Raw genomic sequence first — 115951 nt, forward strand, 5'->3', positions numbered from 1 at the left:
CGATAAATGGCGGTTCTAATTCGAGAATAAAAAAAAAGAACGCGATCAAATCAAAATTGTTTTCAGACCTATTTCGGGCTTTTGTGGGCCTATTTCGGGTTTTTACGGGCCGGGCCTTTTTGCTAAGGCCCGGGCCCGCACGAAGCCCGCACGAATTTTAATTTTAGGGCCCGGGCCCGCTCCGGGCCTGTGTAAGCCCGCGGACAACGAAAAAAAAGCCCGGCCCGTGTCCACCTCTAGTCTGGTCCCCTTCCTAAAGAACTGCTAATTTTCAAAATCGGAGATTTTTCGAAATTTTCATGGACCACTTGACGTGGTTTGACCCCCTTATATGCGATGTTGAGGAGGCTTATCCCACCGTAGATGGTGCAGATTTTTGGTTTCCCGTTTTGTGGATTGGGCAGAGCACACTTAAATTCCAATTGTTGGGCATGCTTTCGTTCTTCGACTCTTCCATTTTTTCTACTCTATTGAAGCATAAATTATTAATATACATACATAGTTCTTATTTTACTGATAAGCATTTTTTTCTTTTGTTGAGTTTTTAGCTATGCTGGTCTGACCACCGTAAGCCATTATGACTTTATTTACTAAAAAATTTTATTTTTATTTTATTTTATAAAAGCTTACATAATAATACAATTATTATACAAACTTAAGAAAATACGCAGCACTAGCATCATCGGCTATCGGCCGACTGGTTATGTTATATGCGTCGAAGAAGGTCGCTGTCTTTCAAAAAGTTGTAGATTTTCGAAATGTTGTTGCTTGAGGGATCCATCAATAAAATTATTGGATCAGTATTATTGAAGTTTGACAGTCTATGAGTTTGAAGTGCTGGACAATGTTGCAGAAGATGCAATAGATTTAAATCTGAATCACAAAATGGGCATTGGTTGATCTGAGTGCCATTTAGTATGTGAGCGTGTGTGATAATGGAGTGGCCAATGCGAAGTCTGATATATGGAATGATATAATTAGATGAAAGCGATGACGGAAAGGATGGTTTGATACGATTTGAATTTATTCTAGAGTAGTGGTGTCTGTAATTCATCCAATCAAGCGCCAATTTAGTGGATCTTTGTTGAATAATAAGCCGTTTTATATCACTCTTAACAAACAAGGCAGATGTAGTTGTTGGAGTGATGCACACCTCCTTAGCCACCGAGTCCGCAAAAGTATTTCCAATGATTCCAGAGTGACCGGGTATCCACATTATTTTTAGTCTATGTGCTAACGAAAACAACAGCGATCTAATGCCAATAATGACGTCATTGTAGTTACTGCGGTTTTTTAAAGCTTGAAAACACGATAGACTATCTGTACAGATGATGAATTTACCAAGGTTTTGTTGGGCATACTGGACAGCTTTGAGAATACCCGTAGCTTCAGCGGTAAAAATTGAACAAAATGGAAATAATAAACCATACGATATTCTTTGTTGGTTATCATCAACTACAGCAAAAGATGTATGCGACGATTTGGAGCCATCAGTATATATAAACTGCCAACCAAAAGATTTGAAGTGCGCAGATAATTCCAAAAATCGAGATTTATACACAGTGCTTGGAGTGATGGATTTGCGAAGAAAAGTAAGATCACTAATGAAAGAAGATTCATTTACTTTCCACGGTGGAATATATTTACTGCAAGGCAGCAATATTTTAAGCGGCAACTCATTGGTTTTAGCAAACAAAGCACTTTTAAAAATAGAAGACGGTATTTTAGGAGACCTCTTTCTGCAAAGTGATGATTGAAAGTCCTTTTTTATAGTAAAGTTCGTGCTGAGTATGAGTTTTGAATAAAGCTTATTTAAGCTATCTTCCACTGCATCTTTTAGAGAAGGTAGGCCAGCTTCCGTCAGTATGTTTTTAATTGGCGATGTTGGAAACACTCGAAGAGAACAACGAACTGAAGAATGATAGGGCGCAGCAAGCATCTTTAGATGATTCTTAGAATGATGTCCATAAATTTCCAAGCCATAATTAATTACAGATGAGATGAGGGCTTTAGTGACGTTGACCAGTAAAGCCGAGCCGATGAGTGAGCGCTTACATGAGAGGTATTTAATAATATTTAAATTAACAAAAAGTCTTTTTCTTATATACTGACAATGTTTCTTAAATGTATACTTAGAGTCTAATACAATACCAAGGAACTTAATACTATCTGTACACAAAATGTTTGTATTATCAAATGTGAGCGTTGGGATAGTACATTGATGTTTTTTACAAATATGAAAAAGTTTCGATTTAGGAAAAGATATTGATGTGCCTGAAGTAGAGGACCAACGAGAAAGACGCAATAAAATTTCAGAGAAAGTAATTGTTACTGAAGTCAAATTTGAAGTTTTTGAGAATAAAATTAAATCATCAGCATAAATCTGATGCCGGATAGTAACAAAATCTGATAGAATGGTACTGATTTCATCAAATGCAATAGTAAATAGGATCACCGAGAGCGGTGACCCTTGTGGGGTACCATTATCTAATGGTAGAACAAAGGATGAAACATTGGATATGATAACACTTAATTTACGGTTGGATAGGAAAGATTTGACAAAGTTAAAAATACGAGAACCCACTCTCCACCTACTAAGCTGTCTTAACACTACATGAATCCCAATCCTGTCAAATGCTTTTAGGAAATCTAAAGAAAGAATAGAAACATGATTATTGTGGGACAGAGTATCAGAGATAAAGTGATCAAGGTGCAGGAGAGCATCCAACGTACCCTGCCCCCTCTTGAACGCAACTTGGTTGTGCGAAATGAGATTATTAGATTGAGCATACCAGGCGAGTCTAGTAGCAATAATCTTTTCAATCAATTTACCAAGGCAAGGAAGAAGGGAAATGGGACGATAACTGCTGACCACACCAGGAGGTTTACCAGGTTTTAAAATAGGAATAATCGCGCTAGTCTTCCAGAGGACAGGGTAGTTGCCACTGAGAAAAATACTATTGTAAAGTTTGACTAGACGGGATATAAGGAATGGAGGAAGGTGCTTGATGATAAGGTAAGAGATTTTATCAATGCCAGGAGTTTTGCCCTTGACTGACGAGAGGGCTAAATTAAAATCAAGTTCAGATATATCGGCATCTAAATATTCAGCTGATTGAGATAAGGTGGAAGGAGGAAGGTAAGGAGAGCAAAGAGAAGAAAGTTTACTAGAGGAAAAATCAGAAGAGAAATTGGAGTCCAAAGAAATATTGGAAAAGTGGGTGGCAAACTCTAAGGCTATATCTTTGGGATATAGTAGAGTGCCCCGAGGAGTATTTAAATAAGTGATAGGAGAAGAAGGTGATAAACCAGCCAGTCTTTTCATATCAGTCCAGATTTTTCTAGAATCCGAAGAAGAAGTGATATTATTCGTAAATTCTTGGAAACAATGAACCTTAGCAGCCTTAGCTTTATGGCGAAAAAGTGCATTGGATTTTTTGTAAGCTATTAAGTTTGCACTAGAACGTAAACGTTTAAATTGATGCCATGCGATCTGTTTCAGATTTCTTAGTGCAGAAAGCTCATTATTCCACCAAAGAGGAGCAAGCTTGACTGGTTTAGAAGAAGAAAGGGGAAAAGAATAGTTAGAAGCAGAACGTATAATTTTTTGGATTCTAGAAGCCTCTTGATTTATATTGGAAGAAAAGGGGAAATAACGTGAATGCGAAAAACAGGCTTCTTCAAACCTATCCCAATCAGCCGAATCAGTTTTAAACCGAATCCTGGGCTTAAAAAATGAATGAGGGCGAGAAGTAGATATTTTGGAAAGGATGGGAAAATGATCACTGCCATGGAGATCATCAATACAACACCAGGATATTTTTGAGGAGAGGGAGGCAGAACATATGGAAAGATCAATATTAGTGAAGGTAGAGTGAGTGGAAAAATGGGTGGGGGAACCATCATTTAAAACAATGCAGTTGGATCTTAGTAAGGCATCCTCAATGCTACGTCCCTTGGAGTTAGCCGAAGCAGAGCCCCAAAGGGGACTCCAAGCATTGAAGTCACCACACAAGATAAAAGGATTTGAACCGGAAGGAATAAGATTTAAAAATTCAGTAGTAGAAAATGATTGATCAGGAGGGGAATAAGCACAGATGATTGAAATTTTATAGGGGGCGAGGATCTCAATAGCTACAGAAGAAAAAATTGAAAGGGGTATGGGAAGTAATACGTGAGGTAGATTTCTTTTAACTAGGATGGCAACTCCCTGCTTGTTGGTGGTGTTATGTGGGAGATTAATAAAATATCCCACATAAGCCCTAGGGGTAAAAGCTGAGGCATTATAAGATAGGTGAGTTTCATTCAACAGGATAATAGATGGATTGTACGATCCCATAAGTGGCCCTAAGTTAATATAACTATTAACATAACTGTTAATGCTCCACTGAAGAAGTGTAATCATATCATATGTAAACTTATAAAAGAAAAAAGTTAAGCTACGAATATTTTATTTAAACTAAATGTCTTCATTGTAAGAAGGAAAATGGGGTAAGGCAAGAGGATCTTGCGAGCAGGGGAGGGGGGGGGAGGGTGTGATAGGACAGGAGGAAAGGATATTGAGAGGAGAGTCAGAGATGGATAAAGGGGAAAAGAGAGGGGAAGGAGAAGTGACAGAAGAGGAGGTAGGATGGGTTGGAAGGGATTGTTTAGATGAATTGATGTCTGTAGTTGTTGTTAGATTAGTTTTGGTAGGATTGTTGGATTTGTTATTAGGTGTTGTTTCATTATTGATTTGATTAGTATTGTTAGAAATTTTAGCTATAGAGGCAAAAAAGAGTTTGCATTAGAAGTTGTATGAGAAAATTGAATTTTATACTTGGTAACAGCTTCACGCATACTACATTTATAAATAGTTTTAATTTTTAATATTTCTTTGGATTGTTGATATTTAGGGCAAGTATTAGATGATGCCGAAGTGGTCGCCCGAGCAATTTGGTACACATTATTCTCTTTACATTCAGTAGGTGGGAGTATGATCGGAAGGGAGGTTGCATGAGACACAAGAAGGTGAATTACGGCAGTATTTTGCTGTGTGGCCGAATTAATTGACATTGCTTACAACGCATAGGATTAGGTAATACGGACGGACAGTGAGGTTCCTCCAGGCAACATCAATTCTTTCAGGAAGTTTGTATTTATCAAAAGTTAATAAGAAAACTACACCCGTAGGATTACGAGGAGCCGTCAGCAATTCGTGAAAACTTATGTACAGCAGAAACACCCTGCTCCTTAAGACCATCAACAATATCTTCTTCTGATAAGTTATTCAGGAATGGGGCGTATATGGTGCCTTTAACCGTATTCAAAGTATTATGAAGCTTGACATTGATATGACCTCCGCCAGGTAAAATTTTGCAGAAAGAAATTTGCTAGCTGTTTTGTTGTTATTTACAAAGAGCAGTAGGCTACCATCACGTAGCTCAGTAACTTTACTTACTTCCTTACTGATTGCTTGAATACCTTTATACGTAGCGAAGCATGATAACGAATTAAGTGGCTTGTTGTCGTCCAGCGATGACATGACCAAAAATTTTGGATCATCCGTGTTTGAGACTGGTAATTCTGGAAATTGGTCTAACGGGATCGGATTTGGTTTTTTTCTTTTCTTTTTCATTATTGGAGATAATAGGGAAAACCTATTATCCCCTAATTTGGTGGCCCCAGGGGCCATAGTAAACGCGAATTTTAGTTTAACAAATTAAGAAATTAAGTGATTGAAAAGATATAAAACGAGGTAAAAATTAATTCACAAACAAAAGCACGAGCGTAAATGTAAACGCAGAACAAACGTTATACCGTTTTAACAAACTCAATAACACAGGTGTGTAAGCAACCAGTTAAACGAACTTATAGGAGTGTTAAAAGTTCTGGGTATAGACTTGGGTATAACATGTACTGGTCATTTTTCACCGTATGCAAAGTCTAACCTAAATAATATTGTGTCTAAATTTAATACTGTACCGTTTTTGGCTAAACTATCTTCTGCTTCATTAGTTATTTTGTTCCTAAGTATAGTGAGTGCAGAATAATATCATCAACTACCTATATATGTATATAGTTGCATAAAATATGTTACACTTTCTCGCCAACTTCCATAATGTTTACCATTAAATTCTGATATAGATTTAACTATATCTAACATTTCATTGCACCGAATTGTTTCATTAATGATTTCTGTTTGGAAATCTACTACCACATCTTCTCCTTTACTGGAGTAGACACCGCTTACGGAATTGTAGCCGAGGTAACAACAGCGCGCCAGTCGTTTCTTCTTTTCGCAACGTGGCGCCAATTGGAAATTCTCCACCTGGTGTTTCCAACGGAGTGGAGGCCTTTTCTCTTCCTCTTCTACCCCCAGTGGGTATTGCGTCGAATACTTTCCGAGCTGGAGTGTTTTCATCCATACGTACGACATGACCTAGCCAGCGCAGCCGCTTTCTCTTAATACGCTGAACTATATCTGATATACTTGTGGCTCATCGTTCCGTCAAATACGAACGCGCAAAGGATCATAAATCTTTCACCAGAATCTCGACGCCAATAGACGAGCGTGCGCATCGTTGAGATTTTTTCCAAGTGTTTTTCTGCGGTTTTTTCGGTATTCTCTTTTGTGCGGTAATTTGTTTACGTGATTTAGCTGGTACCGTTATTGCCTGGCGCGTTTTTTTTTTTTTTTTTTGTTTTAAGTAGGAGGAAGCATCAAAAGCCGAAGTGCGGAACTTTAATCCGCTAAACCTAACCTACTCCCAACTCCAGACTCTCCCACGGAACCACCTGATTAGGTATTACTTCGTGGGAGTGATAAGACAATTAAGTCTCCTCTATGGCACGGACTGACGGACGCCTATTCTGTTCTATATGTCTAAGTTTTGTCATGATTGACGCTGCCGCTTCGCTGACAGCATTCCAGTTCTCAGTGGACTGGCACATAAGTGTCGTCAAATTTTCCACCGCAAAACTACCACCGAGTGTAGTTTTAAGTTTTTCCCTTGTACTTAAAAAGCGAGGGCAATAAAAGAATACATGTTCGGAGTCTTCTAAGCACTCTGAACACGTCGGACAATTCGGACTAAAGTCGTGCTGGAATCTGTACAGGTAGCTTCTAAAGCACCCATGCCCACTTAGTATTTGGGTTAGGTGGAAATCCAGGTCCCCATGTCGTCTGTCGATCCAGGAATGGATCACCGGTAATCTGTAGGTCCACCGTCCTTTAAGTGAGGTTTGCCACCGCTTTGCTGCCATATCGTTAAGCTTTCTCTCTCTTCTCTTTTGGTTCCTATAGTCTGATAATTTGTAAACTCGTTCGTAACCCTGGATGTCCAATGGGCATCATACTGGCTATTACTTCAGCAGCATCACTTGAAATTGTTCAGGCCTTGATAACTCTTAGTGGTAGCCTGTGCACCTGGCATACCTTTTACCTAGTGGATCCAGGCATTTAACCGATCTCATTACCTTTGCGAGTAAAACGCAGCCTTTATTTGCCATCATGACAAGGCATTATTTACCTGCAGTGTTTCAGCAGCATCACTTGAAATTTGAGTCTTGAGTCTACTATTACTCCCTGATCTCGCAAGCGCATATACTTTCCTCTACTTTTCTTGTACTTATGAGCAAGACCTCTGTCTTTTGCTCAGCCAGTTCTAAACTCATTGAGGAGAACCATTGGCGCAGACCGTTTATGCACTCATTCCGGCAGCACACAAAATCGACATTATTGCTATTATAATTAACGCAATCGAACAGCTTCCACTCGTCACTCCTGCCCTTTTCATTTTGTATTAACTTTACACATTCACTTTTTTTATTCACAGCGTCCTGAATGGTTTGTCGCGACATATTTTATATTTCAAAGTTTATGAATTTCACAATAGGACGCCAATTTTGAATTAGTGGTGTGCAAACAAGTAAAATATTGTATAACCAAATCGATAGTAGTATCGATAATGGGGCATCTCGACAGGATAGAATTTATAGAATACTAGCTGTCAAACGAATTGCTATTACCATTGCCAAATCTGTATGTGGGCATATGTGCAAATGGGATATGTTGCCTCTTCAAAATTTTCATAGAAATGAAAACTGCGCTGTCAAACTGCTGAAGTGACAGCTTCTAGCTTACTATACATGGCAAACTAGATAGTATTCTATATCTAGTAAGCTATGAGCAATGTGGAGTCTCCACAGGCTATGTGTACGGCAATGCAGCTAGTATTCTATAAATTTTATCGTGTCGAGATGCCCCGTAAGCAAATAAAATGCGATAAATGGCGGTTCTAATTCGAGAATAAAAAAAAAGAACGATCAAATCAAAATTGTTTTCAGACCTATTTCGGGCTTTTGTGGGCCTATTTCGGGTTTTTACGGGCCGGGCCTTTTGCTAAGGCCCGGGCCCGCACGAAGCCCGCACGAATTTTAATTTTAGGGCCCGGGCCCGCTCCGGGCCTGTGTAAGCCCGCGGACAACGAAAAAAAAGCCTGGCCCGTGTCCACCTCTGGTCTTTTCACTAAAGAACTGCTTTCAAAATCGGAGATTTTTTTTACTTGACTGTGGTTTATAAAAGCTTACATAAAGTGTAATATACATACATAGTTCTTATTTTTACTGATAAGCGTACTTTTTTTTGAGTTTTTAGCTATGACCACCGTAAGCCATTATGGCTTTATTTACTAAAAAATTTTATTTTTATTTTATTTTATAAAAGCACACATAATAATACAATTATTATACAAACTTAAGAAAATACGTAGCACTAGCATCATTGGCTAATCGGTCGACTGGTTATAGTTATATGCGTCGAAGAAGGTCGCTGTCTTTTCAAAAAAGTTGTAGATTTTCGAAATGTTGTTGCTTGAGGGATCCATCAATAAAATTATTGGATCAGTATTATTGAAGTTTGACAGTCTATGAGTTTGAAGTGCTGGACAATGTTGCAGAAGATGCAATAGATTTAAATCTGAATCACAAAATGGGCATTGGTTGATCTGAGTGCCATTTAGTATGTGAGCGTGTGTGATAATGGAGTGGCCAATGCGAAGTCTGATATATGGAATGATATAATTAGATGAAAGCGATGACGGAAAGGATGGTTTGATACGATTTGAATTTATTCTAGAGTAGTGGTGTCTGTAATTCATCCAATCAAGCGCCAATTTAGTGGATCTTTGTTGAATAATAAGCCGTTTTATATCACTCTTAACAAACAAGGCAAATGTAGTTGTTGGAGTGATGCACACCTCCTTAGCCACCGAGTCCGCAAAAGTATTTCCAATGATTCCAGAGTGACCGGGTATCCACATTATTTTTAGTCTATGTGCTAACGAAAACAACAGCGATCTAATGCCAATAATGACGTCATTGTAGCTACTGCGGTTTTTTAAAGCTTGAAAACACGATAGACTATCTGTACAGATGATGAATTTACCAAGGTTTTGTTGGGCATACTGGACAGCTTTGAGAATACCCGTAGCTTCAGCGGTAAAAATTGAACAAAATGGAAATAATAAACCATACGATATTCTTTGTTGGTTATCATCAACTACAGCAAAAGATGTATGCGACGATTTGGAGCCATCAGTATATATAAACCGCCAACCAAAAGATTTGAAGTGCGCAACGATAATTCCAAAAATCGAGATTTATACACAGTGCTTGGAGTGATGGATTTGCGAAGAAAAGTAAGATCACTAATGAAAGAAGATTCATTTACTTTCCACGGTGGAATATATTTACTGCAAGGCAGCAATATTTTAAGCGGCAACTCATTGGTTTTAGCAAACAAAGCACTTTTAAAAATAGTGAAAGATTTGGCAATTTTAGGAGACCTCTTTCTGCAAAGTGATGATTGAAAGTCCTTTTTTATAGTAAAGTTCGTGCTGAGTATGAGTTTTGAATAAAGCTTATTTAAGCTATCTTCCACTGCATCTTTTAGAGAAGGTAGGCCAGCTTCCGTCAGTATGTTTTTAATTGGCGATGTTGGAAACACTCAGAAGAGAACAACGAACTGAAGAATGATAGGGCGCAACAAGCATCTTTAGATGATTCTTAGAATGATGTCCATAAATTTCCAAGCCATAATTAATTACAGATGAGATGAGGGCTTTAGGGCAGATGACCAGTAAAGCCGAGCCGATGAGTGAGCGCTTACATGAGAGGTATTTAATAATATTTAAATTAACAAAAAGTCTTTTTCTTATATACTGACAATGTTTCTTAAATGTATACTTAGAGTCTAATACAATACCAAGGAACTTAATACTATCTGTACACAAAATGTTTGTATTATCAAATGTGAGCGTTGGGATAGTACATTGATGTTTTTTACAAATATGAAAAAGTTTCGATTTAGGAAAAGATATTGATGTGCCTGAAGTAGAGGACCAACGAGAAAGACGCAATAAAATTTCAGAGAAAGTAATTGTTACTGAAGTCAAATTTGAAGTTTTTTTGAGAATAAAATTAAATCATCAGCATACAAATCTGATGCCGGATAGTAACAAAATCTGATAGAATGGTACTGATTTCATCAAATGCAATGCAGTAAATAGGATCACTGAGGCAGGTGACCCTTGTGGGGTACCATTATCTAATGGTAGAACAGAGGATGAAACATTGGATATGATAACACTTAATTTACGGTTGGATAGGAAAGATTTGACAAAGTTAAAAATACGAGAACCCACTCTCCACCTACTAAGCTGTCTTAACACTACATGAATCCCAATCCTGTCAAATGCTTTTAGGAAATCTAAAGAAAGAATAGAAACATGATTTTTGTGGGACAGAGTATCAGAGATAAAGTGATCAAGGTGCAGGAGAGCATCCAACGTACCCTGCCCCCTCTTGAACGCAACTTGGTTGAAAGGGAAATGAGATTATTAGATTGAGCATACCAGGCGAGTCTAGTAGCAATAATCTTTTCAATCAATTTACCAAGGCAAGGAAGAAGGGAAATGGGACGATAACTGCTGACCACACCAGGAGGTTTACCAGGTTTTAAAATAGGAATAATCGCGCTAGTCTTCCAGAGGACAGGGTAGTTGCCACTGAGAAAAATACTATTGTAAAGTTTGACTAGACGGGATATAAGGAATGGAGGAAGGTGCTTGATGATAAGGTAAGAGATTTTATCAATGCCAGGAGTTTTGCCCTTGACTGACGAGAGGGCTAAATTAAAATCAAGTTCAGATATATCGGCATCTAAATATTCAGCTGATTGAGATAAGGTGGAAGGAGGAAGGTAAGGAGAGCAAAGAGAAGAAAGTTTACTAGAGGAAAATCAGAAGAGAAATTGGAGTCCAAAGAAATAGAAAAGTGGGTGGCAAACTCTAAGGCTATATCTTTGGGATATAGTAGAGAGTGCCCCGAGGAGTATTTAAATAAGTGATAGGAGAAGAAGGTGAGCCAGTCTTTTTCATAGTCCAGATTTTTCTAGAATCCGAAGAAGAAGTGATATTATTCGTAAATTCTTGGAAACAATGAACCTTAGCAGCCTTAGCTTTATGGCGAAAAAGTGCATTGGATTTTTTGTAAGCTATTAAGTTTGCACTAGAACGTAAACGTTTAAATTGATGCCATGCGATCTGTTTCAGATTTCTTAGTGCAGAAAGCTCATTATTCCACCAAAGAGGAGCAAGCTCGACTGGTTTAGAAGGAAGCCTCTTGATTTATATTGGAAGAAAAGGGGAAATAACGTGAATGCGAAAAACAGGCTTCTTCAAACCTATCCCAATCAGCCGAATCAGTTTTAAACCGAATCCTGGGCTTAAAAAATGAATGAGGGCGAGAAGTAGATATTTTGGAAAGGATGGGAAAATGATCACTGCCATGGAGATCATCAATACAACACCAGGATATTTTTGAGGAGAGGGAGGCAGAACATATGGAAAGATCAATATTAGTGAAGGTAGAGTAGAGTGGAAAAATGGGTGGGGGAACCATCATTTAAAACAATTCAGTTGGATCTTAGTAAGGCATCCTCAATGCTACGTCCCTTGGAGTTAGCCGAAGTAGAGCCCCAAAGGGGACCCAAGCATTGAAGTCACCACACAAGATAAAAGGATTTGAACCGGAAGGAATGAAGATTTAAAAATTCAGTAGTAGAAAATGATTGATCAGGAGGGGAATAAGCACAGATGATTGAAATTTTATAGGGGGCGAGGATCTCAATAGCTACAGAAGAAAAAATTGAAAGGGGTATGGGAAGTAATACGTGAGGTAGATTTCTTTTAACTAGGATGGCAACTCCCTGCTTGTTGGTGGTGTTATGTGCAGGGAGATTAATAAAATATCCCACATAAGCCCTAGGGGTAAAAGCTGAGGCATTATAAGATAGAAAGAGTTTCATTCAACAGGATAATAGATGGAATGTACGATCCCATAAGTAACTCTAAGTTAATATAATTATTAACATAACCGTTAATGTTCCATTGAAGAAGTGTAATCATATCATATGTAAACTTATAAAAGAAAAAAGTTAAGTTACGAATATTTTATTTAAACTAAATGTCTTCATTGTAAGAAGGAAAATTGGGTAATGCAAGAGGATCTTGCGAGCAGGAGAGGGTGGGGGAGGGTGTGATAGGACAGGAGGAAAGGATATTGAGAGGAGAGTCAGAGATGGATAAAGGGGAAAGAGAGGGGAAGGAGAAGTGGCAGAAGAGGAGGTAGGATGGGTTGGAAGGGCTTGTTTAGATGAATTGATGTCTGTAGTTGTTGTTAGATTAGTTTTGGTAGGATTGTTGGATTTGTTATTAGGTGTTGTTTCATTATTGATTTGATTAGTATTGTTAGAAATTTTAGCTATAGAGGCAAAAGAGTTTGCATTAGAAGTTGTATGAGAAAATTGAATTTTATACTTGCAACAGCTTCACGCATACTACATTTATAAATAGTTTTAATTTTTAATATTTCTTTGGATTGTTGATATTTAGGGCAAGTATTAGATGATGCCGGGTGGTCGCACTGAGCAATTTGCACACATTATTCTCTTACATTCAGTAGGTGGGGTATGATCGGAAGGGAGGTTGCATGAGACACAAGAAGGTGAATTACGGCAGTATTTTGCTGTGTGGCCAATTAATTGACATTGCTTACAACGCATAGGATTAGGGTAATACGGACGGACAGTGAGGTTCCTCCAGGCAACATCAATTCTTTCAGGAAGTTTGTATTTATCAAAAGTTAATAAAACTACACCCGTAGGATTACGGGAGCCGTCAGCAATTCGTGAAAACTTATGTACAGCAGAAACACCCTGCTCCTTAAGACCATCAACAATATCTTCTTCTGATAAGTTATTCAGGAATGGGGCGTATATGGTGCCTTTAACCGTATTCAAAGTATTATGAAGCTTGACATTGACATGACCTCCGCCAGGTAAAATTTTTGCAGAAAGAAATTTGCTAGCTGTTTTGTTGTTATTTACAAAGAGCAGTAGGCTACCATCACGTAGCTCAGTAACTTTACTTACTTCCTTACTGATTGTTTGAATACCTTTATACGTAGCGAAGCATGATAACGAATTAAGTGGCTTGTTGTCGTCCAGCGATGACATGACCAAAAATTTTGGATCATCCGTGTTTGAGACTGGTAATTCTGGAAATTGGTCTAACGGGATCGGATTTGGTTTTTTTCTTTTCTTTTTCATTATTGGAGATAATAGGGAAAACCTATTATCCCCTAATTTGGTGGCCCCAGGGGCCATAGTAAACGCGAATTTTAGTTTAACAAATTAAGAAATTAAGTGATTGAAAAGATATAAAACGATAAAAAAATTAATTCACGAACAAAGCACGAGCGTAATATAAACGCAGAACAAACCGTTATACCGTTTTAACAAACTCAATAATCACAGAGCGAAAAGCAACCGGTTACGATGACAGTTCGACGGTGTGTGTACTAAAAAATTGAATTTCTTATTTACTCTATTAAACGAATCTTATAGGGGTGTTAAAACGTCTGGGTATAGACATTTCTTGCTTTATAACATGTACTGGTCATTTTTCACCGTATGCAAAGTCTAACCTAAATAATATTGTGTCTAAATTTAATACTGTACCGTTTTTGGCTAAACTATCTTCTGCTTCATTAGTTATTTTGTTCCTAAGTATAGTGAGTGCAGAATAATATCATCAACTACCTATATATGTATATAGTTGCATAAAATATGTTACACTTTCTCGCCAACTTCCATAATGTTTACCATTAAATTCTGATATAGATTTAACTATATCTAACATTTCATTGCACCGAATTGTTTCATTAATGATTTCTGTTTGGAAATCTACTACCACATCTTCTCCTTTACTGGAGTAGACACCGCTTACGGAATTGTAGCCGAGGTAACAACAGCGCGCCAGTCGTTTCTTCTTTTCGCAACGTGGCGCCAATTGGAAATTCTCCACCTGGTGTTTCCAACGGAGTGGAGGCCTTTTCTCTTCCTCTTCTACCCCAGTGGGTATTGCGTCGAATACTTTCCGAGCTGGAGTGTTTTCATCCATACGTACGACATGACCTAGCCAGCGCAGCCGCTTTCTCTTAATACGCTGAACTATATCTGATATACTTGTGGCTCATCGTTCCGTCAAATACGAACGCGCAAAGGATCATAAATCTTTCACAGAATCTCGACGCCAATAGACGAGCGTGCGCATCGTTGAGATTTTTTCCAAGTGTTTTTCTGCGGTTTTTTCGGTATTCTCTTTTGTGCGGTAATTTGTTTACGTGATTTAGCTGGTACCGTTATTGCCTGGCGCGTTTTTTATTTATTTTTTTTTTTTAAGTAGGAGGATGCATCAAAAGCCGAAGTGCGGAACTTTAATCCGCTAAACCTAACCTACTCCCAACTCCAGACTCTCCCACGGAACCACCTGATTAGGTATTACTTCGTGGGACTGATAAGACAATTAAGTCTCCTCTATGGCACGGACTAACGGACGCCTATTCTGCTCTATATGTCTAAGTTTTATCATGATTGACGCAGCCGATTCGCTGACAGCATTCCAGTTCTCAGTGGACTGGCACATAAGTGTCGTCAAATTTTCCACCGCAAAACTACCACCGAGTGTAGTTTTAAGTTTTTCCCTTGTACTTAAAAAGCGAGGGCAATAAAAGAATACATACTCGGAGTCTTCTAAGCACTCTGAACACGTCGGACAATTCGGACTAAAATCGTCCTGGAATCTGTACAGGTAGCTTCTAAAGCACCCATGCCCACTTAGTATTTGGGTTAGGTGGAAAACCAAGTTCTCATGCCGTCTGTCGATCCAGGAAAGGATCTCCGGTATTAGTCTGTAGGTACACCGTCCTTTAAGTAAGGTTTGCCACCGCTGCTGCCATATCGTTAAGCTTTTCACTCTCTCTTCTCTTTTGGCTCTGGTAATTTGTAAACTCGTTCGTATTCGCCACCCTGGCCGTCAATGGGCATCATACTGGCTATTACCTCAGCAGCATCACTTGAAATTGTTCGGAAAGCGCTGATAACTCTTAGTGCCGACAGCCTGTGCACTGTGTTTATTTGTCTGGCATACGCTTTGATACCTAGCGCCTGGATCCATATTGGAACCGCATATAACATAACCGATCTCATTACCTTTGCGAGTAAAAACGCCTGTTGGAACGCACGCAGCCTTTATTTGCCATCATTCTTGACAAGGCATTCAGGATTTTATTCGCTTTACCTGCAGTGACTCTAGGTGATCCTTAAATTTGAGTCTTGAGTCTACTATTACTCCCAGATATTTTAGGTGTGGCTGTGAATGAATCTCGCACTCCCTATGGTGAGAGATATACTTTCCTCTACTTTTCTTGTACTTATGAGCAAGACCTCTGTCTTTTGCTCAGCCAGTTCTAAACTCATTGAGGAGAACCATTGGCGCAGACCGTTTATGCACTCATTGCATTTGCTCCGGAGGTCGTCGAGGTGTTTAGCAACTGCTACCACAATAAGGTCGTCTGCGTATGCAACTAATTTAATAGCTTCCTCCTGGTGTCTCCTTAGCACCCCGTCATACATTATATTCCATAGAAGGGGGCCTAGTACCGAGCCTTGCGGTACTCCACTCGAAATTGAGTAGCTCTTTGTGCCTTCATCTGTATCGTATAATAGTCGCCTGTTTTCGAAATAACTTATGACAATTTCCATAAGATAATGAGGAGCACGTATTTCATCTAGAGCTTTGATTATGTTTGTCCACTTTGCTGAGTTAAAGGCATTTTTCACATCCAGTGTGATCAGCGCACAATATTTTTTTGTTCCTCCTTTCCATCGCTTGCCACTTACTGCGCATTTCGCTGTGTCAACGACATCGTATAGTGCGTCAATGGTGGACCTCTTTTTCATAAAGCCGTATTGTCTTTCTGATAATCCGCCGGCTTTCTGGATTGCTATCTCCAAGCGGTTTCTAACTATGCTTTCATATACTTTGCCAATAGTGTCAAGCATACATAGAGGTCGATATGAAGATGGTTCCTCCGGAGGCTTTTTTGGTTTAGGAAGTAGAACCAATCGCTGGACTTTCCATGGGTCCGGAAATATTCCTTCTTTTAAGCACGCATTGTACATTTTCATGAATAATTTGGGTTTCAGAGTCATGGCTTCTTTTAGGGCTATGTTTGGAATGCCATCTAATCCAGGCGCTTTGCTGCTTTTAATTTTTCCGGCTATGGCCAATATTTCTTCTTCACTAACTAGCAGTGGTGACTCCTCGACTTCGGTTAGAGGCTTAGCATAAGAAATACTGTCGTGTTTTGGAAACAAAGTTTCGACGACATTTCTCATAAAGGATGCGCTTTTGGGTTGGTCGGCCTTATTCTTGAATTTTGACATACAGATTTTGTATGCTGTTCCCCAGGGGTCTTCATTTGCTTCCTCACAGAGTTTTTCAAAACACTTCTTTTTACTGCGACCGATGGCTGACTTCAGAAGCTTCTTTTGACTTTTAAATATATCCCTAAGACTGCTTTCATTTTCTTCGCTCTGATTACGTTGTAGGCGGCGTCTAGCTGAGTTGCAGAGTTTTCTGAGCCCAGCTATTTCTTCATTCCACCAATACACTGGTCTTCGGTTGTTGTGGTGTGCTGTCCTACGCATAGTTGCGTCGCAAGCTGTGGACAATTTTTTCCGCACTGCGGATACCAAGTATATGGCGTCTTCGCCTTGTATATTTTCTGAACTCCAGACCATCTCAAAAAGTTCGGCATCAAAGTCTTTTTGTTTCCAAGTTCGTTTTTGGCATGTGCTCCTGCTGCGGTGTTCCCTCCCTCCAGCATATGAGACTTCGGCAATAATAGCCATGTGGTCACTATTTGTAAATATATCCGACACCGCCCACTTAATGTGCCTACTAAGGGCATCGTTGGCGAACATGAGATCGATTATGGAGCCTTTGTTTCCTTTTTGAAATGTATTTTGCGTTCCGCTATTCATGATCGTAAGATTCGTTTGGCCGAGGAATTCAAGTAGTAGACGCCCACGGTGGTTTGTGCGCCTACTACCCCAAGCGGTCGACCACGCATTGAAGTCACCTGCGATTATAATTGGGGATTTTCCTCTGGTTTCTAAAGCAAGTTCCAAAAGGAAGTCTTCAAAATCCTTAATGGAGGCACTGGGAGGAGCATAGCAGCTAACAAAGTATATGCCACGTATATTTGCCCATGTGAAAAAATTATGCCCTCTGGAACGAGACATAAATGGTTGTCCTTTACAGGACCATATTGCAGCCTTTCCAGATATGTCTGTAGTCCAGGTGCTTTCCGAACGCTGGGAGTATTGCTCGCTTAGTAAGGCGACATCAATGCTTTTTTCAAATACAGTCTGTTTTAGTAGCTCTTGTGCTGCTGCGCAATGGTTCAAATTTAATTGTATTATCCTCATTTCCCTAGCGATTTCGCCATCTCTAGATATTTGGGACACGTAGTACTCAGGGCTGAGTGCGCTCCTTTGCAAAGCATGCAGCTTGGATCGTTAGTACATAACTTCGCTACATGTCCACCGGCTCCACAACGTGTGCATAGAGACGACCTGTCCACAGGGTTGCAACATTTGTGCGCCATGTGCCCCAGATGGAAACACCTGAAGCAACGGGGAATAGGGGAGTATTCCCGGAGTCGACATACAGACCACCCAATCTTTATTTTGCCTACCTTTAGCGCAGTTTTGGCGTCCTGGGCGCGCAGGCATAAGATAGCTATTTGTGTTCCGCTTCGGGTCTTTCGTATGCTCTTAATGTTTATTTTTCCCAGATTTTCTATTCCGCACTCTTTTTGCAAAGCTTCGCAAATCTCTTCTGGAGAAGTTATTTCGTCCAAATCCTTGCACATAATCATGACGTTGTGGGTTTTTGGCTGTATCACAGCCATTTCCCCGACCACTCCTTCTAAGGCACTTTGGAACGATTCGGCTTTTTTATCCGCTTGGTTTTTCAGTTGTAATAACAGATCTCCTTTCAACGTTTTTCTTATATACGTTACGCTTGAGCCCAATTCCTCTAAGCCACTGTCGCCTTTTATTTTCCGGAGAATATCCGCGTATGATGCACCATCCTTTTTCGTAAGTATGATGGCGTCTGGCCTCGATCTTATTTTCTGTTCGAGTGGTCTTCGCTTCTTAACAACGTCCACCCAAGCTTCGCTTGCGTTGGGTCTAACCGTTGTATTGGCTTGCATTAATTTCGCTGTCTCGCTGTAGGTGGGCTGATCCATTTTGTTAACATTTTTCGGCTTTTTTGTTGGAGGTAAAAAGCCTATTGTCTCACGCAGCCTTTTCGGGGTATTTACCTCCTTACCTATTGGGGAAACCTGGGATGCTTTCCCTACCATAATCCTTTTGGGTAGGTTTTTTCCGCCTTTCTCAGCCTTAGCATGTAGCGCCACTATGTTGCTTACCAAGTCGCGCATGGCCTGGTTTATGTGCCTTTGGCCAGCCATCATGTTCTCCAATTCTTTTATTTTATTACCCAACTGGTTAAAGTTTTGGGTAGTTTCGCTACTTTGTATTTTTTCAGAAGGTTTGCCACTTTCAATTATGTCGGCATTTTCGCATTCTCTTTTTGATCCAGCAGCGGTGGATATCTCATTTTTTCCGTTAGGAGGTGTTCTCATAATTTTTGAGTTTCTTTTAAAAGGATTCTCGGGGGTGCATCCACTACTGTTCTCAGAGGCCATACCTCAATGAGAAAATAGTTGGAAGCTACTGACAATAGGTATGTTCAGTCACTGCCCCTAAAACCTCGCTTATATTTTGAATAGTTGGCAATGCCAAAACCAAAGGGAATACGAAAAAGGAGAAACAAAAGGAGAACAGCTGATCAAAACAAAACGGCAATGCAAAAATTGAGCACGCGCTTTGTTTGGATTGCTGCTACAGGGGAAAAATAATCTGCTTTCAATAAAAAACACAGAATATTTGCGGGTAAGTGCAAATGAATTTTTATTAAAAAATACAAATTGTACTTATCTTTTCTTGAAGATTTTGTGTCCGTTTTAGTTATAATAGCTTCCGAAAGCCTCAGCAAGGAAATTGATAGTAAATGGTGGGAAAAACTAAGTATTTTTATGAAAAAACCCCAGAACCACACCAAAACACAACCACTTCACTTCACTATGTATACATATGCCTGGCGCGTGTGTGTAGCGGTCTTTGACTTGTTTGTGCGATCGGCGGGTGCTAAGGTTAGAGACCGCTAGTTTTTTTTGTGCGAGTACACATTTTTGTGTACAAACTCGGCGGTAAGTAAATTTTATTAGTAGGTTATATACGGGCAACGTGGTCATCTACGTTGTTGTTGTTGGCGGAAGCTTCGCGCGGTTCCAGAGCAGTAACGCGTTGTTGGAATTCTGACTGGACTGCCTGACAGTAGTACTGTGCTGAGCATCTGGCGTTCAGTTCACTCAGTGTCAGGAGGATCTGGACAGGATTGCCCAAAAGGTGCCGGTATCTGTCCAGTGTTGGAGATTGCGACTGTGCGGACTAACGGTCGTAACAGCGAACCGTTAGTCCATGGTGCGATTAAAGGCACATTGTCCGTCCGGCGGCCAATAGAGTGGCCTTAGTCCGGCTCCTGGTTGGAGTTGTGGGCTGTGCCCCCGCGATCACTCAATAATCGACAATTTTGTTGGTCGCTGTTACAGAGCGGCCCTGCGCACATTTTTCAGGGTGTTCAGACGCAACACCTGGATAGCAGCTGTTCCGGAATCTGTGTCCGTGAGCTTTCTGCGTCAGTATCCGGCGTATCAGTCTGACTGATATGGAGTCTATGAGCGAAATGCCTTCTAGACGGAGAAGATTCCAATATAGTGGATGATCAAACGTCGGATGGCGAAGTGGAAGTGACGGGACCTTCATTAAGGTCCCTACCGCGGCGTAAGAGGGAGCAGTAGTTGTAATGGAAGCGTTAATGTGGCCACCACTGAAAAAGCGGTTGCTTATCCGGGAAGTACAGTGAGCAAAGATTCGGTGTCGGGCATGATAATGAGGGCGTTAAGAAAGCGGGTGCCAATGGGGAGGGCGTGAGTATTTCATGGGGATTACCTGTTGTTGGGGGTGGAGCAGTGAGCCATGTCGCGGGTACCAAAAGAATAACGGGAGAATTAAGTGACTTGGTTTTTGATGCAAAAAAATTTTATGCAGAGAACGCGAAGGGGCTACGCTGCTGATGACGGTGATTACCGAGAACGCCCATCTTCGCGGGCAGATCGACGCCCTTAGAGAAAGTCGTGGGAGACACTCCTCGCCGCCGAACAGGTAAATGCCTGTACCTCCAGCACCTATGCTGAAAGCAATTACACCAGTGAAGCCGAAGCCTGTGGAGACCTGGTCGGTTGTGGTCAGGAGTAAGGGCCCTGCAACTTCCACTAAGGAACTAATCAGGCAGGTTGTTAAGGAGGTGGGTCCTTCAATCGGAGTGAGGATCCACGAAGTCCGACCGATTGGAGGGGGTGGGGCGGTTATCCGCACTCTTTCTGGTTTAGAGAGGGAAAAGATGGCGACCAACGCAAAGTTCGGGAAGGTGGGGTTGGACGTAACTGTCAACCCGGATTTGGGTCCTCGGGTTGTAGTTCGGCGGGTTCATACGGAGAACCCTCATGAAGAATTCAAGGAAGAGCTACTCCGGCGGGACCTTTAGGATTTCAGCCCGGCGTCCCAGAAGTCTGACGTAAGAATGGTCAGTCGTCCCTGGAAGGTGGTCCCTGAAGGTAGCACCAATGTTATCCAGGTAGGTGCTGTATTAAGTGGTTCTCCTTCCGGGTTCGGCAGGATAGCCCTGTCGCGGGCTGATGTCTGCTGGAGATGCGGTCAAGAAAGCTGTGCATTTAAGGGTAGGCCAGCAGGGCATCTAATGATGTCAGATGCTGCTGATTTACTGTGGCATTGCTGAGCGAGGGATCTTCCAGTTAAATTGCCAGGGCTCTTATGCCGTAATGTGAGAATGAACCTAACTACGATTGCGTGATTGAGGATTTTTTACAAATGGGTGTAGAAGGGGAGTTCGGTGGTATGATTGTCGCTAATTTGTACTGCAAATGTACAGAACCCCTAGAGCCCTACCTGGGCTAAATGGATAAGTTACTACTACTTGCGAGTATAGCCCATTTATCCTAGGGCTGTATGCGAATACCTCGTCCTCGATGTGGTTTAGTAAGGTATCCCGGCATACGTCTGGATACCAAAGCCACAGTTGGAGCGACGCATTAAGCGAATGGGTAGTAGCTAATAGCCTCCACATTGTGAATGAGCCGAGCGAATGGTATACGTTCGATGGGCCTGGGGACGTGAGCGACCTTGACGTGACGCTTATAAATCAGGCAGTAAATAGGGCTGTCAGCGATAGGTGGGAAGTTGAGAGAGGATGAGGATTGAGTGATCGTAATTTGATTCAAATTATGGGTACCCCTCGATCCCGTCCCTCGCATTATGAGAGTCCATTGCGGCGACGGTGTACCATTGCTATTGACTGAAGCCAATATGGACTCTCAGTTAGGAAGCGGTATTTAGTATACTGCTTAGACAGTTGGGAAGAGTTGGGGGTGGACGAGCAAATTACTCGTCTGTACGTAGTAGTTTGGAGGATAAATGATAGGGTACTTAAAAGGTGTGAGAGTTATATGAACAGAAAGATTAAATGTTGGACGCGTGAGTTAACCTTGAAGAGGAGGACTTCAGGCGATAAGTTGTCCCAGCTTAGGTAAAAATTTGGTTGTGTGATGATGGAATACAAAGATATGGTACTTAAAGTTAAGGAAGAGGATTGGAGGAGTTTTGTTGCTGTGAAAAGGAACGATCCCTGGGGCCAGGTCTATAGACCCTATTTTTTCGAGGTCGTACGAGTTAGTGGAGAGAGTGTGCGGGGGTTCTGTAAGGTGCCTTCTTTCCCTGTCCCTCCGTTAGATGATGTGGAGTTAGGGTACGCCTTTGGCCTGGTTAGGTCAAAACGGTCCCCAGGTTTTGATGGTTGGAACGATGAGTTGTGCAAAAACTTGAGGAAGTTCGTTCCGGAATACCTGAAAGCTACTTATAGTAATAAGTGCTTTTGGGAGGGATATTTTCCATGTGAGTGGAAAAAAGCTGGGGTTGTCCCTCTCCTGAAGTCCCCTGATAAGATCAGGAGCGATCCTTGTTCTTATCGTAGCAACAGTCTCCTTCCAGTACTTGGAAAAGTGCTGAAAAGAGTTATGTGGTCGGATAGGCAGTTTGGGTTTAAGGAAGGTTTTTCGTTCAGGATACTGTTAGTATGAATGTCAAATAATATATCATTGGCATATTTGTTGATTTCAAGAGGGCGTTTGGAAATCGTTCTTTGGTGGAGCTACTTTTTGGACAGAAAAGCCTCTCTTGCCGGCATGATTGAAAGAGTGGAGAACGGAGTGATTCGTGACTACCTGCAGGGAATCTCTTGATGGACTCTGTGCTTGGGCAACTCGAACCGCTTTGTAGGAGGTGTGTGTATTCGGATGATCTTCTTCTTATGATTGAAGGTCATTCGCGATCTGAGTTAGAACGAGGAGAGGACAATTTTTAGAAATTGTAAATACTTTGAGTGTACCCACACCCACATATATATTGCAGGAGAAAACGGTGGCAGTGCTGCTTAAGGGCAGTTTGTCACTGGTTCGTCTACCGATTGTCCGTGTGAATGGGGTCAGCATCAGATATGTGACGTTAGTCAAATTTCTGGTGCTGAACGTGGATGAAATGATGTTTTTTATTCCACCCTTGGTGAGAATGAAGGAGGACTTGCATTGAGTTCTCGGGCGTCGTGCTGTTCGCATAATAGATTGTGATACATCGTGGCTTGTTTGTAGCTTGTGCCATTTATTGAGCTGCTACGTGGTGGGAGACAGTTGTGGCGGTCTCGGGTCACCGAAACTCCTCTCGGTGCAACGTTGTATGATGCTCGCCTGTATGTCGCACCGTTTCAACGGATGCTATGCAGGTTTTGTTAAGTGCACCCCCTTTTGACCTGATTGTCTTACAGCGTGCTGTTACATTCAGGTTAAAAAGGAGCTTGAGGGTGTCATTGCTGCGGAATGATTGGATTTCCGAAGCTGATGTGAAGAGGGAGGGGCATCTAGGGAGCAGGAGGCTTCTAGATGATAGGGTCAGGTGAAGGTGGCAAGAACGTTTGGACAATAGTCCTAACGGCTGACCTACGAGTACAATCGGAACGTTGGGTTTGTTGAGGATAATCCAAACTTCAGATTTTGTCTTCGTCAGGGTTTTCTGCTCAACGGGCACGGGCCTCTGAATGCATTATAAGTAGAGGATAGGGCGCTTATATTAGCAGAATGCCCGATGGATTAGCTAGATAGGATGACGATTAGATGCTAGTGATGCGATCTCCACTAGTCGGAATACCAAATAGTTAGGGTCGTTTGCGTGTGAGTTGTTTAAGCGGCGACTGCCTTTAGCTGGGAGTTAGGGTTAGATTTTGTATGAGTGGTGTGTGCATGGGGTCCGACCCCTGGCAACCAGTCCAGAGATGTATGGAAACTCAACTTCTGCTTCTTAATTGGCGTAGACACCGCTTACGCGATTATAGCCGAGTTAACAACAGCGCGCCAGTCGTTGAAAGTCTTACTCTTCCTCTGCTTCCCACGGCTGGTACGGCGTCAAATACTTTCAGAGCTGGAGTGTTTTCGACCATTCGGGCAACATGACCTAGCCAGCGGAGCCTGTCTTTTAATTCGCTGAACTATGTCAATGTCGTCATATATCTCATCCAACTCATCGTTCCATCGAATACGACATTCGCCGTGGCCAACGCGCAAGGGACCGTAAATCTTTCGCAGAACGTTTCACATCAGTTGTTGTCATCGTCCAATTCCCTGCACCGTATAGCAGAACGGGAATTATAAGTGACTTATAGACTTTGGTTTTAGTTCGTCGAGAGAGGACTTTACTTCCCAATTGCATACTCAGTCCGAAGTAGCACCTGTAGGCAAGAGTTATCCTGCGTTGGATTCCTAGGCTGACATTGTTGGTGGTGTTTACACGGGTTTCCAAATATACGAAACTATCTACAACTTCAAAGTTATGACTGTCAACAGTAACGTGAGTGCAAACTCTCGAGTGCGACGACTGTTTGTTTGATGACAGGAGATATTTCGTCTTACCCTCGTTCACTGCCAGACCTATTTGCTTTGCTTCCTCGTCCAGTCTGGAGAAAGCAGAACTAACGGCGCGGGTGTTGAGGCCGATGATATCAATATCATCGGCATACGCCAGCAGCTGTACACTCTTATAGAAGATGGTACCTTCTCTATTTAGTTCTGCGGCTCGAACTATTTTCTCCAGAAGCAGGTTGAAGAAGTCGCACGATAGGGAGTCGCCTTGTCTGAAACCTCGTTTGGTATCGAACAGCTCGGAGAGGTCCTTACCGATCCTGACGGAGCTTTTCGTGTTGCTCAACGTCAGTTTACACAGCCATATGAGTTTTGAGGGAATACCAAATTCAGACACCGCGGCATAAAGGCAGCTCCTTTTCGTGCTGTCGAAAGCAGCTTTGAAATCGACGAAGAGGTGGTGTGTGTCGATTCTCCTTTCACGGGTCTTTTCCAAGATTTGGCGTATGGTGAATATCTGGTCGGTTGTTGATTTTCCAGGTCTAAAGCCACACTGATAAGGTCCAATCAGTTTGTTGACGGTGGGCATTAATCTTTCACACAATACGCTCGATAGAACCTTATATGCGATGTTGAGGCTAATCCCACCGTAGTTGGCGCAGATTGTGGGATTGGGCATAGCACACTTAAATTCCAATCATTGGGCATGCTTTCGTCCGACCATATTTTACAAAGAAGCTGATGCATGCTCCTTATCAGTTCTTCGCCGCCGAGTTCTTCGAGCGTTCGGTTGAATCTCTCTACCATCCGTGTCTTTTGGATGCCCAATAATGTACAGACTTCTTGGAAAATGGAAGATTCGAAATTCCTGCCTTGATCTGAGTGTAATTCGACGGGCACTCCGAACCTCGTTATCCAATTTTCTACAAACGCTTCGGCTACTGTCTTCGCTTCTTGGTTTGGTAAGGCATACACTTCTGGCCATTTACTGAAATAGTTCATGACAACCAGTAGATATATGTTTCTGGCCGTACTAGTTGGGAACGGACCTGCAACATCCATTGCGACTCGTTCAAATTGTGATCCCACGTTGTACTGTTGCAGCCTACCGCGACTTTTGACTTTAGGACCGTTAGCTGCCATGCACTTTACACAATTAGTTATCCATTCTGCTAATGAATCTCGACAACCAATCCAGTAGAACCGTTGTTTAATCTTCTCTATAGTCTTTGTAACTCCAAGGTGCCCTCCACTAGGTCCATCGTGATATTCTTTCAATACTTTCGGGATCATGGACTTCGGTACTATGATCAGCAGACGAGACTGTTTGCCATCTTCGCTTTCCCAGGTACGATGAAGGTATCCACTAACGAGGTTTATGCTGTTACATTGGGCCCAATATGCTTTTGCAGTTGGACTCTCGCTACTTATTTGTTCCTTTGGTGGTCGTACTCCATTTTCTTTGGCTATTATCAGCTTTGCAAGATCAGGATCCTCCAGCTGATTGGTTCTGATGCGGTGAGGAGTCCAATCATCTCCAGGTTCTATATTCAGCAATCGCACGTCGATTATACCTTCTTTTCTTTCTGATTTGGAGCAATTTTTGCATTCCAGTGGACAAGGGCGACGTGATAATGCATCCGCATTTTTATGGTGAATCCCCTTCGGTGTTCTGTTTCGAAGTCGTAATTCTGTAATCTTTCGATCCATCGTGCAATTTGGCCTTCCGGATTCTTAAACTGTAATAACCATTTTAATGCTGCATGATCAGTCCTTAGCAAGAATCGTTGCCCATACAAATACTTGTGGAAATGCTGCTGGTACAGCTGGTAGTTCTTTTCGCGTCACACAGTAGTTTTTCTCTGGTTTCCCGAGCACTCTGCTGTAATACCCAATTACTCTTTCTTGCCCGTCGATGAGCTGAGACAGGACACCTCCAATTCCATAAGCGCTCGCATCTGTATCCAGGATGAATTTCTTTCCAGGTATTGGATAAGCTAACATCGGCGCCGTACAAAGTAGTTCTTTAAGCTGTTCAAACGCTTTTTCTTGTCCCAACTGCCATACAAACGGGCGATTCTTCTTTGTTAAATCATGTAAACTTCTAGCCACGTTCGCAAATCAAGGTACAAAACGGCGGTAATACGTGCATAAGCCGTGGAAGCTGCGGAGTTCATGTATGTTGGTGGGTCGAGGCCAATCTTTAACTGCTTTTATTTTTCCCTCCTCGGTGTGAATCCCCTCAGTTGACACTTTATGTCCGAGATATGAGACCTGCTCTTCAATAATGAACACTTTTTGGGATTCAAGAGTAATCCGGCTGATGCTATTCGCTGAAAGACTTCCTCTAGATTTTTAAGATGATCATCAAAACTTTTTCCGATTATGATAATGTCATCAAGATACACCAAACATGTCTTCCAGTTGAGTCCTTTTAACGCATGTTCCATCAGTCGCTCGAACGTTGCTGGCGCATTACATAACCCAAATGGCATCACAGAGAATTCCCATAATCCGTCGCCCATACTGAAAGCGGTCTTTTCACGGTCACATTCATCACAATCACGGTAGAGGATAACTGTCTTTCTTTGTGACATCATTCAACTTCCTATAATCTACGCAGAAACGGGTGCTACCATCTTTCTTTTTAACTAAGACGATAGGTGAGCTCCATGGACTTATTGAAGGTTCAATTACACCGTTTTTGTGCATGTCTTCAATAATTTTGTTAGCATTCTCACGTTTTGCTAGTGGAACCCTACGCGGCGCTTGTCGGATTGGTTTAGCGTCTCCGGTATTTATGTGATGTTTGACAATGCCGGTTCTTCCTGTGTTGTTTCCTTCGTTTGCAAATATGGATGCGTATTTTTCTAACAGTTTTTCTGCTTTTAATTTTTCATTTCCATGCACCTCGTTCAGCAAATTGTTTAGGAGTGCAGGACTTATCTGCTGTGGCTCAATAGTAGGCTTCTGTTGTGACGGCTCGCATCGTGCTATTGCACTTATATTCTGGTACGGTCCAATTACTGCTCCTTTCTTCAGACTTATAGGCGTGTTGAATTCATTCACTACTCTGACCGGAATGGTAGCGTCTTCTCTAGTTTTTACAAGTGTTCTTCCTTCCAATATGGGTGTATCTATTTTTGTTGGTTCCACAATCCATAATTCCTCAGTCCCACCTCCTCCATTCACTTTAGCCCATACAATCGCCTCAGATTTTGGTGGAATACTCTGATTATCATCAACAATCACCCTCTTACTTTCAACGTTGGTCACATATCCGGTGTTTATACGCATCTCCATTTTCTGGCAAAACAGCATTTGCTTGTTTAAATCCAAAGTAACCCCGTGATCAATCATGAAATGATGAAGGTGTGATTAACTACCAGGGTACCAATTCATCACCAGGGTACAAAACACTTTTCCCGCAACAGCTGCTTCCTCCCCGGTGGCCGTTCGAAGCTTGCAACCGACTAATGGTTCAACCGTTCCTCTTACCACATCCGGTCGGACAATTGAATGTGTGGCACCAGGCCATTGTCTTCAGAGTCTTCAATATTTCTTCCATCAGCGCCGGTTGTTCCATTTCAACCCTTTGTACTTTGTGTGCTGGTTTACTTAGTAGGGAAGCTGTTTCCTGTGTGAGGGCGTGCGAAACCGTTTCAGCAAACGTTCTTTTTGGCAATGCATATGTGGCGCGTTTGGTGTCCACATCACGAATTCCATTTATGAAACATTGAATTTTTACCCTCTCAATGTAATCCACAGGTGCATCTGCATTTGCCAAATGAGCCAGTCGTTCTATTTCAGTTGCGAACTCTTGCAATGACTCGTTCATCTTCTGACCCCTATTTTGCAGTTCGATCTGGTATATTTTTTTCTGGTGCTCACTACCATATCGTTTTTCTACCGCACTCATCAATGCCCCATAGTTGTCCCGTTCACAATCTGGAAAAGTCTGAAGGATGTCTGCCGCAGGTCCTTTCAATGATACAAAAAAGGACGCCACTTTGTCCGCTGCATTCCAGTTATTGGGCAGTGCTGTCTTTTCAAACTGAAGTTTGAAAATTTGAAATGGAATACTTCCATCGAATGTGGGTGCCTTCAATCTTTGATTATTTGTTGATGGTGCAGGGCCATGTAGTTGCAGTTCTCGCACACGATTACTTAATTGAAGAACTTCTGATTTTAAATTTTCTTCGTCATTTTTTATTGTGCTTAATTCGTCTTCAAATTTTGAAAATTTCTCTTGCACTTGTGTATTATTTTCTGTAATCTGTTGTACCAAACGCTTTTCTAACTGCGTATTATTTTCAGTCATTTGTTGTGTAAGGCGAGACTCTATTTGTGTCATTTGCTATGCCAGACGATTTTCTGTTTGCACTGCATTTTCTGCCATTTGCTTAATAGCCACTAACAGCATGTTCATGTCTACACTTGATGATGTTCGTTATTCTTCTACTTTTTCTTCTACCTTTGTAGAAGTTTCTGGACCATCAAATTCGAATTCGTCCACATTAATTCCATCCGCTTCCATTGTTTCACGTAATCGTGCCTGCAGATCCGCCTTTTGTCCGCTTATCGGCAAATTACGCTCCTCCAGTTCCTTTATTAACTGCTGAATTCTCAATTCCCCGAATTTAACCATCTTGAATTTGGATTATTTGACAATCCCACTTCTGACCCCAATTATTGCGAATTTACTTTTCTAGGTTCGTATCATGGATTGACAAATAAAACCAAAAAAAAAACCGTTTAATTCAAACAAAATCTCTTTATTCACTATAGCAGTTTACTCTTAACACTGGGTGGTTACGTTGGCGCTGCCACGGCTTATATAGCCACGAACTCTTCGCTGATGCCGACGTGTCCTTCTAAAATATTGCGTCTGGCAATTATAAGAACATAATGCTATACGTTCCGTATACAGTTAATGTTTATGTAGACAAACAGACAACCGCGGCGCCCAATGTTTATAATAAGGACTGCATATAGCAAGCCAAACACATATTATGATGTTATGCATTCCATAAACATGCCGCTGTTGTTCATGTTATAAGTAGACAAACATACAACCGCGGCGCCCAATGTTTATAACAAGGGATGCATTTAGCAATACAAATACACGTGGTACCAAACTTAATACTACTTTTGTAACAATATGTTATAGTACTATGTGTATGCAAACATTTATAAATACTATATTCAATTTTTGTACAGAGTAAAGTTTATAGCTGTTATCAAAAAAATTAATTATATCTTCATGATATAGATAAATATGCTATATATTTTTAAGCGTTTTAGTTAACTTATTCATGGACAAATTGGAGATTACATTTGATAATGAGTGGACCAAACAAGATAAATATTGTAGAAAAATTTGGTTTTACATATCATAATAATTTGTCTGAACAGTAAAACACAATTTTTTATTGAAGATAAATCTAGAAATAATTATAATAGCCATGTTTCCTACATTTTAAGTATAAATTTTTGTAATCACAAACTACATATACGTTTTATATGTCAGAATTTAGCTATACGCAGGCGATCAGGAATCCTACTAGTTCCCAAATGGAGTGTTTGACCATCCTAACAGTTCTACCATATTATTTTTTAGTTCTAAGCTAAGTTTTTAAATAAAAAGGATTATTAAAGAAATTATTTATTAAATTTGCAATATCTAGTAAAAAGAGGTTTAAATTAGTTTACGCAACACTATTTTGCCATGCTCAATAGCAATACTGGCATAATATTTGAAAATATTCAAAGTTATATACTTTCATATTTAAAAAAGTGCTAACACCTATGTGAGTGAATATAAGAATTATATGCAAGAAATAGTTTGACGTTGTTTATACAAATACATCGATTGTTCGAAATATATTCCGTTTGAAATTATTCTAATCGATAATAACTTGTTTGAAACAAATAAAAATACAACTCAAATTCCTTCATTTTTAATAGCGGTTCATTATTAACCAAATTACATTTATTTGTTTTTTAAAGTTTAATTATCAACTGCCATACCATTCATAATCGACCATAATTCATTAGATGTAAAGACGAATTGTAATTCGCGTAGATGAAAATGTTTCTTTTTCAAATCGCTGCTTAGCCACCAACGCCACCAACTTTCATTTGATGAGTGTTGTATATTATTTGCTTGGCTGTTGTTATTAGCGTTGTTGATATTATAGTAGTTTTATGCAAACATACGTAGTTTTTCCCGATGTTCTATCGGTTTTGGTATTGCCCAGCACGATATGGCCGCAATTCCTATGGTACTTGCTTCTCCATGGAGGTCAATTGTACACCCAAATCCTCCAACCACGGTATGTCGGAGGGAACGACATCGGTAATACATTCGCGATCGATACGTTCCATATATAGCTCACCAATAGGTAGTCCAGGACAGATAAGCTCAGTGAACTTGGCTTTCAATAGGAAGGTTGGATCGCAACGACGGTATCCCCACCATTTTTCATCTTTACGCATAACTCGATGGAACCAGTCAATTAGTTCACTCAACTGGTAACGTTTTGGTCTGCAAGGTGGGTGTTGAGTGTTTAGCGTATTAGAAAGTATATATATATATTAAATTTTGCTCAAAACCTACCCAACAGCTTGATAAACCTGATCAACAGTATCAGGATCCTTAGCGCAATTGACAATAGCTTGTGCAACATCCGACACAAAAACCGCCAAGTGTGGGCGTAGTATCGTAGGAAACGATCTTCCGAACCATAAATATCAGCTGGCCTCTGGGAGTTCATCGCGAACAGCACATTCCCAGTGTATTTGCTCTTCAAAAAGTTGCTGCCACCCTCAAGCACAAAGCTCATTAGTTCGGGACTAGCGTTTAAAGCAGACAAATGAATCAAACGTTAAAAAATATATGGTAAATCTTCTGAAATAAAGTTTTGTTTAAATGAGTTAAGGATCCACCCCCTCTACTCGGTAAAACTGGCGCATCCTAATGCAACAGCGCAATTCACCACACCACACCAACACAACTCACCACACTTGTTCCCACTCAACAAAAATGATGGACAACGGGATGGGACTCACAATTCGATCTTCACAAGCCGCGCATCAACATTCGTCACACACATTTTCGCACGTCAACATTCGCCAGCTGCAGTTCGCCCATCAACACTTCAACTTTCGCTATACACCGATTCGACTCTACCCTGCGCCGCGTAAGCACAAATTTTCGTTGTTTCGACACCCAACCCGCGCGCTGAAATTAACTCGCTTATACATCATATATGTACATATGTATGTACATACTCGTATACTAAATCGGATCAATCCAGCATTCATCATTCAACAACCAACTTTATACTTATCATACATTTTTATTGTTAAATGTGAAGTGTCAAAATTCATATTTTTAATTAAAGTATATTGTATTGAAAAATATAAAAGTATTTTTTCTTGCCCCCGTGTAAATATGGTCCTTCGAGCCTTACCGAAAGGCACTATTGGTTTCTACTCGTACAAAATTTTATAAAAAAAAAGAAACGTTTTTACATACATACATACATACATGGTGCGGTGGCAGAATTTAAACAAACAGATACATAAATATTGGAGAAAAAATATATATATAAACAAATAATTTCCAAAATAAAAAGTTCCAGTATAAAACGTGTGTGTCAAAAAACAACAAAAATGGATTTAACAAACTAAAGTGCGCGAGGTCTGAGTGCGGAACATGCCATGAAAACCAAAATAAAGTGCGGGAACATAATGCACTGACCCAAACAAAACAAAGTGCAGTGACACACAAAAAAAAAAAAAAAAAAAAAAAACCATATGTTTGTACTTACTTACATATATAAAGAACATAAAATCATAAATATCCATATATACACACATATAAATATATGTGTATATTAGTGAGGTGACAAAAATACAAATGTGAACAGAGTGGAGAGAAACAGAGTGCAACAAGTAAACTGTTCCAAAAAACAAAAATAATCCACACAATCGGGCGCGAAAATCAAAACAATTAGCTAAAACGAAACAAACGGGCGCGAACAACTAAAACAAATACAAGTATATTTACATACAAACAAACAACTCATACAAGAAGCCAGCAGAGAAGGATAAATAGGAGAAGCCAGACTGCTGGAAGACTATAGAAGATACAAGGAATTGGAAATAAAATCTCATACATATGTACATTCATACACATGTATATACAAATATTAGCCACCAAAAAAAGCCCCTGCGGGAAGATAAAGTGAGTTGTGTCGATTCCATTTATTATTATTGTATCTTAAGCACATATGCATATACATATGTATTCCTAAAATCACAGTTTTATATAATAATGCATATAACCTGTATTAAAAAATCCGTTTGGGTAATATAACAAAACAGGTACCAAACGGTAATAACTTACGTTTCCGAAAAAAAATCAAAATGCCTACATATATGTATAAAATAAATATATTTTTACAAGCATTTACTTGCGAAAAATTTTCGGCAATATCCCTTCTGCTTAATAAAGCAGCATGTCAGATGCATATAACAAAATAAGCAAAGGCAACCATTCAAATTACAATATAAAAAGCAACACAAAAAAAATATAAAACAACAAAACCGACATACCTATGCATATTTACCGAGTGCAGGTATATTACACGTATTTATATATAATAGTGCATACGGAAAACATCTGTTTTACCGAATTCGATTTCGGGCTCTTTTCGTCGTGTAAATATATTGCTAAAACAAAAGCAAGCAGAATTACACAAAACATTACAGCATATTCTTTGATCATATACCTGTACATTAGCACAAGCAAAGCGCATTGATCTCTTCAACGAGCTCTCAATCGCACAAAGCATAAGTACATACATACATATGTATATACAAGTCCGAGTATTAGGGTGTACCTAAATACAAAATTTCGGACATCAAATATTTTAATGTATAAAAAACGCGGTTTAATAGTAATTAACGATTCAAAGTAAAATATAAATAAAAATAATACCAATGCAAATACATATATACAAAACGATATTAATAAAATATACGTTTGTACTGATATAATCTGAAAAAACTCTTATTTATTTAAAAGAGTATACAATTTGTTACACTACATCGCTTCGATTAGATACTACAAATCAGTTTACACTGAGAAAAATTTAATTAACTTTGACAAATACTTTATATATAAATATATAAAATAAGAAATATAAATATTTTTATAATATAACAAAATGGTTAACAACGAAAAAATCAAAATAAACCTGCAGGAGCCACACGCTCAAAACAGGCTATTAAATTTATTTCATAAAGTGACAGTATATTACGATACTGCACTAGATTTGCCTCTTCACCGATTCATGAGAACTCTGAATCGTTATTAGAAATAAAAAGCCAAAACCTTAAACATTTTTGGACTCGCCTCCAAGCGGCTCATGACGTCATTCTAGATTCTGACGATTCAGATATACACTATTTCAGATCCTCGGCTTACGCAATATATGAAAACTGCTTAGACCAGTATGAAGAAACGAAAGCTATTAAAGCTAATAAAAGCAATTGCACCTACTCCCCACAGTAGAGTAGAGCTGTCACAAATAGACAGTCAAGAGGCAAGTTCAGGCATCCACCTCGAGGTGCCCGCATGTGACACAGAAACCTTTTACGGAGGTTATGAAGAATGGCCGTCCATCCGGGACATGTTTACGGCCGTGTACATAAACCATCCTCAATTATCACATGCGCAAAAATTGTATCACCTCAGATACAAAACTAAAGGTCAAGCAGGCGAAGTAGTCAAACAGTTCGCATTAAATGACGACAATTTCAATTTGGCTTGGGAAGCTCTAAAAGCTAGATATGAAAACGACAGAATACTAGTCGATAAGCAAGTAACGACACTAATGAACTTGCCAAAAATTAAGAAAGGAACAAGTGTAGAATTCATCAAACTAGAACCCACTGTTTCAAATTGTTTGTCGATTCTATCGACACTAAATATTCCCACAGACAGCTGGGACCCAATTCTGGTAAACATATGCACCGCCGCATTACCAGAAAAGTCTTTACTTCTATGGGAGCAATCGCTCTCATCACGAAAAAAGTGCCCAACGTGGCAGCAAATGAAAAATTTTCTCACCGCCCAATATGAAATTGCGGAAAGGTTAGAAGAAAAAATAATCAAAACTAAGATCATTAAACACGACCAAAATAGAAGCTTCAATAGACCCCAAGCTAGAAGCAACAAAAATTTAAACAAAAGCTTTCACAAAACGCTCTCGTTCATATCCGAACAGAACAAATATATGTCATGCGAACTATGTACAGGAGGGCATAAACTCTAAACTTGCGAGAAGTTTAAAAAATTAAATATTAACGAAAGGAACAACTTTGTCAGATCAAAAAGACTCTGTACAAAATGCTTGTCCCATACACACAATCTTAAAACTTGCAAAAGCAAATATAATTGCCTCTATTGTCACAAAATACACAACTCAATGCTTCATTACAGCAGATATCCCATCTCACCCCAAAGAAGCGCTTATTCACAAAGAACCACGGGTTTAATTGCAAAAGCAAATCCCGATACCCAAAATTCAAAAAATTGCCAAGAGACACCTCAAAGGCACTAAAAGTTCAAACGCTGCACAGCGAAGCACAAAGTGGACTAGTTATAGAACCAGTTACCACCAGATCAACTCAGGTTGAGAACAAAAACCTTAATTCATAATTAAGTAAATCGCAAAAGTTAAAGAAACTTCCATTAGCAAACAAAACTATAAAAGATCAGTATTGTGAGCACTTCTCTAAAGCCACAATTACTGGATCAAATAATGGCCGGTACGTCGTACGACAACCACTAAAGCCACAATTTTGCAATACCCCACATAAAGGTATAAAAAACAAAGCCAGACTTCCCTCTGACAGTCGATATATTAAAAGCACATAAAACTTTCGGCCCCGCAGGATGGCTTTCGCCAAAAATGATACAAAATCCTGATTCAAAAAATCTGAAGTTATGTGGCCCGCTGCTAAACGCCAAATAAGTGCATATGCACTAAAACATAAAATACAACAAAATTTTCTCCAAAAGTCGAAAAATCGACACATTTTATACACTATTGCCCCATAGAGGCTTAAATTTTCAAATGTAAATAAAATCAAAAAGGAAGTTAAGGGATCACAATACTCCCAATGCGATACATTGACGCACCTACGCTTACAAGCTAAGGTCGCTTTTAGCACATCTATCAAAGCGCTCCCCATATGGGTGGGTTATGGGAATTAGCTACATAAAGCATCAAATTAATTATGAAGAATTCTCTACTCCACGAATCGAAGCCGTTCCCCATTCACGGCCACTCTCGCAAGATCCCTCTATTGTCACAGTCCTAACTCCATGGCTAAGGAGTACCCATTCTGGCCATATCTGAGCCAGGCGTGGAGATACTATCCTTCAAAGAATAAATAAAATGCAAACCATTTCAGAAAAGGCAAAGAATACATTACCGGTATACCAAACCGATAAAATAGGAAATTGTAAATAACCGCTAATAAAATGAAAAAAACCAAATAACTTTTTTGCTATAATAATACAATAAGTCGTCAAAATACGCTTTTATTACTGCCTCAAGCGCCAATACTTACACAAAATACAATTTTCTATTAAAAGAAAAATCGCTTCTTACAGCTAATATTCTGCGCCCTCGGCTACTCCACCAACAGTAAGCCGAGTTGTATGTCTCAGATTATATATATAAAACTAGGCAAAATATTCGCCTACGGGGCCCAGGATGTTTAAATGTCTACTAGGTAAAACTGGCGCATCCTAATGCAACAGCGCAATTGAACAGCACATTCCTGGTATATTTGCTCTTCAAAAAGTTGCTGCCACCCTCAAGCACAAAGCTCATTAGTTCGGGACTAGCGTTTAAAGCAGACAAATGAATCAAACGTTAAAAAATACATGGTAAATCTTTTGAAATAAAGTTTAATTTTAGCTTACCCAACAATGCGACGTACACCTTACACGAGCACGTCATTGAAATTAAAATTTTGTCTCGAATTCACGACCAACTAAGTTGATAACTACATTTTAGTACTTCACATCATCGCGTATCGCTTTTTCATCTCTTAAATCATAAAATTGTAGCAGCACCTGACCCATTATTCAGCAATATTAACGAGGCCATATTTAGTTATTTCGTACTTTTATTGGAATAAAATCCCAGTCGATCTGTTATTTATCCTCCCAAGGAAAATTTGCAAACACTTCTTCCAGATTAAAATAACTAAATAAACCATCGTAAAGGAGGGTACCTTGAAATAAACTCAAACAAATTATCTTGCAAAAACCTCCTTTACGATGGCAAAAACATAAATATGGCGGCGAATGAGCATATTCTGAACATCACTATTCGGCATGGTTGCATATTTGTGCGTTACATTTTCTGTGGTGAACATTTATTAATTTACCACAGTTAAAAAAAGGCATAAATAAAAAACTTAATTTTTCATGTATTTGCTCATATTTTTTTTGAATATATATTAAAATAAAACGATTTTCTTTTGAATATGTATTAAAGTTTTATATATAACCAATATTTTCAGGTCATCTTTTCTATAAATTTTAAGAAAATAACAAAATGCAACCATTTTTTGGTAAAAAGTCGGCCATCTTGGATTCCAATAGAAACTCAACCCCGGACTCCCCTTGACGTTTCTACAGTGGCACCTCTCAGCTGTGCCTTTGCTTACATAACATCAGCTGATAGTTTCTCTACTCCTCCTTTACGATGGCGCGAACATACATACCTACCCGACGCCTTTCCGCAAATGATAATGTTATGATAACAAATGCCCACATACAGATTTGGCAACGGGAATGGCAATAGATTTGTATGTCATAAACTTTAGCCTGTCGAGATGTGGGGTTAAGGGGTTATACACAGAAAGAAGACCGAAAAAAGCAATTTTTCCAGAATTGTTTCTGTGAAAAATTTTAAATTTAGTGAACCAAAAATTTGTTCACATATTATGGTAGCTCTTAACTGTATTTTAAAACTTAGTATCAGAAAAAAAATTTATTGGGAAAAAAACTACAGCTGATCTCTTTACAAAAGACGTTTTTGCGGTGACCATTTTGATGCCATTGGTTTCTTGTCTGCTGTAATCTCTATAACATTTTAATTAATAATGGTTCCACTTCGGTTGATGACATTTTAGATCATTCAACCACTACAGAAGAGAACTTGCCGACTATATAACCAACAACGACAAATTAAAAGACAAGCCGTGTACTCATTAATGCTTTCTTAAATGTAATTTAATTAATTTCTCACTTTTGACAATGTGTTTAAAGAATATCTATATACATATATATATATAATGAATAAAAACATATTAAATTCTCTATATCACAGTCAAAAAGCATAATCTATAAATATAAAAGAAAGTCGTGTTAGTTACATCATTTATAACTCAGGAATGGCTGAACCGATTTTTCTAACAATTGGAGGGGAGGTAGCTTAGAATCAGGGTAAGGACATAGGCTACCTTTTACTCTTTTGTGTTAAAATTTAATACAACTCATAAATACAAAAATTATATTTCAAATCATAGGCATTTGTTCAATATTCATGTTTGTAGGTATCATTTGAATATTTCATTTCTTCAAAAAAAAAAAAAAACAATAATAAAAACAACCTCACATCTATATGTATAAAAGAAAGTTGTGTTAGTTACACCGTTTATAATTCAAGAACGTCTGAACCTTTTATCCCTTTATGTTAAAATTCAATACAATTCATAAATACAAAAATTGTATTTCATATTATAAGTATTTGTTCAAAATTCATGTTTGTAAGAATGATTTGAATATTTCATTTCTTCAAAAAAAAATAATAATAATAATAACGATAACAATAATAAACCATATCAATACACTGTATAAAAGAAAGTCGATTTTTCTGTACCTATGTCCTTTTGTATGCTTAAATCATTAAAACTACGCAACAAATTTTGATACGGTTTTTTTAATAGATAGAGAAGTGGAAGATTTATATGTATAATAATATCCATTAAATAGTGGAGAAATACTGTTATTTTTGAGTTTTCTAATGTGATGAATTAAATTTTTTCCGCTAACATTGCAAACGCAAGCTGAAACCGACGAGATTTATCAAAATAATACACTAAGTATTGTACCCATTGAAACAGTCTCCAGAAAATTCCGCGATGGTATGTGTATTTCTATCTCTTATGGATATCCCACAATAACAGTTTTTTGTCATTTACTTTTTACGACAAATAATGGCTAATTTTCGAAGCGATTTTAACCAATACAGCATTATTCGTTATCCAATTGAATACCTTATATACATTGTTGATTTAATATAGATCTATATGGCCCTGTACAGCATTTGCTTTAAATGAATATTTTTGAAGATATTACAGATTTAAAAATAGCGAGACGTAGCGTTTGCGGTGGTACCGGCCGCCCAGTGCGGCGGGAGCGTGCCTTTAAATATCGCGTCGGAGGCCGCGGTTCTCCCTATAGCACTTTGAATTTAGCAGCGATCGGACGCGTTTATTATCGGAGGAATATTTAAACGGAAATGATGAAGTTTATGCGTGCTATTTCAAACTGATCCTTCCTCAAAAATAATACAATATTTTTATAGAATATAGCTGCAAGCAAATACACAGTGCAGGATTATAACTGGCTCAGTAATCATTCGATGAATATTATACCATGTGCATCCCTAAAGACAGATGTCATAACCTTGCCAGCCGACTTTTTCGTCTTTCCGCGCTTGAAACCGGTTCATCATGTGCAGTCCACTATAGTGTCTGTCGATTGGACTCCAGTGTGAAATGATGGAGCTATGTTTCTATTGTCACACACCGACGCAAAAATTCTGTTTTATTACGATTAAAGAGCACTCGAAATCTCTTCAGAGTTTCGCCTCTTTCCAACTTAGCAAATCTCTTTTCAACGGTTGATTTCCCTGGTTCAGAGACCAAATTCAACAGAATTTTACCTAAAAAGGCATGCTTTATTAACACTCGAAATACTTTGTGATCCATTTTTTTGTAAACTAACACAAGTTGCTTCACAAGAATACTATATCTCTTTAACTAATAGTTATAATCTAACTAATGGATATCATATACATGGTAATAGTAGTATTATCTATGAGTAAAGCGTGTTCTAGTATCTAAATATACAAAAGAAAGTCTTCAAACTACGTAATTTTTTTCGACATTATCGACTAGAGAAGTATGTGTCTAAGAAAAGATTTCTCGCCTCTTCGTGCACATGTGCATTAAGCCTTTTGTAGTGGACATCTGCCTGAATCCTTATTTCTTCGGCGAGTGTATTCACCTTAGGTCTCGATAAATATCAGCACTTCTGCCGTACCAAGGAGCATTAACAATGCCTCTTAGCATCTTGTTTTGAAAGCGTTGTATAATATAAAAACTGCTTTCATTGGCACATCCCCACAGTTGCGCTTGATTATTTGTTCATAAAGAAGTAATTTGCTGTGGTTTGACCTTCGCCCAATTAGCCATTTCATTTTAGACAATTTCAAATTAAGCTCAATTATTTTTATTTTCATATGCTCTTTCCAACGTAATCTAGCATCGAGCGTGATGGAAAGATATATTTGGCTGTATTTGCATATGGTATGCTGACTGATGCCCAGAGCATACTAAACAATTTTCTGCTGAATGGCAGTGAAAGTATGACGTCAGGAGAAGGCGAGCCCGATTTCCCAATCGATGACGTTGGAGCAGACGTTCCATTGCCCGACCATGAAGAAGTTCGAATTACCTCCCTGAAAAACAACAAGGCGGCGGGGGCCGACGGATTGCCGGCCGAGCTATTCAAACACGGCGGCGATGTCTTAATTTTGTATCTCCACAAAACTTATACGACTGTGTAAACTAACGTTGAGCAACACCAAAAGCTCCGTCAGGATCGGAAAGGACCTCTCTGAGCCGTTCGATACCAAAAGAGGTTCAGTTAAGGCGACTCTTTTTCGTGAGATTTCTTCAAACTACTACTGGCAAAAATAATGCGTGCTGCAGACCTACACCGCGAGGGTAAAATCTTCTATAAGAGTGTACAGCTGCTGTCTTATGCTGATGATATTGGTATCAATGGCCTTAACAATTGCACAGTTAGTTCTGCTTTCTCCAGACAGGATAAGGCAGCGAAACAAATGGGTCTGGTGGTGAACGAGACCTCCTGTCATTAAACAAACATTCGTCGCACCGCAACTAGACACCCACGTCACTGTTGACATTCATAACTTCGAAGTTGTAGACAATTTTCTCTATCTTAGAACCAGCATCAACACCAAGATCAACGTCCGGTGCCACTTCGGACTAATTACGCAATTGGGAAGTAAAGTCCTCTTTCATAGTTCAGCGAATTAAATGATAGTGGTTACACTGGCTAGATCATGTCGTCCGAATGGATGAAAATAATACAGCTCTGAAAGTATTCGACGCAAACCCGCCGGGGTAAGCAGAAGAAGAGGACGACCTCCACTCCGTTGGAAAGACCAGGTTAAGAAGGACCTGGCTTCGCTTGGCTTTTCCAATTGGCGCAACCATGCGAAAAGTAGTAACGACTGACGCGCTGTTTTTAACTCTGCTATAACCGCGAAGATGTAGACATCTAAAATACTTAAAAGGTTTGTAGGTGATTCTTTTGTTTGTAAAATTTACATAAACCGATTTGCCACAGTTTAGTTTTATTCTCCATTTTTTGGTCCAACTTACTACAGAGTTGATTGGCGAGACATATAAAACCTTTCCTGCCTAAGGAACCAAAGAACTTCGGAAACATTCTAAAGGCTTGGAAAATTGTCAGACGGATTGCTGTATTGAAAAGATAAGTGAACTTCAGCAAAGATTTGTATGGTAATTGCTTTAACAATTACTTATTATTAAGCAAATGTATTAGCTTTATCGCAATTCTAGCCCACGTAAGTAAGCAATTTTTAATGGTGCAACGTGGCTTGTTGGACGTTTCAGATACTGTGTACTTTTCCAGACTCAGTAATCATCTTGATATACATACATACATAAGTATGTAAATATTTATTAATTGGCTCATTCTTAATATGAGCGATTTCTCGTTTTAATTCAATTGTTGCCTTATTAAGATTGGTTTTGTCGGGTGGTGAGTTTGTTTGTTGCCATTTCCATGGAAATTTGTTTTTTAATTAGGAGGATTTACATTTCTTCAGAGTAATTCGAACCTATAATTTATTGCTTTATAGCCGGAGTAGTATCCCAAACTGCTTTCTGAATTTATTTCGTAAATGTGTCAACTTCTAACTCTACACATAATTTTAGTCTGAAATATTTGTTTGAACGAAGTTTAGCTCGTTTTTTTTTGTATAGCTTCAAACTAAGATTTTAATAACTGTTTCACTTAGTGTTAAATATAATGGGGAGTGATCAGAACTTATGTAGATCTAACCCCTCTTCTATTTCGATGAAATTTCGTGATATCTTCCTGGTTATAAGGAAGTCTATTACATATGGTATTTTGCTGGTATCCGTTAGCCAGTATGTTGGTGTTCCGGTCGATACAAACTCACACCCCGTTTCTTGAGCTGCCTGGGATAAGTCTCACCCTTTAGCTGTCGTTAGGCGCGATCTCCAGTAAACATAATAAATTTGTGTGGGTGCATATTAAGAAGTTCTTTACATTCTTCAACGAGGATATTGTATCTCGGCGGGTAACACATTGCACTAATTGAAAAGGTTTGGTTAATTGCTTTAAATGTAATCGTTGAGGTTTGAATATTCTGCTTACTGATTTTTCTATCATCATAATGTTTTATGCTGTTTTTAACAATAACAGCAGTGCCTCCCCTCGCACAATTGCTTGGGTGGATTGTGTGATAAACATCGTAGTTTTTGAAAGTTATACTACTGTGCCCAAAAAATAAGGTGACATTTGAATTTAAACTACGCGCGTCGAAGGATTTGGAGAATTATTATTTTTAGGTTGGAGTACTGTCAGTCACATTTATGTGAAAATTCATGTCAAAATATTCATTAGCGTTTGAGATACGTGTCGTTTTGTGAGCTGCTAAAAGTGAGTTTTTCGGTTTTTGCGATGTCGAAATTTGTTGAGCAAAGAATTTGCATTGAATTTTGTTTACGGAATCAATTTTCTGCTGCGGATACGTTGAGGATGGTGCAGAAAGCCTTTGGTGATGAGGCTATGAGGCCGTGAACGTGTCGAAGACGAAGAGCGTCCAGGGCGACAATCAACCTCAACCGACGAAGCTCACGTTCAACAAATCAAAGATTTGGTGTTGAAAAACCGTTGATTAACAATTAGAGACCTTGCTGATGAAGTTGGCATATCGACAAGCTCAGCCAATACCATTTTGAAGGATATTTTGGGCCATAAGCGCGTCAAATCTCGACTGGTACCGAAAACATTGAATTTTTTGGAAAAAAGGCATCGCGTTGAAGTGTGCGAAACGATGCTCTCCGACTACCAGGGTGTCATGAAACACATTATAACTAGCGATGAGACTTGGATCTATGCTTACGACCCCGAAACAACCGATCAATCCAGCAAATATCGTGCCAAAAGAGAGCCGAGACCAAAAAAATCGCGCCAAGGTCGCTCAAAAATCAAGGTCATGTTGACTGTTTTCTTCGATTATCGTGGTGTTGTGCATTATGAATTCCTTCCAACCGGTCAAACAGTCAACAAGGAATATTATTTGAACGTTATGCGTCGTTTGCGTAACGCTATCCGCCTAAAAAGGCCGGAATTGTGGAAAGACAATTCTTGGTTTTTACACCACGATAATGCACCATCCCATACTGTCCTCGTAATTCGTGATCATTTCGGCAAAAGTTAACCGCAACCATCGTATTCACTTGATCTGGCGCCGTGCAACTTCTGGCTGCTCACCAAGCTCAAAAGACCGCTCCGGGGACACCGTTTTTATACGATAGAGGAGATTCAAGCCGCAGCGAAGACGGAACTAAAGGCCATCCCGGAAAGTGACTACAACCAGTGTCTCGAAGATTGGAAAATCCGTTGGCATAAGTGCACTGCATCGGGAGGGGACTACTTTGAAGGAGATGAAATTGATTTGGAAGAATAAATAAAGAATTTTCAAAATAAATACAATGTCACCTTGGGTACAGTAGTATGTATCGTAAAATGAGTTTCGGAAATTTGACATACATCTATTTTCTCTTTTTGTGAAATAAGTTAAAGCTCTTCTTGGTGATTTAATAGTCCAGTTGCATTCCATGCCATAACTCGGGGAGCACCACACATGCCTTAGATTTTGTTTTATTTTTATTTTTCTCGAGGTTGAATTTTCTTGTATATTTAACATCTTAAAGGTTTGAGTTATTATGTCTTCGTTTAACTTTGTGTTTTTTTCGTTCACCACATCTGAGTTGCTTTTCTGTACACGATTTTGCTTGTTAACTGTACTTTTACTACCAATGGGTGAATTATTTGATGTACTGGGCAAATTTATAGACACTTTTTGTTTCTTCAAGGCTTTGCTACGAATGCTTTGAAGCTCCTTGGCAACAATGCATCCTCTGTAGTTTGCCGGATGGCTTAAGTTTAGAATTCCTGAGAGGCTCAATGAGAACAACGGTGTGAAGTATGTGTTTGGTTTCTTATATTTTCTTTATGTCTTCATTAGAATCAAAAAAAATGTCCTCGTAATTTCCACTGGAGCAGGATGAAAGTGATGTAGATTATAAATTACTATTGTGATTCCATCTCACTTTCGTACTCTTTTTCGTGTTTCTCTTTTCCCACTCCATTTTCGTTTTGAACATTTCTTTTCGCTCGGCTTGGAAAGCAACAAGATTTGCAGATGACAGATGATTTTGCAACCTGTTTTTTAATTTTTTCTGCGAAATCTTTGGCTTTTTGCATCATTACATCCAATATTTGATTCATCACGCCGTCGTCTATGATGGACGTGTTGCCAGTATCGACCACTTCAAAGACCAATGCTCATGTTCGTTTTGCTATAAAAATATCGTTGAGTTGCCCAAAGTGAGGATATCGTGATAGCGATATAATTGAATAGTTAAATTGGAAATCTACATATTTTATTGACTTTGTAAATCACTTAAGGCGTCATTTCAGTGTGAATTTTTCGAGAAATAGATTTTTTTTGTAGCATTATCGGATACTATGCACTATACTAAACATTCTTTCAAATTTTGAAATCGAGCGTTTCTTGTAGAAAGGGAACAGAGTGGGGAAAATAGCGACTCCAATCTTTAAACACGTTTTTCTCAGAATGGTGTTTTTGAAAACAAAATAAATAAATAACAATAATAAAAACAATGAAAACACCGCACTATATACATAAAAGAAAGTCGTGTTAGTTAGACAATTTATAACTCAAGAACGACTGAACCGATTTGGCAGAAAATTGGTGGGGAGATATTGGGACATAGGATACTTTTTATCTCTTTATGTTAAAATTCAATACAATTCATAAGTATAAAACGTATATTTCAAATCATGAGCATTTTTTAAAAATTCATGTTTATAAGAACCATTTGCAAGGCATTGCGGCCACTTTGCTAGATTATGGGCGAACGATGTACCGGCCCTCATAATAAACAAAACGCCACATCTACTTATACATATCTTCTTATATGTAAAAATGAAACCGTTTTCGTTGTCACGGCATCACGCGTGAATGCCTGAACCGATTTGGCTGATTTTTTGTTTGTTGTATTTGTTATTATTTGGAGAAGGTTCTTATGTAAGGAAAAATGACAAAAGTTGCCGGAAAACCCCTAAAAACAGCCCTTTTCTTTTTCCCATACAAACATTTTATTTTGTATATACATACATACATACATACATATGTACATATGTAAGAAAAAATGATTGTTTGTTTGTTAGTAACGCTAACGCTCGAGAACGGCGGATTCAATCTTCATGAAATCAGAAGTTGTTCGCTGTGGATCTGGAAAGGGTTAGATATAAAAAAAAAACACATACTTTTCATAAGGAAATGTCGAAAAATTGGAAATTTCCAAAAAGTGACTTTTCATACAATTCTTTTTTGTTTTGTTTTTCAATATTTTGATTTGTAAATTATTTGAATCGTTCAATTTCGGTCGCTTGCTTTTTTATTCCGGCTATTTAAAAGAAAAATTATTGAAAATTATTCAGTGAAAACTTTATGTGTGTTTCAAACGAAGTGATCAATTACAGATTGAAATTTGTTACGAAGCAACGAAGACATCGCGCTAATATCGGTCGGCGTTCTTTTTGCCATCAACGTATGGCAGCCCAAGACACATGAACTACATGAGACTCCCAGGATGCGATGACATATGTGTGGAATTATGGATCGCTGTCAATCAGCAAGCGATCATCACGATAATACAGCAAGACTTTTCAAACAACAGCTACGATGTTTGATGGACTTTATCTTGAAGCAACGTATGTATATACAAGTATGGTGCAGTCAGATGCTGGATGTACTCTGTTGAGTTGCAAAAAAGAGGTTTGCCGCACGCACACATTCTTCTTTGAATGGTGGATGGTGGTTACACCAGATCAAATTGATGAAATCATTTCTGCGGAAATTCCTCATGCAGAGAAAGATCCATTATTCTACGAAGTGATGAAAACCAATATGGTGCATGGACCTTGCGGACACCCCAATCCCACTTGCAATAAATGCACGAAACACTATCCACGTGCTTTTCTTTCGGAAACGCAAACTGGAAATGATGGATATCCACTCTATCGTCGTAGCTCATCAGACGACCATACAACTTAGAGTAGTGAATATCGAAGTTGACAACATATGGATCGTACAATATTCGCCACTGTTGTCTAATTCACATTCAAATCTCATGCCAATGTTTGATATTGTAGTTTGGTGAAATCGACTTTTCCGACTGTTGTGCGTTTTGCAGTACATTTGGAGAATGGCTAAAGAGTGTTTTTCAACCCAGAGAATACAGTACAGCCAGCGGAAACACTTCCAACAACAAAATTTATATTGACGAGTTTTTTCTCAACTTGCGTCAGTGATTCGTTTGTGAGAACATTGCTCTATTTGGAAATGCCTTGATATTATGCATAGAATGCAATCGCGGAAGAAATAGGTACGTAGAAAGCAAGGCCAACCAATAGATTGACATCCAACACGAACACGAACAAAAGTACATTGCCGAAGACATTTTACATCGTATTCGTTAAGAATTGGAAATAGGCAAACTTCGATTCCAGTGGTTTGATATCAATTCCACCTCCCTTTTGTCAATTCACTTCAACGAAATATGAACTCATCACGAATGTTTATGCCAAACTATCGTAATTACGATTGCATGGGTGCGCGCCAATTATACGTGGCGTTTTCCCGAGTTGGAAAACCATCTTCTCTGTACATTTACGCACCGGAATAGAAACCAAAAAATGTTGCTTATCAAAAAATTTAGAAAAATTGAAAAAAAAAAATGATTTTTAACACAACGTACTTTCAACTGTTTTTCATTTCAAACACACATAATTTCACGCAGGACAACGCAGGCGTTGTCACGGCATCACGCGTGAATGGCTGAACCGATTTGGCTGATTTTTCTTTTTGTAGTTTTCTAATACTTGGTACAAGGTTCTTATGGAAAAAAATATTAAGAAAATCTCTCAGAAAGAATGAAAAATATATATTTCATTTAGTATATTTAAAAAAACGCGTGTAACGAATGTAAACTTAATTCAATTTAAATGTCAACGTCATTCAATTAAAAAAAAAAATTGTGGTAATCTGTTTTCATGTAAATTTTATTAAGTTTTTGATAAAGTTCGTTTTGTTTTAAAGACTAAGAAGTTTTTTGTTTGCTAATAAGTGTTTATTAATCCCGGTAAGTTAAATTCACCTTATATCGATTTTTGGTAACTTTTGCTGACTACACAATATTACAATTTGGTATACATGGTTAAACAGAAAAAATATGAGATCATTTTATTTTCAGTTGGATTTTCGTTTTTAACAATGCCACCAACCAGACGACAAACTTAGGCCGCAGAATTCGAAATACGGCAAGTCAAAGAAGAACAAATCAGAGAAATGAACTACAAAGAAATCAAAATCAACAAAGAAATGTTGTGTTTAATCCCCACAGAGCTGCATTCTGCTATAATGTGGCAATTGATTACAGTTCAGAGCAAATTGTTGCTATTGGACTAGTGAATATTGTATGACCACATTGCAATGTATTGAAATTCAAAAATGAAGCCCCTGGATTGTGTTGGATTGGCGGCCAAGTCAAATTGACGCCATTGGTACCACCACCAGAGCCACTACATTCATTGGTTTCCGGAAATGGGCCAGATTCTAATCATTTTTTGACTCATATCCAGCAATACAATAATTGCTTTCAAATGACATCATTTGGCGCAACAAAAGTTATTGGAGACAATTTTATGCCTACTTTCAAGGTATATAAGTATAATGGCAAACAACTTTATTTAGTTTTACAACCATATAGCTGGTGCAAAATATGTTGAGCCAGTGTTGTGTAGATGTGTTTACAAAGTGTTCCAATACTTGGTAAAGCCTACTACCTAAAACTGCCATGGAAGGCTACTGTTCAATGTTGAGATTTAGTTTTAATTTGAAATGATCTATAAAGTATTTTGGGAGTATTTTTAAATTTTTGCAAATATATTTTATGGGCGATTCAGCAAGAGAAGTCGATCAGCGTTGCGCACACAACAACTTAGTGAAAAGATCCATTGTGGAACAACTTCAAACATTTTTCCATCAACACAATGAATTAGTTGCATTATTCACAACTGCATTAGACCCCATGCCATCAGATAATCATAAAATTGTCATCAGAGCCGATAAGGCGTCTGCAGGACAACATGCTGGACGTTTTAATGCGCCAACAATTGATGAAGTGGCTATTGTCGTCGTGGGAGAAAATTTAGAAAACCGAGACATTGTTTTACTTCGACGGAACGATCAACTTCAGCGTGTGTCTGAAACACATCGATCATATGATGCCTTACAATATCCTATCCTATTTTGGCAAGGTGAAGACGGCTATCATTTTTCAAGTAAGATGATAAATCCAGTTACAGGTAAATTAATTAACAATATATGTTTACCACATTAAAATATATGTTTACTAACTTAAAATTTATATTATCAAATTAATAACAAAAAAAATTGTTTATAGGTGCTGAAACGAACAAAAAAGTTAGTTCAATGAATTATTATTCATACAGACTGATGGTTCGGGAAAATGAGGACAATCACACATTAAAGTGTCGGCGTCTATTTCACCAATATGCTGTGGATATGTATGTGAAAATTGAAACTGAACGATTGACATTTATCAGGTTGAACCAGGCAAAACTCCGTTCCGAGGAATATATTCATCTTCGGGATGCCATTAATGCTGATGGAAATGCACAGAATGTTGGCAGAACAACTATTCTCCCAGCAACATACGTCGGAAGCCCGCGACATATGCATGAATATGCTCAAGATGCTATGTCCTATGTACGACATTATGGCACACCAGATTTGTTTATCACATTCACATGCAATCCAAAGTGGACAGAAATTCAACAAGAATTATTTACTAGCCAATCACCTATTGATCGCCACGATATCACTGCAAGGGTGTTCAAAATGAAATTAAAATCACTCATGGATTTTATTGTTAAGCATCGCGTGTTCGATGTACTCAATTGAGTGGCAAAAACGCGGATTGCCACATGCACATATCCGCATTTGGTTGATTGAGAGGATAAGCACCGAATGAAATTGATAATGTGATATCAGCAGAAATTCCCGATAATAATGAAGACCCACTGTTACATGAGGTTATTACAAAAATATGATACATGGTCCATGTGGAATATTAAATCCAATTTCTCCGTGTATGGTTGAAGGAAAATGTTCAAAACGCTACCCAAGACAATTAGTAACAGAAACTATTACTGGAAATGATGGATATCCACTTTATCGCCGCCGATCCATTGATGACAATGGAAAGTCAACAATAGTCAAAGTAAATCGACAGGACATTGAAGTTGATAATCGTTGGGTTGTTCCGTTTTCGCCATTACTCTGCAAGGCATATAAAGCACACATAAACGTCGAATTTTGCCATTCCGTAAAATCTATTAAATATATTTGCAAGTATGTGAACAAAGGTAGTGACATGGCTGTCTTCGGAGTTGCTGCCGAAAATTCAAATGATGAAGTCACTCAATATCAAATGGGCCGCTATGTTAGTAGTAACGAAGGCATGTGGCGTATATTTTCGTTTCCAATACATGAACGACACCCTACTGCTGTTCACTTGGCCGTATATTTGGAAAATGATCAACGGGTGTATTTTACAGATGCACACGTATTACAACGAGTTGACAGGCCACCATCGACAACATTAACCAGCTTCTTTGAAATGTGCCAGAATGATGATTTTGCCAGAACGCTACTTTACTCCGAAATGCCAAGATATTATACCTGGAATCAATCATCCAAAAAATTTCAACGACGAAAACGAGGACAGCCAGTTTCAGATTACCCACAAGTATTTTCCACCGATGCACTAGGCCGTATTTATGCAGTCCATCCCAATCAAGACGAGTGTTTTTATTTGCGTTTATTGTTAGTCAATGTTCGTGGTCCAACATCATTTCAACATCTGCGAACTGTTAATGGTGCATTGTGTGACTGATACAGAGAAGCCTGTCAACATTTGGGATTGTTAGAGAATGACACTCATTGGGACCAGACTCTTGAAGATGCTGTGATTTCATTAAATGCTAAACAAATACGAACATTATTTTCTATAATTTTGTCTACATGCTACCCATCAGCACCGACTGATTTATGGCATAAATACAAAGATCATATGGCGGAAGATATATTGCATCAGATGCGTTTTAGAACATCGAATGAAGATTTGCAAATGAACGAAGAAATTCACAATGAAGCATTAATTTTAATTGAGGACATGTGATTGATGCTTACCAACAAAGTATTAATACAAATAGGAATGATAGGACCCAATCGCCCAATGTTCGACTCATTTGATCAAGAATTGAGATGCGAAGCCCAATACAATACCGAAACATTACGAGGAATGGTTGATAGAACAGTCCTCTTTTTAAATCAACAACAAAAATATGCTTACGATACGCTCATGAAAGTAGTGAACGATGGAACTGGCGGATTTTATTTTTTAGATGTTCCCGGTGGAACTGGAAAAACTTTTTTGTTATCATTGATTTTGGCAACTATTCGGTAGTAAAATGGAATTGCACTGGCCCTAGCTTAATCAGGTATTGCAGCTACGTTGTTGGAAGGCGGTCGAACAGCTCATTCAGCTCTCAAGCTGCCGTTAAACCTTCAAATTAGTGAAACTCCAACTTGCAACCTTTCGAGGAATTCTGCGATGGCCAAAGGGCTGCAGCAAACAAGATTGATCATTTGGGATGAATGTACGATGGCACACAAAAAATCTTTGGAAGCATTAGATCGCTCGATGCAAGATTTACGAAATAACAAAAACCGGTTTGGTTTTGCATTGATACTATTGGCAGGTGATTTTCGACAAATATTGCCAGTTGTTCCCCGCTCAACGCCAGCTGAGTGCTGCCTGTTTGAAGTCGTCCATTTTATGGAAATACATTAAAACACTTAAATTAAGTATAAATATGAGAGTCGAATTGCAGGAAGACCAGTCTGGAGAACTGTTTTCCAAACAATTGCTCGATATTGGTAATGGTATTATTGCTGTTGATACATCATCTGGATACATTACATTCCCTACCAATTTTTGTAACTTTTGTGAATCAAAGACCGAACTCAGACCGAAATCACATTTGGTTAAGCGAACGTGTTATATTGGCCGCAAAAAATGTTGATGTGAATGAAATGAATTTTCATATTCAAGAGAAAATAGCTGGCGTATTGAAGAATTACAAATCAGTTGATTCCATTACTAATGAAGATGAAGTTGTCAATTATCCAACAGAATTTTTAAATTCGCTGGAATTGCCCGGCTTACCACCTCATAATCTGCAATTAAAAATCGGATCAGTAATTATTATGTTACGGAACATAAACCCGCCACGTCTGGGTAATGGTACACGGCTTGCGGTGAAGAAATTATTGAACAACGTCATCGAAGCCACAATTTTAAAAAGGCGAAGATGTTTTAATCCCACGCATCCCTATGATACCGAACGACATACCATTCAGCTTTAAACGTTTACAGTTTCCAGTGCGGCTTGCATTTGCAATGTCAATAAATAAATCGCAAGGGCAGTCGCTAAGTGTATGTGGCATCAACCTAGAAAATCGATGTTTTGCACATGGCCAATTATATGTCGTCTGTTCCCGTGTCGGAAAACCATCAACATTATTTGTTTATGCGCCAGGACATAAAACTAAAAATATAGTTTATCAAAAAGCATTAGAATAGAGAGAAGCAGTGAAGGGTATAGAGGCTACGGATATTAGTTGCTTTCTAGAGCGCGCATGGTGTTGAGCTCAGTGTTTACTTCAAAATGCTAAGTTGTTCAATAGGGATATGTAAAAACATAAGTGAAATTATGGAACCCTATGGAATAAACGCTATTATGAAAATATATATTTTGTTTTTTATTTAATAAAATTAGTAAAGTCCTCCTCAGGTATGGCGAGACCAGGGAAATAGGGATTCATTTATCTATATACATATGTATATAAATATTCCAAAAATTGACTTTTTTCATACAATTATTTTTTCTATTGTTTTTCAATATTTTGATTTGTAAATTATTTGAATCGTTCAATTTCGGTCGCTTGCTCTTTTATTCCGGCTATTTAAAAAAAAATGTTTGAGAATTATTCAGTGAAAACTTTATGTGTGTTTCAAACGGAGTGATCAATTACAGATTGAAATTTGTTACGAAGCCACGAAGAGGTCCTGCTAATATCGGTTGGTGTTCTTTTTGCCATCAACGCCAAGGCACATGAACGAGTACTCCCAGGATGCGATGACATACGTGTGGAATTATAGATCGGGGTCAATCAGCAAGCGATCGTCACGTTGTCACAGCACGACTTTTCAAACAACAGTTACGATGTTCTTCTTTGGATGGTGGATAGTGGTTACACCAGATCAAATTGATGAAATCATTTCTGCTGAAATTCCTGATGCAGAGAAAGATCCAGTATTAAACGAAGTGATGAAAACCAATATGGTTCATGGACCTTGCTTACACCACAATCCCACTTCCGTTTGTATGTCTAACAATAAATGTACGAAACACTATCCACTTGCCATTCTTTCGGAATCGCAAACTGGAAATGATGGATATCCACTCTATCGTCGTAGCTCATCAGACGACCACACAACTTAGAGTAGTGAATATCAAAGTTGACAATATATGGATCGTACTATATTCGCCACTGTTGTCTAATTCACATTAAAATCTCATGTCAATGTTTGATATCGTAATTTGGTGAAATCGATCAAATATGTTTGCAAGTAAGTCACCAAAGGATGCAACATGGCGGTTATTGGTCTTGAACGATACAGTCGAACTGCAATAAAGCGCTTTGTAGGATATTTCCTTTGCAATTCATGAACGTTTTCCGACTGTTGTGCATCTCGCAGTTAATTTGGAGAATGGCCAAAGAGTGTACTTCAACCCAGAGAATATAGTGCAGCCAGTGGAAACACCGCCAGCATCAAAATTACGCAGAAAGGAAGGCCAACCAGTAGATTGTCATCCCGGTATGTTCTCAAATAATGCATTTCGATGAATATACACAATCCACCGGAAAAACGACCTTCGGTTCCTATTGGATAATGTACGCACTTCAACTTCATTTGAGTCATTGCGTACTGTAAATGGTACGGAGTGTACAATTGTTTTAGAAACAAGCCAGCAAAATATGTACGATGCGGTGCAAATGAAGTTCGCACACTTTTCGGGAAGATCATTTCGACATATCAACCTTCAAATCCGCTTCAATGATGGTATACGAACAAAAATTACATTGTCGAAGACATTTTACATCGCATTCGCTAAGAATTGTGGTGGTTTAATATCAATTCCATCTGCCGTTTATCAATTCATGAAAGATGAACTCATAAAGAATATTCGAACATTGGCCAAATTATCGTAACTTCGATTGCTTGAGTGCACGCACAATTTTAGCTGCCAAAAATACCGATGTTGTTGACTTAAACTGGAAGATTTAAAGTCAAATTTCAGAAGACTTGCGCTCATACAAATCGATCGATCGTCTTGACAATGAGACGAAGCCGCGATCATCAAGTGGAATTTCTAAGTGCTTTGGAGAGGCTTGGTATGACACCGCGTTATTTGCGTCACAAAGTTGGATCTGTCGTTATTATGTTCCGCAATCTTCAAGCACCGAAACTGTGTAAAGCAACCCGACTGATTGTAACGTAGCTATCTTATAGAATGGGGCAGAATGCTTGAGTCTACGAATTCCTCTGAGCTCCAACGGTTTGCCATTTCAGTTCAAACCTTTTCAGTTTTCAAAGAGTTCTACAATTTTCCATATCAGTTCCAACGCATTCTATTTCCAGTGAAAATTGCATTTGAGATGAGAATCAATAGGACACAAGGATAGTCGCTAGAAGTGTGTGGCATAAATTTGGAAATGCTATGTTTTTCACACTCTCGGATATACGTGGCGTGCTCACGAGTTGGAAAACCATCTTTCTGTACATTTACGCACCGAAACAGAAACAAAAAATATTGTTTATCAAGCCTTGTTACACTGAAAAAATTTGGAAAAATCTATATAAATAAAAATGAATCGTCAAACTGTATGTATGGTCAATAACGCCTGGACCAATTTGGCCAATTCTTTTTCTTAAATGATCGTTGAAGTTCAAAGATGGTTTTTACGGCGAAAAAAATTCGAATAATTTCCGGAAAACCCCTAAAAACAACCCTTTTCTTTTCCTTTTACAAACGTTATATAAAAATGAATGTTTGTTAGTAACACTAAGAGAACGGCTGAACCAATCTTAATGAAATTTTTAAAGGTTGTTTGTTGTGGATCGGGAAAGGTTTAGAAACAAAATACCTTACACTTTTCATGAGGAGAAGTCGGAAAATTGGACAATTCCAAAAAGTACAATTGTTTATTCAATTTTTGTTTTTTTTTTTGTTTTTCAATATTTTGATTTGTAAATTATTTGAATCGTTCAATTTCGGTCGCTTGCTTTTTTAATCCGGTTATTCAAAAGAAAAACTATTGAAAATTATTCAGTGAAAACTTTATGTACATATGTTTGAGACGAAGTGATCAATTACAGATTGAAATTTTATACGGAGCCACGAAGAGGTCGCGCTAATATTGGTCGGCGTTCTTTTTGCAATCAACGTATGGCAGCCCCAGGAAAGGCAAGAAGTACTCCCAAAATGCGACGACATACGTGCGGAATTATGGATCGCGGTCAATCAGCTAGCGATCGTAACGATATCACACGACTTTTTAAACAATAGCTGCAATATTTGATGGCCTTTATCTTGAAGCCACGTATGTATATACAAGTATGGTGCAGTCAGATGCTGGATGTAGTCTGTTGAGTTGCAAAAAAGGGGTTTGCCGCACGCACACATTCTTCTTTGAATGGTGGATGGTGGTTACACCAGCTCAAATTGATGAAATAATTTTTGCGGAAATTCCTCATGCAGAGAAAGATCCATTATCTACGAAGTGATGAAAACCAATATGGTGCATGGACCTTGCGAACCTTACAATCCCACTTTGGTTTGTATGTCTGACAATAAATGCACGAAACACTATCCTCGTGCTTTTCTTTCGGAAACGGAAATGAGAAATGATGGAGATTCATTGGATCGGCGTCGCTCACCAGACGACAATGGCAGAACATTTAGCATTTAGAGGCGTGAGTATCGACGTTAACAACACATGGATCGTACCATATTCGCCACTTTTGTCTAATTCACATTCAAAACTCATGTCAATGTTGAATATTGCAGATTGGTGAAATCGATCAAATACGTTTGCAAGTACGTCACCACAGAAAGCAACATAGCGGTTATTAGCTTTGAACGATATGAGATCAGCAGTATGGGTCGATATGTGAACTGCAATAAAGCGCTTTGGTAGGATATTTACTTTTGCAATTCATGAAATTTTTCCGAATGTTCTGCGTCTCGCGTTTCAACTTTATTTAAGTCATCGCGTATTGTGAATGGTACAGTGTGTGCAACTTTTTGAGAAGCATGCCAGCATTTGCATTTGCTGGAACAAGGACAATGCGATAGTATTTCGCATGCGACTGAAGTTCGCATACTTTTCGCGAAGCTCATTTCGGCATATCAGCCTTCAAATTCGCGTTAATTATGGGATACGAAAAAATGGCATTGCCGATGACATTTTCGCTTAGAATTGGAAATGGGCGAATTTCGGTTGATACTTCCAGTGGTTTGATATCAATTTTACCTCCCTTTTGTCAATTCACTTCAACGGAAGATGAACTCATCACGAATGTTTATCCGAACATTGGCCAAATTATCGTAGCTGCGATAGCTTGAGTGCACGCGCAATTTTAGCTGCCAAAAATACCAGTGTTAATGACAATTACCCGCCTGAAGAACAACAAAGCGGCGGGGACCGATGGATTACCGGCCGAGCTATTCAAACACGGCGGCGAAGAACTGATAAGGAGCATGCATCAGCTTCTTTGTAAAATATGGTCGGACGAAAGCATGGCCAACGATTGGAATTTAAGTGTGCTATGCCCAATCCATAAAAAAGGAGACCCCACAATCTGCGCCAACTACCGTGGGATTAGCCTCCTCAACATCGCATATAAGGTTCTATCGAGCGTATTGAGTGAAAGATTAAAGCCCACCGTCAACAAACTGATTGGACCTTATCAGTGTGGCTTTAGCCCTGGAAAATCAACAACCGACCAGATATTCACCATGCGCCAAATCTTGGAAAAGACCGGTGAAAGGAGAATCGACACACACCACCTCTTCGTCGATTTCAAAGCTGCTTTCGACAGCACGAAAAGGAGCTGCCTCTATGCCGCGATGTCTGAATTTGGTATCCCCGCAAAACTAACACGGCTGTGTAAACTGACGCTGAGCAACACGAAGAGCTCCGTCAGAATCGGGAAGGACCTCTCCGAGCCGTTCGATACCAAACGAGGTTTAAGACAAGGCGATTCCCTATCGTGTGACTTTTTCAACCTGCTTCTGGAGAAAATAGTTCGAGCTGCAGAACTTAGTAGAGAAGGTACCATCTTTTATAAGAGTGTACAGCTGCTGGCGTATGCTGATGATATTGATATCATCGGCCTTAACACCCGCGCCGTTAGTTCTGCTTTCTCCAGACTAGACAAGGAAGCAAAACAAATGGGTCTGGCAGTGAACGAGGGCAAAACGAAATATCTCCTGTCATCAAACAAACAGTCGTCGCACTCGCGACTTGGCACTCACGTCACTGTTGACAGTCATAACTTTGAAGTTGTAGATAATTTCGTCTATTTAGGAACCAGTATTAACACCACCAACAATGTCAGCCTGGAAATCCAACGCAGGATTGCTCTTGCCAACAGGTGCTACTTCGGACTGAGTAGGCAATTGAAAAGTAAAGTCCTCTCTCGACGAACAAAGCCAAACTCTATAAGTCGCTCATAATTCCCGTCACTGCTATATGGTGCAGAGGCTTGGACGATGTCAACAACTGATGAGTCGACGTTGCGAGTTTTCGAGAGAAAAGTTCTGCGAAAAGATTTATGGTCCTTTGCGCGTTGGCCACGGCGAATATCGCATTCGATGGAACGATGAGCTGTACGAGATATACGACGACATTGACATACTTAGTTCAGCGAATTAAAAGACAGCGGCTACGCTGGCTAGGTCATGTTGTTCGAATGGACGAAAACACTCCAGCTCTGAAAGTATTCGACGCTGTACTCGCCGGGGGAAGCAGAGGAAGAGGAAGACCTCCACTTCGTTGGAAGGACCAAGTGGAGAAGGACCTGGCTACGCTTGGAATATTCAATTGGCGCCACGTAGCGAAAAGGAGAAACGACTGGCGCGCTGTTGTTAACTCGGCTATAATCGCGTAAGCGGTGTCTACGCCAATTAAGAAGAAGAAGAATGACTTTAACTGGAAGATTCACAGTCAAATTCCGGGAGGTTACCGCTCATATAAATCGATCGATCGTCTTGACAAGGAAGACGAAACCGTAAATTATCCAGTGGAATTTCCAAATTCTTTGGAGAGGCTTGGTATGCCCAGCATCATTGGCTTCTCAAAGTTGGATCTGTCATTATTATGTTTCACAATCTTCATGCGCCGAAACTGTGTAATGGAACCCGACTGATTATGACGCAGTTATCGAATACAAGGGACAGCCATTTCAGTTCAAACGTATTCAATTTCCAAGGAAAATTGCCTTTGCGTTGACAATCAAGAGGACACAAGGGAATCGGGAAATGCTATGTTTTTCACTCGGCCAGATATACTTATGTGGCGTGTTGACGAGTTGGAAACCCATCTTCTCTGTATATTTACGCACCAGAACAGAAATCAAAAAATTGTTTATTAAGCTGCACTACATTAAAAAAATGTACAAAAATCGAAAATAAATCATTTTCGACAGAATATAATTTCAACTTTTTTTCATTTCAAAACACAGCTAGTCGAAAATAAATGATTGATAAATGATACAATATAAATTCAACTTTCTTTTCATTTCAAAACATATAATTTCAGGCAGGACAACGGCTGTCGGGTTAGCTAGTACTAGATATAAAAGGAAGTCGTGTTACTTACACTATTTATAACTCAAGAACGGCTACACCGATTTGGCTGAAAATTGGTGGAGAGGTAGCTTTGAACCAGGGGAAGGACATAGGGACTGTTTCTTTAAGTTAAAATTTAACATATTGTTTATATGATATAATTTTTATTTCAAAATTCATTTAAGAATCAGAATCAGTGCAAAAATAATACAATTGCTAAATATTGCGAATGGTAGAAAATAACTGCAATGAATGGATCATGTTTAGCTCAGTAATCAGTCGATGAATAATATACCACTGATCATGCCATAACCTTGCCAGCAGACCATAATGATGGAGCCATGTTTCTAATGTCACACACTGACGCAAAAATTTGGTTTTATTGCGACTAAAGAGCACTCACAAACTACCCAGAATCAGCAAATCGTTGTTTTTGTTGGATTATGAACCTGCGCGGCACGCACTTTGCACAGAGCTTTCGCTTCTTTAGGGTGTCCACTGCCCTCATTGTCCTCGGTACTTATTTCGCCTCTTTCCAACTTAGCAAATCTCTTTACAAAGGTTGATTTCTCTGGTGCAGTATTTGTGCCCCAAAAAACAATGATTTATGAATACACTAAAGGCTTTTTGATCAATTTTTGTAACTAACACAAGTTGCTTCATCCAAAATGCTATATTTCATTTACTAATAGTTTCTCATTTTTATAATAATTTCAAATTTCCTTAAAAATATTTAAATAAACAAAACATATCCAACCGATTTTGCATTGCGAGGTTTGATTTCAGACATAACAAATTTGTGTGGAAATTGTGAGCATTTGAGCTTTTGAAATCACGTCAGCATACGGAAAATCTCACAATAGTTAGGGTGGCGATTTTTGTGAAGGCATCGAGAATAGGGCTCTAAGTATAATGGGGGAGCTTGGGATGCTGATTAAATTGTGTTGCACAAAAGTTTGTATAGGTTTCTACATTTCGTGTACGCAAAGTAAGGAAATATCAAGTGATAATTAAGGGACGGCAAAATATGTCTTCCAATAATAAATCCTTATTCTGCTCAAACCTCACAAGAAAAAAGCACAAAAAATTCACCAAAAGAGGTGAAAAGCACTTCGCTGTGAACCAGCATTTTTATAAAAGCAAAACAAAATAATGAAATGGACAACAAGGAAAACCGATTTTAGTAAAATTTAGCACACTGTGAATAGTCCTAACCAACTTGGAAAATAGGATAGTAAAAACCATTAATAAATAAAAATACAGTAAAATCTATATTAAATGGACGCTCTATTAAGTACAACTTTACGTACAACTCTATTAACTGGACAGAAAGGCTGGTAACCAGACATTGAGAAGGCAGCCTTCAATTCTTTAATTTTTCCAATGAAATTTATTTATATGAACACATTTAAAATTAAACCTCAAGTACAATCCCTTTATCCATTCTAGAGAAAGCAAAACTAGCAGCGCGGTTGTTGAGGCCAATGACGTCAAAATAATCGGCGTACGCCAGCAGCTGTTCACTCTTGCACCGCGACCTTAGGTCTATTGTGGTCTTTAGTCTTTCACATAATACGCTCGATAAAACCTTATATACGATGTTGAGTAGGCTTATCTCACGGTAGTTGCAAAAAATCGCAGGATCCCACACTGACTTTGCGATGCTTTCGATACACAAGAACCTACTCGTCTCAGTCCTTGTCCCGTTTATCACGCTTCTTGGACGGCGATGATGTCAGCCTTTACTCTAACGAGGGCATCAATCAGCTGAACAGCGGCACATTCCGAATTAAGGGACCGATCATTCCAGGTGCATGCTTTAAATCGTAAGCCTTGACACGCTTGCAGTGCTCGTCATAAAAAGGTCAGTCTCTCATCTGAGGCTGTTTAAATATTTAAAAGAATCGTTTCTGGCGACTTCCATATGAGTGGTGCTCAAAGAACTTTCCTCACTCCTGTGAACTTCTACATATGGCTCCATTACATCTACTTGTCAGTGATATTCGTAGTTGACAGAATGTTCGAGTGTCGAAGTTTTGTTAACGATCTAGTAGATAAGTGCTGCCAGATTGTGCAACAGACACAGTACTAGTTAGAGTGCTGCCATGATAAGAGCAAATGAGATATAAATAAGAAGTTGTTGTTGTTGAAGTCGGATAATAAGTAATGATGAGTTAAGTTGTAGGAATTTGAAATGAAGATAAGTGTATAGGCTTTAAACTGGGACTTTTATTTAACAAATTATTGATCGACCTCAAGTGTGAGTTACAAGGTAAACGATTTATCGAGAAATCCGTTACAATTGTGTCAGAAGTGGGGTTGTCAAGTAAATTTTCAGGAAAAATTATTCGGAAATGGCGAAGTTTAACGCTCTGAGTATTCCACATCAGAAAAAGGAGGTGGAACAGGCTGGGTTAGTAACTACTAGATTTTGCGAGATATGACAATCTTAGATAAATTAAAGCAAAACCTTCGCTTGTTGTCGTCAATGAGCTACGGAGGGGATTGCCAATGTCCTGAGTGTATTGTAGTTTAAGGGTCCAGGTCCAGGAGTAATGTTCAGATGAAGCAGTGGCATTTAGGTGCACCATTTGCGGGAATTGGCATGAATGTAGATGGTTCATCTCCCACCAATAAATTAGGAAACAGACATGTTTTGGTAGTCAATGCTTAGTCAATTCCTAATGTAGAAGCTGGTCCAATGGAGTAAGGTTGCGACCAAGAAAGGGATGTCGAAACATCTTTAATACGGGAGAATAGGTATCTGGAGACTACAATGAACGAAGGACAGGCAACAGCATCCTAGAAGACGAAATGATAGACATATCACGATCAAAATCTAATTGGTGATAAATTGGCAGAAGTAACTCGACGGTGAGAGTGAGATACTGCGAAGATAGCAAAAAAGGACGGTGCTCAAGCCATGTCAAAGGTTATAGACATGATCATGATTGTTGCTGCAATAATAACGCAACTATCACAGATGGGTGTAATGGCGTATTGTCAGAGGTCTAATGGGATACAGTCATGCTCTCAGCTCAGAGTAAAAGTTTAAATCAACATAACACCAATTTTTGCCCGGACGGAAGAGAAGGACGGAGCGGCTGAGCGGAACATGTCAGATATGTACACAAATAGCGAACAAATCTCACAAACAAACTTTGCAGCATCCTAGGAAAGCATCATTTATGAGAAATGTTGTCGAAGCATTATTCCTGACACACGCCCCATTGTTAAGCGAAATAAAGCTACAGAACCATACCTATTAGTTTTAGAAGAAGAACTATTGGCTATTGCGAAAAAAAATCAAACACTCCAAAGCTCCTGGAAGAAAGAATGCATGTATATTAGAAGAGGTGATCTCCGATCCATGGAAGGTACAGTGTCTGGTTCTACTCCCAAAACCAAAAAAGCCACTAGAAGAACCTTCATCATATCGACATCTGTGCATTCTCGACACGTTTGGTAAAGTGTACGAAAGCATTGTAAGAAATCGCCTGTCTGCCAAAAACCCGGCGGATTATAAGAGAGACAATACGCCTATACAAACAAAGAGGTCCACTATTGACGCACTAAGAGAAGTACATAGTTGATACTGCGAAATGTTAAGTAGGAAAAGATAGAAAGTTGGTACCAAAAAATAAAAGCTCTATACGAAATACGCGTTCTCATTATATGATAAATATTAAAATGAGTTACTTTCAAAATAGGAGATTGTTATTCGACGAAGACGAGGGCACTCAGAGCTACCCTATCTCCAGTGGAGTAGCACAAGGCTCGGTTTTAGGCCCACTACTATGAAACATCTGTATGACCTCCGGATCAAATGCACTGCATAACTGGTTTGCGCCGATGGATGGCTACCATGAGTGTAAAGCTGGCTGAACGAAAAACAGAAGTCCTACTCATAAGCTCCAGGAAAATTGACGAAAAGATATCGCTCACCATAGGAGAATGTGAGATTACTTCGCAGCCACAATTGAATAAGACAAGACTGAGACTTTTACAACAGAATAGATGTCCGTCAGTCCATATAATAGAGGAGCCTTAAATGTCTTCTTCTCTTTCATGAAGTAATATTTTGTCCAGTGGTCTCGTTCCGCTAAAGTTCCGCACTCCGTCTTCCGATGCTTTCTCCTACTATAATTAAAACATACAATCAAACACGAGCTAAATATCGCATGCGTTTCCCCTCGTGCATAAAGTAGACTACTGTTATCTCTTAAAAGCTTCCTTTTAATTTTTTCGTTGCTTTTTAAAGTCAAAATAGTAGAACTGATTAAAAATTTAAATAGAATTGCTTCCATGGGCAAACGATGTATCGGCATTCATAGCAAACAATACGCAACATCTAACATAAAAACAAGGACAGACCAATGCAATATTTAAACGGCCACGATGTAGTTTTCTGTGGTACTGTGCTACCACTGTCAGGTGATTTCCGACGGCCCAGTTATACTTCTCTTTTCTTAAGCCAATGAGATTAACGAAAGCTTAAGCAATCGTTCCTATGGTAAGTCTTGAAACACTTCAATTGTCATAAATATTTGCGAACAATTGCCAATAGATCCACTCTCAGATATAACATAATTGCTAGATATTGGGAATGTTAGAATTTCTCGATAAATCGTCTTTCTTGTAACTCACTCTTGAATAACTGGATTGTTAAATAAAGTTCCAATTCAGTGTTAAAACACTTATCTCTATATCAAATTCAAACTACTCATTATCCGAATTAAAAACTTTTTATTTATATCTCATTTGCTCTTAACACTACAGTACTTTAAGTAGAAGTGTCTTTTGCTAAATCAGGCAGCCCAAAACATCATTATTACTAAAATATTGCCACTCGCACTTTATGGCAACGAAGAATTCCGCTATCAAGTTCATTCTGGCAATTTATCGTCGATTCCATTTAGTACAGTCATTCGTGTTCGCCAAAACCAGACACAAACTGAGAGCTTCCTTATAAAGGGATGCCGAGCCATTCATCGACAAACCTTATCCGCTCCGCCTATGTTGGCGGTGCCATCTGGCCTTTTCGCACCTGATAGGTGATCCTGGATTTCTCCTGACCACTTTCATATGGCCGTCGCCACCTGCTTCCAATCATCACGGGAGATGCCTCCTTCCAACTTGTTGCTATCGAACACATCAAATTTAATGGAGCATGCAAATTTAGCGATTTCGCTAAACGTTGGAGCCGTTCCTGCCTAGTAGTAGTTCTTATAGAGGAAGGCTTACACTTAATGTGACGCTTCAAAGCAAAGTGGCATCGCTAGATCCATTCATCGACAAACCTTATCCGCTCCGCCTATGTTGGCGGTGCCATCTGGCCTTTTCGCACCTGATAGGTGATCCTGGATTTCTCCTGACCACTTTCATATGGCCGTCGCCACCTGCTTCCAATCATCACGGGAGATGCCTCCTTCCAACTTGTTGCTATCGAACACATCAAATTTAATGGAGCATGCAAATTTAGCGATTTCGCCAAACGTTGGAGCCGTTCCTGCCTAGTAGTAGTTCTTATAGAGGAAGGCTTACACTTAATGTGACGCTTCAAAGCAAAGTGGCATCGCTAGATCCCGCTGTTTTCATCTTAACCGTTCAGCACTATTTAAGCCTATTCAAGTGTGCTAGAATGTTGTTCAGATTCCCGTCCAACATGGACCTGCCCTATCTGTTGGCATGTTCCTGCCAAATCCCACTACTTTACCACCCCTTTGAAGGGATATCCGTGTTTGCACATTCACCTTCACCGAAAGGCGATGTCGTCTTCCTACATATATATATATAGACTCCCGTTCGAATCATTGTGTTTTTTCGAAGAGATAGATTCGGGCGGTTGAAAGGTCCCTACACAGACCAAGTGTGACTGCTAAAAAACATTCTATAATTCAGACCATAAGTTAGGGCAAAGTGACGTGCAACTGAAAAAAATGCCTCAGTTCTCGGAAAATCAACATGTATGTAATACATGATTATAATTTATACTAATATGAAATTCTCACTTATGTTTGGTTATGATAGCAAACACACCTTCTAAACGAGTGTACGATAATAAGGAACAGCCAGCAGATAGATGGAGGCCATGTAACAAAGGCCGCAGAAGATTCTACACTAAACTCACTTATAGGAAGCGTAAGCGTAGTTCCGTAAGAGCTCTGTTAAAGCAGTGTCATGAGCCGCAAAACTAGAGGCAGACAATCAAAACAAATTTTAACAACTCCTTCAAGATGATTCCAAACTAGGCAGAACCAAAAATAAACATTTTATTAACCTAACGTGGTAAAACGAAAAATTTGTGTTGCTATAAAATGGCACCGAAGAAAGGTTCCCTTTTCAAAAATAAAGTAAACTGTTTTGGACATAAAGAGACAATGGAGCGCATTTGCACAGCTCATGAAAAATGTAGGCAGTAAAAGTTTCGCCCACTCCTCAAAGATTACATTCTTTCCAAATTTTACCAGAGTAGCTAAACTTCCATGAACTCACGAAAAAGCCTTTGAGAGGAATTAAAAACAGGAAGTGGCTTTCAAAACTCTCAAGAAACGGTTAATTACTGCACCAATGTTTGTTTATCCGATTCGACACTCATTACGGATGCAAGTAGATATGCAGTACCTGGCGTTCTATTACAAGTTAATAACGGGAACGGGAAAATAATTGCGTAATATATTTAGACGATAAGCAAGCCAGAGAAAAATTATTGCGTAAATCAGCGAAATTACTGGCGACAGTGCAGTGTATGGTATTCAAGGCGTAAATTATATATACTCAGAATGAATGTCAGAACAAAACAGATTCGACGATAAATTGCAAGAATCAGGCAGGCAGCGAAATTCTTAGTTGCTGGTTTAGCTTAATCCTACTACATATGTATATAAGGACTGCCGGGTTGACTGCAGACACAGTTCTAGTTAGAATGCTGTCAAGTAAAGGTAAATGAGGTGTAAGCATGAAGTTGAGAACAACATGTAATAACATGTTTAATTATTTTAATAAACTAAGAAGCTGCTACTACGTAATAATAGGTAGATGGAATAAGAATAACTACTTTGAATCGTCTTTGGTGAGGTATTTTTTGCAAAGGCGCTCAACTCAGTCTCGCAAGTTTAGGCTCCTATGCAACCGTCGTAGCCCTAACCGAGAACTGCACAATCCAATCGGTCGCTTGTAGACCCTAACCCAGTCTCGCACGTGTAAGCTCCTATGCAACCGTCATAGCCCTAACCGAGAACTGCACAACAACCACTTAACCATACAAATTGGCCAGTGACAACAGTACGCTGCACGGCCGTACTCTCACCGAGCAAATAAATTCGCAACAACTACTTAACCATACCAATTGGCCAGTGACAACAGTACGCCGCAGAGCCGTACTCTCACCAAGCAAATGAATTCGCTACATACATCAACCTGCCGGGGTAAAAAAACCGAATTTTCGTTTAAATGGGCTATGTGCGGATAGGGGAGCTTCTCCAGAGAAGAAATATCCAAAAATAATATAAAAATAACTTTTATTTTTTAAAATATTCACGATTAAAAGTTCAAAAATTTGCACTAATAACTCATGGTATTTCTCTATGTTTCTAATTTTTTCACGTTTCTCACTCTGTATATTTAAGTATACACTCTAAACATTGAAATAAGTTCACATTTCACTTTTATTTTGCTATATTTTACCTAAATTCTATTAATTTAAAAATAACTTAGCACACTCATCGTTGAAAAGGTTAGATTGTTTACAATTATGACGAGCCTTGCTACATCTTAAACAGCAAAAATGTAGGATTTTTAACAATTTTTCTTTGTTTGGTTTTTCGCGTGATCCTTTTTTCTATATTAACTATATAAAAATACTTTCTAATTATGTATATGTGTAATATGTGATTATGTGACTGAAGTACTTTCGCGTAGTACTCCTTTCTGCGTTTCGTTATAAAGTGGTTATATTTTTTGGTTATCTTGCACTGATATTGAAACAAAATTTGAGTTTTCGTTATAAAATGGTTAAGTTTTGGTTATTGTATCTGTCAGCGCTTTCCATTTATTTTTGATAATACGTTGTTTTGTATATTAGGTGACAATATATATATAATATTATTATATAATATTACTTATTTGTTTATTAAATTAAATAAAGAACACATTCATATGAACGGATAGAGGAATTTTGGGAAAAAAGGAATTTCAGCGAATTTCTTTATTATCACATGGCAGCGCTCCATTTCGTCGTAATTCTTAGCGCACACATGATGTTCAGTACGAGTGTAAAATGTAATTTTTAAAATAAAGATTTCTTCGGTAAAAAAACTGTTAAAAGTGTAAAATGTGGATTTATTTAAAAGTTTGTAGTTTACTTTAATTAATTTGAAGTGGAAAATGTGAGTAAAGTGTGTTTAATGTGGTAAAATGGCTTGTTGAAATGTTCGAATTTTGGAATTTTTGAACTTTAAGGTCGAATATCTCGTAAACTAAGCGTTTGCGGTACCTATAACCTATATAAATATATTTTTTAAGCAGGAGGACTTCCTCTTTCCAACGGTTCCTTCAAATCGCGGCGCCAAAGAAATCGGGATTGTGCCGCACAAAGCACCCGGACTAGGATCTAGTAAAGGAACTCAACCTTAAAAAAGTCCAGAAGGACTTTATTTGAGGAGGAGTACTGTGGGCACACAGACAAGACGTATCACATCTGGCAGCACTGTTTGGCAGTTATTCTATTATTTCATTCTCTTTATATTCTTCTTGTATAGACGCCAACAAGTGAAGAAGTCTTCTGAGTTATTTTAATAAATAATCTGTAATTTTATATTACTGTGGTCAGGGATAATGGGATGCCCAACTTATTCCAGTGTGAGAGCGCCTCAAAATAAGCGTTTTTTATAACATTTTCCATTATGGCCAGATCGAACAAAATAAGAATTTTTGGACATTTTAAATTAAAACACCCAACATTTATTACGATTGCAAATTATTATATATTGGACTTTTAATATATGACGAAACTACTTAAAACCTTTTTTATGATTTTATGGTATATTAAAACAACTGACTTTTGATCTTTCAATACTTAATAAGGTGAATTAAGCCTGTTAGTTCTCAATTATCAAATGTTGTTAATCATTTGTAATTGAAAATTAATTTTATTATGCATCAAATTACAAAACGTTTCATGAAATATATTTAAATTTCGCATTTTCCTTGATTTTCATTGTTTTAAATTTTTATTAGCGATCTTGAACAGCGGCAACAAATTCCTCCGTTTACATAGTTTTTTGGTAAGATTTCAATCTGGCCGTCGCTCGTTTTCCAATTGCTTAACGTCAAAACCTCCTAATCCAGTCAACTGTCAAAGTTTAGGTGGTTTTGACGTTTAGTAATTGTTCTCTCACTTCCAGTGAGAGAGGAGTTGGGCATCCCATTATTTCTGATTGTAGTGTTTCATTCGGGCACAGAGAAAACACCTCGCAACTAGAGATGAGCGATATTGCGATTTTTCGATAACTGTGATTTCAGTGATTGCTATTTTTAAATCACTGATTTTATATTGCTAGTGCGATCGTAACTAAGTCGACGTTCAAACGGAGACCTTTTTTGTTGTTGTTGTAGCGGCAGATTCTGCCAATTTGACAGTGTTTGGCCGAATAAAAGTCCGGGTCCGTTCCAGTTACGTAGACCCGACTGTCCTTCTGTCGTTATTAGCGGCAAATTCTCTTTTGGGTCCTGTAACTCGAGTCAAGTTTTTCCGCCTTTCTTTTCACTACATTGATAGAGCGGTTCGGCTACCTGACACTTAGAGCGTATTGCATACTTCATTTGTATGTTGGTATGAAGGTTTCACATATTTCTTACAAGGAATTACCATTAGTGTGGTTGATCATTTGTTTGTTTAGAATACCCACTTTTAATGTGTATGTTGAAAGAAAACTAATGTCGGAATGTTTTGAAATAACGTGGTAAAACGAAAAATTTGTGTTGCTATAAAATGGCACCGAAGAAAGGTTCCCTTTTCAAAAATAAAGGAAACTGTTTTGGACATAAAGAGACAATGGAGCGCATTTGCACAGCTCATGAAAAATGTAGGCAGTAAAAGTTTCGCCCACTCCTCAAAGATTACATTCGTTCCAAATTTTACCAGAGTAGCTAAACTTCCATGAACTCACGAAAAAGCCTTTGAGAGGAATTAAAAACAGGAAGTGGCTTTCAAAACTCTCAAGAAACGGTTAATTACTGCACCAATGTTTGTTTATCCGATTCGACACTCATTACGGATGCAAGTAGATATGCAGTACCTGGCGTTCTATTACAAGTTAATAACGGGAACGGGAAAATAATTGCATAATATATTTAGACGATAAGCAAGCCAGAGAAAAATTATTGCGTAAATCAGCGAAATTACTGGCGACAGTGCAGTGTATGGTATTCAAGGCGTAAATTATATATACTCAGAATGAATGTCAGAACAAAAACAGATTCGACGATAAATTGCAAGAATCAGGCAGGCAGCGAAATTCTTAGTTGCTGGTTTAGCTTAATCCTACTACATATGTATATAAGGACTGCCGGGTTGACTGCAGACACAGTTCTAGTTAGAATGCTGTCAAGTAAAGGTAAATGAGGTGTAAGCATGAAGTTGAGAACAACATGTAATAACATGTTTAATTATTTTAATAAACTAAGAAGCTGCTACTACGTAATAATAGGTAGATGGAATAAGAATAACTACTTTGAATCGTCTTTGGTGAGGTATTTTTTGCAAAGGCGCTCAACTCAGTCTCGCAAGTTTAGGCTCCTATGCAACCGTCGTAGCCCTAACCGAGAACTGCACAATCCAATCGGTCGCTACTTGTAGACCCTAACCCAGTCTCGCACGTGTAAGCTCCTATGCAACCGTCATAGCCCTAACCGAGAACTGCACAACAACCACTTAACCATACAAATTGGCCAGTGACAACAGTACGCTGCGCACGGCCGTACTCTCACCGAGCAAATAAATTCGCAACAACTACTTAACCATACCAATTGGCCAGTGACAACAGTACGCCGCAGAGCCGTACTCTCACCAAGCAAATGAATTCGCTACATACATCAACCAGCCGGGGTAAAAAAACCGAATTTTCGTATAAATGGGCTATGTGCGGATAGGGGAGCTTCTCCAGAGAAGAAATATCCAAAAATAATATAAAAATAACTTTTATTTTTTAAAATATTCACGATTAAAAGTTCAAAAAATTTGCACTAATAACACATGGTATTTCTCTATGTTTCACTAATTTTTTCACGTTTCTCACTCTGTATATTTAAGTATACACTCTAAACATTGAAATAAGTTCACATTTCACTTTTATTTTGCTATATTTTACCTAAATTTATTAATTTAAAAATAACTTAGCACACTCATCGTTGAAAAGGTTAGATTGTTTACAATTATGACGAGCCTTGCTACATCTTAAACAGCAAATATGTAGGATTTTTAACTATTTTTCTTTGTTTGTTTTTTCGCGTGATACTTTTTTCTATATTAACTATAAAAAAAATATTTTCTACATATGTATATGTGATTTATGTGACTGAAGTACTTTCGCGTAGGCGGCCTTCGACCGCGCTTTAAAAAAATAACCCTGGTCGAGCGAATACCCGGGGTGACTGGAAGTACTTTAACGTAGTACTGCTTTCTGCGTTGGCGGCCTTCGGTCGCGCTTTAAAAATTACCCTGGTCGAACGAATACCCGAGGTGACTGTACTTCTTTTCGCGTTGGCGGCCTTCGGCCACGCTTTAAAAAAATAATCCCGGTCGAGCGAATACCCGGTGCGACTTTCGCGTAGTACTCCTATCTGCGTTGGCGGCCTTCGGTCGCGCTTTAAAAAAATAATCCGGTCGAGCGAATACCGGGATGACTGAAGTACTTCCGCATAGTACTTGCGTTAAAATAAAAAAATATATAGTTTTTTGGTTATATCTTGCACTGATATTGAAACAAAATTTGAGTTTTCGTTATAAAATGGTTAAGTTTTGGTTATTGTATCTGTCAGCGCTTTCCATTTATTTTTGATAATACGTTGTTTTGTATATTAGGTGACAATATATATATAATATTATTATATAATATTACTTATTTGTTTATTAATAAAATAAAGAACATATTCATATGAACGGATAGAGGAATTTTTTGGGAAAAAAGGAATTTCAGCGAATTTCTTTATTATCACATGGCAGTGCTCCATTTCGTCGTAATTCTTAGCGCACACATGATGTTCAGTACGAGTGTAAAATGTAATTTTTAAAATAAAGATTTCTTCGGTAAAAAAAACTGTTAAAAGTGTAAAATGTGGATTTATTTAAAAGTTTGTAGTTTAATTTAATTAATTTGAAGTGGAAAATGTGAGTGTTCACATGAGCAAGAGCATTCTGCAACATCACAACCCCTCATCACACGTCACATCACATCACATCACATCACGTCGCGTCACACACCTCATCACACAACAGTTCAGCACACACCACTACACACACACACATCAAACACAGTACCTTACACCGCTCACTATTACAACACAACAACCACACGATCATTAGCGAGACGACTCGGATTAATTTAATATTCACCACCCAAACTAACAAAAGGGATAGATCCGAACGGGATCACTCTCTTTTTTCGTTTGATCCGCAAAGCAAGTCGGTCGACCCGCAACGATACATTTATTTCTAACCGCAATCTCCGCATTTTTCCTCATTTGTGACTTCCCGCCAAAGTGACGTTGTGACGTGAGTTCGGGAGTTCGCCGCAGTGTCAGTGTGTGACAACAAGTACAAAAATAAAAGAAAATAATTACATAAATTGTTATAACAAATATAAATTGTATAATTGTAATTAACTTGTTATACAAATAGAAAGAAAAAATACAAAATTGAAGTGTGGTTAAATGAGCTTCTGCGCCCCCCTCTAATTCTAACACAACACACCACATCTTCACACCATCCATATCATTCACACATCATACTCAACACATCTACATACACCATATTCATCATCCACACCTCACACTCGACACACCTGCATCTTACACCACACACGAGGACATCGGACACAATTAACAAAAGGGACCGACGGACGGCGACCGGCCCTCTTTTGTTCTTCAACCGCGCGCATACACGCATACTCGCATCAAGCATCACGGTTCACGTTCGCTAGAAATCCGCAACAAAGGTGAGTGTCGGTAGACGTAGGTATTAAACGTTCCGATTTATATAAAGTGAAAATTAATACAGTGTGAAAGAAAGTGTTTTTATTTGGAATAAGTATACTACAAGTGTATCAAGTAAGTATACTAGTGTTACACGTCAACAAATGGTCCTTCGAGCCTTTCCGAAAGGCACCTAAGCACAACGAAAAAATATATACATGTATATACATAGCAGGTGATTTTTTAGAGCTTGATAACTTTTTTTTAAAAAAACGCATAAAATTTGCAAAATCTCATCGGTTCTTTTATTTGAAACGTTAGATTGGTTCATGACATTTACTTTTTGAAGATAATTTCATTTAAATGTTGACCGCGGCTGCGTCTTAGGTGGTCCATTCAGAAGAGTCAATTTTGGGCAACTTTTTCGACATTTCGGCCGGAATAGCCCAATTTCTTCGGAAATGTTGTCTTCCAAGCTGGAATAGTTGCTGGCTTATTTCTGTAGACTTTAGACTTGACGTAGCCCCACAAAAATAGTCTAAAGCAAGCGTTAAATCGTACATGATCTTGGTGGCCAACTTACGGGTCCATTTCTTGAGATGAATTGTTCTCCAGGTTTTCCCTCAAAATGGCCATAGAATCACTGCGAGCTGTGTGGCATGTAGCGCCATCTTGTTGAAACCACATGTCAACCAAGATGCTAACAAACTTTTTTGTTGCCAAAAATGGAAGAACTGAACTTGGTTGACATGTGGTTTCAACAAGATGGCGCTACATGCCACACAGCTCGCGATTCTATGGCCATTTTGAGGGAAAACTTCGGAGAACAATTCATCTCAAGAAATGGACCCGTAAGTTGGCCACCAAGATCATGCGATTTAACGCCTTTAGACTATTTTTTGTGGGGCTACGTCAAGTCTAAAGTCTACAGAAATAAGCCAGCAACTATCCCAGCTTTGGAAGACAACATTTCCGAAGAAATTCGGGCTATTCCGGCCGAAATGCTCGAAAAGTTGCCCAAAATTGGACTTTCCGAATGGACCACCTAAGACGCAGCCGCGGTCAACATTTAAATGAAATTATCTTCAAAAAGTAAATGTCATGAACCAATCTAACGTTTCAAATAAAGAACCGATGAGATTTTGCAAATTTTATGCGTTTTTTTTTTTAAAAAAGTTATCAAGCTCTTAAAAAATCACCCTATATATTAAAGTGAACACAGAATATACAAAGTCACGGTGAAAAAAAAAAAAAAACACGGAAAGAACGATCACACAAGTTGAACACACAAAAAAAAACAAAAGGAAAGTGAACTGAAGTGAAGGAAAAAGATACAGAAAAGAAACAGAAATTGTACAGTGAGTGAAAAAACAACAAAAAACCTACCAACATTAAAACGGGCGCGGTATTAAAACAACAAAATTTATCAAACATAAAACCTAAAATCAAAAGCGGGCGCGTTATAACCACAAATAAATTAACAAATACACAAATATATTTATAAAAAAAAAATCCTAAAATCAAAAACGGGCGCGTTATAATCACAGATAAATTAACAAACATATAAACATATATACATACATAAGTCGCAGGAGACAACGCTAATGAACAACAAAGGAGGAAGAAACCTAATCAAAAGGGACAGCGCTGGACATACATGCATCACATTTATAAAAATTAACAGAAGAATAAACAGGGACGAAAACGGGGATAAGTAAAAAAAAAACCCAAAACCCCTGGCGGAATATAATGTGAGTCCGTTCCATATATTAATTTGATATATGTATATATATAAAAAAAAAAAATATATATATATAAATTTAATTATTGCGCACATATATATGTATGTATGTTAGGTACGGTTTTGACGGTATTTCGGGACACCGTTAACTGTTCTTAACAGTTCGATATATGTATGTATATATCTACAAAAAAATAATAATAACTGGAAAAAAGTACGGTACCCGCCTTTTGCTTAGATTGTGTCGTTAGACACCCCGTTATATAGTTTCCGAAAAATAAAAAAATAAAAAAAATTTTCCTAAGTCAAGTATAACTTGCGATAATTATTGCGATACCCCTTGGGCTATAAAAAAAAAAAAAGCAACAAGCAGGATCGCTCCAACTCTAAGCAAAAGCGGAAGATACGAAACAAAAGAAAACCAAATATATATGTACATACATATATAATTAAAACATACATACCTATGTAAGCACATTATTCTTCTAATTTGCAAATTCTTCCAATTTAATATACATATGTACATATTTATATGCATACATAATCGTATGGTACATACATATTTACATACGTGAACTAACTTCATGTACATGAAGCTATAACATACAACAATATAATATTAACTACCTGCTTGGATCTTCAATTCGTGTAACGAAACACACTACCAAAAAACATTACAAAAACAACTTACAAAGACAAGTACTCGTTGCTTGCAAATTTCCAGCGATACCCCTTGGGCTATAAAGCAATAAGCTGGATCGCTTATAACATTCAAGCAAAGGTAGGTAATAATACAAAAAAAAAACGAATAAAGAAATAAAGAAATAAAAAGAGAGAAAAAAGGCATTACATTTATGTACGTACCAATGTGTGAAGCTTCCGCGTGACATATGTACATACAATTTGTTTTTATTTTTGCACATTGTATTTCAATTATTCTTTTTTCATACATATTTGAACGAATTATTTAGTACATACACATTTATGTACATATATAATTCAAACCACATACATACCGACATAAATATATAAACATATATATACATATATTATTTCCTACTGCTTTTTCCGCGCATTTATACATTTAGGTGTGATTAGCAAATTGTTATATGTTACATTTTTATGACATATATACATACATATATAACAATTACATACCTAAAAGGGATACGAGCAAAACCAAACAAAAAGGAAAACGTTACGTGGCGCATATAAAGCATATGCAAACTTAAAATAAATAAATAAATACATACAAACAATTTTGCATTTTGTATTTTTTCTTTCACGTTTCGTTTGCAGATACAAATATACAAATAAGCGCGAGTGAACTGAAGATATTTTGATACACTGGAAAAAAAATAAAAATTTTCAGTCACATTTAAAAAAAAAAAAAAATATCGAACCTTTACATAACATACTTTTACAAAAAAACTTTAATCTTTTTATGCGGTAGCGAATCAAAAAAAAAAAAATTTTGATCACAAATATATTTTTTGTAAAATATATAATTTTTTACAAAAAAAAATTCTTCTGTTGATAACATTTTAATTTATACTCTTTCGAAAAACTATTTAACTACATTGCTATAGCAATATTAATTTTGAACCAACATCTATTAGACAAAACTTTAAGCTAAAAGCTTCAAACTTTATTAAAATTAATGCAATCTGACAAATCTAAAGAGGTTAAACCAAGAACACCTCAATTATTGGAAGTTCCAAAAATGGCTGATGATGATAAATCACAAAGCACGCCTGCAGAAGCTACACGCTCGAAGCAGAGTATAAAACAAAAAATCAAAAGATCAGACAATATCTAGATTCATCACTGAAAGTGACAGTTTTATAAGATATTGTACAAGATTTCAAGCTTCCCTATTACTGACATCACAGAATCAGTTTTGAATATAAAACTAGAAAGTGTGAACAATCTCTGGGCTCGCCTTCTGGCAGCGTACGATACAGTACTAGATACTGACGACGCAGAACTCCCAGAAAACGCAAAAGCTTCGGCGACAGCCAAATGTGATAACTGCCGCGATCAGTATGAGTTAACAAAGGGAATGATAAATGAACAAATAAGTTTAGTAAGGCCAAGTAGAGCCACTACTCCCCCTCCCAGAGTAGTTACAACACCAAAAGAAGACCTAGATAAAGGCATGTATCTAAAGGTACCAGCTTGTGATACTGAAGTTTTCAATGGATGTTATGACCAGTGGCCGTCCTTCCGGGACATGTTCACTGCCGTTTATATAAACCATCCTAAACTTTCACAAGCACAAAAGTTATACCATCTAAGGTACAAAACAAAAGGGGAAGCAGGCAGTATCGTCAAGCGATTCGCTTTAAATGACGAAAATTTTAAGCTGGCTTGGGAAGCACTAGTCGAAAGGTACGAAAATGAAAGGGTTATGATAGAAAACCCAATAAAAACTTTATTGCATTTGCCAAAAATTCAACAAGAAACTAGCCAGGAGTTTCAAAACTTACACTCGACAGTGACCAATTGTTTATCTGTGTTAAAAACACAAAATATCTCCACAGAATCGTGGGACCCTATGATAGTAACCATTTGCGCAGAAACACTGCCTGATGCTGCTTTGCTACGATGGGAATAATCTCTAGTGGAAAAAAAAATAATGCACACCTGGCAACAGATGTAAACATTCCTCACTGCTCAATACGAGATAGCTGAGCGAATGCACAAAAAAATTAAAAATCTAAAAGGTCATTAAAATGACTCAAGTAAAAACTTCTTTAAACCTCAAGCCAGTAATAATATGCAATACAATAGACACGCTAATAAAAGTCCCACTTTCGTGTCAAACCAAACAAATAAATGGCAACCAGTATGTGAAATTTGTAAAGGAGGTCATAACATAAGATCTTGCGAGAAATTTAAAAAATTATCCGTATCTGACAGAAACAATCTTGTCAGACAACATAAACTTTGCATCAACTGTCTGTCGAATGCTCATACGACAAAAGACTGCGAAAGCAAATTTAATTGTGTGTACTGTCAACGAAGACATCACTCACTGCTTCATATTACGAACTTTCAAAATATGAAGCAAAATCAATTTCATAAAACCACCGGGTTAGTCACTACAACCAAAAGTGATAATCCCGAAATCTCAAATCCCGAAAAAGGGAAGAACAACCATGTTGCTCTAAAGCAGCAAAAATTCAAGCGCTTCATTCAGAAAATGAAAGCAAAATTCTTTTACCCACTGCGGTCATCACCATAGCACATAAGGGTGATTTATTCAAACTAAGAGCACTAATAGATCAAGGATCTCAAAGATCCTTTATATCATCAAAAGCTCAAAATCGGCTCAAATTGCCAATAAAACATTCAAATTTCCAAATCTCGGGAATGGGCGGAAGAATTATCCAAAATTCGAATAAAATATGCCCAATTACGATAGTATCTCCAAATGCGGATATTAGAATAGATGCGCAAGCCATCGTTCTACCGCAACTCACAAATTTGCTTCCAAGCTATGAAGTAAATAAAATACACTGGGAAAAATGCTCACATCTTAAATTAGCAGATCCCAATTGTCATACCCCATCACAAATCGACATATTATTAGGCAGTGACTTAATACCTCAAATAATTCTTGAAGGTATTGAGAAAATCTCCAATAAATTGTTAGCCCAAAATACAATCTTTGGGTGGATTATAAGTGGCCAAGTCCCTGAAAAATAAATTCTTTCACCACACAAGTGGAAAATATTTCAAACGAATTTTTAAATAATCAACTTAAAAAATTTTGGGAAATAGAAGAATTACCCCAAATCACCCAGCTTTCAGAAGAAGACCAGGCATGCGAAGCCTATTACAAATCCACAACAACAAGAAATGAACATGGTCGTTATGTTGTGCGATTACCTTTCAAACCAACCTTCCCTGAAACCATAGCTCTATGCCACTCTAGAATATCAGCAGTCCAGCAATTCCTAAGCCTGGAAAAAAGCCTGATTAAGAAAAGTGAGCTTAAATCGGCATACGATAATGTGATGGACGAATATCTTGACCTCAATCATATGGAAGAAGCTGTACCATATGAAAAAGTGTCTAAAGGTAGATATTTATCTTTTTATCTGCCACATCATGGGGTAATAAGACCTGATAAAATTACAACAAAAGTACGAGTAGTTTTCAAAGCCTCAAAGTGTACGAGCTCAGGCAAATCACTCAATGATGTACTATACACAGGGCCAACATTACAACCTGATCTCATGTTGCTAATTCTAAATTGGCGCATGTTTAAATACGTTTTCAATGGGGATGTAGAAAAAATGTACAGACAAATTCTAGTACATAAAGATGACCAAGATTTCCAGCGTATAGTCTTCCGCAAATCAAGTAATAGTCCAATCAGCGACTATAAACTTAAAACCGTCACCTTTAGCATCAATTGCGCACCCTATTTGGCGATCAGGACACTACATGAAGTGGCAAAAACAAATGCAACAAATTTGCCTTTAGCATCTTCTGTGTTGCAAACACAAACATACGTGGACGACATACTATCAGGTAGCCACAGTCTGTCCTTAGCGTGCGAATCACTATCTCAAGTGATCAAAGCACTAAATTCAGCGGGATTCCCCTTAAAGAAAATTACTTCAAATCACCCTGATATAATAAAAGACATTAAAAAAGAAGACTTATTAGATACAGACTTCCTTAAATTTGAAAAGGCTAGTACAACTAAAACTCTAGGAATTCAATGGAATGCGATAACAGATCAATTCTCATATACAATTGAGTCAATATCTGCAATGTCCGCCATTACAAAACGCCAAATACTTTCCTCGGTGGCAAAACTTTTCGACCCCGCAGGATGGCTTTCGCCAATAATGATTCAAGCAAAAATCCTCATTCAAGAATTGTGGCAAGACGGCACTGAATGGGATGAACAGGTAAAACCTTTACGTTTAGCGAAATGGGTTCAATTTGCTAACAATTTACATACTATATCTGAAATTCGAATCCCTCGATGGGTAAATTTCACCCCTAACATTAACACAGAATTACACGGTTTCTGTGATGCCTCTGAAAAGGCGTATTGCGCAACAGTGTACGTACGCACTCAGTACGATAATAAAATATCTTCACACCTCTTGGTAGCCAAAGCCAAAGTTGCACCTTTGAAGACACTCAGTCTGCCACGCCTTGAACTGAATGGTGCTCTTCTATTAGCAAAATTAATTTCCATAGTCCAAACCCATCTCAAATTAAACGATCATAAAATGTATCTTTGGTCAGACTCAGAGATAGTTTTAGCATGGTTAGAAAAACCACCCTATTGCTGGAAGACCTATGTGTCTAACCGAATATCCCAAATTTTAGACCTGGTTGGCCCAGCAAAATGGCAACATGTTGCAAGTGCAGATAACCCAGCGGATCTTGGGACAAGAGGTTGCAAGCCATTGCACCTCACCAACCACTGCACCTCACCAGCACTTCACTCTGGTGGAATGGTCCAACATGGCTAACAGAATCACAAGAATTCTGGCCAAAGTCTCCCGCTCGTAATATAATACCGCCGGAAAGTCGGAAAATTGAAAATTTTCATATCACTCAAGAAGAGGATGATATTCTCCATCGATTTTCGTCATTTGCTAGAGCACTAAGAGTAGTCGCTTACATGCACAAATTCATTCAAAGACTTAAACTAAAAATGAAAGGAGCACCAAATGATCCTTGCGTACAACTAACGCATTCCGACTTGCAACATGCCAAGGTCAGTCTAATATTATATACACAAACTCGCTATTTCAGCAAAGAGAAATCAAAGTTGCTCGAAAAGCGACCTCTCGAAAAGGGAAGCTCACTTCTCGTCTTAAATCCATTCTTGGATTCTAAGGGATTAATAAGGGCAAATGGAAGATTAGCGAACTCCAGCCTTAGTTATAACGAACGACATCCCATTATTATTCCAGAGAAATCCCGTTTTACTTACCTATTTCAATCATATCTGCACCAGCTTATACTGCATGGTGAGCATCGCTTAATGCAACAAATGGTCCGTCAAGAATTTTATGTACCGCGACTAAAGCCACAAATCAAAAGGACTATTTTCATGTGTAAACCATGTACCATGTACAAACACAAAATGCGTACGCAAATCATGGCAGCTATACCACCTGAGCGCTACAACTATGCTCTACCCTTTACCATCACTGGGGTTGATTTTGCTGGACCTTTCCAGATAAAGGCCTCCATGTCTTCTTCATTTAGAAAAGGGTATGTGGCTGTCTTTGTATGTTTTACGACAAAGGCAGTACACCTCGAGCTTTGTTCAGATTTGACTACTGCGGCTTTTCTTGCAGCATTTGCGCGCTTAGTCGGACGACGCGGATTTCCGTCAAAAATAATGAGCGATAATGGGAAAAACTTTGTCGGAGCCCAAAGAGCAACAGAGAAGGAGTTTATAAACTTCATGAGAGAAGTCTCCCCTGAAATAGTTAATAAATATGCACCCCAAGGGTCAATTGGCAATTTATACCTCCATGTTCTCCACACATGGGCGGACTTTGGGAATCAGCAGTAAAAAGCTTTAAATCCCATATAAAGAAAACGGCTGGTAATCATAAATTCAATTATGAGGAGCTTACTACACTACTCACTCGTATCGAAGCCGTATTAAATTCACGACCCATATCACCCCTTTCGCAAGATCCCTCCGATTTCACAGCTCTTACACCAGGTAATATCCTGAGAGGAGCTCCTCTTCTCGCCATACCTGAGACAGAAGGAGACTCACTCACTTTAATAAATCGATGGGAAAGAATCAAGATTCTCCATCACGAATTCAGCCACAGATGGAAGGAAGACTATCTCAAAGATCTCCATAAGAGATATCGGTGGAAAACGGCCCAGAAGGAAGCCAAGGCAGGAGAATGCGTAATCATACAGGACGAATGCCTTCCTCCAACAGAATGGCGACTAGGCCGCATTGAAAAGGTTCATCGAGGATCAGATGGTCACATAAGAGTAGTCGATGTGCGAACACAAACCGGCATATTAACTCGACCAGTCACCAAACTGTGTTTTCTTCCAAACGGCGAAGAACAACTTCAACCAAAACCGCAAAATAACTCGCAAAATTAATCGAAAAATAATAAAATAATTCCGCTAATTCGAAAATAACCCGCTTTATAATCCGTACATAAAAATAAATTCAAACAAGCGCGTTGAAGATCAACTTATTATACATTTACATATGTATAGATATGTAGCTACAACAACTACATCATAACATTATAAATAAAATCAATTTAATGCAATCTTATATTCCCATAGAAATGGACGTAGAGGAGACCCAAACCACCTCCAACACCGTAAGGTCCGAAAGCAATGCACCCAAAGCGTCGGCTGCACCCGTTGCCGCTCCAAGGGCCAATGTTATGCGCCCCCGCCATCCGCCGCAGCCGTCAGAGAAGTAGGAGAAGAGCAGCTAGTAGAGCCACAGGGGCCTCCTGTTGCAGCCTGTGCCATCGCCCACACGTTCTAAAACGATGCACCATCTTCCAAAGTATGAAGCCCGCTCAACGACAACAGGTTGCAAGGGCTCACGGACATTGCATGACCTGCCTGGCAGATGACCACGCCACCATAGAGTGCTGGGCTGACGGTGCCTGTCAATATTGCCACAGGCCGCACCACACTCTGTTTCATCGATTTCCCACACGAGCCAATCACACCAACTCCCGTACTAGACCACGCAGCGATCCTCTCCGGCGACGACGACGCACCCAACCACCCACAAGACGTACGCGGCCATCTCCGCCACGCCACGCTCATCGCCAGCAACAACGACGCTCAACAGGGTTGAGCGCGGTACTCAGTACACTCCAACAGCTACAAAGGCTCCTAGCCGATTAATTCGCCTAGGGGGGCCGGGATGTTCACATGAGCAAGAGCATTCTGCAACATCACAACCCCTCATCACACGTCACATCACATCACATCACATCACGTCGCGTCACACACCTCATCACACAACAGTTCAGCACACACCACTACACACACACACATCAAACACAGTACCTTACACCGCTCACTATTACAACACAACAACCACACGATCATTAGCGAGACGACTCGGATTAATTTAATATTCACCACCCAAACTAACAAAAGGGATAGATCCGAACGGGATCACTCTCTTTTTCGTTTGATCCGCAAAAGCAAGTCGGTCGACCCGCAACGATACATTTATTTCTAACCGCAATCTCCGCATTTTTCCTCATTTGTGACTTCCCGCCAAAGTGACGTTGTGACGTGAGTTCGGGAGTTCGCCGCAGTGTCAGTGTGTGACAACAAGTACAAAAATAAAAAGAAAATAATTACATAAATTGTTAGAACAAATATAAATTGTATAATTGTAATTAACTTGTTATACAAATGGAAAGAAAAAATACAAAATTGAAGTGAAAATTAATACAGTGTGAAAGAAAGTGTTTTTATTTGGAATAAGTATACTACAAGTGTATCAAGTAAGTATACTAGTGTTACACGTCAACAGTGAGTAAAGTGTGTTTAATGTGGTAAAATGGCTTGTTGAAATGTTCGAATTTTGGAATTTTTGAACTTTAAGGTCGAATATCTCGTAAACTAAGCGTTTGCGGTACCTATAACCTATATAAATATATTTTTTAAGCAGGAGTACTGTGGGCACACAGACAAGACGTATCACATCTGGCAGCACTGTTTGGAAGTTATTCTATTATTTCATTCTATTTATATACTTCTTGTATAGACGCCAACAAGTGAAGAAGTCTTCTGAGTTATTTTAATAAATAATCTGTAATTTTATATTACTGTGGTCAGGGATAATGGGATGCCCAACTTATTCCAGTGTCTTTCAATACTTAATAAGGTGAATTAAGCCTGTTAGTTCTCAATTATCAAATGTTGTTAATCATTTGTAATTGAAAATTAATTTTATTATGCATCAAATTACAAAACGTTTCATGAAATATATTTAAATTTCGCATTTTCTTTGATTTTCATTGTTTTAAATTTTTATTAGCGATCTTAAATAGCGGCAACAAATTCCTCCGTTTACATATTTTTTTGGTAAGATTTCAATCTGGCCGTCGCTCGTTTCCAATTGCTAAACGTCAAAACCTCCCCAATCCAGTCAACTGTCAAAGTTTAGGTGGTTTTGACGTTTAGCAGATTGTTCTCTCACTTCCAGTGAGAGAGGAGTTAGGCATCCCATTATTTCTGATTGTAGTGTTTCATTCGGCACAGAGAGAAAACACCTCGCAACTAGAGATGAGCGATATTGCGATTTTTCGATAACTGTGATTTCAGTGATTACTTTATTTTTAAATCACTGATTTTATATTGCTAGTGCGATCGTAACTAAGTCGACGTTCAAACGGAGACCTTTTGTTGTTGTTGTAGCGGCAGATTCTGCCAATTTGACAGTGTTTGGCCGAATAAAAGTCCGGGTCCGTTCCAGTTACGTAGACCCGACTGTCCTTCTGTCGTTATTAGCGGCAAATTCTCTTTTGGGTCCTGTAACTCGAGTCAAGTTTTTCCGCCTTTCTTTTCACTACATTGATAGAGCGGTTCGGCTACCTGACACTTAGAGCGTATTGCATACTTCATTTGTATGTTGGTATGAAGGTTTCACATATTTCTTACAAGGAATTACCATTAGTGTGGTTGATCATTTGTTTGTTTAGAATACCCACTTTTAATGTGTATGTTGAAAGAAAAACTAATGTCGGAATGTTTTGAAATAACGTGGTAAAACGAAAAATTTGTGTTGCTATAAAATGGCACCGAAGAAAGGTTCCCTTTTCAAAAATAAAGTAAACTGTTTTGGACATAAAGAGACAATGGAGCGCATTTGCACAGCTCATGAAAAATGTAGGCAGTAAAAGTTTCGCCCACTCCTCAAAGATTACATTCGTTCCAAATTTTACCAGAGTAGCTAAACTTCCATGAACTCACGAAAAAGCCTTTGAGAGGAATTAAAAACAGGAAGTGGCTTTCAAAACTCTCAAGAAACGGTTAATTACTGCTGCCAATGTTTGTTTATCCGATTCGACACTCATTACGAAAATGCAAGTAGATATGCAGTACCTGGCGTTTCTATTACAAGTTAATAACGGGAACGGGAAAATAATGGTGCGTAATATATTTAGACGATAAGCAAGCCAGAGAAAAATTGTTGCGTAAATCAGCGAAATTACTGGCGACAGTGCAGTGTATGGTATTCAAGGCGTAAATTATATATACTCAGAATGAATGTCAGAACAAAACAGATTCGACGATAAATTGCAAGAATCAGGCAGGCAGCGAAATTCTTAGTTGCTGGTTTAGCTTAATCCTACTACATATGTATATAAGGACTGCCGGGTTGACTGCAGACACAGTTCTAGTTAGAATGCTGTCAAGTAAAGGTAAATGAGGTGTAAGCATGAAGTTGAGAACAACATGTAATAACATGTTTAATTATTTTAATAAACTAAGAAGCTGCTACTACGTAATAATAGGTAGATGGAATAAGAATAACTACTTTGAATCGTCTTTGGTGAGGTATTTTTGCAAGGCGCTCAACTCAGTCTCGCAAGTTTAGGCTCCTATGCAACCGTCGTAGCTCCTAACCGAGAACTGCACAATCCAATCGGTCGCTTGTAGACCCTAACCCAGTCTCGCACGTGTAAGCTCCTATGCAACCGTCATAGCCCTAACCGAGAACTGCACAACAACCACTTAACCATACAAATTGGCCAGTGACAACAGTACGCCGCACGGCCGTACTCTCACCGAGCAAATAAATTCGCAACAACTACTTAACCATACCAATTGGCCAGTGACAACAGTACGCCGCAGAGCCGTACTCTCACCAAGCAAATGAATTCGCTACATACATCAACCAGCCGGGGTAAAAAAACCGAATTTTTGTATAAATGGGCTATGTGCGGATAGGGGAGCTTCTCCAGAGAAGAAATATCCAAAAATAATATAAAAATAACTTTTATTTTTAAAATATTCACGATTAAAAGTTCAAAAATTTGCACTAATAACACATGGTATTTCTCTATGTTTCACTAATTTTTTTCACGTTTCTCACTCTGTATATTTAAGTATACACTCTAAACATTGAAATAAGTTCACATTTCACTTTTATTTTGCTATATTTTACCTAAATTTATTAATTTAAAAATAACTTAGCACACTCATCGTTGAAAAGGTTAGATTGTTTACAATTATGACGAGCCTTGCTACATCTTAAACAGCAAAAATGTAGGATTTTTAACAATTTTTCTTTGTTTGGTTTTTCGCGTGATCCTTTTTTCTATATTAACTATAAAAAAAATACTTTCTAATTATGTATATGTGTAATATGTGATTATGTGACTGAAGTACTTTCGCGTAGTACTCCTTTCTGCGTTTCGTTATAAAGTGGTTATATTTATTGGTTATCTTGCACTGATATTGAAACAAAATTTGAGTTTTCGTTATAAAATGGTTAAGTTTTGGTTATTGTATCTGTCAGCGCTTTCCATTTATTTTTGATAATACGTTGTTTTGTATATTAGGTGACAATATATATATAATATTATTATATAATATTACTTATTTGTTTATTAAATTAAATAAAGAACACATTCATATGAACGGATAGAGGAATTTTTGGGAAAAAAGGAATTTCAGCGAATTTCTTTATTATCACATGGCAGCGCTCCATTTCGTCGTAATTCTTAGCGCACACATGATGTTCAGTACGAGTGTAAAATGTAATTTTTAAAATAAAGATTTCTTCGGTAAAAAAAACTGTTAAAAGTGTAAAATGTGGATTTATTTAAAAGTTTGTAGTTTACTTTAATTAATTTGAAGTGGAAAATGTGAGTAAAGTGTGTTTAATGTGGTAAAATGGCTTGTTGAAATGTTCGAATTTTGGAATTTTTGAACTTTAAGGTCGAATATCTCGTAAACTAAGCGTTTGCGGTACCTATAACCTATATAAATATATTTTTTAAGCAGGAGGACTTCCTCTTTCCAACGGTTCCTTCAAATCGCGGCGCCAAAGAAATCGGGATTGTGCCGCACAAAGCACCCGGACTAGGATCTAGTAAAGGAACTCAACCTTAAAAAAGTCCAGCAGGACTTTATTTGAGGAGGAGTACTGTGGGCACACAGACAAGACGTATCACATCTGGCAGCACTGTTTGGCAGTTATTCTATTATTTCATTCTCTTTATATTCTTCTTGTATAGACGCCAACAAGTGAAGAAGTCTTCTGAGTTATTTTAATAAATAATCTGTAATTTTATATTACTGTGGTCAGGGATAATGGGATGCCCAACTTATTCCAGCGTGAGAGCGCCTCAAAATAAGCGTTTTTTATAACATTTTCCATTATGGCCAGATCGAACAAAATAAGAATTTTTGGACATTTTAAATTAAAACACCCAACATTTATTACGATTGCAAATTATTATATATTGGACTTTTGATATATGACGAAACTACTTAAATCCTTTTTTATGATTTTATGGTATATTAAAAAAACTGACTTTTGATCTTTCAATACTTAATAAGGTGAATTAAGCCTGTTAGTTCTCAATTATCAAATGTTGTTAATCATTTGTAATTGAAAATTAATTCTATTATGCATCAAATTACAAAACGTTTCATGAAATATATTTAAATTTCGCATTTTCCTTGATTTTCATTGTTTTAAATTTTTATTAGCGATCTTGAACAGCGGCAACAAATTCCTCCGTTTACATAGTTTTTTGGTAAGATTTCAATCTGGCCGTCGCTCGTTTCCAATTGCTAAACGTCAAAACCTCCCCAATCCAGTCAACTGTCAAAGTTTAGGTGGTTTTGACGTTTAGCAATTGTTCTCTCACTTCCAGTGAGAGAGGAGTTGGGCATCCCATTATTTCTGATTGTAGTGTTTCATTCGGCACAGAGAGAAAACACCTCGCAACTAGAGATGAGCGATATTGCGATTTTTCGATAACTGTGATTTCAGTGATTGCTATTTTTAAATCACTGATTTTATATTGCTAGTGCGATCGTAACTAAGTCGACGTTCAAACGGAGACCTTTTGTTGTTGTTGTAGCGGCAGATTCTGCCAATTTGACAGTGTTTGGCCGAATAAAAGTCCGGGTCCGTTCCAGTTACGTAGACCCGACTGTCCTTCTGTCGTTATTAGCGGCAAATTCTCTTTTGGGTCCTGTAACTCGAGTCAAGTTTTTCCGCCTTTCTTTTCACTACATTGATAGAGCGGTTCGGCTACCTGACACTTAGAGCGTATTGCATACTTCATTTGTATGTTGGTATGAAGGTTTCACATATTTCTTACAAGGAATTACCATTAGTGTGGTTGATCATTTGTTTGTTTAGAATACCCACTTTTAATGTGTATGTTAAAAGAAAAACTAATGTCGGAATGTTTTGAATACCCGCTAATAATATTTTCAAGACCAAATTAATAACGGGAGTTTCCTAACCTTTAAAAAAATATTAAAAACTCGTAATTTTTTTATTCCATAATTGTTTCTGAAATTAATTAATTAAAATTCTTGTTTTAAATTAAATGATATTCGGTTAAACGAAATAATTATAAGAGCATCTTTATAAAAAATAAATAAATATAAAACAGTAAAATTAACTTCATTTTTTATTAAAATTCATATAATTTACTACGTTATTTGCTGTAAGTGTTATTAAAGTGTTGTAAGGGAACTGTGGGGGGCATTTCAAAATCCTTACGTACAGCTGTAACCGAAACCATTGAGAAAACATACTGCTTACCTCGAAACGTTACGATCGACCACTACACGTGCGGGATGGGATAGATACCGAGAGTTGAGGAGGGAAGCGAGACGCATTTGCAGACAGAAAAAGAAAGAGGCCGAAATGCGTGAGTAGGAAGAACTTGATAAGCTGGCCCACAGGGGTAATGCTCGAAAATTCTACGAAAAAATGCGGCGGCTTACAGAAGGTTTCAAGACCGGAGCATACTCTTGTAGAACCCCCAAAGGTGATCTAGTCACCGATGCCCTGAGCATACTTAGATTATGGAGGGAACACTTCTCCAGCCTGCTGAATGGCAGTGAACACACAACGTCAGGAGAAGGCGAACCCGATTTCCCAATCGATGACGATGGAGCAAACGTTCCATTACCCGACCATGAAGAAGTTTGAATAGCAATTACCCGCCTGAAGAACAACGAAGCGGCGGGGGCCGATGGATTACCGGCCGAACTATTCAAACACGGCGGCGAAGAACTGATAAGGAGCATGCATCAGCTTCTTTGTAAAATATGGTCGGACGAAAGCATGCCCAACGATTGGAATTTAAGTGGGCTATGCCCAATCCATAAGAAAGGTGACCCCACAATCTGCGCCAACTACCGTGGGATAAGCCTCCTCAACATCGCATATAAGGTTCTATCGACGTATTGAGTGAAAAATTAAAGCCCACCGTCAACAAACTGATTGGACCTTATCAGTGGGGCTTTAGACCTGGGAAGTCAACACCCGACCAGATATTCACCATGCGCTAAATCTTGGAAAAGACCCGTGAAAGGAGAATCGACACACACCATCTCTTCGTCGATTTCAAAGCTGCTTTCGACAGCACGAAAAGGAGCTGCCTCTATGCCGCGATATCTGAATTTGGTATCCCCGCAAAACTAATACGGCTGTGTAAACTGACGTTGAGCAACACCAAAAGCTCCGTCAGAATCGGGAAGGATCTCTCCGAGCCGTTCGATACCAAACGAGGTTTCAGAGAAGGCGACTCCCTATCGTGCGACTTCTTCAATTTGCTGCTGGATATTTTATAAGTGTGTACAGCTGCTGGCGTATGCTGCAAACGGGTCTGGCAGAGAACGAGGGCAAGACGAAACATCTACGGTCATCAAATAAATCGTCGCACTCGCGCCTTGGCCCTCACGTCACTGTTGACAGTCATAACTTTGAAGTTGTAGAGAGTTTCTTATATTTAAGAACCAGCATGAACACCACCAACAATGTCAGCCTGGAAATGCAACGCAGAATACCTCTTGTCAACAGGTGCTACTTCGGAATGAGTAGGCAATTGAAAAGTAAAGTCCTCTCTCGACAAACAAAAGCCAAACTGTAAGTCGCTCATGATTCCCGTCCTGCTATATGGTGCAGAGGCTTGGACGATGACAGCAACCGATGAGTCGACGTTACGAGTTTTCGAGAGAAAGGTTCTGGGAAAGATTTATGGTCCTTTGTGCGTTGGCCACGGCGAATATCGCATACGATGGAACGATGAGCTGTGTGAGATATACGACGACATTGACATAGTTCAGCGAATTAAAAGACAGCGGCTACGCTGGCTAGGTAATGTTGTCCGAATGGACGAAAACACTCCAGATCTGAGAGTATTCGACGCAGTACCCGACGGGGAAAGCAGAGGAAGAGGAAGACCTCCACTTCGTTGGAAGGACCTGGCGTCGCTTGGAATATCCAATTGGCGACACGTAGCGAAAAGAAGAAACGACTGGCGCGCTGTTGTTAACTCGGCTATAATCGCGTAAGCGGTGTCTACGCCAATTAAGAAGAAGATGCAGTATTATTAAAAACTTAAGTTAAATATTTATGGACATTGCAACCATGAAAAGACAATTTTTAAATTCATTACAAAAGCTTTCAAATTTGGTTTTAACAATAAGTAAAATTAAAAATTTAATCAAATTAAATTAAAATACTCCATAAGCAGTTGAAACTTCTAGTTGTTTCTAAAAATGACTAAACGTATATAACTACACGTTTTTAACATTAGTATTTAGAAATATTAGCATTTTAGCCTTTTCATCGCTTAAACGCGTTCGCCTTTCATTTATTATCAGTCCAGCAGTAGAAAATAACCTTTCACAAGGCACTGATAACACAGTACAACAGCTAATCTGGGGGGTGAGAAATTCCAAGTCAGGGTGATGGTACTAGGTCAGTATAGTAAAACCCTTAAAGGGTTTGGCGTTCGTATGTGTTTTATGACCTTTTAAAAAAAAAAAAACTACGTTTTTGCCAAAATGTTACAACTAAGCGAAAAAACATCAAGATAAGGAAAAAATTGAAAAGGTCATAAAAAAAACTGACACATACGAACGCCAAACCCTTGAGGGTTTTACTATACTGACCTAGTACCATCACCCTGACTTAGAATTTCTCACCCCCCAGACAATAATCCCAAAAATGTTCCACAGTGTAATGCAAAGCATCCTAATTTTTCCCGCCCAATTGGTGACAGATATGGGAACTTATAACTGTTTGTTTTCCACCATTGTAACGAATTTTCTGTTCGGCCGATGGCTTCGTCTTCCAAATGCCTCTGAATTTCTATAATAGCTTTCGAAGTACTGGTACCTTTAGGTCTGTTTGTGGCAATATTTGTATCCAATTTACTCGATATTGAGAGTTTCGAGACAGAAGGTACAGGGGTTGTAAGTTGTTCATTTTGCTGGTTTTGGATTTCTCGACTTACCTCGGCAGTAATTCGGTTTTTTACAATATCTGCTACTGTACCCTCTGAAAAGGCAAATGTTTTAAATTTCGAATCTGAAAACGTAGCCATTGTCAGCGTATTGCTCTTTTCCGTGTTTCCCAGTCGTTCGGTTAACCCTCTTAACAACGCAGATATAGACGTTTTTATAAAATCTGGATATTTATCATCTTTAGATAGATCAGTTAAACTTGCAAAAGCCCATTTACTATGTGAACTACCATTGAAGCAGTGCAATAATTATGACCGCTTATTTCAATTGTTGCAGATTCGAACGGCTTAAGGATAGTGAGCAGATGTTTCAGGGGTAGCCATTCGTCCGAAGTAATTAGTGCCAAGTCTTCTTCAATAAGTGCAATTGTACTTTTAACAGCATCTTCGACTCGCACGAAACGCTCAATCATATTAAGAATAGAATTCCATCTGGTTTCCACACTTTGAATAAGTTTTATTGGCTGTTCCCCAGCATTACGTTGAAATGTAAAAAATTTTTCATTTGCAACTGCACTTTTCTTAACTCATTAAACGCTAGTGTTACATATATGTTACGCTCCGATCTTTCACATAAATCTACGATTTTTTCGAAATGAAATTTTAAATGTTCCAAATTATAAATTAGAATTGAAGTGAACAAATCAAAGAATAAGTGTGTGCTATATTTTGCCCTTTCCGTTCAGTGTAGCAAAATTAGTAGCGCAGTGAACACGAAGCCGATTTCATACACCTAAAAAAACTGTCGAAATGGGAGCACGTTGTCGGTAAGTAGGAGTTTTAATAAAGTCTCACCGATTTATGTGAAAAAAGTGTTTTGTATATTTTGATAGTGTTTGAAATTTCATGCTAATAAAAAAAAATTGAAAATGACTGTATTTGTAGATTTTTTTTCGTCTTGTGTAGCTGTGACATATATTTCACGTTCGCGGGTTCACCTTATGAATTGTATAACTATATATAATATACATATTTATGTGCGTGTTCTTCCGTTATTAGGGCAAAACTAACTGTTGAAGAAGTTTGCGCAGTTTTGGACGAATTGACAAATAATGAAGAAGAAGAAGTGGAAGCTATATATATGGAGGCTCCTGACGCTATTGCTCTTTTAGGTGATGATTCTTCAGATGAAGACGGCGGTACTTTGGAAAACTTGTCACATACACAGCTTGTCGAGGATTGTGAAATTGTTACAAGAAAAAATACCGACTTTGAAGAGAACCCCGACTTTGATATGGACGCTGAAATTTTAGACTGCTTGAATCATTCTATCTCAGAGTTAGAAGTAAACCTTCTGGAGGAATCATTTGCTTCCTAAGGGTAATTACAGTGACTGCAGCAACCTAGAGCCATATGAGCAATTCCAAAAGTTTTTTGATGATGAATTATTGCAAATGCTGTGTGACGAGTCAAACAGATATTCGCTCTTAAATAATAATGGGAGCCCAAATATTACAGTTGGAGAAATGAAAGTATTTTTAGGAATTCTGATAATAAGTGGATATACCTATTCTCCAAACAAAGAAGCATATTGGAGCGTTGACAAAGATATTCAAAATCTTGTGATTATTGACTCGATGAGGCGTGATCGTTTTCGAACTATTTTTGGAAATCTACACTTTATTGACCCCGGAAAGACAGATTTATCGGATAAAATATGGAAATTGAGACCCCTAACTAATGCTTTGAAAGCGAATTTTGCTAAAAATTTTCATCCAGAGCGGAATTTGTCCCATGAAGAATCAATGGTGGAATACTACGGCAGGCACGGTTGTAAGCAATTTATTAGAGGCAAACCGTTGAGATTTGGTTATAAAATGTGGTGTCTAAATACGCCTTCTGGTTATCTTCTAAACTTCGAGATGTATCAGGGAAAAAACCCTAGGACGAACGAAGAGTACGCTTCAAACTATGGAAAGAACGCTGCTTCGTTGTTTTCAATGACCGATGAATTCAATGAAACGTGGAAGTCACTTCCATTTCAATTCGTTTTCGATAATCTCTTCTCTTCAATACCTGTTTTGGTTGGATTAAAAAAATGGGATATGAGGGAACTGGAACAATTCGGCAAAATTCAATACCAATCTCTTGCCCTTTGCCACTGAAGGATAAGTTGAAAAAAAAGGAATGTGGTTATATGGATAGTTCCCGGATTTCTGAATGCGATATTACAGTCACGAAATGGGTAGACAATGCAGTAGTTTCCGTTGCATCAACTTTATTTGGGAAGGAACCGGTAGGGACAGCTGGAAGATACTCTAGGGCAGAACATGCTCGAATTCAGGTTCAAGTCCCCAATGCTATCGTAATGTACAATAAGAATATGGGCGGAACAGACCGTATGGACAAAAACGTTAACGCTTACAGGATTGGAGCTAGAGGGAAGAAGTGGTGGTTCTCAATTTTTACCTGGTTGGTTGATGTCTCCATTCAAAAGGCTGGGCTCTTACATAGAAAAGGCGGACACGGGCTAACCCAGCTACAGTTTAGAAGAACCATTGCTTATCACTTTTGTCGTACTTATGGGCAAGTCCGAGGACCATGGGGATTTAGACGTCCGGATTCGCAAATTGAGCTTGATGCTAGATATGACCTAATTGGCCATTTCATAGTTAGAAATCCTACCAGAAGACGCTGTGCTGGAAACAACTGCCAGCGATCAATAAACACCCAATGTATAAAGTGTGACGAAAGTTTGTTTGTGGATTGTTTCTACAACTTTCACTTTAGACCAGTTTGAGTTTTCTTTCTCAACCAAAAATTGATGAATTTTTATAGTTCTGTACTCGTTTCGTTTTCTTTTTGTAAACTTTATAATTAAAATAATAAAATTGATGAATTAAATCCAATGGAAGTGTTTATATACATATTAGTATCAAACATTGTATTACATAACAGAAACCCGCGAGCGTTACATATATGTCACGGGTCGTGCAGACCCCCCCGGATAAGGGTCGAACCTTTTGTTTGTAGTTTTGTGTACATATCAACCGTTGTAGTATCCACACAAAGTTTGGTTCCTCTATCTTTGCTATTTAGCTTTCGCGTTTAATGGGTTAATATAGCCAACGATTTTTTTACTTTTTGCATTGTTATACACACTTGCTCGTTACTTAACGCATTTTTTACTATCAGCGTATGTGGCACATACTATGTGCAAAACATCCAAGATGCTGCCACTCTAAATCGTTCTGCATCGCATTTTTAATATTGGAGGCATTGTCAGAGACCGCTTGCAAAATATTACTAGTGATCCCCCATTCCTCAGTAACTTTCATTAATTCAGCTGCCAAATTTTTTGAAGTATGCGATTCAGTCATTGGATAGCATTCCAGTAGTATACTGCACATATCAAATTTTGCATTGAGAAAATGAGCGGTGATGGCAATGTCCAACAATCTGTTGTTATGCAGAATTTGGAACCTTCACATAATTTTTTTTTCAAGGCTTTCAAGGTTCAAGGCATGTTTCATACAATACAGGTATTATTATATTAGAAACTGAATGCCTACTAGGCAACTGATAATCTGGCCTTAGTGCTTTTACAAATTCGCGGAATCCATCATCTTCTACAATGCTAAACGGCCGTAAATCCTTTATAAAAAGCATAGGTAGTGCGTCATCGATTACCTTTTTTGTCCTATCACAACCCGCCGATATTTTTGTTTGTCTTAAACAAGTTGTAGCTAAAAATAAAAGCGATTATTAGTCATTTTTAAACTTATAACGAGCTCAAACTTACTTTCAACTCTTCCCTCTGCCACCGTAACAATTTGTCTCGAAGTTCCTGGCTCATTATCACTATCTATTGGAGCTTCCGAGTTAGAGGGGGTTTGATTTACAGTTGTTGTATTATGATTTGCTTGTTTCGCTTTAGCGAAAATACCGCAAGACTTTTTTGACAACCTATTATTAAAAAATGTTAAATTATTACATATACACCTTTTGAGCTATAGGATGTCTAATCTGGACATGTTTTTTTAAATTTGTAATTTTAAATTTATATGAAATTTTTGATTTGCAATATTGCATTTTTCATGTATTTCCTCTACCACTGCAAACATCTGCCATACTTCACTTCTTTTTCTTAATACATTTCTTGCCATTATTAAAAATTGTAAGAACGTTACACTCAAAACTTCAAACCGCTATGACGAAAAATTATGGTACGAGTATTTTACGCATATATATATACAATACCCTGAAGAAAGCTGCTACTTTTCTGCTATTTGCTATTGTGATCGCATGAACTGTACTGTTAAACAATCACAGTTTCTCAAGTTTATTGTGAACTGCTATCGCAATCGCAATTCACAAAACCGAACTGTTATCGCAATTCACAGGTTCGAACTACTATCGAAAATCACAGGTTCTAACTGCGTTCATAGAAGCGAACTGCTATTTATAAAATGTGATCGCAGTTGCGATATGCGATTTTTCAATCACAGTGAAAAAATCACCGGTAGTGAATTATCGCTCATCACTACTCGCAACGTTACAATTGACCACAACACGTGCGGGATGGAATAGATACCGAGGGTTGAAGAGGGAAGCAAGACACATTTGTAGACAGAAAAAGAGAGAGGCCGAAATGCGTGAGTACGAAGAGCTTGACAAACTGGCCGACAGGGGTAATGCTCGAAAATTCTACAAAAAGAAGCGACGACTGACAGGAAGTTTGAAGACCGGAGAATACTCCTGTAGAACCCCAGTAGTGGTCTAATGACTGATGCCCAGATAAAACTAACCTTATGAAAGGAAAACTTCTCTAGCCTACTGAATGGCAGTGAATGCATAACACCAGGAGACGGTGAACCCGATTCCGCAATCGATGACGATGGAGCGGACACTCCATTGCCCGGCCATGAAGAAGTTGGAATAGCAATTACCCGTCTGAAGAACAACAAAGCGCCGGAGATCGATGGACTGCTGGTCGGGCTATTCAAATAAGGCGAAAAAAATTGATTAGATGCAAGCATCACAACACATCAGAAAGCAAAGCTGCTTTTGATAGCACAAACAGGAGCTGCCTTTATGTCGCTATGTCTGAATTTAGTATTCCCGCAAAACTAATACGGCTGTGTAATCTGATGTTGATCAACATCAAAAGCTCCGTCAGGATACTGAGTGACCTCTCCGAGCCGTTCAATACCAAACGAGGTTTCATGTAAGGCGACTCCCGATCATGCGACTGCTGGAGAAAATAGTTCAATTCGCGGAGCTTAATCGAGCAGGTACAATATTCTATTAGAGTGTAAAGCTGCTGGCGTACGTCGATGATATTGATATAATTAGCCTTAACAACCACGACATTAGTTCTGCTTTCTCCAGAACAAGGAAGCAAAGCAAATAGGTCTGGTAATGAACGAGGCTTACCCCACGGCGTTCAAAGGCACCTGCCAGGTATTTTCAGTACCAATTAGAAGTTTGGAGTGGACACACTAACCAACTTGGTAGGGTTCGAGGCTTTTGGTCCTGCACCCGGTTGCAATGCAATTCCAAATTCAACTGACAAAGCGTCAGTTCTTCCCGCATTTGGATTTTAACCACAACTACCACGAGACTCCCCGTTGGGCAGTCAGTGGTACCAGAATTATTAGGTCTACAACTTTGCTTCCGCCGTTTTTTTTAAATTTAAGGTATAAAAACGGTTACAAAAATGTTATTCAAATTTTGGCCGTCGCTAGCTACTACTTTTGACTATCTTTCCTCCCTCATCTTCCGAGTCGATCCAAGTAACAATACAATTTTTGACTTCTTTATAAGAACTGAAGTGCTCGTTAGCTAGACCGTGTGCCATCGATCGGAACAAGTGGTAGTCAGATGTCGCAACGTCTGGAGAATACGGCGGGTGGAGTAAGATCTCCCATTTCAGCGTCTCCAAATATTTTTTGACCACCATTGCGACGTGAGGCCGAGCATTGTCATGGAGAATGACTTTATCGTGTCTTTCCTCGTACTGTGGCCGTTTTTCTTTTAGTGCTCGGCTCAAACGCATCAATTGCGTTCGATATCGATCTCTTGTGATGGTTTCACTTGGCTTTAGCAACTCATAATACATCACCCCCAGCTGGTCCCACCAAATGCAGAGCATGACCTTGGCGCCGTTCGGTTTTGCCGTCAACGTGGAGGAGTGTCCGGGCTTTCCCCATGACTTTCTTCGCTTAGGATTATCGTAGTGGACCAAGTTTTTCCGCCAGTTACAATGCGATGTAAGAATCCCTTTCGGTTGTACTTTTGAAGCAGCTGTTCACATGCAAAGAAGCGCCGTTCGACATCTTTTGGTTTCAAGTCGTAAGGAACCCAGTTTCCTTATTTATGAATCATCCCCATGGCTTTGAGGCGTTTTGATACGGCTTGCTGTGTCACTTACAACGATTCGGCCAATTCCTCTTGGGTTTGAAACGCATCTTGGTCGAGTAATGCTTCCAATTCAGCATCTTCGAAAATCTTCTCCCTTCCACAACCATGCCGGTCTTCGATTTCATAATCACCATTCTTAAATCGTTGAAACCATTCACCACATGTTCTTTCACTTAGCACAGGCTCACCATAAGTATCCGAAAGCATTCAATGAGCCTCAGCAGCACTTTTTTTGGAATTAAAAAAGAAAAGCAAAATTTCCCGCAAATGTCGAGAAATCGGGCAAAAAAGTGACATTTTCAGTTGAGAATAAATTTTGGATGCAAACAAATATTTTGTTGGGTTAGTGTTGACACAAATGTCCAAGATCGATATAAAACGATTTAATCGATTTGTTGTAGACCAATCCGGTCTCCGGTCAGACCTAATAGCCGAAACTACTACCATTTGAGCTTCTATATCTCTGGACTAGCGGACAGGTATTGGACCCCATGTACATCACAGATACACACCTCTCATACAAAAGCTAACCCTAATTCCCAGCTAACCGCCTTCACCGCTCAAACAAGTCAAGAGCAAATGATTCTAACTGTTCGGCATTTTGACTAGTGACATCTAATCGTCCTTCAGTTCAGCTAATCCCCGTACCACCCAGATCCCTAATGTCCGAGTACATCAAGCATTCTGCAATTATATGCACCCAGTCCTCTACCCCCGCACTACAAAAACAACCCGACCTGTCATCTAGGTGCCTCTGATGCAAAAATGCATTCAGGGCCCCATGCCCAGTGGGCGGAAACAAAACCAACATCCCGAAAGTGTTCATAAGCCACCCGACCGTTAGGACTATTGTATCACCAAGAAGTCTCCTGCCCCTAGATATCCCTTCCCTCCACATCATCATCGGAAATCCAGCAATGTCACACTCAGTCAGGTCAAGAGGGCATGCACTTAACAGAACCTGCGTAGCATCTGTTGAGACGTTGCGACATACCGGAAAACCGGCAAGCACCACACCGCGAAATTGAGAGGTGGGTGCTTCCCACCGTACAGCGGCTTTATAAGTGGCAGAGGCCACAAACAAGCCACGATATATGGCCAGGTATTTGACTTGCGTCACATACCTGATGCTGACCCTATTCACCCGGACAAATCTGCTATTAAGTGGCGCTGTCCTCGTTTTTTCCATCGAGATGTCCACCACCACACTTAACCCCAAGAATTCACAATCTCTAAAAGATGTCTGACCTCCCGTTCCAGCTCAGACCGAGAGCGACATTTGATCAGAAGAAGAAAGTCGTCCATATACGTACAACACTTACAGAGTGACTCGAGCTGCCCAAGCAGAGAGTCCATCATAAGGATCCAAATATATGGAGTGCAGATTGATCCCTGCGGGCAGCCACGAACCACTCCAATCACCACACTCCTTTTCATGCCGACTAGAGAGTTCTTTCTGTTCGAAAAGTAGCTCCGTCAAAGAGTCATTTCTGAACGGCCCAGCACAGCATTTTTGCTCTAGCCGTTGCACCACTCGCTCCCAGCTTAGGTAGTCAAACGCCTCCTTGAAGTCAACAAATATGCCAACTGCGTCCTTTTCTGAACCCATACTGCCTATCTGACCCGTAGCTCGTTAGCTCCTGAAGTTCCACCATAATCCTTTCCAGCACTTTCCCAAATACTGGAAGGATGACCCGATAAGAACGAGAATCACTCCTGATCTTATCACAACTTAAGGAGAAGAACAACCCTAACACTTTTCCACTCGCGTGGGAATTATCCCTTCCAAACGCACTTATTGTAAATGGCCTTCGGGTATTCCGGAATGAACTTCAACAAGCTTTTGCACATCTCTCTGTTTAAACCATCCAAACCTGGAACTCTTTAGACCTAACCAGGCCAAAAACGCTCCTAACAGAACCGATAACAGAGTATCACCGACGCGAAGAGTGGTGACATCTTCCCTTTTACGACACTGGCAGATCCTATTGATCTGACCGCCACTGTTGACAGTCATAACTTCTAAGGCGCAAATAATTTGGTCTATCTAGAAACCAGTATTAACACCAACAACAATGTCAGCCTCGAAATGCAACGCAGAATAATGCTTGCCAATAGGCGCTACTTCGGTCTTAGTAGACAATTGAATTGATATTGAGATCAATATCGCATTCCATGGAACGATGAGCTGTATGAGATTCACGACGCCATTGACATAGTTCAACGAATTAAAAGACAGCGGCTACGCTCGTTAAGTTATAGCGTCCGATTGGACGAAAACAATTATTCGATGCAGTATCGGCCGGAGGAAGCAGAGGAAGAGGAAGACCTCCACTCCGTTGGAAAGACCACTTGGAGAAGGTCTTGGTTTCACTTGGAATCACCAATTGGCGCCAAAAAAAACGACTGGCGCCCTGTGGTAAACTAGGCTATAACCGCGTAAGCGGTGTTTACGCGATTACAGAAGAAGAAGAAGACACTATAAATGATTTACTCTATTTCGAAGATTTCGCCTTAACGAAATCACATATCTCCACAGAATCGGCTCGCACGATATCTTACGACGGCTTGAAAACTGACAAATTAGTGGAAAAAATTTTGTTAAATTTTCCCTAACTAATCGTAAATTCACGGTCAAAATATGTAAAAATTTTTCGAATACGTACAATATGTAAAATGGGATTCCGCAAGGATCACCGTTGTCTTCTATACTATGTACTACCGTATTTGACGAGATCAGTGTGATTATTATAATTAATACTGATAATGTGGTGTTTTTCTCCAAGCAATATAATAAAGATAATGCTTTCTTAAACAATCAATATATAAATTTCAAATTGAGCCAATTGTTCAGGTGCGAATATCATCGCTATAAACAAATGCAATTTATTTTATATTTGTAGAAAACTCAAATGTAATAACCTTAACCTTCTTCTTCCTCTCAATTGGCGTAGACACCGCTTACGCGATTATAGTCGAGTTAACAACAACGCACCAGTCGTTTCTTCATTTCGCGACGTGGCGCCAATTGGATATTCCAAGCGAAGCCAGGTCCTTCTCCACCTGGTCCTTCCAACGGAACAGAGGTCTTCCTCTTCTTTTGCTTCCCCCGGCGGGTACAGCGTCGAATACTTTCAGAGCTGGAGTGTTTTCGTCCATTCGGAGAACATGACCTAGCCAGCGTAGCCGCTGTCTTTTAATTCGCTGAACTATGTCAATGTCGCCACATATCTCGTACAGCTCATCGTTCCATCGAATGCGATATTCGCCGTGGCCAACGCGCAAAGGACCATAAATTTTTCACAGAACTTTTCTCTCGAAAACTCGCAACGTCGACTCATCAGTTGTTGACATCGTCCAAGCCTCTGCACCATATAGCAGGACGGGAATTATGAGTGACTTATAGGGTTTGGTTTTTGTTTGTCGAGAGAGGACTTTGCTTCTCAATTGCCTACTCAGTCCGAAGTAGCACCTGTTGGCAAGAGTTATCCTGCGTTGGATTTCTAGGCTGACATTGTTGGTGGTGTTTACGCTGGTTCCAAGATAGACGAAATTATCTACGACTTCAAAGTTATGACTGTCAACAGTGACGTGAGTGCCAAGTTGCGAGTGCGACGACTGTTTGTTTGATGACAGGAGATATTTCGTTTTGCCCTCATTCACTGTCAGACCCATTTGCTTTGCTTCCTTGTCCAGTCTGGAGAAAGAAGAATGTAATGCAAAAACGGTTGCGTTTATTATAATAATTTCAATATTTTTAAAGAAATTTAATTATTAAATAATTGATTATTATTATATAAGTAATTATCTATTACAATAAATGTATAACTACGGTCTTTGAACATTTTACTTCCTTCTGAGTTATAGTTACATATTTATGTTTAAATAATATAATGTAATGCTGCAGCTGCTCCTGAGATGTTCTTTCATATTTTGAAATCCTAAAAATTAATTAAATTATTAGATATGTATGCGCCAAAGTTAATAGATTTGCAAAATTACTCACATTTCTTGGTTATCCATTTCTTTATTTTGTCTTGCTTGTTTTTGTAAAACAGCTGGTTGAAAGCAAAGTGCTTTTCACCTCATGTGTTGAGTTTTTTATGCTTTTTTCTTGAGAGGTTTGAGCAAGAATAACTTCACGAAGTAAATCTCATAAACTTTTCCTCACAAATCAGTTTTTTCAGAATAGGGCTGATAGTTTAACGTATAAAAAGTTAGCAATAACAAGTCGCTTACACGTTTGCTGAAAGATACCTGTTCAAAATTGAACATGTTCGTTGCTACCAAAGGACGGACAACAACATTATATTTAAACCTTTTATATATTTCACAAATGTTAAATAAGACAAGAAAAATCTTACTATTGTAATAAATTATACAGTCCATATATATTAGATAATACGTACATAAATAAACACATAAAAATGTATGCATTTATATGCAACACACAAAGTCAGAAGATGATCAGAATATGCTATAAATTTTACAATTGACCTCTAATGTGTAGTAAACACATGCGAAATACACGTAAATAAACAATGGTTCGCTACACTGCTTGCCACAATCAATACGCTGAAGGATGCATTTCCCGGGCGCCTAATCTCCCGTTTTGGCGATTTGCGCTGGCCAGCAAGATCGCCTGATTTGACCGCTCCAGACTTCCTTTTGTGGGCTTTTTGAAGTCGCTGGTTTATGTCAACAAGCCTCAGACTCTTGCAGCTCTTAAAGACAATATCCATCAAGAATGTGTGGACCTATCGCCGGAAGTTCTGGTCGAAGTGATGGAAAATGCCATAAAAAGGGCTCAAATGGCAATCAACTGTGGCGGCGGCCATGATATCATATTCTCGACTTGATGTAAAAATATTTAAAAGAGCAAATAAAAATAATCCACAAGCAGAATCAAAGTTTTTAATTTTTTTTTAAAGTTTTTCATTTTCCAAAAAACGTCGGAAGGTTATTTTTGCGCCGCCTTGTACATATGTACCAATAACACTGGTAAACAAATTTGTAATTTTTTTTGTCACATGAAAATTTATATCAAATTTTGAATATACTAAGGCCACCAAATAATAATATATCAATGAAAAAAAATGTACACATCATGTTTTCTTGTGATATCAAAACATTTTCGTAAAAAGTACAAAATTCAGCCACACTTACAGAATTATTTCCTAATAGATACTTATGATATTCTTGAATATTTGGCTTCCTGTAGGTCCCTTTTAAGTCTCCAACAATAGTCTGCTAGCATTCCTGGACTCCATTTCCCTTGATAACGCTTCTCCATTAAGGAAATGTCTTGATGGAACCTCTCACCTTGTTCGTCACTCACAGCACACAAATTTGACTGAAAGAAATCCAGATGAGAATCCAGCATATGTATTTTCAAGGATATATTACACCCCAAAGCTTTAAATGATATCATTAGTTCATTTAATAAATCTTTGTAATAAAAAAATAACAATCACTTACATGAATCATTGGTATAGCAAATGACAAATGGCTAGGTTCTTGTTTAGCCCAAACTAAAAGGAGCCTCACACACGTTACACAACATTTATGTGGAACCCAGAATTTGTCTTGATTCCTCACAGGAAAACCAAAATAGTCTTAATAGTATTGTTCAATTAGTGATGTGAAATTTCGACGCTGAGATGTAAAAGTTAATTCTCCACACACATAACAAAAATTGTGCGGGTTGTTCAAACACTTTCGTGGCATATTTACGATTTAACTAATGTAAGTAAAATGCAATTTAGCAAACACAATAGTTACACAGTCGACTAAATGCAGTTATGTAAACAAAGGAACGTATATGATGTCAGAAATGAATATGTAGCTGTCACAAGAAAACTGGATGTGATAAAAAAAAACTGTTATAAATTTTTAATAAGGGTACACCAACATAACAAAAAATCATAACAAAGTAACAAAAACAGTGTTTACCAGTGTAATTAGATGTAAAAATAATATTAATAATTATATATGTCAACAAGAATTAGACAACAATTTTACATTACCTATAATACAAGGAAAAGAAGAAGAAGTACAATTAAAGAAGAAAATAATATATCTATATATGAGTTAAGTCAAGGAAATATTTTAATAGAAGGGACACATATCCTCAATAATGAAACCTATACAAAAACAAACCTAATACAATTTCACGACACTATTATATTAGATCAAACAAGTAAGGAAGGGCTAAGTGCGGGTGTCACCGAACATTTTATACTCTCGCATGATAAAGTGATAATCGAGATTTCATTATCCGTCATTTATATATTTTTCAAATACCGTATTTGTGTAAAGTTTTATTCCGCTATCATCATTGGTTATATGATAATGTATGTATATATTATACAGAGAAGGCATAAGATAGAATTCAAAATAGCGTTATATTGGAACAAGGCGTGGTTGTGAACCGATTTCACCCATACTACGTACACGTCATCAGGGTGTTAAGAAAATATTATATACCGATATTCATTGCAATCGGTCTAGTAGTTCCTGAGATATGGTTTTTGGTCCATAAGTGGGCGACGCCACGCCCATTTTCGATTTTTAAAAAAAGCTGGGTACAGCTTCCTTCTGCCATTTCATCCGTAAAATTTAGTGTTTCTGACGTTTTTTGTTAGTCGGTTAACGCACTTTTAGTGATTTTCAACATAACCTTTGTATGGGAGGTGGGCGTGGTTATTATCCGATTTCTTCCATTTTTGAACTGTATATGGAAATGCCTGAAGGAAACGACTCTATAGAGTTTGGTTGACATATCTAAAGCAGTTTCCGAGATATGTACAAAAAACTTAGTAGGAGGCGGGGCCTCCAAATATGCCCCTCCCTAATGCGATCCTTTGTGCCAAATTTCACTTCAATATCTTTATTTATGGCTTAGTTATGACACTTTATAGGTTTTCGGTTTTCGCCATTTTGTAGGCGTGGCAGCTGGTCGATTTTGCCCATCTTCGAACTTAACCTTCTTATGGAGCCAAGGAATACGTGTACCAAGTTTCATCATGATATCTCAATTTTTACTCAAGTTACAGCTTGCACGGACGGACGGACGGACAGACAGACATCCGGATCTCAACTCTACTCGTTACCCTGATCACTTTGGTATATATAACCCTATATCTGACTCTTTTAGTTTTAGGACTTACAAACAACCGCTATGTGAACAAAACTATAGTACTCTCCTTAGCAACTTTGTTGCGAGATTATAACAACAAGGACAAGAGCGCCTTATCCGGAATCATGAAGCAGGAGCTTCATTTGTTAAGTGAGGGAGGAAGTTATACCCATATCGTTATCAGCACAACAACTGCGTACTAAGCAGTTGAACAAATATGTAATCTACAACTTAGCAACAGCCAAATAAATATAAACGGAATACGTTAATGTAAACAACCTAAATAAGCCTGTCAAGCAGCCAACGCCCTAATCCAAAATAGTATAAATAGCGACAAAACGTTAGGCTATCGTCTTTTGTATTTTATAATTCCTAGCGTAAGCTAAGTCATAGTAGGTTTAGAATCTTACAATTTATTAAAATAAATAATTAGCGCTCCGGAGAACACAGCGGAGCTAAAATATTTTTTGTGTAAAAGGAACAATAAATTCCTTAATTTCAGCGAACACCATACCCTATGCAGCGGCAAACGTAGGCTTACAGTTAAGTGTAGTTAATTGTAATTTTAAGTTCTAAGACAGAATTCAATAAAGGAGCATAGCTCCCAAATTATTTTTTTATAAAAAACAAAATAAAAGTTTTTTAACTGGCGCCCGAGCAGGGGTCAACGCGAAAGTAGTAAACAACTTGTAAACCAAAAAGTAAGGCTACGCGAGTGGCGAGTGACAAACTGTACTAACTTAGAAATTAAAGCAAAAACAAAAACACACAAACGCGAAACAAAATAAAAAAGTCCGAAAATAAAAACGTAAGGCTACGCGTGTGACAAATACTGTGCTGACGAGCGGCTGCAACGCAATACCACCCAGGGACCCCAGTATCATCAGAAAAAATTGCATCCCCGGCGCGTCATAAAAAGTGCTATGGAAAGCTGGAAACCACTACTGTAAGCTTTTACAAAATATTTTAATATTATTAAAGGTTAATATTGTTGTTACAAAGAAAAATAAATTTAATTATTTGATACAAAAAGAGAGGATTAAAAAAGTCTTAAATTACTGTAAGCTTTTACAAAAAAAATGCTAGTATTATTAAAAAAATCGAGTGCTATTACAAAGGAGAAGAAATTTAATTAATTGACATAAAAATAAAAGGAAAGAAATCGAATGCTATTATAAATCAATCAATATGGCAACCCTTCTCGTGCTCAGCTGTGAATTTGGTGCTCTGGCGAATTTATTTAATTTATATTTAAAACTTTATTGTGAAAATTTCTGGATTAAGTGATCTTTTAAGATAAGTATCAGTGTTATATTGTGCTATTGAAATAATTGATTTTACTTTAATTCTGTTCTGGCTAATTTTAATTTATTGCGCCTAGTCATTTTCAATTTGTTTTTGTTGCTACATTTTAAATAGTGCAATTGTTAGTGTTAAATTATATTGCTTACTTAAATTTCTTTCTTGTTTTTATTCATTTCAATCTTTGTCCACAGCTGTTCGCGAGTTTCATAATTTTCGTGTGTTACAGTGCATCTCAAACTGCTCGCTACATTGGTTGTTATCTTTGATAACCAACTATTTTATTGCATTCATTTGTTATAAATATTTTTGTCATTGCGCTTTTTACTTTTATTATTTAACATTTTTTTTTATATATTTTGGTTTAATACTGGTTTTGTTCATTTTGACTTATAACTTTCCGAACTGCTCTGTGAAAGGCTAGTCGGAACGCTTTGTGTCTTGTTGGCATTGTGATGGGCCCATCTTAAATGGGCTGGACTGACAGGTAAGATATTGGATTCTATTCTTGACAATAAGAGATTGCGCTGGTCTTGCTTGAAATGCAGACCAACTGAAATTGAATTGTTTAAAGTTTTTATGCAGGCGCGCAATGGTTTCAAGGAGATTGGCCGTGAGCTTGAAATCCTTTCTGAAAAATTTAGGCGTTATGAAACACTGTTTCAATCATTTCAATGCCTAAATATTCAGGAAGAGAATCCAAAACATAAACGAAAACGTCCGTCTGATTTAGAAGATGCCACTGTAGCTTCCTAAAAAGAATGCCCTCACCCAATTATGACCTCATAAATCTTGCATCCCCTTGTCCTCAAGGAGGAGAAGGTCTCTTGGTCTGCTCAGGACACAAAGAAAACTGTTACTGAATACGGTAAGCGGAGAAAACTACTCAAGATCCGCCTCCAAATACCTCCAGGACAGCTAATAAAAACTTAGTTGTAATACCGCGAAAAAAGGCAATTTTTATCTCGAGACTTGCTGCGGATACCACAGTCGAGGATATAAAAAGTTACATCTCGTCGAAATTAAAAACGCTATACAAATACAACAGGGATATTTCCTCGTTTCAGATCGACGTATACCCTGACAATTTTCGATTGATGCTTTACAACTCATTCTGGCCATCTGGGGTCTTTGTGCGTGAATTCGAGCACAAACGTTACAAGCCCCATTTAGTTATTACTAAAATGCCAAGAAATCCCGTGGATACAAAAAACTAATTAACAATAATTCGCTGATTATTTATTATCAAAATCTTAGACGGCTTAATACAAAACTTGCTGATTTGTTTTCACAGAAACTTGGCTAAAGCCCCACATTTTTGATAATGAAATATTTAAAAGCGATTTCGAAATCTTTAGATATGACCGGCTGAACAGAAAAGGAGGTGATGTCTTGTTTGCTGTTCATTCTTCAATTCCTTCTGCAGAAGCCGATGTTCCGCATGCAGACTTCATAGAATTTAAGTGCATTCGTATTTGCGCTAATAGTGGCCATATCTACTTAACCTTGTCCTATATACCGCCTTACTCGGACATATCTGTATATATGCAGCGTGCTTCATTAATAAGTAATGTTTTCTCAATGGTTAATGATACTGATTCCATGATTGTTTTGGAAGATTTCAATTTACCGTGCGTATCATGGAAATCTAGCGATGATTACACCATCCCTATTAGTACTCGCTTATGTTTCAACGAGTTCTTAGATGAAATGTCGGAGTTGGGTCTTAACCAAATTAATTTAATTTCAAACGAGTTTGGTAAGCTCTTAGATCTAGTTTACGTTGATAACGCTTCAATGTTCTCTGTTGTCCGAAGTGATCCTTTGGTTCGGCCAGAGGACTCGTATCATCCTGCTTTGGAAATTAACATCGAAATCATAGCCAACTTTGCTCATAATTATACACAGACCTTTGTTTTCAACTTTGCGAAAGCTAGTTTTAAGAAGATTAATTACGAACTTTCTAAAGTAACTTGGCCAGATTACAGTGGCAATATTAAATTTAGTGCTTCCCATTTTAATGAAACTATTTTAAACTTATTTGAAAAATATGTTCCGAAGTATGTTGTTACTCAAAAAATGAGTTCTAATTTATGGTTTTCGAAAGAATTTTGTAAATTAAAAAATATAAAATCTCGTCCGCTATGAAATATAAGTCTAGTATGTCTAGTGACAATCACGCCATTTCTAATATGTTCGCTGAATTCTTTGGGTCCAATTACTCTCCAAAATCTCCAAAAAATGCTCCGCATCAGCACAAGTTATGTCCGATTTTTGTCATTAATGCACCTACCATTTCCGAAGCAGACGTCTTATATCAGTTAAATATGTTAGAACAATCATACAATTGTGGCCCAGATATGATTCGCTCATGTTTTCTTAAGAAATGTGCCAAATATACATACCAACCCCTAACAAAACTATTTAATTCATCTCTTATGCAAGGCTTATTTCCATCCATATGGAAAAAAACATTTATTATTCCTTTACATAAGAATGGATTTATGTCATCTATTGAAAACTATAGGGGAATAGCAAAGTTGTCTGCAATACCTAAACTTTTTGAAGCAATTATAACAGACGACATAACCTTCCGGATCTCTCCACTAATTTCTTGTTCTCAGCACGGTTTTCGTAAAGGGAAATCTACAACAACTAATTTGCTTGAATTTGTATCACATATATCAACGGGCTTTAGGGAGAATAAGAATACTGATGTTATATACACAGATTTTAGTAAAGCTTTTGATAAAGTAAACCATTAAATTCTTTTGAATAAACTTGATCTTCTTGGTTTTCAACCAATATTTCTAAAATGGGTTGCTCTTATCTTAGTAATAGAATTCAACAAGATATATACTTTTTCTAACATAATCAATGTTCCTTCAGGCGTTCCTCAAGGTAGCCATCTTGGACCAATTCTGTTCTTGTTATTTATTAACGACATATCATCTGTTGTTAAGTTTTCAAAAGTTTTATTATATGCTGACGATGTAAAACTTTTTAAAACGTATACCTCAAACAGCGAAAGATGTCAGTTGCAAACAGACTTAAACAACCTAGTTTCTTGGTGTGATAGAAACGACATGCCATTGAACCTTAAAAAATGTAAAACGATGTGTTTTTCAAGAAGATCTGGAAACCCTACTTCATACGCAATACAAAACTTTAGGTTGGAGCAAGTATGCAGTTTTGTTGATCTGGGAGTAACTATAGACCCCAAACTCATTTTTAATCTTCACGCATCTTCCACGGTTTTTAAAGCTAAAGGCGCTCTTAGTTTTTCTAAACGTTGGTTTAAAGAATTTAGAGATCCACTTACCACAAAAATTCTTTTTACATCTCTGGTGAGGCCTATATTGGAGTATGCTTTTGTGGCTTAGAATACCCGCCTTGGAGTTGCACAATACTCCACTAGAATAGAGTCAAATTCGAAAATACCCTATGTTGCATTATTCGGATAAAAGGGACATAGGTACCCTCGAATACCAGATGATCACTTTGGTCCAACGCCACCATGACATTCCGACCTTCTACCAAAAAAAAGTTGCCAACATCTTTCCCTTATATTAGACAAAATTTCATGCCTCGAATTAAGCGACGAGGCTATACGGACAAGGACCAACTCATATAGGGACAAAGCCCTTGACACATTCATTAGAGGGCTAAACGGCGATTTACCTCTTCTTTTCAGCATGAGAGAACCGGCAACCTTGCCCCAAGCCCTACATTTATGTCAAATTCACAATCTGGTGCAAATGGTCAGCGAATTTGCAATTGCAAATATGGAGAAGTATATATACAAGTGAAGTGAAAGTAACGTGTTTTTCTAGTGATCCGCTGATGGCACAAGCCACTAGTGGAAATACCCCAAATTATTTTCCAAGTGAAAAACACAGTGCCAACATCATGCAAGACAAGTCGCAGATCTGAGCAGGTGCTCTTCTGTAAAGAAGCAAGTGATAAAATATATTTTAAATATCAATTGTTTTCTTGTGCGAAGGTACACAGAAAAGAGAATTCGCAAAGAGCGTATATTCTCTCTTTCCCTTCCACAAAAAGCAACACATCCCACAACCCACGTTCCACACTAAAAGAAATTACCGAGGGATTTATTCCTGAGGAATTTCCGTGATCACCAGTACTAAAGGATTGCTGTAGGCGTAGCTGAGGAAATGTCAGCAAAAGCCAAACAGGCAAATACTTTTACTGTTAGCCCATTCACTCCCCGATCGCCGGATCGTCAGCCAACAATGCCCATATTGTAGAGCATTAAAGTTGCTAAACCATCTGCCTGCGAGGTGACTCCTGCAGACAATGGCTTAGCTTCGACTAACGACTCCAGCAAAGTCAACATATCTTCATCAAATAAAATCAATAGCAGTGATTTGATGGTAACAATGAGCGAAGGAGAGAACGCGCTCTCCGCTCTGGGAGTGCTAATAGATGAGCTAATCTCTCTCACGTACAGCCAGAAGCAAAGACATGTCAACCAGCACTTGCGAAATTTAATAGACCAAATATCACAACTTCAAAAAAAGCAACAAAAGAAGTTAGAGAGGTGGCATCTCTTCCGATTACCCAGCCGAAAAGAGGCCGCGCAAAGAGCTCTGAAGAACCAATAGCAGGAGCGGACTCAACAACAATCGAACCGAACATGTTTCAATTCGCCAAAAACCCGGGCGAGAACAAATCTGATTGGTCAGTTTAAACGATCAATTATGATGAAGGACGGTGTTGATACCAACAATTTAGAAGGCACTACAAAGTCGCTACCAGCAACTCAGTTGGACACGCAAGCATTACAAGAGGCAAACTGCTACTCTCCGAAACCAATGGAGGAACCGTGGAACATGGTGGAAAGCCCCAGGCCATATTGATATCAAAAAATGGGAATCTTACCTATGCTGAAATCGTACGCAAAATTAAGACTGACTCCCATCTGAACGCATTCGGAAACATGGTAACCAAAATACGCAAAACACAAGGCGGAGAAATGCTGCTACAACTAAGTGGTACAGTGATACCAACAGACTCTACAAAGTAGAAAGCTGAAAGTCGGGTGGGTAATCTGCCGCATTCGGGAACATAGGCAGCCGCAGCGATGCTTCAGTTGTCTTGACTATGGACACACAGCGAAAGTGTGCACAAACGAGGATAGGTCTAGGATCTGCAGAAGATGCGGCGAAGGTGAACATCAGGCCACGGTCTGCACCAATAAGCCGAAATGTTTACTCTGCCTGAAGGCAGGATACAAAGAAACTGAGCATTTCACTGAAAGCGTCAGGTGTCCGGTATATAAGAAGGCAGCACAACAAGTCTCTTTCAACGACTTTGTTCGAGCTTAAGTTAGCGACATACATATTTATAGTTGCTATTTACTCCCCAGCATCAATGATGAAGAATTTAAGAATATTATCGGCAGCATTGTGACCGATGCCCGACATAGGACTAAATTGGTAATAGCTGGCGATTTTAATGCCTGGGCTATTGAATGGGGATGCAAAAGAACTAACAGTAGGGGCAAAGCCTTACTAGAAGCTTTTGCTTCCCTTGATCTTGAGCTACTCAACACAAGTAACCAATGCACGTTCAACAAAGGCGGCCGACAATCAGTGATAGACCTTACTTTCGTAAACTCAAGCCTAGTTCGTAGATCGCAATGGCAAATTAGCGATCAGTACACTTTCAGCGATCACTATGCCATTATATTTGAAGTAAATGCTCCGAAAACACTTATAGACCCTAACAAGAAGTTCATGACGACCCAAAACATTCGACCCAGACCTCTTCGAAGAAGCCTTTGGACCCACTACTCTGCCTGAACTCTTGCGGTCGGCTAACCAGGCGACTTCATTGATTATGAGCCGCATTAAGAGTGCATGCGACATATCAATGTCGAAGCTTCCACGGCGCAATTATCATCACACACACAACTCTCTACAAGCAAGTTTCAAGTCCAAGAGAAAGCTCCTGAAACAGACTATCAAAAAAAGTAAACAGAAATGTTTTCTCAAACTCTGTGACAATACTGAAAACAATATCTGGGGGCTCGCATACAAGACCGTAATGGGGAAACGAATGCGTATCAAATGCCAACTTCCTCTACAACCCTTGACAGAATTGTTTCAGTCCTTTTCCCGAACCGACCCCAATTACCTCGAGAGATCGCGGTGGTGCAACAGAGAGAGTTGGTACCAGAAGTAACGCACGAAGAGGTTATAGAGCCATGGGACCGGCTCGAGCCATGTAAAGCCTCAGGATCTGATGGCATCCCAAATATAGCGCTTAAAACAGCGATTGTTAGGAACTTAGACCCATTTAGAGCACTTTTCAATTTATGCATGCAGGATGGCTGTTTCCCAACAATCTGGAAAAGGCAAAACCTAATATTGCTGCCAAAACCTAACAAATCTCTGACAGACCCGTCCCACTACCGACCACTCTGCATGGAAAAATTCTTGAGCGGATCATTTATCAAAGCTTAAGTTAGGCCATTGACAATGCCGGCGGTTTATTCCCAAACCAATTTGGATTTAGGAAAGCAAGATCAACAATCGCAGCGATGACCCTAGTGAAGACACTGGCGGAAAATGCCATTAGTGGGAAAAGATGGAAAGATGGCACCATCAAATACTGTATGGTTGCAACCCTCTATGTCAAAAATGCGTTCAATACGGCATCATGGCAAAGTATACTAAGTGCGTTTAAAAAGCTTCTCTGTACCGGCATATCTCTACAACCTGATAGTCAGTTACTTCAACGATAGGACCCTATGCTATAACACAAATCAGGGCTACAAAAAATACAAAATCTCCGGGGGTGTGCCACAGGGATCTGTACTCGGGCCCCTCCTCTGGAATATAATGTATGACGAAGTACTGCGGCTCAAAGTACCCAAAAACGTACATATCATTGGGTTCGCAGACGATACCGCTGTTGTGGTTATAGCAAAGCACATACACGATGTAGTTACGATTACCATTAGGACAATAACGTTAATAAGCGATTGGCTCGAAATTAACAGACTGAACCTAGCGGAGAGCACGACCGAGGCGGTACTCATTACTGGCAGAAAAGTACAGGAAGTTGCCACGTTCAGCATTAAGGGTGTAAGCATCACTACACAACCAGCAATTAAGTACTTGGGAATCAGCCTTGATGCAAGGATGTCCTTTAAGGAACACTTAGCGTACACATTGCGAAAAACTACAAAAAGGCTGTGCAGAGCCTTGACCCGTTTAATGCTAAATACCCGCTGGCCAAAGTAAAGTATTAAAGTCAGTCGCGCTGTACGGCGTCCAGATATGGGTAAAAGCCCTCGAAATAAAATCTTATGGCCGTGGCCTTTTTTCTATATATGCCACTTGCGCGCTGAGAGTATGCTCTGCGTTCCGCACAGTATCGGAAGATTCTGCCCTAATAATCCGGGCCTACATCCTTTAGACCTCTTGGCCAATAAAATTCAATGTCTTATAAATGACAGGTTACCGCATAACACATTGAAAGAAATTGCAAGGGCAGAGACGGTGAATCACGGGCAAAAACGCTGGAAGGAAAGCGAAAATGGGCGGTGGACATTCCGACTGATCCCCAACGTTGAACCATGGCTAAACAGACCGCACGGTGAGGTAGATTTCCACCTAACTCAAATCCTCACAGGACATGGCTGCTTCAGAGCATATCTGAAACGATTCGGACACGAAAATAACGACATATGCGATTATTGCGGAGGCGATACCGTCGAAAATGTAGAGCACACATTTTTCTATTGCCCGAAATATTATCATGAGAGGCAACACTTAAAAAATGCGTTTGGTGTAGACCCAACTCCTGATAACTTGGTAAACCAAATGGTCGAATCAGTAGAGAAGTGGAAAGCTGCTTGCGAAGTCACAGCCAGGGTTATGAAATCCCAACGTGCTAGCAAAAAGCGGCGGAGAAGAGAGCTGTTAAATGTAACGAACAATCACGACCCACGGCGACGAACAATGTACAAGGGGGGTTATTAGACCAACAGAGGTGGGGCCAAGTTGTAACTGAATGCATTTTGACCATTACGAACGCAGGAGTGTCACTCAACCATCTTCCCGACGTAATACTTGAGGGTGGTACCGGGGGGAACGGTACAGGACGGTAGGTTTAGTTCGGATTAAAGTTCCACATTGACATGGGGTCCAGGCTTTCGATGCTTCCTCCTAGTTAAAAAAAAAAAAAACAAAACAAAAAAACACATGCAATGTGCGTCCAATATATTTGAAAATAGATATTAATTTTTAATAGTATTACATATGTATATAAACAGACACATGCATTTACATGCAATGTGCATCCAATAATACATAATATTATTATATTATAATAATACATTTAAAAATGCATGGCTAAACACAAATCATAATTTTACAGATCGGATAACATTAAAGACACTCAGACATGTATTGAATTGTACACGTGAAAACAACCCTATATAAAGCAGCATAAACAATATGCTGCAAAACATACATACACATACACATATATTAATTATTTAAGATAGTCTCTTAAAATAGTATATAAGTAATGAATATACAAAATAAAAACTAGTTTGAATATATTCTCAATCACGAAAGATTTTTATTTTTCCCCACCAGCGGTAAGAAGTTAAAGATTATTTTTTGAGTTCAATGTTTGATCATACAAATGAAACAATTAATCATTTAATAAGTTTAATAACAATAGAGCTTTTTACCCCGAACTAACATATTCCCACTCCCCCAGATGAAATTTCGACCAACATGTATTCGGTCGTCAACCAAATCGGTATCGCCAACACTCCACCAATTACATGCAGAATAATCAAGGATTCATGCCGACATTCAATAATTACGCGAACCACTCCCATATTACTGGAGGAAATACCTCCTTTAACAACAGACCGAACTTACCACCTAAATCGCCGACCAGTCAATGCAATCAAGACAGGTTAATTACTAGAATATACCTAATATACCCAGGACAATCGACCACCGAAACGTCCGGTTTCCGCACAACTGACTCACCCTTCAAGTAAAATACAACGCAATTTCTTTACTAACACAGTAGATTTAGACCCAAACGGAATAACAAATCCGATAATTCCAGCCAAAATGAGCTTGATACTATTCATGTTTTAGATAAGTGCCGTCTTGGCTGCCTTATTACGAATTTAAAACAAGGCGCGGAGACATAGTAGATTTTCTGATCTGGTATCAGATCTAATAAGTACCTATTATATTCAATCAACTAGGATTAGGAACCCAATTTTGAACGAAAAGCCCTTTACGGTAAAATGAGTTGCGGGACAATTGAAATTACACACCATACCTTTATAGTCATTTTTATACCAGCAGTGGAAAAAATAAAATTCTTCATATTACCTTCTTCCTTCCACGGCATAGTAGGCAACGACACACTCAAACAAGTGAAAGCAATCATCAATACCGATAAAAATTTAATGACAATTTGCCAAAATATAAATATAACATTGAAACACCGAATATCACACGAAGTTAATAATTTGTCTACCCCAAGCCATACACATATCTTATGGGATTAAAATACGAAATCGACCGTCAAACCGAAGAACTTCTTGCTAACGGAATAATAAGGAGATCAAAATCTCTGTATAACTCCCGAAGATCGTAAACAAAAAGTCAGATGCCTCTGGCGAAAAAAAGTATCGAATGATCGTAGATTACCGCAAACTCAATTCAGTTACGATCCCCCATAAATATCCTATACCAGAAATTAACGAAGTCCTCGCAAATCTGGGAAATAATAAATTATTTACTGTCATCGACTTAAAAAGTGGGTTTCATCAGATTCCATTCCAAATAGCACTAGACGATATCCTTCGTCAACATATAGGAGTAAAATGCTATGTTTACATCGATTATGTAATCATATTTGTCGAAAACGAAGATATGGAACACTTTAAAAATATAGAATTAGTATTTCAAACTATATAACATGCAAACATGAAAATCCAATTAGACAAATGTCCATTTGCAAAGGAAGAAGTAGAATTTTTAGGATATGTAGTCAGCTCAAAAGGGATAAAAACCAATCCCGAAAAAATAGAAGCGGTAGCTAAATTTCCAGTCCCACAAACTCTCAAAGAATTAAGATCCTTCCTTAGGCTACTACCGACGATTTTAATACCTTTAAGAGCACTACTAAGTGGAGAAGCCGGTTATGTCTCCAAACAACGAGGCCTTAGAAGCATTTAATAAAATAAAAAACACTTTAGTATCCAAAGATATTGTCTTAGCGCATCCAAATTTTGAACTCAGAACTGACGCCTCAGATTTTGCATTAGGTGCCGTCCTATCGCAAGACGGTAGACCAATCACTTTCATTTCGAGAACTTTGACCTATGCCGAAGTGCACTATGCTACTAATGAGAAAGAAATGCTTTCTATAATATGGTCACTTAATACATTTAGAAATTACCTTTACGGTTCAAAAAATTATCACCGACCATCAACCCCTAACCTATGCCCTAAGCCATGAGAATACCAACAGTAAAATGAAGCGATGGCAAAGTTTTCCCGGTATGTTAAATAAAATAAAACGAATAATAGCTAAATGCACCATTTGTAAAGAAAATAAGAACGAGAGACATCCCAATCAACCGAAAATTGCAGAAACTCCATTATCAACATATCCAGGACACACAGTTCATATCGATATATTTTTAACAGAAGGAAAAATAGTTATGGCAGCTTTAGATAAATTTACAAAATTCGCAGTAACAAAAAGTCTAAATAGCAGAGCAATAGAAGAGATCAGAGGACCCTTAGAGACATTCTAATTTTTTTCGGAGTACCAAAATTAATAGTTATTGACAATGAGCCATCTTTAAACTCAGCCTGTTTAAAATTTATGATGAAAGTCGAGTTAGGAATAGCAGTTTACATTACTCCTTCATACAAAAGCCAAGCTAACGGACAAGTGGAAAGGTTCCGCTCTACATTAATCGAAATAATGCGCTGCATAAAAGAAAACGGTGAACACAGAAATGTTGAAGAACTTTTAGAAATAGCAGTATCTGAGTATAATTATTCAGTTCATTTCACAACACTTAAAAGACCGGTTGACCTATTTTTTCATAGAAATGTTACATTTACCCCGGAGGACATAGAAATAACTAGACAAAGCAGCTTAGAAAAATTAGCTCAGGCACAAAGAAAGGATATCGAATACCATAATAAAAATAAGAAGGAAATAAAAGCATATCTACCAGGACAAAAATATTGGTA

At 38.5% G+C, this 115951-nt stretch overlaps 1 pseudogene; it reads right to left on the bottom strand.

The window, feature by feature from the left end:
• Nucleotides 1-30517: 30517 nt before the first annotated feature.
• Nucleotides 30518-91529, bottom strand: LOC120779899 (annotated as a pseudogene).
• Nucleotides 91530-115951: the final 24422 nt, after the last annotated feature.

This window comes from Bactrocera tryoni, unplaced genomic scaffold (genome assembly GCF_016617805.1).
Source record: "Bactrocera tryoni isolate S06 unplaced genomic scaffold, CSIRO_BtryS06_freeze2 scaffold_11, whole genome shotgun sequence".
NCBI lineage: Eukaryota > Metazoa > Arthropoda > Insecta > Diptera > Tephritidae > Bactrocera > Bactrocera tryoni.